The sequence below is a fragment of the Dysidea avara genome, chromosome 1 (genome assembly GCF_963678975.1).
Source record: "Dysidea avara chromosome 1, odDysAvar1.4, whole genome shotgun sequence".
In the NCBI taxonomy this organism is placed as follows: Eukaryota; Metazoa; Porifera; class Demospongiae; order Dictyoceratida; family Dysideidae; genus Dysidea; species Dysidea avara.
The window spans coordinates 27,368,252-27,498,879 of NC_089272.1; the positions used below are offsets into that span (position 1 = coordinate 27,368,252).

A 130,628-nucleotide genomic window follows, 5' to 3' on the forward strand; every position below is an offset into this window, starting at 1 on the left:
GGAATCAACTTATATTAACCTGGTTTGACAAGTGAAATGAAATTTATAATTATCTATATACACTGCAGGTGACAGTACTAAACAATATAGACAGTAATGGTTACAATCTTACAGGCCTATATAGCTAGCCTGTGCTAGAGGATATACAAGAACCGTTAGAATAGCCCAACAAATAAGTATGGTATTTTATAGAAATTAAATACACACCAGTCAATAATCAGTTGTTGATGCTACTCAATCATATAAACCACTTTACAGAATTTTTGAGATATATACATTTGGTGGATAAATTGTAAGATTACGCAACTATATGTAGCTCCTGCATAGACATTAGTTTTTGTAAGTTGAATATTGTATAATAGCTACAGGGATGGATCCAGGAGCTGGCAAGGGGAGGGGCGCAGACAGGCTAAGTTGGTAGGTGCAGATTCTCTTGTTAGTTGCTGCATTTTTGAAACAGCAAATAATAATCTCTTGGTAGTGTCTCACTGTTGATTTTTGCCATTTAGACTGGTTGTGAAGTCTTAAAAGCTGTGTAAAAGGCTCTGAATGTGTTAAATGTGACTGAATTTTGGAAAATCACCCATATGGGCATGCGTGAAATAATTAGAATTTTCACATTTAGTGGGTTGCTAATATGAGCAGGACACAGTTTTGAAAATATTTCAAGAATTTTCTTGTAATTTAAGGTATTGAGAATGGCTTACAACCATGAACAAGTAGATTTGCACTATAAAGTTGTGATTTGAGCATTAAATATTTTAGGTGTCAAATGAGCCCATATGGGTGATTTTCCAAAATTCAGTCACAAATAACAGCAACATGATAATTATTTTTAGAGACGCTTAGTACGCACGAAGGTGCTGGTTGACAATTTCACAACTAGTTTGACTTTAGTTTTCCTTGGTTTCAGGAGAATTTGTCATTAAACTGATCTTGGCATTAGTATTTACTAGAAGTATGGCTGGCTCCTCCACAAGGTCAGTGGTGGGGGAGGGGGGGGGGGGGATTTGCCCAAAATGCCCCATCCTGGATCCGCCATTGAGTTAGTAGTGTTTGAAATTATGCACTTAATGTCTTTGTGGGTATAAGCATGTTATTGATTCTAGGAAACTATTGTTACTTGCTTTGTGCCCAAAACTGTACTTGTAATGTTGAAGTAGAATGGAAACAATTGTGTGAACAATGTTACAATACTGTATTGTAAAGCATAACATAGTTTTGAAAACAAAAACATGTTTATTGATAGCAACAATCATGCATTATAAATAACCATATAGCTTTTGTTTTCAGTTTTTGGTATCACACATGCAGAGCCGACTGTATATTTATTATGAAAAAATATCAACCAGAAAACCAGCCACACAATCTGTTCACAGCTCCTTGTCTGAACTAGTTACATATACATAATCAAGCCCAAACATGCTCCAATTCAACAACTAATTAACTAACTACAGGAGCTAACTGATGCCTTCACACAAATGTAACTCAATAAGACTAGGACTTGGTTTTTCAGTGTTACACATTACTTCAGCTACCTTTTGTCATACTGCTGTATGTACAATGCACCCATCACAGATTAAAATATACCATTTTTGTCTTCTTTTTTTTTATTGACAGCATAAAATGTTGATTTTGCAGTATGACTTTATCATCTGTAATACTAGAACCAATCCTTGAAATGTCCAAACTGTGGTTGTAGGCTTGCTTTTTATATCATTCTCTGTGTTTAAGACTGTGTAACAGACAAATATGGGTCTGTGATTGCTTACTAGTAATTACAGTAGTATAAAGATGCACATTTGTTGTGCAATTATTGCCTGGTGCAACTTTTCTTTCTTGTAATGTGATTTTATAGAAGCTCACTACTGATTAATTACTGTTTGTAACAAAAATTTTAAGGAAACAAAACTGTGAGAAAAATTACAGTAGAATATATAAGCTAGTAGCTAGGGATCATTACAAAAAAAATAGCCAAACAAGGGGATTACTACTTGAGTGTAATTATTATGTAATCCCCATGCTGGTTTTTATTGTAGTTAAAGGGGGAATTAATTTGCACTTCAGGTGAAATTCCTCTTGTTTAAACACTTTATATTGTAATGGTAAAAATGATCCCTTTATTATGTAGCTTATAAAATCCTCATACTTGTCATCCATCATCATGATACAGGTGCAGATTAATCATCATGTACTACACCTGTGTGTAGGCAACTTACACAGTAAGTCATAGTAGTTACAAGCCAAGGCTTTGTTTGAATGCCATTTTTTAGAGTAAACTATTATTTACATCAATTTAATTAATTATAAAAGTGGAATTGTTAAATAAAAAAGTTGCTACAATCTCTTTACAATGAGGTTATAAGTATGCATGATGACTTCACTATGATGACACTGAGAAAACAATTAAAAGTTGTTTATCCACTAAAGAATCCAAGCACTGCATATTACCTACAGTGTCCTACGTTCATGTATGCACAAATGCTGGATTTTTGTAATGTACAATCAAAAATGAACACAGGTTTAAAAATTAATACATTTTGCTAAAATAGTGGACGTGCTCAAAGTGAACAAAAAGGTCTTTAATTGTTCTGATGACTTGTAGGTATAATTTTAAAAAGTAGATTTTGGAGGTAGTACAGTAGTGAATTATATACGTATTATGGGTAAAAATCACACTTGCAATACATTCAGAATGTTACAATAATAATAGTGCATGTATGTATGCTAGTACTTAAGTTGCACATGCACTGGGGGAGTACATGTACATTACAGTTTATTACTTCTAATCTCATGTTCTTGTTGCAGTAACTATAATAAAACAACCAAGCAATTTAACAGCGTGCAATGGAGGAGAAGCTGTTTTCAGCTGTGTGATCAGAAGTCCAGGAATTGCTAGAAATATCATTACAACAGTGAACTGGCAAATGATGATAATAAATTTTGGATTTGTATCTGTAGTGAATAATGATCATCATGTAATACATCAAACAGTTAGAAATGACACCCTTACTGAAAGATTGATCATTACTAATGTCTCAATGAATGATAATGGTGTATTGTATCGGTGTATGGTAACTGAGTCTGTGATCAGTAATATCGTTTCCATTCTCCTAGCAGGTAACACGCATAAACATACTCCAGGATGCATATGAGAATTTAATGTCTGAACCCTTGATGCTTAGTTAACCTGTATATTACACATGTTGTTAAATTGAGCTAGAAAGGAAGCTTTCAATAGTGCTTATCTTAGTTATCTATTTATGTAATTATTCCATTATACTAGTTACTGAAATAATGTAACTGAAGATTTAGTGAATAACACAACAGCTCAATTTGCACATGCATGCATATAATATACAGCGTGTGTGTATTATTTGCATGGGCATGCCGCAAGATCAAATTCCAGTTGAGACCACTTAACTATACTTCATAACTATATAAAGTACATGCAGTTAGTATAGGTAATCACACACATTTGAATGCAATTTTGGCTGTTACGAGTACAATTATTCCATAATTGCACGAAAATGTGTGTGATTGCCTACTAATCACATAGTGACCACCCTTCATGGTTTGTAGTACACATCTATCCAGTTCTATGTAGCCATTAACTTCTACCAGGTGATTGCATCATCCTTCTTTGTATTACATCATTTGTTATTGCACTTAAAAGGATTCACATGTCAGTAATTCTGATTGGCTACTCAAAATGTCTACATATGTTGCACTTAAAAGGCTTCCATTGTCAGATTATTTGATTGGTTATTCATCATATCACTTTCTTGTTGCACTTAAAAGGCTTCTGTTATTCTTCTATTTTATTGGCTACTTTACAGTGCAATTACAGAAACAAGGCCATGCGATTTGGGATTAATTGCACTCCTACTATTGAGACTAATGTATGACAAACTAAATCACTATGTGATTAGTACTAGTAATAGCATAAGTAGCAGTGAAATTTGGGATAAATACCACGAGTGTTGCATTGAAAATGGGTAAATTTCATGAGGCAAAGCTGAGTGAAATTTCCATTTTCAATGCAACAAGAGTGGTATTTATCCCAAATTTCACTGCTATACCCATGCTATTCCCAGTTAATACCATACTCGTTGCATATACACATGCTGTGCATTAGCGTTGCTAAGTACGCAATTCATCACTATGTACTAAACACGTGTCAACACTAATTGGCGCTACATTGTTAACATAAATTCTAGCCAATGAAATTGCAATTACAACTTTTTCACTGCTACCAGTGAAATATGGGATAAATTTCACTGCTACTATTGAGATTTTTGTATGGGCAATGAAACAGGTATGGTATTATGACTGTAAATCATTAGCAGTTTATTGTCAACAACTTTGTCTACAAAATTAACTGATGTTTACAAAGATTACACTAATCACAAGGCTTGTTGTGTGCTACAAACAGACTGGCAATAACTTTCACCTGGAGTAGTATTGTTAACATACTGTACATAAGTAAGTGTGTATGTAAGCATAACATCAGCTGCCGTGTTAGTTCATATTATGTACTGGGCTTCAAATCCACTAGAAAAGTTCCATAAACAATGTTAATGTATTGCCTTGCTTGTGCTATATGATATAAATTATGAAAATTTAAACACTCAGTATTTGGCTTCAATGCTACATAATAATAAAAGTCACCGTATATATGTTTTAGAATCTTGTACATGCATCTATGTATGTATGTGTGTAGTTTATACTAAACTTATACATTACAAAGAGTTTAACAGCTGAATAAAATTAATGAATGTATACCAGATGTACAGAAGTACTGCACTGGTTCACAATCACACGGGTGTCTTATTTTGTTGCACAAACAATTTACAGTTTGTGTAACTCCTGCAATGTACCTGTATGTCTTGCACATTATTATAACTAAGGTGTCAAAGCATTTATACTGCTGAAGCAACTCATTTTATTGCACATGTAGTTGAAATTCTTTACATGTTTCCATACAAACTACTGCAATCAGTAAACTGGTAATTATCATCATCATGGTTTTATACAGGTGTTTGTACAGATGTTACAAGCTGCTAATGTTATGTGTGTAATCGTTTTATATAGCTGCATACAGTACATTAGTTGTCCTGCAATAACAGGTAACAATGAAAATGCTCTCTATTTTTATGCAGCTTCACCTACAATTCTGCCAACTATTGCTGAAGTCCAACCATTGACCAGTACATCATTCATTGTTAACTGGACGCCATCACATCCCAACTACAACTATACAGTTATATGGACTAACCTACATACTGGTGTGATGTACAACAGGACAGTTCCAGAGAATACAAACAGTTATACTGTAACAGGATTGAGTGGTGATGTAAACTATAATGTGAGTGTAGCTGCTGTGAACAAGTGTGGAATGATGACTAGTGATCCTGTCACTGTGTATGGTGAGTATACAGTACAAGCAATCATACAGTAGTAAACAAAGTATTGTGTATTATTGTCACCCTCAGGTTTCAGACTTGTGGTTTCTAGGTAATATGCTACTCCTGTGTACTAGTAATATTATTGTATTGGTAACTATCTACTATGTAGACTACAACTAAAACCAAAACCCTTCTTAAGCTACAACTAACTACTGTACACAAAGCAAGTAAAAGCAAAGCCTTCAGCTGCCTTGCTAGCACAGTCAAACCTACACAGTGAACCAGCACTGGGACACCTGTGCACTACTTAAGTGCTATGAGTCAGCACAGGCAAATCCTTCTGTGCAGGACTAGTAACTATGCCATGTCTTATTACAGGTGACGTCCGAAGTCCCAAATGGACCTTCACCCACTATGCAAGATATGGACAGTTGGAATTTGCTTCCCCGGTTTACACTAGGTATCCATTGATGCTACAGCTGGGTAGGCTGCTTCCTCAGTTGACACTAGGCCAGGCTATGCTGCCTTACACATACACACACACACACACACACACACACACACACACACACACACACACACACACACACACACACACACACACTCAACACTCACAAGCAAACTACTTAAGCAAAGTCCATGTCATCCTCTGAGGATTGAGCGCACTGATAAAGTATCATCTATATAATGCCACAAAGTGTCCAGAAGTTGCTGTAGCAACTATAGCCTAAGTTCATAACTGTTGTTCTGTCTACTATATACAGAATAAAGAGTGGAGACAGCATATGGGGATCAGACACCAAAGGTCTCACAGATGAGCCTGCTCGCTTTGAGGTTACTGTCAGGTACTGCTGGTGAGGCTAGCTAAGGTCACCAAACAAGACACTGTGAGCAAGAATGGAGACTATATCCCTTTAGGATGACATAGGATGAAAATCAGGATGTTCATTATCCCCTGGACAAGGATAGTCAGGTTTAGATACCATACCCACTAGTTCCTGGAGAAAACCAGAAGCAAGGAATGGTGTACTACTGAAGCCAAAGCATCATGAAACTGGATATGCAAGGGCAACCCAGGAGATGATCACCAAACTGGTCAATGAAAGGTAAGTACAAAGAAGTGACAATGGCAACAAATACATTCCATGCAACAAGCAAAGCGCAATAATAAAATCATGAGGGGAAATAGCTAAGTCAAATGATGGTTGTGGCAATGCCTCAAGCAAATTATTATACTGGTGCAACAAGAATTTGATGCAGACATGTCTGATGACAACTAGTTGAGCTGTTCACACTTGATCGGTAGCTTAAAGAAAGATAATTTTGTGAAGTGTAGGATTGTATAGAAATATCTTAAAAGACCAGAGGTGTATTCCTTTCCAGGAAATAGCGTAATAGCATCAGAAGTCTCTGGTAAATTAAATGAGCTCAGAAAGGCTGGTCCAGGAATAGCTGAATATAGTGAGTCATGTACCTCAGCCCAAGCTTACCAATCAAATAAGCAAAGTGGCTTATGACCAAGTATCATCATATTTACCACAACACATAATCCTACTAAGGTACTCTTGTAACTTAAAGTCAAAGCATGAAAGAATAGCTCATATTCTAAGTATCACAAATTTAGGAGACATATTTCATTAAAAGAGATAAATACCCAGACATAAATTATTCCCTGGTGTAGGCAAGAAATATGCCTGTGACCAAACTGCAGATCAGCAGGTTGATCATAACATCAATATACATCAGTACCCAAGAAGCAATCTTAAGAAATTTCTCAGAGATGTAGTTAAGAAAGGCTGTGTGGTTGCATTCATTATAGCAATCTCCATATCTATTTTGAGTGGGCAAGTACTGTAAACTATCACTGTCAAGTAGGAAAGGGAGTAACATACAGCATGAATGGCTGCTTCAAATCCGCCTAAAATGTGAACACTCACTTGACCACAAGGAAGGAAAACATCAGGAAGAAAAGGTTGAGCAAATTAGCAATACAAAGACTGGCAAAACAACAAAACATCTCACCAACTGTAATGGACCCCATTTATTTCTAAGGAGAACTGGTAAAAGGGAACCACACAAGATTCTAATGCTGGGAAGGTTTACCAGAAAGCAAAGAGTTTATTAGGTGAGTGAAAGTATAAGGACAACCTTTAGCAGATGGTGCAAGTGGCGACTGGCAGCATCAACAAAGATTAGAGCATAAATCCCAGGATTGATCAAGGCCGGAGCCCAGAGATTTTGAGTGGTCCGGCCATCCATGGACTGCAATGGAGGTCATACTACTTCTTATTGATCGGATGTGATTTTTAGATCATGTGATACTCAACTGCATGTGCTAAGCACACACAACATGCCAAGTTAGGGGATCTGGGGGAATACTCCCCCAGGAAAAATTTTGAAAATAGATGCTCTGAAATGGCATCTGGAAGCTATTTTACTTGCAAAGCCTCTTTCTCCTTTTTGTTAACATTAAGGATATATTGGTAATTTGTACTACAGAACCAATTAATTCAATTTTATAAGCTAGTTTTACTTTCAAAATTTCAGTGAAAGCTTAGTTCTTTGAGATACAGAAGCCATTGGATTTGTAATTGCTAATGCATACATGACATGCTCATATGCATGATCAATTAACCCACTGCAGTGCAATGCAGATGACTCACTGGAACTTTTGAATGATTTTAGGACAATTAACATAGATGTATTGCGATGACTGTTCTATTAGAGTATATTATGATGACTGCTCTATTAGAGTATCTCGATCGTTTTTCAATTTCAAGTACGTACGTAGCTGAAAAGTGGTCCGGTCAATGCCGGACCGTGGGCTTCGGCTCTGTTGATTCTCATAACTATTGCTTGAGTTTTGTTTTGCTCCACAAATGGTTCGTGTGACTTATGGAAGAATATACAATGCATTTTCATATTGTGAATCATTTAAACAACTGGATGGCATCAATTACAACTATCACTTTCACTGCATAACATCACTACACTTTTGGTGATTTAGCTTAACCTGGTTGAGTTTGAGATACCCTTAAAAAGTATGTGACCACCCTAATAATAACAGTTAATGCAGCAGTTAGGTAAGTTTTTTACCGCATGCTAATAAAACAATTACAGCTTGTTATAACTATAGCAGTAACTCTTTAAGAGGAAACAAACTAATGCAATTGTAATTTGAAAATGAAGTACTGTACATACATATGTATTCAGTGCGGATCCAGGATGGGGCATTTGGGGCAAATCCCCCCCCCTTCAAGAAATTGCATACAAGATCGAGATACTCTAATAGAGCAGTCAATTACTCTAATAAAGCAGTCACAATGTTCATGAAGCAGTCTAGCTTACCTATGAAGCTATAAATAGGATTTTATTTTACATAACAGACATGATATAGTTGGTAAGGATAACTAGCTATTATTGTCGTGACCTTTTTTTTTTTTTTTTTTTTTGGTCTTCAACTGGTTTTCAGTAAGTTTTTTTGGTCTTCAACTGTTTTTCAGAAAGGTGCCCCCCCCCCCCCCCCCCCTCTTTCCAAACTCTGGATCCGCCCCTGGTATTACATGTATCTTACTATCAATATGAAAAAATAAAGACAATATGTATACACCTGAAAATTTCTCCAACTTGAAAAAAATATAACTGTAGGTTAAAGTAGGGGTTTCTCCATAAATTATGTAATATAACCATGTCTCTTGTTTTAAACTGTTTAGTGTATGGATCCCTGAGTCACTTTTAAATTAAGTAATAATCATATTTGTTATCATCCCAACAGTTTGACTTATTTTGCTGATCGTGTTGAGCCATGGCTAAAAAAAAACATGTACACTTTTATTATCACACCTAGCCCAAAATTAGAATAAACATAATAATAGCAATACCATTTTAGATGCTCCTAACCGACCACAATTTGCATACTGTGTCTCCTACCAAGATCATCCAACACTGCAGATATTTACTCAGGTATGACCACTTCTGTGATCATTGTTATGTTTATGGCTGTTGTATGTATGCATGCATAACAAGTAACCTTTTTGTAGCCATACTCTACGGTGTATTTGTACAGGTTACAGTTAACGTCCCAAGGATGTCATTGATGTTGCAGTTTTTAGCAAGTTACCAAACTGGTACTCCTACAGTGACAGATGCAACATGTAGTGACATGCAGAATGATATGCGGTACAATTGTACAGTAGAATTTACTGTTGACATAATTCCTTCAGTTGAGATAATGCAATCAGTAAATGTTACAGTCAGTGGTCCCTATGGTAGCAGTTCATCAACTATGGAGGTTGAGGAAAGTATGCAAAAATTGTGCATGTAATGCCGTTTTGGTTTCAAATCAATGTATGTGACAAGATTCTAAAAGGGATATTGTTATCTGCCATTGGTTAAATACTTTGTGAGTTGACAAGGCTGTTAGTGAACACAAAGATCCTATATAGAAACTTAATTACCCAGGCTCTCTTGATGTGTCCTTTCCACGCACGTCCATGCAAGTACAGGTGCATAATTTGGATACTTTACATAGGTAGCTAGAGATCACAGAAATAAAAGCAATGAACAAGTGAGATAATCTACGCCTGCAGCTATACTATAGTGGACACTTAATCCCTACTTCAGTCATGACCAAAGTAGGCCTAGGGATTATAGCAGCAACCTCCATTCTCTACTCAATTCTACAGTTTATATTTCTTTATACTTGTGTTTATACTTTGTACTATGATTTAAAACTGATGAACCCATAGGCAGTAGAAAGAGGGACTAACCCCTCTCAGAATGATATCTTACCGGATTATTCTTCTTGTAGTGGGACTGAAAAGCGTGAAAAGATCAATATACTCTAATAGAACACTCAATACCTGCAGTAAAAGTGTTTCACAAAATGCATTCCTAAAAGTAACAAACACTGTTTTCACATGGACACTCAAAAGTGAGTTCAACTTGTGGTGAATAACCCACATTCAACCCAGGTTCAACCCAGTTTCTGTTCACAAGCAATCATCACATGATGGCATTTATTGAGTGATAATTGTCTTCTAAGCACATTATGTATTCACCAAAAACTGCAACTCACTTTTACTTTGCATACCCTAGTTCAACCCGGGTTGAACCCAACTGCTTTGTAGGTTGAATTTGCTTATGATATTTTATGACTTCGAGATTCAACCCAGGTTAAGAACCTCATATGAGCGTGTTAACCCGGGTTGAATATGAGTTCAACCTGTGACCATATGAAAAGGGTAAAAGATATCTACAAACCAATAACCTCTTACATTTAACAGTTGGCATCTTAACACTATACCAAGTGATTCCAAGTGCATAAAGATTGTTTTGTACTGCTTATAAATGCTGTATACTTGTATTGTATTGTTAGTAACACTAAAAACTGCCTTTAGAAACTTTGTGGAGGACAGCAGTGGATAACGAGAGATTGTTTATAAATTAAAGAGGAACGTGTAGGGATGAATTAGGCCAAATTAAGGTCTCAAAACTGGCAAAACTGAAAGGAAATTTACAGCTCAAGTATAAAGATATATATATATATATATAGACACCCTCAGGCCTCAGGCTTGTGACCTTCAGGCTTTGGGTGCATATATCAGCAAACCTCTTGCAGCTGTGGCATGACTATCACATAATACTGATTATTAAGTATTTTAATGTGATCAAATATCTTAAAGTTGCTATCTAAACTCATTTTGTTCATATATACAGGATTCGGATCACTGTTAGGTGTAACTCAAGGAGAAATGTTGGAAAATTCAGCTGAATTGGTTTGTACATTAGCTTGCTTTTCTCCTAACATACACTGCAAACTGTCTAAAATTGCAATTGATGGTAATAAGTGTGAGTTGACCCCAAACTACACCTCAAGCTCCATTTCAGGATCATCCAACAGTTATGATTATCCAACACAGAAGATCATAATATATGACTTAGCCAGTGGTAACAGATATAATTATTGTATAACTGGTGTGAGTGTTAGCAATGATGAAATAGTGGATGTTGGGGAACCAATATGTGGTAGTTTTACAACTAGTGCAGCAACAAGCAAAAATGAGGATGGTATGTGTAAACATGGATAATACATATTATTATGTACAGATGTATAGGGATGTTTCTTTTCTATACACAGTGCTAGTGTATCATATTCATACATCATATAATCTCAGTGCTGATTAATATTTGCTACTGAACAATGCATCCTGTTAAACCCCTTGTACAGTGTAGATTCCTGTTAGAGATCAAAGAAGGCAAACAATCCATGACTGACAAAACAAGTTTTATAGCCCTTCCAGATATCCAAGTTTCATAACTCAAAATTTCTTAAGTCCTATGTCTTTAATGAACCTACAGTACTTGAAATTTATACTATGCATCAACTTTAAGCTGGCAACATTTTATTTTAATTGCCATATAAATCACAAGATTTTTCTCAAGTTGTGCCAATGGAAAAGGCTATACAACTGACCAGGTCACATGTATTTTAACATCTTAATAAACTTAAATTTCAGGGTAAATAATAATATATGTGTTTCATAATTAATTTTGCATAAAACCACAGTTAATACCTTTTCTAGCTCTACAGTTTGGCAAATGCATTTATACATCTGTAGCTAATTGAGAGACATCAAACATTGAAGTTCTATCTCGAGTTTAAACAAGATGCCATACTAAAGTTTGGTGGGAAAAATATTTTGTCAATTAAGCCAATTAGGCTTTGGGTAATGCAGCCCAAAATGTGTTTTCATAATCAGAATTGTGCTTGCAATTGAACTGACTGTTTTATTAGAATACATCATTATTGATCTTGACTGTTGTACTAGAGCATGCAACTGCTCTATATTAGAGCATCTTATTTAAGTGTGAACAATCAATCAAGATAGATTCCCACCAAACTTTTTCATGTCATATACAGAAGTTATCCCACTTTTCCTATAGAGTCATCATCATCATCATCATCAAATGTGGTTGCTATGGTTGCTACAATATCATGTTCACTAACCTTCATCTTAACACTAACAATAACTGCTATTATTACATTCATTGCCACATACATGTGTATGAAGCAGAAACCTGATGTTATCAGTAACCAGATACAGCCAGCACAGAAAGCATTTTATGAAGAAATAAGCCCTCCACATGTTACTAATCCACAAAATTCACAAAATTCAGTATACGATACAAGTTGTAGACAGGCATCTCAAAATCTCAAGAATTCATCTAGTGAAAATGGATATGAGCTAATGGCTAGTGTGAGAATTCAAAAAGATTTAGATAATACAGCACCATCTCATTATGAAAGAGTTCATGAAGCATCAACTGAATGTGGCCATTATGTCCAGATAATGAAACATCCAATTTACAACAACATTACACCTGGTCAAGCTTTTAGTAGTGATGATGGGGAAGGTGATAATTCAACTTGCAACACCAGTCAGTGATCAAATAAAGAATAGAAAAATAACACTTACGTATGTGTAAATATATAGCATAGTTATAGTATAGGGTAGATTGTGTAACAACTGTTTCTTTATGTGTGCACTGCAAGTTCACTTTGTATACAGTAGACTGTTGAGTTGATGTACTGCAATATAGGTATACAAATGAAGGAGCTATATAGCCTTGAAAATTAATTATAGAATATACAATACAATGATTTATGCAAAGTAATGAACAGGTACACTCAGCACTTCTGCATGTATTTCAATGTAAGACCACAACACGGCGATGATACAGTATACCTTTTACAGCAAGTGCATGTAGTTACATTGGTTATAAGAACTATAACTAGCTATATAATAGTGGGAGGAAGGGGATGAGGAGGAGAAAGATAGGAATTAAGTGCCACATATAATACTTCTGTGCTGAACTGAGTGTATAGGGGAATATTTTACGCAGGCCCAACTGAGTGTTTATAATTAAGTGATCTAGGATTTAATCAACAAGTTGGAATATTGACTTAATAGTGAAAATCCATCTCTTTGTCAGTGGTTTTAGTCACTGATCGAGGATGTTTTCTTGGGCCTACGTATATGGATAATGCCTTTGATTTCTCATGTTCACACACATCTGATTTGCAGTATTACTATGCACCAACATAGTGATAATTGTTAAGAAGACATCACAAATGCCTGTTGGACCTGTTCAACACAAACCATTTGACATGTATATTAATATGATGATGTGACAACACTTTTAGGTAATGCATTTCAGTTCTATTATTATAATTATATTTAGCTTTGTTTCTTGAATAGTTACGTTCCAAGTTCATAGAAATGGATGTCTGTGTACAACCAATTTTGCAAATCTCAAGGGGTGTGTGTGCCCCACTATAATCGAAATAGAACATCTACAGTGATTTCATTCTAAAAAATGTGTGCAAGCTGTCTTCTTGACATGTCTCACCATTGTTCCCAACTTCCCATGCAACATCCTACCATATCAATTGCTTATTATTATGAAGCTATTATCTTTGTACATAATGTATAAACATATAGATTATATATTCTCTATCTACTATATATATAAATAATCAATTGCAAGACCATTCTGAAAATAGCTTTTATTGCTAACTACTGCAAATGGTAGATATTTTAAATTTTAGCTACAAACTTATGCTTGGATTCCTTTTGTAACTAAAACAATAGCTAATTCTGTAATTTTTAAAAAACCTTAAAGCTAACAATACGTAACAGTATCTAGAACCTCTGTACTAGAAGTTCTATACTTAATAATTGTTTGATCTCTCAACCACCAAGTTTTTCTTCTACTTCAACTATGTACATACACCCTTACATGTATTCACTACTAACTCACAAACCCATGGTTTTCCTATGAACTCAAATTCACGGGTTATTCATATTTATGACCCTATGAATACTTTCTGTTTCATAGGCTATGAATTTTATGCATCCTATGAATTACACATGAACCGTCACATGAAAGCACCATGACTTTAATATGAATTATTATCCCATGAAACCCATATGAATTGACCATGAAGCTATTTCCATACAATGGATGAATGTCATGAATACTCCATGAAGTGCACTGTAAAATTTACATGAATGTCTCATGAATTTATTAATGAATTTTACATGAATTTAGCAATGAAATTTACATGAACATCCTATGAGATACCATAAAGTGTTCTGGATCTGACATCAGGAAATAATGTCTATGCTAGACAGACAATGCTATGTTAATCACAAAGCAGCAACTCCAAAACACCTACAAATTGAAGTTCAATGTAATTACAACTTAATCATGAATTACGACAGTTGAAAGACATTATATTATACCCATGTCCCGTAATACGATAATGGACCACAAATCTGCCAGTATTATTATGTATTGCTATTTGGATTTTATTTCATCTTTAATGCTTATTGCTAATACTATAGTACTCTTCTTCTCTGCTTAATTTTGGATAAATGCTAGGCTAAGCACATCTTAGCTGTATCCATTACTCTGGTTACAGGTACCTGCCTCTCAAATAATTATTTTTGTGGGTGCTATAGGTACTTCAGGACGAGTGTTCAGCTGTTTTATTTTTTTTTGCTTTTTTGCCCATGCACACTTAGATATGTATTAACAAATGGAACCAGTACGTCTGTGTTTAATGTTTAAGTCTTGAATTTACATATCATTTTGTTTACATATAATGTGTGTAAGTTAGAAACTGTTTAGTATGTGTACAAATCAACTTAGATATTTATATGCTGTTAGCTACTCTGTGATCCCATAACTTTCAAATAAAAGTTTATCTGCTCCCAAAATGCTACTCGACAATTCATGACAGCGAACATTAGCCAGTTCCTCTAATTTAAAGATTATCAAACAAAATTTCTTGAGGGCACACAGGCGACTAAATGAACATGCGTAGATGACTAAGTTAACACGTCAGGTGACTAAGCAAGTTTTTAAATTATAGGTTAATTTTAAAAGATGTATGTAATGCTGCAGTGACCAATGTACCGATACATCAAATAGATTTGAATGTGTATATATATCTTGTCATACCCTATGGCTACTTTTGCTAATTGGAGCCATCAAACACAGAATGGAACAATTTGTATTGACTCGACACTACTCACAAGACATCATGTGTAATTAAATTAGTCTTTGATTCAGGTGTTGGAAGTATGGCAATACCAATAACTGAACACGTTTACTTTTCCTATTCTCTCCCTTGGTCTCACCGATGTTGCTGCACTAGCAACATGTAATAAAGCAATGTAGCACTTTCAAAGTGTTCTATGTAGCTCATTCGATCTGGTCTGTCCCATTCCTTAGTGGTAACCCTTGAAAGTTTGTAGCCTAGTGCATCTTAATAATATTTAAACAAAATTCCTTGTATCGATAATTAGCATTTCAGGTGAGCCTTCAGGTGAACAGCCAGCAATTCCAGACAAAACAAAACCAGCCCCAAGAGTCAAATAGATTCCTTACTATAAACTACACGCTGTAAACTACTTCAATTATTCAACTAAAACTACTATTACTTTCACCTTAACTTTCACTGTTGCTATGACTGACTAGTTACTAAGCAGTATCGCGTGCTGCACATTAATTAGAGTTACTAACAATTCACGAAGTTTTCATAGACTGTATTCCAGACATGTTTCATAGGTTGTACAGGATTTTATGGCATAGCAAATCATCAATGTGATGTAAATTATCTACTTGTAAAGTTCATGTGCATTTCATAGAGTACTGCCAAGAAATAATAAAATTGTTTTCATAGGGTTTCCATGGCCATGTAAAATAGAAAAAAAAAATATTTTCATAGGTAACAAAGCAATTCATGCACTTTTCATAAGGAATACAGGATCACTGATGTCTCCCTTGTGTGTAAATCCATTTGTATTTCATAGATTATTGTAATAAATTCATGGGAATTTCCCGACACTATGAATATACTGTGAATGCTTTTCAGGGTAAATTATGTGTAATTCATAAAAATTATAGATTATTCATGGTGGTTTCATGGCTAAAAAAGTTACTAGTGATTATTATTGAATTCTTGAGGATGTACATGTAATTATATACCGGTAGACCTCTTCACCACCTAAACTATAGCTCCCCTAAAGTAAATTGAAAAATCTTTCTGGCCAGTTGTCATGTTTCTAGCCATTTTTGCATCAATATCAATTCAATTATCCAAAACAATTGTACAGCTTCTGGGGGTTGAAACCATTTGAAATTTCAAACTTTAAAACCATTATACTGATATTTTGTGCTCTTTGTATGACAACTTTAAAGTATATAGCTAGTATTGCAACTGCTGCAGATTGATGATCAGGAAGTGACTCGCAATGTACGGATGCTATGCAATAAATAAGTTTATTCACAACTGTTACCTAATTCAATCTCAGAAGGAAAAAAGTGTTCTAAAAATTTCTCTGGGGAGCGTGCTCCAGACATCGAGCATGCATGGCATATCAATTTGAGAGTGGGAAAGATGATTACCTATGCAGATCAGTCACTGCTCTCTGTATGGCTGTGCTTTTGACCAAGTTATTTAATAAGAGTATTGTATCAGCTCTCTTTCCAGATTGTTGGAATCTACTATTGTAATGCCAAATCAATCATTCTATGGTACGTTCTTCATTGTCCAATTTTCATCCCATTTCAGTTCTACAAGTCCTCTCCAAGATATTGGAAAGAATTGTCTCTGATCAGAAAGTTGCTCATTTCAACAAGCATGATTATTCTGTTATCACAAAGACGGTCTAGTTTTCACTATGGACATTCAGCTCAAGGCATTCTTCTGCATGTTTAAAACTCTTTTCTAGTGCTATCAATCATGAAGAATATCTAGGTGCTGCGTTTTTGGACCTGGATATGACTTTTGATTGTGTGGACCACTCTATTTTATTGCAGAAGTTGACTTGTTGTAGCTTTAGTGATAGTGCTCACAAATTGTTAAGGAGTTATCTGAGTAAAAGAACACAACAAGTTACCACATTTCAAGGTTGTTTGTCATCTAGTGAGGCCTATTAAAGTGGGAGTTCACCACGGTTCTGAATCAATACTAGGGCCCTTACTTTTTCTATTTTGGCCCCCCTGACAATGCCTTCTAGATCCACCTATGTGTCAGACGTTCAGTGCTGGTCACTGTAAAATGTTAATACAGTAACAGTAGTAACTGCAGATGCACAGTAAACTGTTGGCTTATGGGTTTAATACAGTGATAGCCGCTATACTAGAAAGTTTGTGCCGGTTAGAGAGTGATAGGTGCATTAACCACATGTTGTATTTTTGGATTGACACGTGAGGCCCATAACTCCACAGTGTTACTAACCACTGTGGAGTTACAATGAAATAGCAACCTTGGTCATTCCTACCATGTTTGGCGAGCGAGTGCTATTTGCCAAACTAAAATAAATCGTTTGTCCAATACAAATGTATATTAGCTCTATTAAATTCACCAAAATATCCTCCGCCAAACCATCTGGCTATTTGGTATGATAATGGTAGACAAATCACGGTACAGATCAAATAATTGGCTTATTATGTTACATGTACAGAATCAAATGGGATTGAGCCTTCCACATTATTACGGTCACATTTTGGATAGATCAGTTTTGTCTCATCCTCTTTGTAGCCCAACTCAGATTGGATCACATGCTCAGTTACACTTGGCAGAACATATAGATACATACTTGGCACTTGACCAATAAGAGTTTTATACTATCTATAGACCATGCTTTCTTATTGTCCACATACATAATAACTTTATTTTGTATACCAATGAAACTATCATTCACTTTGGTGCTTGAACAAATCAGAATTCAAGAGAAATCTGGTGACAGATTGAATGGCCTGATAATTTTGCAATGTCTCTCTGAATCAAATAGATGTGCTTAAATAATGTTCTTGAGGTGCTCTGATTTTGTTCTGGTGAAACTGGCTATCAATTCTTTTTAATCAGTTAGACTGTGTATCTCATCAATACTGCAATACAGTTAAAAATAATAGACCTTGGTCAATAATTGGTAACCTTATACTAGCAACTTTATAAACTGCTCATCATGTGATAGACATAAGTGGTTTCTATAATTATGCGTAGCTTCCTTTTGTGGTATCATCCTTGTCATTTGTCAGCCTGTTTACACTAGCCATCTATCTCACATCAGAGCAATTTCCAAAGTAGCTAGTGTAAATGCATACTGTATCAAACCAAATCGTGTCGAACCGCTCTGAAAAGGGCTTGCTAGGGATGTGGATCTAATTTGCTCCACTTACCCAGCAATGATGAAATGAAACAACAGCGATGTATTTAGGCAACAATACGGAAGGACAGGCTCAAGCCAACATAAGGACTAAAAATGAGCAGGTACTCGTGCGATTGAATAGTAACTAACTCCACGAAATTGAGAAATTTTCGTCAACATTTCAGACTTCATGCCTACTAACAGAGAGCAGAAATCCATTAACTCCATCAATAATCTCTACTTAGATGAAAATTGTGATAAATTTTTGGTGACTGAAGTGGGCCCAGCCTTCGTAGTATAAATTCCACTAAGCAATCGATCTAGATTGCATTGAAGTGAACTCATCCAGAACAATCTTGTAGTATATAGTAGACAGACTATATGCAGATATGTATGTGATACCAAAAGTACCTTTACGCTGTTTTCACATGGACATTCAAAAGTGAGGTTAACTTAGGGTGAGTAATCCAGGTTCAACCTAGTTTCTGTTCACAAGCAATCATCAGACGATGGTATTCATTGTAATTGTCTTCTATGCACTTTATGTATTTACCAAAAGCCACAACTCGCTTTGCAGACCTGACTGTGAGTTTAACCCAGGTTGAACCCTACTGCTTTGTAGGGTTGAACTCGCTTATAATATTTTATAATTTTGAGGTTCTTAGGAATGCATTAACCTGGGTTACAGGTGTAAATGTGGTTTAAAGTGACCATATGAAAAGGGTATAAGCTAGAAAATAGTTCTCATAAAGTATTATAATACTGTATTGTAGTAATTATCAAAAGAATAGCCAGCCTCCTTATCACTCTTCATTCATGACAACTCGTTACATATACCCATACAACTGTGCCTTCAGAATAACCCAAAATACTTTCAACAAATTGTTTAATGAAATCCTCTGCTGGCTGGAAATCTGATGTATTCAGACAAGTGTACTGTAACTCAATAATAGATATATGTTTGAAAGGAAAAATTAAGAATTTTGCAACCTAGTAGGGACTGTTACAATAAAAGGTGATGAAGCAAGGAGATTATCACCTGACGTGCTAATTTAATCCCTAAAGTTTAGTTTATATTAATATCAGCATGCAGGTGAGGAGATAATCTCTTTTGTTTCATCAATTTTTATTGAATGGTCCCAATTAGGGGAAAATCCCTAATTTTCCTTCCACTTGTTTGTCTACCTAATCATTAAAATGCTAACTGAAAGGATTTCTACTTCATTTGTAAATTACAAGTAAATATTTTGGTATGAGGTATATAGAGCTTCTTGAAATTAATGAACCATGCATGATTTGACCTACACACACTATATGTACTATAACTTTATTGTACGACTTAAAATCAATATATGGGTTGTATACCATCACTGGACTAGACTAGTAGACTGGACCACTGGACTCAGGTTTTAACCAACTGTTTGGGCAACTGGTTGTAACTATTGCTATAAATAATAGCCCACTCGTCACCCTTCCCACATGCACGCACGCACGCACGCACACACACAGAAAGCAGTGTGGCCATGCCAGACTTGTTGCTGCAGCTATACATCAGGATGGAATAGAAAGAGAATTAACTGTTACCACTTAATTTGTGTTCTCGCTTTGCTGAGTCAAATGACCTTTAGGGTGCATGTACTACATAAACATGTACTGTAAAAATTTATATCCCATAATAAGACGAGTGGTAGTCATACAATGGAGATTATGCCAAGAGAGAGAAGTTTCACTGTAAAATAGTATATGGATCTTATATAATTTATATATATAGTCAGCAATGTAGCTAATAACTGCTTCTGTTCAGGATTTAAGATTGATTAGCAAACGATACCTGATCAACTAAATTGTTGTGCTAATTGCACACAATACTAATATGAACAGGTAGTGCCAAGTAGACAGGTCCACCTGTATTCAATGTAGCAATAGCTACAATCAGTTGGCTGTACAACATGGTCATCTTTTTTCCACTGAAAACTTTTTCCATTCATCTTCCACTTCTTGGTCGAATTCTTTCACTGATGCCACTTGCATTACTTGTAATTATGATGAAAGTTAAGAACTTTATTAGTGATATCAAAACCTTGCAACAAAGTCAACAAATTGCATAAATCAGTCCTATAAATTGCATAGTAAGAGTGGCACAAAGGTTGCGCATCCTGTAGACAGGATAGGCGGTAGGTTCAGTATAGTTTCATAGTGTTGACTTAGTAAAGACGGTGCTCTTCTGGTGAATGTCTTCGTGATCAGAGTAGAAAGACATTTGGTTAAGCTCCAATGTAAGTTCATTCCATCGAAAACATATGGAGAAGAGTATTGTTGTTTGCCATGTGGAGAAGTCATCAATGGCTTTATTTGCTCATTGCAAGATACAAATTAAATGTCTATGATAGTTTATTGACAATGCAGGGGTGGATCCAGGACCTGGCAAGGGGAGGGGCACAAACAGGCAAGTTGTAGGTGGTTAGGGAGAGCCAGATCCTGTTGTTAGTTGTTGCATATTTGAAGCAGCAAATAATACACTTCTTAGTAGTATCTCACTGTTGATTTTTACCATTTTGGCCTCAGATAGTTGTGAAGTCTTTAAAGCTGTTTAAAAGGCTCTGAATGTCTTAAACAACAGCAACATGATAATTATTTTCAGAGGCACTAAGTACGCACGAAGGTGCTGGGTGACAATTTTACAGCTGGTTTGCTTTAGTTTCAGTTGAATTAGTAATAAATGCTAGTAAATTGTGCATATTTTTGTGAGTTTTATGTTTTATAAGCTGACCTTGGCCTGGCATAAAGTTTGTATTTTAATCAGAAGTATGGCTCCTCCACAAGGTTAGGGGAGAAGCATTTGCCCAAATGCTCCTGGATCCGCCATTGCAATGCTATGCACTTCATAATACAAAGTGACATAATTCCGCATACATCACTTGTTTTGTGCCATGGCTACCAATGGTGCACAACAGAGGTGTCTGGAGAACCGCCTACTTGTTTATTTAATGATTACAAAAGCAAATGTGGCAAACCCATATATCAAACTGCAACATTTTTCATGCTTTACAAGGTGGTGTAGCTAATGATAATCTACTTTAAATTTGTAATTAATGTGACTACACTACTTAAATAGCTTGTGTAGTATATAGCTTGTATTATTCATGGTTGTCTAGTGGTTGTGTTTTGTATTGTCGTGTGTGTGCTCTGGTAGGGATTAACAACTTTTTCCAACTACTGTGAAAAAATCAGTTAAAAAATCAAATTGACCGAATGTGTGCTAAAAAAGAAAAAAAACTATGTCCAGTAGTCCAGTTCACCAGTCCAGTTCATAAGTCTAGTACACTGATTGTATACAACCTTCAGTATGTATTAATAATTCATAATGCTCCACCTAAGGGATGTAATGCTTGTTCAAAAAAATCATGAAAGAGGGTGTAGCTGAGTTGATGCAATAGATGCATATTTATCATTAGTGAAACCCAGCTGCAGAGTGAAGCAATGTACAATTCAGACCACAACCCATGTTTCTAGCATAGAGCAAAACCATGGCCACTGATTGAAGGAGGAAACTTAACAAGGCTCAAGGCATTACTGCACAAAATATTCTTTTGGCTTGCCAAAAGGCATTTCTCAAGCATAGGTGACGATAACTTGGTAAAAGAATTGGCTACTTAGCTCTAGTTTTTCATCCTCATGTGGCAATGTCTAAATGCAACAGTGCATGAGTGCTGGAGTGAGTGAATGGGTGAGCATGTGAGTTAGTCAGACAGTTGGTGAGTGAGTGAGTGAGCAAGCAAGTGAGTGAGTGAGAGAGGAAGCAAGTGATGGAGGAAGCAAGTGATGAAGGGAGGGGTGAGTGAAGTGAGTGAGTGAGTAAGTAGGATAAATGGAGTTAGCAAGGGCGGATCACAATGAGCAAACTAGGAAGCTTCTAGAAGTTGCAGTATAGATGCAATTGCATCTTATACACATGCATGGGCAATGAAAAGATGGAAAGAGAAGGGAGAATGATTAATCTTTCCTTAGAATTACTAAGAGGGGTTCAAATTATACTTTTGGTGTGAGTGAGACTTAACCTAAAAGTTGCTAAAAATCGAAATATGTGACCGGATCTTGGAAAACCTACCTTTTGGGCACAAGCAAACTTTTTGGGAAAACTCAAATGAAAATTTCAACAATATTTTTTTAAATTAATTTTTTTTGCACATTTGGATAAAGCAACTATTAAACCTTTTTGCTGTGAAGTTTCACACCCATAGCTTCTTTTCCTAGGAGATATGGATGATTATATCAGACCATGTAGTAATTTCACATGCGTGGGACAACAAGAAACTTACAAATTGGGTGATTTGTTCAGGTGCTGGAATGGCTAAAACTTAGTCTTAGACAATGATACATGGCATTTAATTGCAGAAATGTACCAAGAATACTTCATTAAACTATCAGAAATATCTTTTAAAGTATTTTAGATGGTAAGAGTGGAATTAGTAGTAAACAAAGTGATTTGTCACCATTTGTCACCCTTAATCACCCACAGAACTCAATACATTACCATAAAAGTTAGTTTGTAATGTACAGGACAGAAAATCAGCCATATCTCAGGAATGCTTAAAGGTATTAAGCTGAAATTTTAACACAAGATGGATGAATACCTAGTACCTGATTTAAGCTATAAAACAGAAAATTGACCCATGTGCCAAAAAGGTAGGTTTTCCAAGATCAGGTCACATATTCTAATAGAATAGTCAACTACTCTAATAGAACATCCATCATAATGTTTTTTTCAAGAAGTTGCCAGTGTGTTTTCTTGACCTGTGCACTGCTATCTTACCATTGCTCCAAACGTCCTGCCATAATTATACTACTCACTTACTGAGAGCAACTGTCAAATGGTTTAATATTATAGAGGGTATTTTCAGTTATTGCTACAACCTCGATGCTTGGGTTGACATGCTTAAGTAAAACAGTTAATTTGTATACAGTTAACAAGGCTGTAGCATCTGAGAACTGTTTGTTTTTGCTTTATTAGTACCAAAGTTCCATGGTGCATTTATCTGAATCTATATAGCATCAATTGAAGCTAATAAAATTATTTTAATGTCATACAGGGTTTGTACTCCTAAACCCCTTGAAGCTCAACTTTTATAAGCTTAAATGATACCATAAATGCTGTCACATTGTAAGGGGGTTAGTTGTGGCCAAAAACTAGTTTTATATGTAAGTGACTTTGGACTACTCTGGTTGTAAAATATTAATATGGTGATGGGGCCATATAGTTGTAAAAGTCAGTTTGAAATAGTAACAGAACAGTCTGTGGCTATATATACTACAAAGTTGAAGTTGTTTTTGCGTGCATTTTAAATCTCTACAGTGACCTTAAGATCCAATCATGTGTATTGTCTTTGACAATCCACTATTATGTATTTCATTATAATCATATAGCATTTAAAAGTGTAGTTCTGTTTGTCTAAATTACTTACAATTGAACTCATCCATCTTGTACCCACAATCTTTCAGTACAAGTACAATAGAGTATTTGGTTAAAAATAGCTCCTAGATTCAATCTTGTGATAGCTATATTCCAAAAATTTCCAGATGAAGCATCACCCCAGACTCCCCTAGCTGGAAATTTCTATGTATGCGTACTCTACACACCACACAGTGAGTGTATACTTGCCCTCTTAAGCTCTCTCTTCATTGTTACTGTTTGGATGTTATAGTTTGAACCACGAGACTGTAAAGCACACTAGCTATACCTTAAGCCAAGCAATACACTAAATTTAGCAATCTTGTAGATTGTCAAATTTACCATATAAATTTTATTAATCCGTGAATTGATGTAATCAATTAGCAAAAAACCAAAACTCTAAAATTGCTAAAGTTAATGTACCGCTAAATTAAGATATTTCAAACACAAAATTAATGGCAAGTATTATTTATTCATGTATAGCTGATATTCATATCCTTCCCCTTCCTGTTCTTTATACAAGGAATATATTTTTAGTTACTAGCTGTGCCCTTTTTATGACAGCTAGCATTACAACTGTTCAGGAAATAATGGTGTCATTTCATCATTATTACATTTAGGCGACTCACAATGCTTTACAAGCATTGTGAATCACTTAAACAAAATGGCATCATTTTTCAGTCAAAAATATTACCAAATTTTGATACTGAATAGACTAAATTTACAAAACAAATCTGTGGGGACATGCCCCCAGACCCAGCTAGATAGAGTATGCTGAATGTGCTTTGCACACTATAGCTAGTTGTATTAACCAGTTGTCGCTTTTCTTAGCCAACCAACTATTATGTTAGCACCCCACCTTTCTGAAATCCTAGATCCGCCCCTGGTTAGTAACATCATCACTTGCTATAAAACCATTGTATATTTTATTGTGATTGCTTGTTTTACTAGTACTTTAGAATATAAAAATTAAGGGTTTAGTAATGTTAAATGTGGAAGCTATGTGTCAAAGAAAATTATTAGAAAATACCCAAATTTATCAGATAGTAAATGTTATTTGGATAATACGGATATCTATTTGAGCCCTTACCGACAATCAGTTACTGAAAAGCAACATGGTCACTGTCATTCTACTTTGTTTTCAGCGATGAAAAAATCTTTGAGAGGCAGCTACAATATAGATTACTGTGCTTACAATTAGCCCCCATGCCACTTTAAATGCCCATAGCTTAGCACCCCCTTGAGAAATCCGACATCCACTCCTGATTGTAGCTGCATACTACACCTGCACTCTACATAATTATATATATAATTATTTCTAACTTACAATAAATAAACTGTTATTGCTGTTCATGTCTCTGCAGTGATAATGCTGACGATTTTGCTACATCTGCTGTTTGTGATTACTGCTGTTGGAAGCTGCTCTGCCAGTTTATCAGATGACCCTTAACAAATGTTTCCATCCCACATCAGTGTGAGTAGTAATTGTCAAGCAGTCATCCAGAGGCTGTCAACATTACAATCAACACATCCCCAGTTAATGGCTCAGTATTGGGACTCCTGGGGTAAACCAAGTGATGGTATAGTATATGGTCACACTACCTTTCTTGGTTACTATGATGGGTGTATGGATTTGAAGAACACACCAGTGGGTGAAACAAACTATTGTATATATGCAATGCAAATGAATATCACTACATTTTATAACCCATCAGAGTATCAAGATGAAGTGTGCTATTCTTCAGAATGTCCTGTACCAATAAATACTAGTGTGACCAGTAACATTCAGGCTGGAGTGTGTTATCCTTCAACATGTTCTCCAAATAAATTTGCATTAGTGTTGTCAAGGATGAATATTATCAGTGTTACTAGCATGACTGTAAATCCATTTAATAATACTACGCAAACTGTTACTGTAGAATTAACCAGTACTGGTGATTCCCCTACATTCTGTCCTCAAACTGATGTGGAGTTTGATGCAGGAGCAATAGTACTGATTGTAATTATTGGAATCCTGATAGGACTTGTAATACTGGGAACATTTTTAGATTTTATTTGGGCATTTTGTGATGGAGAAAGTTGTTGTAAAGCTTGCAATGGTATCATACCTAAAGTCTTTTTGATGTTTTCTTTATATAGGACGATTCCCGAGCTTTTATCTACAAAACAATTATCTTAAAAAAAATTAATGCAGTCGGCTCTTTAAAATTAATTTCAAACTTTATTGTTGTTTTATTTCATGTCTACATAGTTATTAGATCGTTCTATTTGCCACTTAGTCAAAATTCACCACAGTACTTGGATAAATATCCTTCCAAAATGTTTAATCAGATAATTATGAATTCAACATTTGCAGTAGACACATTTTTTCTTATAAGTGCTACACTGTCATCTTATCTGACATTTAAGGATATGGAAAAGTGCAATAAGTTTAGGGTATTGTATTTTTATGTCAGTTGGTATCTTCGTTTGGCACCGCTGTGTTACTTTGCAACATTTGTGGCATTCAAACTACTAATCCATTTTTCACAAGGTCCCATGTGGCATTCGCCTGACTTCACTGTCTGTCAGTCAACTTGGTGGTATAATATTTTCTTTATTAACAATTTCCTTTCTCCTGAGGACATATGTCTTGTTCCTGTTTGGCATTTGGCCACTGAAATGCAACTGTTCATTTTATCTCCAATATTCATATTGACTTTATTTTATGCACCGATTGCAGGACTGGTGATTATTGCTATATGTATAGCTGGATGCATAGTTGTTACCGGAGTTGTGGCTTTCAACAATGATTACTGGGCTTCTATATATATTAGACCAAACTATGGAGAACAGATGCAAGGATTATATAATCTTCCGTTCTTTAGAGGTGTTCCATATTTGGTTGGTGTACTTTTGGGCTATGTTCTTTACAAGAAGTACAGCATTGCTGATCTGCCAATTAGAAGATCCTTTAAACAGCTGTTGTGTTTGGTGATGTGGCTAACGACACTATATCTGTGTAAGAATACGTTGTTTGGAACTATTGAGGATATGAATGGTACTAGACATTTCACACAATGGGAGAATGCAATTTTTCTGATGTTTTCAGGATTGGCTTGGAGTATTAGCATCTCCATTATTATCTTTTTCTGTAACACTGGCTATGGAGGATTAGTGAACAGTGTTCTCTCTTGGCCTGGATGGGATCCACTAGTCAGGTTATCTTATGGAGTATACTTGTTACATACACTTGTCATTTATTACATTATTGGTTCACTCCATTCCAGTTTGGTATTCACAGACACTGTGCTAAATATGTTCTATATGTTTGCTATGGTAGTGTCAGTGATATTTTCAGCACTGTTATCTGTTGTTGTTGAAATCCCCCTATCAAAAATTGTATCACTCTGCTTCAAGCTAGCTGGAGAAAAGCCTCATCAAAGATGACCATCTGTATTTTACTCATAAATGTATTTAGTTGTGTTATTTGTTATAGCATGCATGCATTTATGATTAAATGGTTGTTACTAAACTTTTGTTTTCATTAATATTATTGCTTTTATTAGTCGTTCTACAAATTATACAACAAATTTAGTGCACCAGTATTTTGCATGCAGTCTTAAAATGAAGCATATAAACATTATGCAGTAATGTCTTATAGAATGTATAAAGGTAGCTTCAAAACAGGAATGTGACAATTATATAGTTACTATTTGGCAATATTTGTGTGTGTGTGTGTGTGTGTGTGTGTGTGTTGTGTGTGTGTGTGTGTGTGTGTGTGTGTGTGAGTGACTACACATAGACTTTGAGAGGAAATAATTCCCTTATCCAAATTCCACAGTTGAAATCAATTAATCATTGATCAAAAATTAATATTCAATACAAGCCTAGCTGATATTTGACCAAGAAGTTACTTTATGATATGGAGCGGTTATGAACTAGGTATGTCCTAAAAGCAAAACAATACTTTGAGATATATATATATTGACCAATACAGTTTTTTGTTATTGTTGTCGTTGTTTTGTTTTTTAAAGTGGATGAAAATAGCTGGGTCGCTCCACAATTTCCTTGAAGCGGGACATATCAGGGGACCGAAAGTACCTTCAAATCAGTGTTTGAGCTTAGCTCAAGTTAGATGAGACGTGTTTGAACAGGCCTCACGATGGTAGCTCAGAGAGATTCCTCCTTGCAACCTGCGACTTGAGCTCAATTTGACTGGCCTTTGATCATGATTGACGGTGAACTGTTTTCTATTATCTCCCCACTCTGGGAGGCCCTGAATAGTAATGCTATATCTACAGATGGCTATTAGCTGTTCAAAATAATTTTTAGATATTGTCACCCTGGAGCAAGCTTGCCCTTTATGGAAGAGATTAATGTTTGGCCTCCCTGAGAAACAACTGTCGTTCTTGCTACGTGCTGGTTGCCAACTCCTGTCCAGGTGGAATATAATTACTAATCCAAAGTGTGCTCTTTGTCAAACTAACAAGCCTACCACAAATCATATCTTGATCGGATGTTCTGTTGCTCTCGTTCAGGGTAGGTATACTTGAAGGCATGAGTCAGTCTTGCAGGTTTTTGTTCACGGACTTTAAAAGCATTTACCTAAATTTTTTAAACTTTATGCTGACCTTCCAGGTTATTTTGCCAGTGTCAGCCCTCCTAACACTATCCTCACCAAACTTTCTAGCTCCCTTAGCAGACTTGACTTGGTCTCGGTTTCTAAGGATTCCATCTACCTGTTTGAGTTGATTGTTCCCGCTAATACCCAGCAACACTTATTGGCTGCAAGAGTTCGGAAGGAAGATAGATATGGCTCTTTACTGTATGATCTTCAACGCACTGGATTAGTTGTTGATCTTATTTCTATCGAGATAGGATGTCTGGGTCACTTTATGCCAGAAACTCTTGCTCAAGTGGCTACTGCTTGTTGTGTGTTGAAGAAAACTGTCTGGTCACTGTTTGAGCAGGCTGCTCATATTGCCATATCATCTCCTGCTCTTACAGAATTTTCAATTCTAGAGCTTCCCCGGCCCGGAGTGGGATCTATTGGACTTCTTGACCTGAACTTTGTTACTGTGTAGTTATAATTTTGTACTGTGTAAGTTAAGTAATATAAGTCTTGCCAGGGCTCCTGCACTGATCACTCTGGCTATCAGTGTACAGTACTAGTAACCGTGAGTCTGGGCCCCTGTTTGTATACTAGTCTTAATAATCAATAAGACATTTATCATCATCATTCACTCCAATTCAATCGATTGAAATAGGTCTTGCTGCTGTTGTTATTGAGGACTTTACAGTGACCAGCACTGAAGGTCTGACAGCAACATGTGCTGCAGCCTTAGGATTACCTAACCTAATTTCAAGGACTTAGACTTAGTGACTTGAGTTGCGGTGCAAAGCTGCTCAACACACCCTCCACAGACATCTCAAATTCACCGCGCGCCCCTCGCACTGCCATCACACATCACGGAATCGATAGAATACATCCTCCTCGGTTCTTCTTCGTGGTATTCGTGTGCGTATTCATTTGGAGCTACATTCTCAACCAGGTTAATATCTGTTTTGTAATGTACGTATGTAGCTACAGGTACTTAAGGCGTATTTTCCACACTTTCGAGGCCTGGGTAGGTAGCTAACGACGTGAAATTTCGTAGGTCCGGGCACCGCAAAACTTTGAAATTTCATAGACCATTTTGGCTCGTTACCTACCCCTCGCCCTCTTCAATAAAACGTTCGGCCGCAGTACGACACCTCGTACTACACTCAGAACCACGTCACTTAATTGCAACTCATTTCGTGGTGCATCTGCAGTACAACGTTTGTTGCAATACGGTTAAATTGCATTGCAACAACAGTGGTAACTGCAAATGTACCGTAAACTGTTACTTAGCTTTATGCGCCTATCAATGTAATGCCTGACTACCACAGGTACAAGGGGAAGGCGGGGTTGGTGGGGCCGGGAACGGACCGTTAACAAGTTTTCCCGAGGTGATGGGGATTTGTCACGGTCCAAGAAGCACACCGATGTAGCATTTCATGGTCGTTGACTTACTGCATGTCTGTCATTAGTCTTGCCCCTATCCGGGTCTGGGGGCCAGACTAATCTGTAGTCACTAAAACCTGCTTGAGGTAACTTGCAACTGGTGAATAGCTACTCTGTCACGTATACGCGATGGGCAGTTATGCAAATTCCAGCTAACCCCGGGTTTTGCTACTGGGAGATTTGTTGGGGTATGTGGGGGTTGTATCTCCATGCAGTACCTCCTCAGTGGGTGGGGAATTGTAATTTTCAGTGATGCAAATCCCCACCTTCCCCCACCTCAACCTGTACTTGTGGTAGTGAGGCTTTACAATGATAGGTGCAATAATACAGCGATAGCCGCTATACTAGAAAGTTTGTACTGGTTAGAGAGTGATAGGTACATTAACCACATGTTGTATTTTGGATTGGCACATGATCTGCATGAAGCCCATAACTCCACAGTGGTACTAACTACTGTAATGAAATAGCAACCTTGGTTAGTACTACCATGTTTGGCGAGTGAGTGGATTTTGCCGAACTAAAATCTGCAAATTGTTTGTCCAATACAAATCTGTATTAGCTCTATGAAATTTGCCAAAATTTCTTCCCGCCAAACTTTCTGGCAATACGGTATGATAATGGTAGACAAAGTATGGTACGTACAGATTTACAGGATCAAACAGCATTGAACCTTCCACATTATTATGGTCGCATTTTGGACAGATCAGTTTTGTCTCATCCTCTTTATAGCCCAACTCAGATTGGATCACATGCTCAGTCACACTTGGCAGAACCTATAGATACATACTTGGCACTTGTAATCTCTCAACCAATAAGAGTTTTTTTTGCTATCTATAGACCATGCTTTCTTATTGTCCACATACATAATAACTTTATTTTGTATACCAATGAAACTATCATTCACTTTGGTGCTTGAGCAAACTCAAAAGAAATCTGGTGACAAATTAAATGGCCTGATAGTTTTGCAATATCTCTCTGAATCGAATAGATGTGCTTAAATAATGTCCTTGAGGTGTTCTGATTTTATTCTGGCTATCATTTTTAAAAGAAATCAGTTAGACTATGTATCTCATCAATACTGCAATGAAGTTAAAAATAATAGACCTTGGTCAATAATTGGTAACCTTATATACTAGCAACTTTATAAACTGCTCATCATATAACCATAAGTGGTTTCTCTAATTATGTGTAGCTTCCTTTTGTGGTATCATCCTTTGTCATTTGATATTTCTATCAGCCTGTTTACACTAGCCATCTAATTCAAACTATCTCACATCATAGCAGTTTCCAAGATAGCTAGTGTAAACGTGTACCTTATCAAATCATGGGCAAATCGTGAGATAGTTTGATTTAGTTTGAATTAGATGGCTAAAATAGAATTAGAATTCAAAATAGAATTCACATGGACACTCAAAAGTGAGTTCAACTTGTGGTGAGTAATCCCCAGTTTCTGTTCACAAGCAATCATCAGATGATGGTATTCATTGTAATTGTCTTCTATGCACTTTATATTTTCACCAAAAACAGCAACTCGCTTTGCAGACCTGACTGCATGTGAGTTCAACCCAGGTTGTGAATTCTACTGTTTTATAGGGTTGAACTCGCTTATGATATTTTGTGACTTTGAGGTTCTTGTGACTTTGAGGTTCTTAGGAATGCGTTAACCTGTGAGGTTTAAAGTGACCATATGAAAAGGGTGTAAGCTAGGTAGATTAGACAGGTAAATAGTTCTCATAAAGTATTATAATACTGTATTGTAGTAATTATCAAGGAAAGAATAGTCAGCCTCCTTCATGACAACTTGACAGTATTACTTATACTCATACAACTGTTCCTTCAGAGTGATCCAACATACTTTCAACAAATTGTGACCTGCTGAGCAAAAACCGGCCGTTTTTGCACATTCCTTGAATTCTATTTTAGTGCATCTCTGTAATCTATTGTAACTAAAGAGTGGATAGCCAAAGTCTCAGCCTTTTGTTATGAATGGTCTTGGGGTTGTAGCGCTATAGATAGTTGAAACAGTGATAAACAACAACAAGAAGGGAAATAAATTACAGGTACTTAGATAATTGATCATAACTCACAAGTAAAACAAGCTACAAAGATGAGACTTGGCTCAATCTGTGCACCATGAACTGGGAAATCTATCAAGGTATAGTGCTTTCCCTGTACTCCTCTGTGTTGACAAAGAAGAGGGCCATTCCAACTAACGTTTTTACTGCATCGTAAACAAACGCCCATAACTCGCATATCCTTTGCTGTGCAAATATGAAACAAAGATTTTCTTACTCTCCATACATGGGTGAATCCAGTGATGTATAGTGTTTATTAATTTGAGCCCAATGTCAGTGCATATAAATGCGATTAAAGCGTGTGTAAATTTTTTGTGTAGCACTCGTATTTTTACCCAGTGTATTTCAATACAGTTTTATGGCAAACTATACTTTTGCGAAAGCATCCGGTTTTCGCTCAGCAGGTCACAATTGTTTAAGGAGATCCTCTGCTGGCTGGCAATCCGATGCATTCAGACAACTGTACTATAACTCAATGGATATATGTATGGTAGGAATTTTGCAACCTAGTAGGGACTATCACAATAAAAGGTGATGGAGCAAGGGAGATTATCACCTGACATCCTGATTTAATTCCTAAACTTTAATATCAGCATGCACGTGAGGAGATAATCACTTTTGTTTCGTCAATTTTTATTGTAATGGTCCCTATTAGGGCCTAATTTTCCTTCCACTTGTTTGTTTATCTAATCATTAAAATGCTATCTGAAAGGATTTCTATTTCATTTAGGGGTGAAACAAATATTAAATTTTAGGTATTCGAATATTCTTCAAATTAACGAATGAATTAACGAATTATTCTTTAAGAATTTTCTGTATAATTAGGTGCTTGAAAGGGACAAAATCACTTTGATTACTACTAAAACTTTAAATGTTAAAAACGAAAAGTCCTTTACATGTATTATTAAGATGAAAAATTATATTTTAAATGACAGTTTTCAGTTGTCAAAATGTTTTCAAGGTTAAATGTGTACATTATCCGATAACGAATATTTAACGAATAACGAATATTTCTTAACGAATACGAAATATTTCTTAACAAATGAATAACGAATATTCGTACTATTCGTTTCAGCCTTAATTTCATTTGTAAATTACAAGTGAATATTTTGGTATGAGGTATATAGAGCTTCTTAAAATTTAACCGATCATGCATGATTTGACCTATGCACACTATACGTACAGTATCTTCATTATACGACTTAAATCGGTATGGGTTGTATACAATCACTGGACTAGACTAGCGGACTGGACCACTGGACTTTACCCCTTTTCCGAATAATATTTGGGAAACTGGTTGTAACTATTGCTATAAATCATTAGGCTACTCCTCTCCCTTCCCACATGTCCCACACGTGCACACACACACACACACACACACACACACACACACACACACACACACACACACACACACACACACACACAAATACAAGAAAGCAGTGTGACCATGCCGGACTTGTCGCTGCAGTTATGATGGAATAGCAAGGCAGTTTACTGTTACCCCTTAATTTGTGTTCTCAATTTTGCTAAGTCGAATGACCTTTAGGGTGCATGTTCTGCATAACATACTTTATTATTACTAACACTTTACAGTGACCAGCACCGAAGGTCTGACAACAACATGTGCTGCAGCCTTAGGATTATCTAACCTAATTTCAAGGACTTAGACTTATTGACTTGACATAGTGACTGACTTAATGACTGAAAAGGTATAACAGAAAAGGGGCCAAAGAAAGGAAAAAAATCCCTCCAACCCCAGGATTCGAACTATATAAACATGTACTGTAAAATTTATTTCTGACAATAAGAAGAGTGGTAGTCATACAATGGAGATTATGCCAAGAGAGAGAAGTTTCATTGTAAAATAGTATATGGATCTTATATATAGTCAGCAATGTAACTAATAACTGCTTCTGTTCAGGATATAAGATTGATTAGCAAACGATAACTGCTGAACTAAATTGTTGTGCTAATTGTACACAATACTAAGATGAACAGGCAGCGCCAAGTAGACAGGTCCGCCTGTATTCAATGTAGCAATAGCTGCAACCAGTTGGCTGTACAACATGACCATCTTTCCTCCACCAAAACTTTTCCCATTCATCTTCCACTTCTTGGTGGAATTCTTTCACTAATGCCACACGCGTTACTTGTAATTATAATGAATGTTAAGAACTTTAGTTAAATAGCTTGTGTAGTATATAGCTTGTATTATTCATGGTTGTCTAGTGGTTGTGTTTTGTATTGTTAATTGTGTGCATGTGCTCTTGTAGGGAATAACAACATTTGCCGACTACTCTAAAACAAGAAAAAAAACCTGAGTCCGGTAGTCCAGTTCATAAGTCCAGTCCAGTGATTGTATACAACCTTCAGTATGTATTAATAGTCCATAATGCTCCACCTGAGGGATGTAATGCTTGTTCAAATAATCATGAAAGAGGGTGTAGCCGGGTTAATGCAATGGATGCATATTTATCATTAGTGAAACCCAGCTGCAGAGTGAAGCAATGCACAATTCAGACCACAACCCATGTTTCTAACATAGAGCAAAACCATGGCCACTGATTGAAGAAGGAAACTTAACAAGGCTCATGGTAATGCTGCACAAAAAATTCTTTTGGCTTGCCAAAAGGCACTTCTCAAGCATAGGTGACGATAACTTGGTAAAAGAATTGGCTGCTTAGCTCTAGTTTTTAATCCTCATGTAGCAAGCAATGAGGATTAAATACAACAGTGCATGAGTGTAGTGTAGCTCTGAATACAACAGTGCATGAGTGCTGGAGTGAGTGAATGCACGGGTGAGCATGTGAGTTAGTCGGACAGTTGGTGAGTGAGTGAGTGTCAGTGAGTGAGTGAGTGAGGGAGGAAGCAAGTGATGGGTGAGTGAAGTGAGTGAGTAAGTGGAATAAATGGAGTTAGACCCTTTTGGTGGTGAATTTGGTGGATTTTGGAGGTGTCTAAGTTACTTAGACCCTTTTCATGTTTACTTAGACCCTTTCATGTTTACTTAGACCCTTTTCATGTTTATTACGCGCACCCGGACTGGTAGCGTTGGTAACGCATCGCCACCTGAAAATTAATTTTAAACCTGTAACAGGTGGAGTAATGGCTTGTTTCTAGTAATGAACACTACATTTCTCTGTTACAAGCAGCTGTCAACAATGTTAAGGTACAACAACTACATAAAGGGTCTAAATAACTTAGACTTCAGACCACAGGGGTCTAAGTAATTTAGTAACCCTCAGGCCCTGTAGTAGCGTCTTCGCTTCGCTCAGGCGCCACGACACAGGGCCATCGGGTTACTAAATTACTTAGACCCTTGTGGTCTGAAGTCTAACTATTACTTATTGACATGATCACTTGCTATAAAACCATTGTATATTTTATTGTGATTGCTTGTTTTACTAGCACTTTAGAATATAAAAATTAAGTTTTTAGTAATGTTAAATGTGGAAGCTATGTGTCAAAGAAAATTATTAGAAAATACCCAAATTTATCAGAATAGTAAATGTTATTCGGATAATATGGATATCTATTTCAGCCCTTACCAACAATCAATTAGTGAAAAGCAATGCGGCCATTCTACTTTGTTTTCAGTGATGCCAAAATTGAAAACTCTTTGAGAAGCAGCTACAATATAGATTACTGTGCTTACAATTAGCCCTTGTGCCACTTTAGATGCCCATAGTTTCGCACACCCTTGAGAAATCTAACAGGTTGTAGCTGTATACTGCATCTACATTCTACACAATTAAATGTATTTCTAACTTACAGTAAATGAACTGTTATTGCTGTTCATGTCTCTGCAGTGATAATGCTGACGATTTTGCTACATCTGCTGTTTGTGATTACTGCTGTTGGAAGCTGCTGTGCCAGTTTATCAGATGGCCCTCAACTAATGTTTCCATCCCACATCAGTGTGAGTAGTAATTGTCAAGCAGTCATTCAGAGGCTGTCAGCGCTACAATCAACCCATCCCCAGTTAATGGCTCAGTATTGGGACTCCTGGGGTAAACCAAGTGATGGTATAGTATATGGTCACACTACCTTTCTTGGTTACTATGATGGGTGTATGGATTTGAAGAACACACCAGTGGGTGAAACAAACTATTGTATATATACAATGCAAATGAATATCACTACATTTTATAACCCATCAGAGTATCAAGATGAAGTGTGCTATTCTTCAGACTGTCCTGTACCAATAAATACTAGTGTGACCAGTAACATTCAGGTTGGAGTGTGTTATCCTTCAACATGTTCTTCAAATGAATTTGCATTAGTGTTGTCAAGGATGAATATTATCAGTGTTACTAGCATGACTGTTAATCCATTTAGTAATACTACACAAACTGTTAGTATACAGTTAACTAGTATTGGTGATTCCCCTACATTCTGTCCTCAAACTGATGTGGAGTATGATACAGGAGCAATAGTACTGATCATAATAATTGGAATCCTGATAGGACTTGTAATACTGGGAACATTTTTAGATTTCAGTGGGGCATTTTGTGATGGAGAAAGTTGTTGTAAAGCTTGCGATGGTATCATACCTAAAGTTATTCTGATGTTTTCTTTATATAGGACGATTCCCGAGCTTTTATCTACAAAACAGTCTTCTTCAAACATTAAAGCGGTTGGCTCTTTGAAATTAATTTCAAACTTTATTGTTGTTTTATTTCATGTCTACATAAATATTAGATCGTTCTATTTGCCACTTAGTCAAAATACACCACAGTATTGGGATAAATATCCTTCCAAAATGTTTAATCAGATAATTATGAATTCAACATTTGCAGTAGATACATTTTTTCTTATAAGTGCTACACTGTCATCTTATCTGACGTTTAAGGATATAGAAAAGTGCAATAAGTTTAGGATATTGTATTTTTATGTCAGTCGGTATCTTCGTTTGGCACCACTGTGTTACTTTGCAACATTTGTGGCATTCAAACTACTAGTCCATTTTTCACAAGGTCCCATGTGGCATTCGCCTGACTTCACTGTCTGTCAGTCAACTTGGTGGTATAATATTTTCTTTATTAACAATTTCCTTTCTCCTGAAGATATATGTCTTGTTCCTGTTTGGCATTTGGCCACTGAAATGCAACTGTTCATTTTATCTCCAATATTCATATTGACTTTATTTTATGCACCGATTGCAGGACTGATGATTATTGCTATATGTATAGCTGGATGCATTGTTGTTACCGGAGTTGTGGCTTTCAGCAATGACTACTGGGCTTCTATATATATCAGACCGAACTATGGAGAACAGATGCAAGGGTTATATAATCTTCCATTCTTTAGAGGTGTTACATATTTGGTTGGTGTAATTTTAGGCTATGTTCTTTACAAGAAGTACAGCATTGCTGATCTGCCAATTAGAAGATCGTTTAAACAGTTGTTGTGTTTGGTGATGTGGTTAACTGCACTATACCTGTGTAAGAATACATTGTTTGGAACTATTGAGGATATGAATGGTACTAGACGTTTCTCACAATGGGAGAATACAACTTTTCTGATGTTTTCAGGATTGGCTTGGAGTATTGGCATCTCCATTATTATCTTTTTCTGTAACACTGGCTATGGAGGAGTAGTAAACAGTGTTCTCTCTTGGCCTGGATGGGACCCACTAGTCAGGTTATCTTATGGAGTATACTTGCTAAATGCAATTGTCATTCATTACATTATTGGTTCACTCCATTCCAGTTTGGTATTCACAGACACTGTGCTAAATATGATCTATACATTCACTATGATAGTGTCAGTGATATTTGCAGCACTGTTATCTGTTGTTGTTGAAATCCCCCTATCAAAAATTGTATCACTCTGCTTCAAGCTAGCTGGAGAGGAGCCTCGTCAAAGATGACCATCTGTATTTTACTCATAAATGTATTTAGTTGTGTAGCATGCATGCATTTATGGTTAAATGGTTGTTATAAAAATTTTGTTTTCATTAATTGCTTTTTATTAGTCGTTAAATTACACAACTTTAGTGTACTAGTGCAAGGATATGTGCATTGCACTTTGCAGTCTTAAAATGAAACATATAAACATTATGCAGTAATGTCTTATCTATCTTCTATCTATATATATAAAGCTGTCTGTCTGTCTGACGGTTACGCTGCTTACTCACCAGACTTGGCGCGAATCGACATAGTCTGTGCTGATAATGAAGCGCTCATCATCCGCCTACTCTAAGATTGTTATCACGAGTTCACGCGTGCTTCTGTTCGGTCTCTACAGCGCGTAGAAGGCCAAGGTGTAGAGAAAACTTGAGCAACATTCCTTTGAAAACCACAGCACATACTGTTCAAGTGGTAGAACGCCTGACTAGCGTGTAAGCGGTCGTGGGTTCAAATCCACGTGTTGACAGATTGTTTTCTTTCTACTCAGTACCTTTTTGTGAACACCTTTTTAAAACACGACTTTTAGCTCATCATATCTTGGCATGCAAAGCACGTATCGAGGCGGTACTTTAGCGAAATTAAACGCCCATCATCTGGCAACTCGAGTGTTGTTGTAGCAAATCAATACCTGCTTTTGTTCGCTCTTTATAGGGCGATGAAGGCACTGGTGTAGGGAAGGATCACTGAAAAGTTGAGCTACATTCCTGTCAAAACCACTGATAAACAACTGTGGCGATTTGTGCACCTCCCTTAACCCCAAGTTATTATAACCAGCCACGGTTCAATCCCCGCCTAGGTCATAACTTTTTTTTTTCACTTTTGGGACCTTTTTGCTCTATCTGTTCCATGTAAGTCTTCATCTACAAACTCTTATGCTCAGTTTTTCAGCACTGGCACTGAATTACCTCACATAATAGGGACTCTTATAGCACTTTTGGGACAGGGCAGACAAATTGCCAACATATTTGTCCATCTGTGTGTTGGTCCAGTGTGTTGTATTAGAGTAGGTAAAAGCTTCTTTCACCAGTATCCAGAATATCTACATCTTTGTTTTAAGCACATAGGTGTGCACTGACATGAAAAACTGTTTGTTCAGACTTACCTCAATACTGCTGTAGTAATAGGCAGTGTGTGTGTGTGTGTGTGTGTGTGTGTGTGGGTGTGGTTGTGGTTGTGGGTGTGGGTGTGGGTGTGTGAGTGTGTGTGGGTGTGTGTGTGTGTGTGTGTGTGTGTGTGTGTGTGTGTGTGGGTGTGTGTGTGTGTGTGCGTGCGTGTGTGTGTGACTATCCATGGACTTTGAGAGGAAATAATTCCCTTATCCAAATTCCACAGTTGAAATCAATTAATCATTGATCAAAAATTAATATTCAATACAAGCCTAGCTGATATTTGACTAAGAAGTTACTTTATGATATGGAGCGGTTATGAACTAGGTATGTCCTAAAACAAAATAATACTGTGAGATATATATATTGACCAATACAGTTTTTTGTTATTGTTGTCGTTGTTTTGTGGATGAAAATAGCTGGGTCGCTCCACAATTTCCTTGAAGCGGGACATATCAGGGGACCGAAAGTACCTTCAAATCAGTGTTTGAGTTTAGCTCAAGTTAGATGAGACGTGTTTGAACAGGCCTCACAATGGTAGCTCAGAGAGATTCCTCCTCGCAACCTGCGACTTGAGCTCAATTTGACTAGCCTTTGATCATGATTGATGGTGAACTGTTTTCTATTATCTCCCCACTCTGGGAGGCCCTGAATAGTAATGCTATATCTACAGATGGCCATTAACTGTTCAAAATAAATTTTTAGATATTGTCACCCTGAAGTAAGCTTGCCCTTTATGGAAGAGATTAATGTTTGGCCTCTCTGAGAAACAACTGTTGTTCTTGCTACGTGCTGGTTGCCAACTCCTATGAACCTGTCCAGGTGGAATATAATTACTAATCCAAAGTGTGCTCTTTGTCAAACTAACAAGCCTACCACAAATCATATCTTGATCGGATGTTCTGTTGCTCTCGTTCAGGGTAGGTATAGTTGAAGGCATGAGTCAGTCTTGCAGGTTTTTGTTCATGGACTTTAAAAGCATTTACTTAAATTTTTTAAACTTTATGCTGACCTTCCAGGTTATTTTGCCAGTGTCAGCCCTCCTAACACTATCCTCACCAAACTTTCTAGCTCCCTTAGCAGACTTGACTTGGTCTCGGTTTCTAAGGATTCCATCTACCTGTTTGAGTTGACTGTTCCCACTAATACCCAGCAACACTTATTGGCTGCAAGAGTTCGGAAGGAAGATAGATATGGCTCTTTACTGTATGATCTTCAACGCACTGGATTAGTTGTTGATCTCATTTCTATCGAGATAGGATGTCTGGGTCACTTTATGCCAGAAACTCTTGCTCAAGTGGCTACTGCTTGTTGTGTGTTGAAGAAAACTGTCTGGTCACTGTTTGAGCAGGCTGCTCATATTGCCATATCATCTCCTGCTCTTACAGAATTTTCAATTCTAGAGCTTCCCCGGAGTGGGATCTATTGGACTTCTTGACCTGAACTTTGTTACTGTGTAGTTATAATTTTGTACTGTGTAAGTTAAGTAATGCAAGTCTTGCCAGGGCTCCTGCACTGATCACTCTGGCTATCAGTGTACAGTACTAGTAACCGTGAGTCTGGGCCCCTGTTTGTATACTAGTCTTAATAATCAATAAGACATTTATCATCATCATTCACTCCAATTCAATCGATTGAAATAGGTCTTGCTGCTGTTGTTATTAGGACTTTACAGTGACCAGCACTGAAGGTCTGACAGCAACATGTGCTGCAGCCTTAGGATTACCTAACCTGATTTCAAGGACTTAGACTTATAGCTGAAAAGGTGTAACAGAAAAGGGGCCAAAGTAAGGGAAAAATCCCTCCAACCCCAGGATTCGAACTGCAGGTCACCCAATGTCTAGTCGGGGCCACACTCAGTCTCCTCCAGGAGGGATGGATTTTCATCCTTAAACCTAAAGTATTTATTGTTAGCACTTTACAGTGACCAGCACTGAAGGTCTGACAGCAACATGTGCTGCAGCTTTAGGATTACCTAACCTAATTTCAAGGACTTAGACTTAGTGACTCGAGTTGCGAACTTGCGGTGCAAAGCTGCTCAACACACCCTCCACAGACATCTCAATTTCACCGCGCGCCCCTCGCACTGCCACCCCACACGGGTTTTACTCTTTTCACCACCTTTCATAACCCTTACGTAATATTAAGTTCAAAAGCATCCAGATTTCCTACTGTAGTTGTTGCTCTCTCTCTTCGACTTTAGGGCACGCATCTAGTAGTTGCCGCGAGTAGTCGACTTTAGGGGATGCGTCCAGTAGTTGCCGCGAGTAGTAGACTTTAGGGGAAGCGTCCAGTAGTTGCCCCGAGTAGTAGACTTTAGGGGAAGCGTCTAGTAGTGTTAGCGTTAGGGTTAGAGTTCAGCTTTGGTTTCTTCTTCACCTTTAGGGTTGGGTTCTTCTTACTATATACAGCTTATTTCGTTAGTCACATTTATAAGATACAAAAGAAGGGAATCAAAGGAGCTAGCAGCGGTAGCATAATCGATAGCACACTGGACCATCCCACCGGGATCCTGGGTTCGATCCCTCTTCTATATTGCACTTTTTTTTCTCGCCTTTTTGGTTCACCGTTTTTTGTCTAAGTTCTGTAGGGTTATGAAATAGGGTGAAAAGAGTGATACCCGCCATCACACATCACGGAATCGATAGAATACATCCTCCTCGGTTTTTCTTCGTGGTATTCGTGCGCGTATTCATTTGGAGCTACATTCTCAACCAGGTTAATATCTGTTTTGTAATGTACGTATGTAGCTACAGGTACTTAAGGCGTATTTTCCACACTTTCGAGGCCTGCATGGGTAGGTAGCTAACGACGTGAAATTCGTAGGTCCGGGCACCGCAAAACTTTGAAATTTCATAGACCATTTTGGCTCGTTACCTACCCCTCGCCCTCTTTAATAAAATGTTCGGCCGCAGTACGACACCTCGTACTACACTCAGAACCACGTCACTTAATTGCAACTCTTTTTTTTATTTTATTTTTTTTTATAATTACAACTCTCAGATAGACTCGAGGCCGGTAAGCATATTTTGTGGTGCAACGTTTGTTGCAATACGGTTAAATTACATTGCAACAACAGTGGTAACTGCAAATGTACCGTAAACTGTTACTTAGCTTTATGCGCCTATCAATGTAATGCACTTATCAGTATTAAGCCCCACTACCCCCCCTCCCGGGCGTACATGGGGGGATTTGATCCGATATGACCTTAAAAATCGCCCCATCAGTGGGGCATTTGACTGTTCAAATATTTTAGCACTTGCTTGACTATAAGCTATGCACCTCCTGCAAGAATAACCTACTTTCCCAAAGTATACTACGTGGGGATTTGACTACTCGTCATGCCCCATGGGTGGGGAATTTGATTTTTGAAAAAGTCAAATCCCCACCTTTCCCCCACCCTTGCCCGGGAGGGGGGTGGTGGGGCATAATATTGATAGGTGCATAATGCCTGACTACTACAGGTACGGGGGGGAGGCGGGGTTGGTGGGGGAATGGACCGTTAATAAGTTTTCCCGAGGTGATGGGGATTTGTCACGGTCCAAGAAGCACACCAATGCAGCATTTCATGGTCGTTGACTTACTATCTGTCATTAGTCTCACCCCTATCCGGGTCTGGGGGCGAGACTAATCTGTAGTCACTAAAACCTGCTTGAGGTAACTTGCAACTGGTGAATAGCTACTCTGTCACGTATACGATTGTGCAAATTCCAGCTAACCCTGGGTTTTGCTACTGGGAGATTTGTTGGGGGTATGTGGGGGGTTGTATCTCCATGCAGTACCTCCCCAGTAGGTGGGGAATCGTAATTTTCAGTGATGCAAATCCCCACCTTCCCCCACCTCAGCCTGTACTTGTGGTAGTGGAGCTTTACATTGATAGGTGCAATAATACAGCGATAGCCGCTATACTAGAAAGTCTGTGCTGGTTAGAGAGTGATAGGTGCATTAACCACATGTTGTATTTTGGATTGACACATGATCTGCATGAGGCCCATAACTCCACGGTAGTACTAACCACTGCAATGAAATAGCAACCTTGGTTAGTACTACCATGTTTGGTGAGTGAGTAGATTTTGCCAAGCTAAAATCTGCAAATTGTTTGTCCAATACAAATCTGTATTAGCTCTATGAAATTTGCCAAAATTTCTTCTCGCCAAACTTTCTGGTTATATGGTATGATAATGGTAGACAAATTATGGTATGTACAGATCGAATAATTGACTTAATACGTCACATGTACAGGATCAAACATCATTGAACCTTCCACATTATTATGGTCACATTTTGGACAGATCAGTTTTGTCTCATCCTCTTTATAGCCCAACTCAGATAGGATCATATGCTCAGTCACACTTGGCAGAACCTATAGATACATACTTGGCACTTGTAATCTCTCAACCAATAAGAGTTTTTTTGCTATCTATAGACCATGCTATCTTATTGTCCACATACGTAATAACTTTATCCACCCCAAAACACCTTTACTGTAAAAAAAGGCGCATACAAGAAACTACAAGTACCTGTAATCCAATGCAATTAAAAACAGCTCAGTTGTAGGGAAAGACTTCATAAAAATAACTATAACTGGTAACTTAAAGAGCTGATATCTGGAGTGGCCAAGAATTAATCTTACTCATACAAAAAGTTTTTAATCCATGTAAGAACAACTTGCATTGGCTGTAAAAAAAGTGCATCCATGAAAGTAACTGGCAATTGAAATAGTTGATATCTGAAGCGGCCAAGAATGAATGCTGATACACAACTAATTGGATTTAGCAAAAAGTTTAACATCGAAACTTTATCTTTCAGCTGTGTTTTACATTCACTCTTGCTGCATCATAAATTGATTTCTTTTAACTCTAATAAGCTGGTAATTTGGCCGCCTTTTTTAATATTCAGTGTATAGAGCAAAAAAAAGGCGGCCAAATTACCAGCCAATTAGAGTTAAAAGAAATCAATTTATGATGCAGCAAGAGTGAATGTAAAACACGGCTGAAAGATAAAGTTTCGATGTTAAACTTTTTGCTAAATCCAATTAGTTGTGTATCAGCATTCATTCTTGGCCGCTTCAGATATCAACTATTTCAATTGCCAGTTACTTTCATGGATGCACTTTTTTTACAGCCAATGCAAGTTGTTCTTACATGGATTAAAAAATTTAGTATGAGTAAGATTAATTCTTGGCCGCTCCAGATATCAGCTCTTTAAGTTACCAGTTATAGTTATTTTTATGAAGTCTTTCCCTACAACTGAGCTGTTTTTAATTACATTGGATTACAGGTACTTGTAGTTTCTTGGACGCACCTTTTTTTACAGCGAAGGTGTTTTTGGGGTGGATATCACTCATTTTTGTTGCAGTGATAGTCCAACTGGAGGAACAACAAAATTGTTAAAATTTAATAGTAACATTTAGATGACTGATATTTGGAAATTAGCAATAATATTATTATCTTGGAGAGTCAAACATGTGCACCTGTCATCTTGTTTGCCAAAGGCATGCACGTTACAGACTGTTCACACTGTAAATTTGGAAGTATGAATTTACAGTGTAGAATAGACAGACTGTTCTATAGATTTATGTTTATTGTGGCATTTATTTACTATTTACAACATCTCATATCTGTGTTAAATGCTTTAATTATGCTCATAATTAGCAAGTACCTAATTAGTTCACAATTACTACACAGCTGGTTATTGACTGTTCTATTAGAGTATATTTATCTTTTTTGTAATATTATTTACAAAATATATCTGTGGAATACTTCAGGCATCTTATGCTCAAACTTAAGTGTTAACTGAGTGCGTAATAAATTACTACACAGCTAGCTATGCATAATTTTGACTGAATTCATAATACAGACAATTTATTACACAAGCACTGATTAATGTGGTTGGAGGGATTTTTTTCCTTACTTTGGCCCCTTTTCTGTTACACCTTTCCAGCTATAAGTCATTAAGTCTAAGTCCTTGAAATTAGGTTAGGTAATCCTAAGGCTGCAGCACATGTTGCTGTAGACCTTCAGTGCTGGTCACTGTAAAGTGTTAATAATAAATACTTTAAGTTTAAGGAAGAAAATCCATCCCTCCTGGAGGAAGACTGAGTGTGGCCCCGACTAGACATTGGGTGACCTGCAGTTCGAATCCTGGGGTTGGAGGGATTTTTTTTCCTTACTTTGGCCCCTTTTCTGTTACACCTTTCCAGCTATAAGTCATTAAGTCTATAAGTCCTTGAAATTAGGTTAGGTAATCCTAAGGCTGCAGCACATTTTGCTGTAGACCTTCAGTGCTGGTCACTGTAAAGTGTTAATTATACAACCAAGTAGTAAGAATAATAAGAAATACGGTTAAAATTACGTCATAAATAAATAATAGAGGATATGCATGCTATATTATTCGAACGAAAAATGATCAGCGGCGCGGCGCTTCCAAAAAAAGTTGATGGTGAACGACTATCGAAGATTTACGAAAATTCCATATAAAAGTACTGGGTAGTGAATGCGGCTCGAAGTATAAATCGCCTTTTAAGCTACAAGCAGACTTTCTGTTGTCGTGAACGATTACCACAAGGTCACGAAAAACTCATATAAAAATATGGGCAGTGAATGAATGTTCGAACTGGAACTCGCCACTAAAGCCACGGGCCAGCTTCTTCTTGCCAGATGTACTACTTCTTAGGCAGAAGGATATGTCACTTTGTAAGAATTGCTCGTAACTGATCTACCGTCCATGTAATGAATCGATTCGCATTCCGTTCACCGTCATGACGTATGAAAAAATCACGTGTTCATTAGAATGTATTCGGCAGTGCATATCCTCTATTAATAATTAATGTTTGAGAAAACTACGAGGCCTAGAGACATGAACCAACCGGGGATAGATTAGCCTATGAATGAAGGCACAAACGTATAATCGTCGCTCCTGTTCGTGCTGATGACCTGACCATACGTGTAATTCTATATAACGCCCAGTACCACACCCTTGCTTAATTATTTACAGATTGCGCGAAGGAGAAAATTAGCGATGTCCGTGCAGGAGAGCCAGAAGCCACTTGTGTAAACAAGAAGATTACAAGTAAGTTTTTATGTTTGTAACATCTCAAGTCTCCATGCCAGCTGCCAGTGGATTCATTCACGTAAATAAACAATACAAGAAAACATTAAAACACATGCCATGCTCTTTACAATACAATTACATATAAAATACAAGTATACAATTTTGTCTTGTGCAGCTGGCATGGCGAACTTCCTTTGTGCTGGTGTCAGGCAATTCAATACTTGCTTAATCTTTTTTGCCTTCACCTGGCGTAGCTACTAGGCTCTGGCTGGCTTGGCTGTCTTCCTTTATCTGGTTCGTCTGGCTTGCATACTCCTACAGCATTGTGTAGCTATCTCCTGAAAGTTGTGTATGCATAACTATAGTGTGCACCCATCACTGTGCCATTGCTACATCACTGATGAACCTTACTTAACTCTAGTTGAAGTTGATATACAGTGTTGTATATCTGGTGATGTTGCCTATAATGTATTGCTGCATACAATACTGCAATAATGTATAGTTCTCTCCTGTATGTTTTGTATACATATACTTTGTACACATCACTGTGCCATTACCACACCAATGATGTACTGGCACTTAGCTACTGGTGGCCTTTAGTTACGATGCCACTATTGTGTTATATCTGTCACTACTGTGACATATTGAGATGATTTGGGGATCATGCCTTCACCACCTAATAGCCTCACCGGGGGGGCTGTCACGTTGGTGTATGTACTTGGTTGTATGTGATGCGGTCCTAGTAATAATAATAATAATGGTAATACGACGCAATGCTTACCAGCAGCTATAGTGATCTTACTTAGTTCACTCCAGCTATATACATGTAAGTCTCAGATTACATTTCAAGTGTTTTTGTGTTGTGGCACTGTAGGGAAACACTATGCATCTCCTCATCTCAATAACTGCATCATCATCATATTTAGATCAACTGTTGTAACTGGATTGACAAGGTGTACAGATTTTCTAGTCATATAAAATCAATAAAGAGGGATCAGTAAAGAGGATGGAGGGAAACCAAAAAGATATCAGATAATTGAACAAGAATTATAGGAGGAACAGTCAAAATGCACTTAAATAAACATCTTAATTATAATATTCCAAACTGTTTTTGCATGGGGTATATTGCTGTGACAAGGTGTACAGATTTTCTAGTCATATAAAATCAATAAAGAGGGATCAGTAAAGAGGATGGAGGGAAACCAACAAGATATCAGATAATTGAACAAGAATTATAGGAGGAGCAGTCAAAATGCACCTAAATAAAACATCTCAATTAATATTCAAAACTCAATAACCATGAACTCTGCTCTGACAATTATCTTATCATTGCATGTGTGTTGAACATTATATAATTTGATTCTTAGTGTGGAGCTAGAGCCTTACATTTCCCAGGCCTCATAGTACATGGAATAGCAATTTATACCGGCAGATGAAAGAATACCTTGTATATGCAACCTGAAAGCTAAATACATATAGTCATTATTATCAAGAGTCCATGCAAAGATATAACAAGAGTTCATTTTAATATGGCACTCTAACCATCTATGAACAATGTATATATAGGGCATCTGGACCGGTACAGTAGATACAACCAGTGCATTGAGATCTGAGCCTTTTTGACTGGAATTAAACAAGCTTTCAAACTTGATGAAGCGAATTTGGTCACTGAAGGACTAGCTAAAAGTTGCAGTATACTTAGCTAAATTTTTCTGAGGGAGTATGTCCCAGAGGCCCAGACTATATAGACCAGTTGACTTAGCCTTAGCTACCACTTTCACCTTACTCTGGTGCCCCTGATGTATCAGCAACATAATAGTAGCTATAGAAAAAGCTAGTTAATGCCACAGGCATAGCTAGGGGCGGGAATTTGCCCTACCATCATGCGTTCTATGCGACCATAATATGCATCATCACACAAAAAAATCATATAGCTACGCTATAGTATACACGTACCGCATTGCTGAGCCATGACTAAGGACAAGTACCACACAAGACTGACAATTATCACGTGATCTATTTAGGGGAAGTCCCTTGGAATGTCCCTGCAACACCCCAAGCGGACACACGTGATACGCGGTTTTATTTAAAATTGAACAACTCTATAATAAAAATGGCAGTTCAAGAAGGAGAGTGAGAGTAACGAGACTGAGTAATCAACATTAAATCTTATTATAACTGGATTTCATTTCATGGTGAGGTGTACTTTAATTAGGCATGCGTACATTATGCCGGAATAATCGGTGGTAAAAAGAATCAGGAATAATTCCGGAATAATAGGGTGATCTTCCGGAATAATTAATTAGAATTCACACATTTTTCGTGTAGTATCGCAGAAAAATTCCTAATAGAACAGTCCGGCAAGTTTAGTTGTGGCTGCTCTAATAGAGTATCTCGATCTTTGGGTACAGTTTTTATGCTTGCAGGTGGTTACATTTTCAGCTGCAGAAGAATATTCATTTGACGTTTACAATTTCAGGAATTACTCCAGGAATACTTGGGAATAATAGGTAAGTAAAAAAAGAATTGCCAGAAAGAATAATAGGTAATTTAAAAAGCATAATGTACTCAAGCCTAACTTTAATGCAGAGCCCATACACCGTTGCTGAAGTATGAAAGAACCCATGAAAGAATAAGAGGGATCATCAATAAAACACGATCACAGCAGCTTTCTTATCACACACTACACTGTATGTTTGATCGCGTTTTATCCATGATCCATTTTCCCTTTGATCCCAATACAGCACTGTTGAAACAGTAAACAAGTTGATCCACTACAAAGTGACTCCTGTCCACGTTAATACACAGCGCACTTGGGCAAATACGTATACAGTACAGTTGAACCAAATACAGCACCCTGCCAGCTTTGAAGTGTGCGGCCAGGTGTACAATACGGAAATAAAAGTAGACTTTTCACCCAAAGTACAATAAAATTATCATAAGTGATAACAGTTGGCATGCATTAGTATGGCAATGCTCAAGCTTATCATGTATACATAAGAATGACTTTTTTTTGCAGTCAGATGGAAAACAACCCACCCATCAGAATGAACAAAACGTTAGCTTTTCAATTGTCATGAGGTCAGTACAAGTGCATTTAGATTAACTTTTTGTCAGAGTTAGCTATACTGAAATTCTTATCCAAATAGTAAGATAATGATGAGAGGCTTCTACAACACAAGTCATGTATTCTATGTTTCTTAGATAAACATTTGTACATACTGTATATTACAAAAAAGGCTATAAAGCTGTTACATGCTAACAAGAGTATTTACTCTTGCCACTATAAATATGCATTATTTCCAACCACTTGGTTTAGTTTTTCCTGCTAAACTTCTCAGTCAGTACTGAGAACCAACATTTTGGGAATCACTCAAATCCCTATACAGTTATGAGCAGAGGCTATAGGTACAGGGACAGGGGTGTAGCTAGCTTTCAGGATTGCCTGGGCACAAGGTCTGACTGTTCCCATGCAAACAGAGATTCCGCTAACAGATTATGTCATACAGTGTACATACAAACACACAGTGGAATTGACTTTATCAGTAGTACAGTACATATTAATTCTATGAATGTTAATACAGCTAAACTACATGTACAAACTCACATTACAAAATTAAATGCATACTCTTTGGTAATAATTACCAAAACTTAGTTGTATAATGTTAATCGTGAAAGAAAAAAAGTGACTAAACCATTGTTTCTTCATATGAATATATTAGACTGTTTGCCAGGGATCCATGTTTCATTTCAATTAGAATGTCACAGAACTTTTTAAATAATTCATCATCATCATTACTGTATATTGCTGATAAAAGTATTTTAATTTTTTTAGTGAATGATGCATCTATCACTTCAAGATAAGTGCGATGGTCCAGACACTCTTTAAGCTTGCCAGCAATTGTATCAACGATCGGTCCATTAATTCTGTCACAAATAGCACCCCAATTTTTATTCAACTTTGCTTTCCATTTAGGAAAATCTAGTCAGAAATAATTATATGTAAATGAAGATCTAACTATGCATATTATCTATATATATATATATGCATAATAAAAATTATACATTAATCTATCACTTCAAATTCTTATAGTTTGTGTAGTAATGTACACACATGTAGTGCTTGTGTCCATTAAGTAAATTCAAAATATCACAACTGGCTCAGTCATCCAATTCCTGGGGAGTATTTAATGTAAAGTTCATATCCCTGAAGATTAGTGTAACACATCAACCCTTCAAAACATCAAACTATTAACAACTCTTATTAGCATTTTTGTAACGCAGGTGGCATAAATGCTTTTGTCAGTGTCAATAAACCAGTTCATTAATAGTTTTATACCTCATATACCCTTTTCCTATTTTCTACACATATAACATTCAGTATTATTCTGCTTTATATGGAGGTATAGCTTGATGTGTCTCAGTATCTAATTATAAACAGCTAGCTATTGTTTCCAGAAATCTTTAATGCATTCATTACTTTCTGCATGCCCTAACAAATGTGGATTCTCTGATTTCACAAGAGTGTATGGTGCACAATATTTGATCAAAGATAAGCTTCTGTTTAGCTTGTACATAATACAGTAGATGTTTGTTTACCAGCACAAGGAGTTTTTTGTTTTTGGAAACTGTCCATATGGACATAGTGTGCCTTGCTGCTAGATGGTAAAGCATCATCCTGTCTTGCCACAATTGCCCCTTTGCCTTCATACTCATATGCAGTAAAGTTCTCTGTTGTGTCTGCAGAAATAAACATACATTATTATACATAAGGCACATGGCATTAAGTTTAAGAAAAAAAATTACATCACATATTTAGCAGTAACAGCAGGTTGCGCATACAGTATGTACAGCATATACTTGTACATTCTCTATGTAAATGTCCATGCAACCAGCCAAGCTGTGAAAAAAGGATGCATCCACATGGCTGCTCACCTCATAATTATAAATACTATTTTAATATAAAAGGAAATTATAATTTAAATTTGCTTAATTGTAAATGCTCAGAATTTAATAAATTTACTGTACCAGTGGAAATTCTAAATTGCTCTCAAATATATGCATTTTATTAGAATACTACAATCAAGACACCTGTTAGCGTGTCGTGCAGCCAAGGTGCCGCTTGGTCTTGGCACCAAATTCACCTGAATCATTGTTATTAAAATTTTTACTATTAACCTACCATCACAGCCATTTCTTGGCCGCCACCTTGGATTTCACATCTTTTTTCACCATGGCCTTTTTGGGGGCCGCACACTTTTTTACAGCTTGGCTGTTTTGGATGAGATAATATAAACTATTGAACAGCAAATCCACTGATGTTAATATGGTTTTTACATAACAGATATTTCTTTGCTGGTCAATCGGTTAATTGGTCAGTCAGTCAGTCAGTCAGTCAGTCAGTCAGTCAGTCAGTCAGTCAGTCAGTCAGTCAGTCAGTCAGTAAGTCAGTCAGTCAGTCAGTCAGTCAGTCAGTCAGTCAGTCAGTCAGTCAGTCAGTCAGTCAGACAGACAGTCAATCAGTCAGTCAGTCAGTCAATCAGTCATTCACTCATTCAGTCAGTCAGAATGGCAACTGCCCATGGCCAGTTAATGTACAGTACAAAAGTTTTACCTTAAGGTTACGGTATAGTCACGGGCAATCATTCAAAATTTTGAATTCCTATCGATTCTTTTTGAGAAGCCCATAAAACTAGTCTAGCAGCATGAAAAGTTTTAAATGAAGGTGAAGCCCTTCATATTTAATGTTTTTTATGTAGCTACAGTGTAGGTGGAACTCTACAATTTGTTGTAGTAACACAGGTAAGCCAGCCCATACATCGCTCAGCTCCAGCTGTCACTACCATGTTTTTCCGCCGCCAAATACAGCAAAAGCTGTTGGCTCTATTGGCATTTCTGGGGCATAGTGATACTGTATATTAAATTTATTAGGTCCTGTGGAAGCGTTTTTGGCGTGTTTCTTCCCAGTGACTCAGATACAAGCCTTCAAAGAGCTTGTTTCACTCGAAAAACTACTAAAAGTTCAATAAAATGTCTATACTACCAGTAACTTAAAAAATCGCTTCCACAGGACCTAGATATTTTAGTTGTTTAGTCACTTGTGTTGAAATTATAAGGATTCAGTAATCTGTTAGTCTGGTTTTTGGCGGTGCGTTTTTATAAAACATCGCTCTACTGTGGATCACACACCCAAAAACAGTCGTTGTTCTGTAGTAAAAACAAACAAGCACAATTAGTTGTATTGCTAACTCAACACAGTTGTTGAAATTATTTATCCCTGCTTGGTTTACAGCAGGTTTTGTAATTTGTTCCGCCCACGCATTCAAACTATTCCGTAACCTTAACCCTTATAAAAATTAATAAGAAGTATTTATTACATTTTTAAGGGTACCTGTTGGTACTCAAGCTACCTGAGTTGTTGTGGTATTCAATAACAACAACAAAGCTGGGAAACTGCAAACCTTGTGATCTCTACTGTCAAGTACTATCATATTTACTGACACTATGTATTCTTGTATGTTGACTGCAGAACAGCATTGTAAGTAGGCCGGATCATCCGGGTCATTTGGGTCACATTTTGTTCGGGTCAAGTGGGTCTTATCCACTTCACTAAATATCTGGGTCTGACCCGGATGAGCTCACGTGTGACTATAAGTTAACAATCTCGATTGTATTGATGGAAATGCAGTTGTAAGCACTCAAGAAACTTACGTGGAAGCACACCCACCATTCAGGAACGTGCTTTTGCTGTCTGTGTGGGGTATGTAGAGCCACGCCCACTTATTGGAATTGTACCAGAATTGCTCTGTGGGCATGCATGCATCACCAAATCCATGTTGCTACTTGAAATGTAGGTAACTAACTTCTGGAAATTCTGTAGCTGCATGTAAACTTATGTGGAGCCACCCCCACATAATAACACGTACGTGGAGCCACGTCCACTTGATAATACATAGTTACTCACTTCTTGCAGACAATTTTTATAGTGTAAAAAATGTAGGGCTGACTAGTGGAACTTGTGGACTTTTAACGTAGCTCTTGGGGCATGCCTCTATTTTGATTAAACCGGGTCAGATCCAGGTCCCATCCGGATTACTATTCGGGTCAGTGGGTCAAACGGGTCAACAATACTGACCCACTTACAACGCTGCTGCAGAATGTAACCATACTCTCTATGTTAGTGGTGTCACATAAAATTAATGGCAAATGTATTATTATGAGATAATAGTGACAAGCAAAGATACTATGCAGTATATACAGTACCTGATAGAACAGAAGGAGACACAGATAGTGCTGTTCTAAAATCGTCATAGTCAATAGTGCTAATGTCAAATTCAAATTCTTTATTATTACTACACTTTTGGAATCTTCTTGGACTTTTTCCTTGCACTATTATTGATATACTGGCTTGAAAATGCTGAGTAAAATCATGTTTTAAGAAAGTGCAACCAAATCGTGGTGGGTAAGCATTATCTTCTTCTAAAGATTTTAAGACTTTACAGTCATAACATTGGAAATCTATTTCATTCTGTGAAATCTAAGTGTAGTGAGATAAAAAAACATTTAATATCAGACTCTTTAGTTGCAATACAATTATACACTTGTGATTTGTTGTATGCAGTATGTATTACTTATGTAACAATTTACTTTTGTGGTAGCTAAGTAATCTAACAAAATATGCTATAAAAGCTAGTAATACAACTCAAGTTACTTTGCTTACAAATGTAATGCATTACCTGAGTAATGAAGTTACTGTAACGACTTGAATATTATGTAATTTTATTACTTCATGTAACAAAGCTACTAATCTCATTACTAATCTACTAGCCACAACAAAGTAACAAAGCCCACCTTGAATTAATGAATGAAGTTCATTGACAAGTTACCTCTCTTAAATACAATTAAGCCAAGATTTACACCTTGCCCAACAACTTGGTCATGTCACATGATGATAAGGTGGTAGTTGCACCTGTGACAGCTTAAGGCTGTGGACACAAAGCAATAATGTACCATGAAGCCACCTAACTTCAGAGGCAAATTTCAGGGTACATATTTTTTAGAAAATGGTATGTTAGCAATGCTTTGAAGTTTGATTAAAATAGAAGTTTCTTATTCATGAAGAGACTCCATCACAAGTCTCTTAGTACTAAGAGACTCACAGCTAACCACGTTAGTTACTGTAATTAGTTACCCACACAAGAATTTTTGTTGTTAACCATTGTCAACAAAACTATAGCACAACCAAACCAGCATGTTCTTTACCATCCTATTCCGGTACTGGAGGGTTAACTGGAGTGCCAAGGCAGGTATTGGTGTCTTACTCTCCCTAGGAAATGGGCTGCATTGCTGTGACACGATAAGCCAGTGCCATTATACTTTGCTAGCTGTCTTTCTCCACTTCCACTTCGTTTACATGAGGCACGGTGATGCCAATCCATTGATTCTCCCTTGTGATATAGACTTGCCTTGAATAGTTCTGAGGATACTCCCGGCGGCATTTTTCACTTCCTGAAACCACTACCAAGCAACAAGAGAATGTACATACACTAAACCAAATGTTGGGAATGGTACCAAAACTGGGGATAGAATTATTCTTTATCACTTAATTAGATATTGATACCACAGTTGCAGAACTATCACCCTTGTTGTTATTAGACATAATATTAGAAACATCTAACAGAAGGATGCTCATACTGATGGAGGGACTCCAACGACTTGTGCCCAGTGCACAAAACATAGTTGTAGTAGTCCCCCATAAGCTCGTCAACTGGTTTGTACAGTGGAACCACAATTATCCGAACCCCATGGGACCAGGGATGGTCCACAAGTCTGAAAAGTCTGTATTTCTGAAACTGTGTATAAAATAACTTTAAAATAGCATGAAGAACACTTTTGAACATTTTACTATTATAAACTACCCTAATAGAACAGTCACTACTCTAATAGAGCAGTCATTTCCATAGTTTGGTTAACCAAGAATCCGGATAAGTGGGGTCCGGATAACTACTAAAATTTAATGCGGGAGTAATAGAATATTTTACTTCATGTATATAATATTACTATGATGATGTCAAAATAAAAATGAGCTGTCAGATATATATATATATATATATTAGCCATATACATAGCTACACTTCAAACCACATACATATGTCCCACTGTATAGGTTTGAGATATACCAGTTCCTGGACACACACAGTAGCCTTCAACATACAAGCTAACCGATTTTTTTCCTACAGGCACACTGGTGAACAGAAAGTAGTTGATGTGAGGAGGGGCTGATCAGAGTATAGAATCGGGGTCTGGGGGCACAGTCCCCCAGAAGTGTAGTTATTTTAGGTTTTCCAATGTCTCAAAGTTTACCAGTATTAATTTACAAGTACAGTTTGAAGCATATCAACTTAAAAAAAACTTGTTAAGTCAAAAGCATTTAAAACAGGCTGTTTGCAGTTTATAAAAACTCTTTGGCAATGTTGACAACAGGGTTAATTAACATACAACATTTATAAGCAGTACAAAATAGCCTTTAGACACCTGGAAACATTTGGTACAATAGCAGTACGCCAAGTCTCTCAAGTAAGAAGTTAGTGGTTCAATTCCTGCTGTAGTAAATATATATATATATTTTTCGTTTTTAGACTATTTGGAACATGTTTTTATGAAGTATATTGACTGGTCTATTAGGGTATTTGAGTGTTCTATTAGAGTATATTGATCTTTTTCACGGTTTTCAGCCCCACTCCAAGAAGGATAATTTTGGCAAGATAGCATTCTGAGGGGAGGGGGGAGGGGTCAGCAGACCACATGAGGGGACCCCACCCCCAAATCCCTCCTTCGCCGCCTATGCTGGTGAACCAATGCATTGATGGATCACCAGGCAATTTCTCAACCAGTCTCAAATAAAAAGCACTGTCACTTTTTGTGGAACAACTTGGAAATACTAATAACAAGAATCCTCACATGTCATCTATCATTTTCAGGGCTACTTTCATACTGACAGACAACTTTGTTATCTAAATTTAGCGAGTTGAACCCACCTTGGAAATTTTTGGAGCCAAATTCACTGTACACATACCATATCTGCTCCATACCATCAACATTTTTGTGTTCCTTCTTAAGTTGTGAGAACTTTAAAGCCTTTTGCTCCTTTCCACCCCTTAAACAAAAGGTTTTTTCCCATTGTAAAAGAAGACAGCTTGTAACAGGCCCCAAGGATTTTGAAGGTTCATCACTCCAGTTTTCCACAGCTGATCTTATGCCTTCAACAGATAGGGACAGCATCTTTTTCTTTTCTGCACCAATCAAGACACACGGTAGTGTATCGTGCGGCCCAAGAAGCCGGCGCGCCACACTGTGAGTATATTTACAGGAAGAAAGTAAACGCGATTTTCACACCTTTGTAGCTCCGTGATTCCTTATCCAATTGAAACCAAAGTTGCTACAGAAGTGCCGGCTAGGTAGGGGAGTCCACATTCCAAATTTGAAGAAAGTCGCTCCATCCATTTCCGAGATACGATCGGCCAACGTTTTGGTTTTTTTCTTCGTTTTTTTCTTCTACTTCTTTTCGCACACTTTGCAAAATCCGCCATAAAACACGAATTCGTGCTCCAATCAGGTTGAAATTTGGCACACTTAAAAGGCTCATTAAGGCGAATCTCAGTACCAAGTTTGGTAGGAATCCGATGAACATTCACCGAGTTATGACCGATTATTTGCGTAAAATAAGGTCGAAGGTCTGTTACGCCCACAGGGTGAACCGCTTGAAGGAATGAGCTGAAAATTGCTATGTAGATGGAGTAACTATCGTAGGAGTGCCTTTTTGTGGTTTGAAAGGAATCCAGTTAAAGGCCATCGAGATATGACACAAAACCCAACCTGTGTCACAATTACGCGATCGATTTTTATGAATAAAAAAACTATTAGTTTTCACGCCTACTAGGTAAACCGCTTAGAGCAGTGAGCTGAAAATCGGTGTGAAGCTGGAATAATCATCATAGAAAGTCCTTGCAGTAGTACAGAAGAATCGGAGTACAAACCACTGAGTTATGATTCCAAAGCCAACTACGTGTAACATATGCGAGATCGAGATACTCTAATAGAACAGTCACCCTAATAGAGCATTCAGCTAATTTATTTACTCCATTATAGAATTCTATTACATTGCAAGTTATTCTATAGGGAGTTCAGCTGCAAACAGTTAATCTTATAGACAGTTCAGCAAGAAGCAAGTCACCCTATAGAGAGTTCAGCTACAGATATATCACTGTAGTGATTCAGAAGAATCAGAACATTACAAGTCACACTGAAGAGAGTTCAGCTATAAACAAGTCATGCACCCTGTGGAGAGTTTGGCTACACTCTCTAGAGAGTTCAGCTACAAACAAGTCACTGTGGAGAGAGTTCAGCTACAAAGAAACTACCCTGTAGAGAGTTCATCTATACAAACAAGTTAACCTATAGAGACCAGCTGCAAACAATTAAGTAACCCTGTAGAGATTTCAGCTACAGACAAGTCACTTTATAGTTTATACAATGTTCAGCTACAAGTAAGTCACTCTGTAGAGAATTCGGCTACATACAAGTCACTCTGTAGAGAATTTTGCTACAAACAAGTCACAGTGTAGAGAGTTCAGCAACCAAAAAACCACATGTAAAGAGTTCAGCTATACAAACAAGTTACTCTGTAGAGAGAACAGCTAGAAACAAGAGAGAGAGCTCAGTTAGAAGAAGTTGCCCTGTAGAGATCTCAGCTGCAAAGAAACCCTGTAGAGAGATCAACTACAAACAAATCACCCTGCAGAGTGTTCAGCTATAAACAAATCACCCTGTAGAAAGTTCAGGTACATACAAATCACCCTATATAGAGCTCAGCTACAAAAAAAAATCACTCTGTAGAGAGTTCAGTTACAAAGAAACCATCCTGTAGAGAGTTCAGCTACAAACAAGTTACCCTACAGTGAAATCAGTTTGAAACAAGAGATTTCAGCTACTAACAATTCAACCTGTAGAGAGTTCAGCTATGAACAGATCACCCTGTAGAGAGTTCAGCTATACAAGTCACCCTGTAGAGAGATCAGCTAGAAGAAGTCACCGTCTACAGAGATCAGCTAGAAGCAAGTCACCTTGTAGAGAGTTCAGTGACAAAGAAACAATCCTGTAGAGAGTTCAGCTACAAACCAATCACCCTGTAGAGAGTTCAGCTACAAATAAATCACCTTGCAGTGAGTTCAGCTACAAACAAATTACCCTGTAGAGAGATCAGCTACAAACAAAACACCGTGTAGAGACTTCAGCTACAAACAAATCAACCTGTAGAGATTTCAGTTACAAACAAATCACTGACTGTAGAGAGATCAGCTACAACCAAATCACCCTGTATAGAGAGATCAGCTACAACCAAATCACCCTGTACAGAGATCAGCTACTAACAAATCACCCTGTAGAGAGTTCAACTACAAACAATTCACCCTCTGGAGAGAGTTAAGCTACAAACACACCACCCTGTAGAGAGATCAGCTACAAACAAATCACCTTGCAGTGAGTTCAGCTACAAACAAATTACCCTGTAGAGAGATCAGCTACAAACAAATCATCCTGTAGAGAGTTCAGCTGCAAACAATCACCCTGTAGAGAGATCAGCTACAAACAATCACCCTGTAGAGAGATCAGCTACAAACAAATCACCCTGTAGAGAGTTCAGCGACAAACAAATCAACTTGTAAAGAGATCAGCTAGAAGAAATTACCTTGTAGAGAGTTCAGCTACAAACAATTCACCCTGTACAGAGATCAGCTAGAAGAAATTACCTTGTGGAAAGTTCAACTACAAACAAATCACCCTGTAGAGAGATCAGCTAGAAGAAGTTACCTTGTAGAGAGTTCAGCTACAAATAATTCACCCTGTACAGAGATCAGTTAGAAGAAATTACCTTGTGGATAGTTCAACTACAAACAAATGACCCTGTAGAGAGATCAGCTACAAACAAATCACCCTGTAGAGAGTTCAGCACAAACAAATCAACCTGTAGAGAGATCAGCTATATAGACACTAGACACAATATAGGGAATTCGGTTACAAGCAAATCACCCTGTAGAGAGATCAGCTACAAACAAATCACCTTGCAGTGAGTTCAGCTACAAACAAATTACCCTGTAGAGAGATCAGCTACAAACAAATCACCTTGTAGAGAATTAAGCTACAAACAAATTACCCTGTAGAGAAATCAGCTACAAACAAATCACCTTGTAGAGAGTTCACTTACAAACAAATCTACCCGTAGAGATATCAGTTACAAACAGATCACCCCCTGTAGAGAGATCAGATCACCCTGTAGAGAGTTCAGCTATAAACAAATCACCCTGTAGAAAGTTCAGGTATAAAAAAATCACCCTATAGATAGTTTTGATACAAACAAATCACCCTGTAGAGTGTTCAGCAAGATAACAGTCACCCTGCAGAGACATCAGGTTACCCTATAGAGAGGTCAGCTAGAAGAAGTCACCTTGTAGAGAGTTCAGCAACAAAGAACCCACTCTGTAGAGAGTTCAACTAGAAACTAGTTACCCTATACAGAGATCAGCTATATGTAGAAACAAGTCATCCTGTAGAGAATTCAGCTACAAACAAATCACCCTGTAGAGATTTCAGCTACAAACAGACCATCATCCTGTAGATAGTTCAGCTATAGATACAAGTCACCCTGTAGTAGGAGAAGTCACCTTGTAGAGAGATCAGCTAGAAACAAGTCACCTTGTAGAGACCAGCTACAAAGAAACCATCCTGTAGAGAGTTCAGCTACCAACAAATCACCCAGAGAGTTCAGCTATGAACAGATCCCCTGTAGAGAGTTCAGCTATACAAGTCACCCTGTAGAGAGATCAGCTAGAAGCAAGTCACCTTGTAGAGAGTTCAGCTACAAAGAAACCATCCTGTAGAGAGTTCAGCTACAAACAAATCATCCTGCATAGAGTTCAGCTGCAAATAAATTACCCTGTAGAGAGTTCAGCTACAAACAAATCACCCTGTAGAGTGTTCAGCTAGATAAAAGTCACCCTACAGAGAGATCAGGTCACCCTATAGACAGATCAGCTAGAAGAAGTGATCTTGTAGAGAGTTCAGCTACAAAGAACCCACTCTGTAGAGAGTTCAGTGACAAAGAAACTATCCTGTAGAGAGTTCTTCTACAAACAAATCGCCCTGTAGAGAGTTCAGATGCAAACAGATCACCCTGTAGAGAGTGCAGCTACAAACAAATCAACCTGTAGAGAGTTTAGCTACATTTCAAGTCCCTTAGTAGAAAGATCAGCTGCGAATAAGTTATCCAGTAGGGAATAATACACATGTAATAAATATATTTATATAATTACTGATAAAATCAAAAACAGTTGAAGTATTAAAAATCTGTTCTGCCTTTTTATTCTTCCTGTGGTAAAAAAATAGGATAGGTTAAAAAAGCCCCAAAGCCAGCCTATGGCCAGCTTTGGGGTATACAAATACAAAAAGAAGTGATATCTAATCAAAAACAGCCAAGCTGTAAAAAAAGGTGCGGCCCCTAAAAAGGCCAAGGTGAAAAAGATGTGAAATCCAAGGTGGCGGCCTAGAAATGGCTGTGATGGTAGGTTAATGGTAAAAATTTTAATAACGACAATTCAGGTGAATTTGGTGCCGCTTGGTCTTGGCACAAAATTTACCTGAATTGTCGTTATTAAAATTTTTACCATTAACCTACCATCACAGCCATTTCTTGGCCGCCACCTTGGATTTCACATCTTTTTCACCTTAGCCTTTTTAGGGGCCGCACCTTTTTTTACAGCTTGGCTGTTTTTGATTAGATTCCCTTAGCATGTAACCTCTTAAACAGTGAGTCACAACAATTCTTTAAGGGTATAACTGAATTCAGAATCTTGAAATAAGTTGACCTGATGTATCTTTGCAGTCCACATAACAAGAGATATAAACTGCAGGGGTATAATGTTCACTCTTTGTTTTCCATGTTTCAACTACAAACTTGCATAATTAATTATATGTGTTATTCTTGTCAGCAGATATAGGAATGTCATCGGGGAACTTCTCCCCAGGGATCAAGATTTTCCTATTATTAGTTGTTTGCCAAGATTTGAAGTTGCGAAAGCCTACTCTGTGTTCTCAGATATTGTACCTTCTTTATATTGTTATCTGCTATTTGAAATGAAGAACGGTTTTCTGCTGTCACTTCACCAAGTTCACCTTTTCCACTGCTGGTACCTTGTTTATCCAATTCTTTAGGCCATAGTGTGCCTTGTTTATCCAATAGTTTTGCTGCAGATGATAAGAAAGTGATTGCTTCTCTCTTGTGCTTTAAACCAAGGTGCCTCGCTTCATCTATCACTGGTGGTGAACATGAATGATAAGGGCACCACCCAGGCAAAATCTTGGGTTTGGCTCTTTACACTTAGAAACTTTTAGTTTCAAAAAGCTACATTTCGCTCACAGCAGGTGTCTTCTTGCACATGGCATTCTGTAAACTAATAATGGATTTTTACGTATTGTGTAGACAAAGTTATTTCAGTTAGTGCTGCCACAATATAGAGAAACTCTATATCATATATCACCAAGGTTTATATCATGATATGAACATATATCACGATATAGATCTAACTGCAACATTTGCAAGGCAAACATATACGTACATATTCCTCATTGTAAACTAAAATTTAAGGTGGATGTATACCACAAATAAAAGCTACTCAAGTTTACAAAGTTTTAAATACATTTTACTACTGCTATACAGTTGAGACAAGTGGCTGGCACTTCATACAAACCTTAACACCTCACAGTTTGCTTTGGGGTTGGCATGTATCTACCTCTAAACCATCAACACATAACTTAATTAAATGCTAAATACTATAATGTCTGGCCTCCCCCACACCATTATACTATATCATGATACATCGATATAACTGATGGACTATATCACCACCTTGTTATATCGATAATATTGATATAATGATGTATCATGGCAACACTAATTTCAATGTCAATAATTGCTGACCATAATCGAATTCATCAGTTGACCATAATCGAATTCATCAGTCATGCTTATGAATTGAATCAGGAAGAAGACTATGTGTTGGCTAGGGTAATTGGCTAGGGTAATTTATTACCCAGCAGGCTGTTAGCCTGCATTAATAGCATGGCTTATATAGCCCACATGGTACATATCAGTTGTATCACGTGCACTCTTGATTTACCTGATATGTATACCTACGCTCTCGGGCCTAATTTCCCTCGAGCTTGGGTGTACACAACCATCCGAGAGCGTGGGTATACATATCAAGCAAATCACTTGAATTCATGATACAACTATTGCATATTATCATAGTTTATGAGTAATATGTAACTGTAACCAAATAGCTTGAGTTACAAGTAATAGCAATAAGTGTTACTCTTACAAAGTAATTGCCCCAACACTGGTTGTACATGTATGTATCATACAGTATAATACAGTGTATGGATGTCACATTAAGAATTAAGTGTAGTAATCAAACAGTACGGTTGAACCATTTAAGTAGAGATCTGGGTGAAAATTTCACACGCCGCCCAAAATTTCACCTTTAAAAATCATCCTAGAGACATTTTATACAACGAAAATCACAATTACTGAACAGCACTAGTCCATATCTTACAGCATTAAATACAACATAATACTTATAGGTGGCTGGATATAGAACTTTAACCATCAAAACTTGAATTTTAGTCTCACTGCCTGCCTCACTGACCACAGTCGCAAGGCTAGAGGCAAAATGAAGCAGCGTATGGTCACCACTCTACGCCACAATAACAAACTCACCAGTGGGATGAGCCTTTTTGGGTTTTGGCGAGTGTAGGCCTTCTGTGCCTTGTCTTTCCTTTTATCTTCAGTCAAACTGCTTGTCTTCTTCTTCATCCCATGAAGCCATATCAAGGCATTAATTTTTCATATCAACACTTTCTTTCAGCGGCTTATTTAGATGCCACAGCATAGCTGGATTTCAGAAGCACTTCAGTCCCGGTGCTACTATAAGAGCTAGATGTCTGCAACTTCACGATTGGGATCCAGTTCGCAATAGGTTTGCGACCATACCCCAATCCGGTTCATGATAGATTTGCGACCATGCCCATCAAATCAAGATCTAGGTGGACTAATAGCGAAAGAGTATGGAGACCCCACCTCCTAACAATCTAGCTATGTATTTAACAATAATCAAGATCACCTCACTCTTTATTGGTCTAGCTAGCTGCACACCCCTTGGCTGACTAGAGATATACTCTAATACAACTAATTCAACAGTCATGTATGATAGAACAGTTACAAGTTACATTGTTCTGGTAGACATAGCTATTTTTATAAGCAAAAAAGCAAGCTCAATATAAAATTAGTATATTAGCTACTTATTGTTCTAAAGGAGACAGGTGCATGCCCTTCAGCAACAGCAAGGTCGACAGCTGGAGGCACACAGGGACGCTTGGATCTAGAATAAATTCCCTTGATATGATGGTATTTGCCTTTCCCATACCTACAGATGTGGAAAATACAAGTGGACTAATACAAGTTACGTTGTTGCTAGCTGTGTCACAACAAAAAACTACAGTGTGTATATTTAAAAAAATGTTAATTTAAAAATGAAGTGGTGATCTATGCAATAAAAAGTATTGTTCAATGCCAAAGTAAGGACCTCCCACTGAGCTATGCTGTAGCACCATCATTCATCTCTTGTTTTATTACTTTTTATTGCATAGATCCCTACTTCATTTTTAAATTAACAATTTTTTAAAACACTAATTACTTAATTAATAACGTTTCAATTCTTGTCATCAAAGGGATAATATAGAACACTGTGCATTATTGTGATAACAGGGGAAAAAAGCATACTATGAACAATGAAACATAATTTTCAGCTGTAATACTAAATGGCTTCTTTAATCATCACGCTGATTTGAAAATACCATACATGTATCTGTATGTAATATCATACACAAACATACCATTTTATCTCCATTGTGTGAAATTTTCAAATTTGATTGCTGACTGGAATATTTAAGTAAAATGGAGCTGTCTTTTTGTAAATCAAAGAATATTGGTGATCCTTTAATTGGTATAAAATTTCCAGTATCATGCTGACTTTTAGTGGTCTGCAAATGATTAGAATAAAGTAAACAAAACAATATTAATAAATTTAAACAGGAATCTAGTTAATTTTAGCATGGATCTTAGTAGCCATTTTTCAAAGAACTATAAACAAACATAATAGATAACAACTAAACAGCCACGATTACACATCTTTAACCAATAAACTGCCACTGCTGCCAGGCATTCAGACAATAAAGTTTTGTCTTGCTATAATCATACAGTATGGTAGTACTGTATATTAGGGATCATGCAGTTTTGGGCTTTCTTGCCCAAAAATATCACCCTAATACCAGCCTCCACAACACTTTGGCAGTATTGGTTAGGTATAGCCAAACCCTAAAATGCCTTCAGAGTGACCCCAAACTCTTCCAACACGTTTCTACAGAATTTTAAAATTTTCGTATTTAACAGAATTTTATTCTGACTAACTACAGTAACTGTTTCCTTCAGCCAAGCATAACTCGGCAATGGATAAGGCTACAGGTTTGATTTTTTCACTGTTCGACGTTGCTTCATTCGAGACATGCCTTTTCGCCAACTGCAGTATGTACAATGCACATATCATGGACTTACCTTTGTCCTTCTTTGTGTTCCAGTTCTTTTAGCTGACAACGCAAGGTGTCAATTCGCAATAGCGCGATACAGCTTCCCTCTGGCTGTTTCATGCTTTTTCGCTCATATTTTCCATAGTGACTGGATTCATTGCAGAAAAGTTTCTTGTTCTGTTCTTCGTTTGTAATGCTGTGTAACAAGCAGAGCATAGCTACAAACAAAGCATAATGACCACCTCACTTTTCAGTGTGTAATTGATTATTGGGGTGCATGTTCAGACACAAAATTATTTTATGGAATGCTTGGCACCATTTCTTTCTTTTAATTTGGTACAGTAAACATAATTGTGTTATTAAAAAAGCAAACAAACAAGTATAAGGAAAAATTAGAAATTTTAAGCTGGATTAGGGATCAAAGAACAGAAATGCAGGGAAACAAGGGAACAGTTAATAAAAAGTTGCAAAACAAGGGAGGTTGCCCCTACCTGCAGATATACTAGTGGACATGTAATCCCTAATTCAGTCATGGTTACACACTGAATTTGGGATTAGATGTCCACTAGTATATCTGCAGGTATAGGCAACCTCCCTTGTTTCATAAGCTGTTCCCTTGTTTCCCTACTTTTTCCTTCTTTGATCCCTAATCCAGCTTAAAATTCCTAATTTTTCCTTCTACTTGTATGTATAGTGTGTTTCATAGTATGATATGCTACCAAAACATTCATATACTGTAATAGAGATTCCATTTCTGGGATATTTGGATCCTTCTTGGACTGGTGTGTATTTATTATGTCATTGCACAAAGTATTTCATTTTTAATGTACTGTAGGTGATTCTTTGATGTGAAAGGAAAGTATTATTTGATAATAAAGAAATTGTTACACATTTTATTGAAACAAGTAGTGTCAGGACGAGAGTACATGTACATGCACATGCACAGAACCAAAAATGGACAAATAATGATAAAACCAGCTGCAGAATGGATTGTAAGAAAATAGCTTTTTGACGTGTAAAATATCTTTGTAAAAAAATGTTGGAATCCCATTGTTCATTTGGGCTGACAATTATCAAAGTTTGGACTTCGCTGTTATTTAATAACACAATGTAGTGCAGTTAACATGATTGATGTAGATGTAAAATACATACAGTATGAACCTATCATACCACAGCTAATGAAGCTAACATGTTTTAGGAATAAAAATACAGACCAGTCTTTTGTGCTTTATGTCATAGTACAAAAAGAATTGAAGTTGACATGTTTGTGAATAATTATAAACCATCTACATACATAAATGAAAAGCGAGGACATCATACTAATTCACAGCATAATTCGTAAACTAGTTCAGCACCATCATGACACCCAATTCCAAGATTCCCAGTAGACATACTACTGTATTGAGAGAAAATCATTTCTTCTCTCCTACCCAACTTTGTGCATTTAATATATTACCATTTTATTGCTGCACATGCTTTGTGTGACTGACCACTTATAAAGACTAACCCTTTGATGTAAAAACAGATCCCTCCAAAAACACCTTTGCTGTAAAAAAGGCACATCCAAGAAACTACAGGTGTCGGTAACCCTATGTAAAAACAGCTCAGCTGTAAAAAACACTCCATGAAATTAACTGCTAACTGAAAGAGCTGATATCTGGAGTGGCCAAGAATCAATATTATACAACTGACTATGATTACCAAAGATTTACCAAGCCCATGCAAGAATACCTTGGCTGTAAAACAGGCAAGTAAAAGTAACTGACAAGCAAACAGCTGATATCTGAAGTGGCCAAGAATAAAAGTCAATTTGATACAACTAACTGCACTGAATTATTAACTTGAAACATTGAATCTAATCATTCAACTGTGTGCTATACATTCAGCCTTGCTACATCCTAAATTAATTCTAATTGGCTGGTAATGTGGCTGCCTTTTTCAGTGGATATCACCAATTTTTGCCAGTTATATAATTTACAGACTCAATGTTCAAGCCATGGGGAGTATGATGAATTCTGCCTTGTAGAGGTGTTGCAACCCAACACAAATCTGCTGATAAGTGGTGAGCATATAACATACAATCTTATAGTAGCTGTTAATTTTTATTAGGACAAGGGCCAGTGGAAATTACTGCAATTTACTGGTCAGGCCAAGTAATGGCTACAGTCAGGGTTACCAAAGATGTGCATAAAGCACTTATTTGCAAAGCATGCTTTTCTAGGTGATCTTGGTGAATGCCACCATCTTGAAATAGCAACTCTGAGATTGCATCTTGGATCTGGGAGTGTGTCAGACAGAGAAGTAAACACTCAGCTATATTGTTCAATGACTGTTCTAGTAGAGTATTTATTGCCTGACTGTTCTATTAGAGTATATCAATCATTCCGTACTTATCAATGAATAAAACCTGCTATGGCCACTGCCATAGTGGCCATAGTGTCACTGTTATTTTTATTTCACTACATACAAACACATTGATATTCATATACAAGCACAAGACACGTGCAAAATGTGCAAACACCATAGACGCATGTTCACACACATACACCACTATTGGTTGTACTTGATGTAAACAAGTTAATATCACATCTCTTGAAATGCTCTTGTAGGTGAGCTGGTAGTGCCCTTACTAGGTGTTAAGTTCTTGCAGAAAAGAAAATTGTGTTGTACATTCTGTTTAGTGTCCATTTATTGCATAGTTAAGCCATGAGGATGTATCAGCCTGGAATATTGATTTTTTGTACATTCTTTTTTAATTCAGTGCCTGGTAGATTGTGTCATCAGATATCCAAGTAAGTGTCTTTGGCTTTGCAACTGATGCTCCATGTGTGTTAAATTTAAGGTAAAAGTTCAGTGCCTGCATATTCTTTTACAGGTCTCACTTAATCTTGTGTCATCATGCAGACATCCATGAAATTTGAATATTGTGCAAGCTGTGTGGAACAACCCCAATATACACAGTCATCGAACCACATTCAAGCAATCCATTACAAAAGTTGAAAGCAACAACACAAGCTAATACACAGTTACCGGCAACCCACCAACCACACATTCCAGTCTGTTACAAACTTTAATTTGTTGCTAGCACCATGGTATGTGCACAATGATTAATGAAAGCGACAACATGTACACAAGCTCCATGTTACATTAATGGAAATAAATAAGTACCCACTGTGAAAAATGAGGGATATAAGATGGTATTTCAAGTGGCTTATTGAATACAAAAAAGCTTGGTATAACCTGTAGCAAGAGTATATAATGGGGAGGGAGTGTCAAACTGCACTATAGGCTGTGAAAAATGAGCCCGTAAAGTAACCCACATACCTTTGTTTCTTCTCGTAAACCTGACCGGTGTTGATTACTCAGATTTAACACCTTAAAAGTTTTAACGGGTGGTCCGTATGGAATCGCAATGGCTGAAATTCCATCTAGACATGTCACTTTAACTAGTAGAACTGTCGAGGCGAGGCATGGGATGGCGACCATGATGAAATCTCTATCATGATGAAATATTGAAATCTCGACCTCGCTCGACCATGATGAAATCTTGATGTTTGTTTACCAGGTTAGCTGCTTCTGTCTTTCTCTTTGTACGGTGAGTTCCTCTGCGTAATGTGCCATACTTTTCTCAAGTACACACGTACAAAGTGCACCCACTGTGCTTATAATTAGTTGCCAATCAAATCACCGAGTCGCTTGAACGATGCCATAGGACTTTACGGGCTCATTTTTCACAGCATATAGCGTAGTTCGATACTCTCCCTCCCCATTATATACTCTTTCCTGTAGTATACTAACAATCTCATGTAAGGCTTTAGTTAATGTGTTAAACATACCGAAACCACATATGTGATGGTATAGTGTGGGCATTATATTAGATATAAGCTATTTCAGGTAATATGGTAAATAAACTGAAACCATATATGCAATAGTGTAGTATGGATTATACTGAAGTATAAGATGAGTATAATACAGAATTTATATTAAGGCTTATTTGTATTCAATAAGCCACTGGAAATACCATATTATATCCTACCTTTTTCACAGTGACCACCTGACTGACAATTATCACGTGACCTACAAATCTTTTGGAAAGTCCCTGTACAGTACCATCTCAAGTGAAAAGTGAACACACGTGATAGGCGATTTGTATTATTATTGATGGCAGTCCATGTCTTGAGAGGGAAGTATGAATAATATAAATTAAACATTTCTTCAGCAGTGCACAAACACAAAAAACTTCATGCAGCAGTGCACAAACACCACGTACTGCGTTGTGAAGCCATGAGTTCCACCGACTGACAATCATCATGTGACCTATTTAAGGGAAATCTCATGGAAAGTCCCTGTAATACCTCAAGTGAACGCACTTGATATGCAGTTTATATTAATTATTGATGGCAGTCCATGTCTTGAGAGGGAAGTACGAATGATAAGCATTTGTCATGTTGTAACTGGATTGGTGAAGCGTACTTTAATATGAAGCTATAAAATATGTACAACATTTGCCCAGAGGTCGAATGGATATTAAAGAGCTGAGAACTCAGACTCTTCATGGAGGTTCAGTAACAAAAAGAGGATGGAGGTTCAGTAACAAAACAAGGAGGGGTTCAGTCATCTGGGTTGAGTAACGAAAGGAGGAGTGAAGAAAGATGATGCCACATGGCCTCATACTGATAAGCCATGTGCCAGTACTCCAGGTCAGTCTGTGTACTAAGGAATTTTGTTATTACCTCAAGGGTGTCATGAATTGCCAGGTCCCCAAATATGTCATTTGCATAAAAGGTGACAAAGATTTTAGGTGTATTGTATTTAATGCCTCCCTATTGATTTTACAGGTAATTGGTCATAGCATGTGGTTCTCTCCCCAAAGTAAGATCAAGGTTCAGGTCAGTTTACATACAGAGGTATTTTATAATGTTATGTGTGTTCTTGTAGTTCTCAGTTGTCAAGTGTACATGGACTGTGGTAACACCAAGGACATTGTAGATCTCCAGGTCAGTCTGTGTGCTAAGGAATTTTGTATTACCTCTCAAGGGTGTCATGAATTTCCAGGACCCAAATGTGTCATTTGCGTACAAAATGACATATATTTTAGGTGTTGCCAAAAATGACTGAATTTGTGTATTAGAATCAGGAAGGAGAAAGTTACAGAGTATGGTCTGCCAGATGCTTCTGTTACCTAAGCGGCAAGATCCATCTGTCCTGGTACGATCTCAGTTGTTTCCTGGTTGTACGACCAAACTAATACCCAGATCAACAATGAGATTCATCTGGCCTGGTAAGATCTTAGCATTACATCTCGGTTGTTTATGATCCCTTTTTCAGGATGAGGCGTACAATTGTGATGGGACTAAACTAATTTCTAGGTTACGTCACTATCCCATTTTATTGTCAGAATTTTATTGTTAATATCACAAACAATTAATGTGATGTCTTTTGTAATGTAACGTGTGTATTAAACGACATGCATGATGAAAGCCACAATGGGAGTGACTACTTTTTGTTAGGATGGGTAATGCACCTATCAATGTCAAGCCCCAACCCCCACACCCGGGGGTCTCTACATTTTCAAGTCACAAAGGTTACACAATTTTATTTTAATATGCCATGTGTGGTGTTGCAATACAAGAATTAAGTTTGAAACACCTTCTCCAGTGCCTTGATTGTACATTCTTCACGCTTTCACACCTTGTTTATAAAGTAAATGCTCGCATGAGGCGTGGCACTAAATGAAATTTAAAAGGTTTCTGCTTAAAACACCTTCCCTAGGGAACTTACGGTTCTACACGCTTTTACAACTTGTTTATCAGACATTTTGGCTTGTGTCCACATCGTATCTTTAAAAGTTATTGTAGGGATTACAGGTTAGAATGAAGAAAATATGCATATGGACAAACCAAAATTAGATAATGTCAGTATTAGATGGACTGCACAAACACAACTATGTTGACTGGTATAACATGACGGTAGGTGTAACATAAGGTAGAGAAATAAAGTGAAATATGTGTAAATATGTCTATTTTTTTATTTTAGCAAGATTGCAAAACTACCACTTCTAAAGATTTTTTATCACGAAACGCAATACAAATCCATTGAGATATGTTGTATAATCCAGGGTTAATATTGTGAAACCGACACCTACACTTTAATAACTCACAGTAGTGACCGTGCATCTTTTAATTGGGCGTGCACTTCATAGTTTCTTGGCCACGTGCCTCACTGCCATGAGTCTTGATTGGTAACATTCTGTAGTAGTATGTACATATATACCATATTTATTTTATTTTCTTGGTTAAACACTGCAACATTTCTTAATTTAAAACATCAATATAGCTACAGCATAGATGGCAGAAATGGGGGGCTAGGGGGGCCATGGCTCCCCCACTTTTATGGGACAGTGTTTGCAAGAAAAGATTGAGATACTCTAATAGAACAGTCAGGATCTAGATACTCTAATAGAGCAGTCACAGTATTTAGAGAAGCAGTGTAGCAAGCTACTTAGCTACGTTGTATGTGTAGTTATTAAAGGAGATATAGTTGGTGGAGAGCAGCTATTGTCAGCAGGTAGTTACCTTTTTTTGGTCTTCAGCTTACAGCTGGCCTGGACCCTCACTCTTTGGCCAACTCCACTGCCCCTGAGCTACAGCCAGGCTACTATTCAGCCAGGCTACTATTCAAACTTGATGACTACTCAACACTTGAAAACGTTTAAGCTGCATACATGTGGCTACGATTCAATGTGCGGCATTTAACAACGTAAATTTTGGTACAAGAATGTACATACACACAAAATGATTTATTTTGTTGCCAATAATTGTAACTTTTCAATACAGTACATTATATCCCTGTACCTACAGTACATACATATTGTACCTCAATGCAGTACTTGAGTGCATAACAGAAGCACATCTCAAATGAAAACTTTACTGTTCCTCCACTGAAAATTGGTCTTTCTAAATAACCATAACCAAAACAACGACCTGACTTTGCTTTCTTCTTTTTTGCAATGCATTTGGTACACCAGGTTTTGGTCAGAATATAACACTCATCACAGCCAGCCTTAAAATAATGTTCAATTTCATCTTCATGCATTGAATAAAGGTACTCATCTGTTTCAGCATCAAATTTTTTGTCCCTGTCAGATGAAGTTAACAGACAAAGATCTTTGATATCATCTTCACTTTCAACAGCCTCAAAATGTTGGAGAAACATTTGCACATTCTTTTGAAATGGATAATCACATGATACCCAAATGAATATGCTGACACATTCATAACCCTCTGGCAATTGGTATGGACCAACCAAACTTCCACATGCTTTCATTTCAACCAAATGACTTTTAGCAATAGCATTTTCAGGAATGTGGATTAGTACTGCATGTCGTTCAATTTTAAGAGTTCCACCATATTGATTAAATTTCTTTGAAACCACATTTTCATCTGGAAATGGACAAAGTTCTGAATCAGGTGCACTATAAAACATTTCTTGAAAGTTTTCTAGATAATAAAAGAGACAAAATTTGGTAGTAAATACAGTGGTAACAAATTGTTATTGCATACTACATTAAACTATCACAACCACCACAATGTGCAGTGGTCAAGCTGAGTGGAATTTCAATTTTTGATATAACTTAAGTTTATCTTAAAAGATACATACAAACAAGAAGTTAATTACTGTAATGGGGTAAACAAACACATTATATGAGAATTACGTATGCAGCCATGAAAAATGGCCTCTAAGAAGATTAGTTTGCTGTGTTTTATTTTGTTAATAAGTAATGACTACTATTGAGAGGAAGCTTGGAGAAGATAATTCTGTATTGCTAACAACAGCAAAAGTTACTGTTGTTTTCCAAGACATGTTGCAGTTGTTGTGTATTTCTATACACTTGATGATACCAGTGATCAAGACTAGTGTGTCAAAAGCTGGCGTGTCACACCATGGGTATATTGATAGGAGGAGAGAAAATACCTTTTTCATGCTTGCATATACTGTAGCTCCATGGTCTCTTACAGCATTTTCACATTCTGGCTGTCTGCTAGGTAGGGTAGGCGACACAGCAAATTTGACTACATTTGCAACAGTCATTTGTGAGATACGTATGGGAGCTCAAAGTTTCAACTTAATATCTTGGTTTTTTCTTGTTTTGCCATACGGAAGTTACTGGGGCTTCAATTAATTTTTGCACACTTTTTGCAAAAACTTGCTATTAAACACAAAAATAATGTTTACTTCAATTGCCTCAAGCTTGGCACAAATGAAGAGCAAATAAAGGTGAATGGACATACCAAGTTCACTATAAATCCGATGAATATCCAAGCATTTATTCACGTAAATAATCAAAATTTGTCATGACTACAAGGTAAAACAAGCATGGGAATAAATTGAAAATTAACACCAGCGTCCTTAACCACTGAACCACTGCTATCTTGGCTGATAACCACACTTAATTTTTGCTTTATAAATGAAAATTCCAGTTTAAATCTGCTTATAAATCCAATAAAATAGTTAGTACATGTTATGCTCTGTCAGAGTCCTCAAAAATGCGCACTCCATTTTACAATAATATTACCAAATATTGAAGTAAATCATGCGATACAATACACCTATAAGCCTGTCTTTAAAAATCACCATTGTGTCTGTATAGAAAAGAAGAAATGTGAGTAAAAACAAACCCCAAAGTTATCCATAGGCTAGTTTTAGGGTCTTTTAAAGTATAAAAAGAAATGAGATCCACACAAAACAAAAAAAATGGCGCAAACTTAAAGGCCTGAGTGAAAAAGTTGTGAAATCAAAGGTGGTGGCCAAGAAATGGCTGCAACAATAATAAATTTTAATGATAGCTGCATGCATTGTTAACATTAACGTCATGGCAATCATTATCTGGCCTTGATTTCACAGCTTTTTCACCAAGGCTTATTAAGGCCACACCCATTTCACAGCTTGGCTGTTTTTGTGTGGATTATAGAGAATACTGGACTACTATAACTTCACGAGGAAATGTGTATACCTGTTTTTGCAATCACTGAAATCTATACATTGGGTAAATCAACAGTATATGCAATACTGGTTGCTTTTGCAAAATTTTATTTTGCAGTTCATAGTGAACAAATTGTTCCAAGTCCCAACTTCTTAGCTAGTTTCAAATGTTAGGTATGATCAATTAAATAAGTACCTGTAATTCATGTACCGTATTGTAGCTGCACAAATCAGATTTATAACTGTCTAGCATCATATGTGACCAAATTTTTGGAAATCATTGATCTACACACACACTGGTGAAGTTCACTTTTCACCATGAATGGATAGCCACACCAATACTCTACACATTTGCACCACAACCAAGCCTCTGGTTTGATCAGGCTGCTTTTCACGAGTGGATTTCTAGAGACGTGTGCCAGTCACTGGGAATGCTCTGGCACCTTGTAGTGTCACTGGCCAGCTGAAACACGAGACTAGAGACATGAGCAGCCTTAGAGAGTTGTCCAGATACTTTCTACATACATTTCTTAATTTCTCAGTGGCACAGGTGGTCTTGAGAGCCCAATATTTTGGCTGGAGACAGCATATTACCCGCTCGGCCATTTTCTTTTCATATATCAATTACCCACCCACCACCCCTGCCATCACCCATAGTGATGTGCTTGTGTTACAGATACTGTCATGAAAAAGGTGCTCAAAATCATGGTTATATCAACAGCTTGCTTTTTATGGATTGAATTGTAATAAACACTGTAATTGGCAGCATTCATGGTGAAAATTTCAAACTCGTAGCTTTTGTCCTTCCCAAGCTATACTGGATTGAAATGTTTAAAATTGTATACCTCACAATCTATTGATGTGCATAGATTGATGGTTTTCCCAAATTAGGTCACATATTATTCATCACAAAAGATTGAAACTTTGGCTGTACACTCCTTTATCACTATAGATAACAGAGAAGAAATAAAATGGAATTTGAGGAATGTACAAAAATGGCTGGTTTTTGTTCAGCCAATCACATTTTATACTGTTGTATATCTACAGGTAGCTCCTGCACCCACACTGTGTAAAGTTTGAGATGCAATAAAGCAGTCAAGTGTACTTCAATAAAACTATCGGGTATATACAGCTGAATTCATGACTTGTCAGGTCAGTACTAGAGGGCGAAAAGTCAATATAAATCATAATACGTATTACAGTGGTCCCTCTATTACAGTATCTGAACTTATTGGGCCCTGAGTAATCAAAAGCTTGGATAATACAGTAGAACCCACTCATTTGCACACAGAGCCCTTCAATGTTAGGTACAACTATAAGAAGAGAACTGGTAATGGTAAAAGTTGCAAAATTCCACTTACTGCATGGCTAACAATAACATGTCTTTCACTAGTAAAATGGTCCTCTACAGTATGCTCCACATGAAAAATTTGCATAGAAACTGGACTTATAAATCACACTACTAGATGAGAGTGAATCAGTAACTAGCTATTTGAAATGAGACCATCAAATTAGCCCAAAGTAGGGATTAAAATGTGTCTCATTTTAGCAAGTAGTTGTCTAATCTTGTTTCCATACTTTCTACTGCTGGATAATTTCTCATTTCAGCTGTATCTAACATTTTTGAGCTTGTTTCCTTACTTTTTGTAGCGTTTAGATTATATCAACCCCTACTTCCTTTAGAAATTTTTAATTTTTAAATAGCTAGTTTGTTTACTTTTTTGTCTAGCTAGCTAGCTATATTATACTCTTTTTGTTTTCCACATAGCATGAAGCAGCTATCTTTTACCATTGTATACAATAAGTACCTCCAAAATAATTATCGATTTGTCTTTTAAAACTATTACAACTTTTTAAGGTTTCAGCTGCATTTCTAATGGCCTAAATGATGATGAATTCACAGTAAAACATCGCTGGAAAGTTCACCATTAAAAGTGGAAACCTAGCTTTTAGAAATCTGGAACCCGAGGTGGATCCACCCCTCAAGGGAATTATTAGCTAACAGAGGCTCTGATTAGCTAGATACCTCACAAAAAAGCTAAACTGGTAATTAAGACTACATAATAGTTAGACGTCAAGAACCCAGTGGTTCTTGACGTCTAACTTATTTAGACTACAACTCATTATTGTACCTTGAGTTGACAGCTGCTTGTAAATGGGAAATGTATGGCTAATTACTAGAAACAAGTCCTCTACACCTCCCTACATGGCGGGACCTCAGCGTGGCTGTTGCTACTGGTTTAAACGCCCATGCGTTGCCAATGTTACAGGCGCGTGCTATGTATCGAAGTACTGGACTCAGCGACTGGACTACAACTCATTGTTGCTGTTGTTGTGCCTTGGCAGTTGCTTGTAAGCAAGTAATGTAGTGTTGAGTAGTACAAACAAGCCCATTACACCTCCCTCTAATTCAGTATGGCTGTTACTAGCCATTTAAACGCCCATGCGTTGCCAATGTTACAGGCGCGTAATTATCGTGTTTCGTATTGCCTCAGAGCGTGGTCTCTATTGGACATGACCGTGGCTCTACGAGATTTAAAGACCATGTTTTCAGCCAATCAAATTTCAGTATCAAACTTGTTGTAGTCTAAATACATGTATATAAAACGACTACCTAGCATTAATAAGTGCTAGAGACAACTCCTTGGGTACTACACCCGTTCACCCTCATCTTATGCACACGTATTCACACTTCTTTAAAATCACATGTTTGAAGTTATGGCATGCGCCGCAACTATTAAGAGCCGTAACTATTAATTATCCTTCGAGAAGAACAAAGGAAAGAATAAATAATGAAAGCAACAGCATGGTGGACAGAACGTAATCGAAGCAACAGATTCGTGAATCCTTTGTCATTACCTTGGCTGTCTGAAATTTCTGGAGCCGTATGCCTAGTAGCGCTACCGTTCTTACAGCAGGCAGGCTGGCTAATGAAATCCAGGTGAATTTTGAAATTTAAAAAAACTCAATGCACATCGAAACATTAGACTTTTTGCTTTGTTTAACCAAGGTACAGCATCACTATAACAGTACTAATGCATTCCAGATGTTTTTTTGGGTAAATATTATTGCAGAGCCATTTTTAACGTCCGAAAATCCACGAAACCATATGATTTCTTACCAACCCCTACTATACAGTATTATCGTACTGTATGATAATCGTGACAAAGTGCACGTGGCTTTATTAAAAGCAATCACTTATTATAAGTTACATGTTGGTTGCTCTGGTGCACCACAGAAAGCAATGGTAGTACCACTATATATTCACGCTCCATATATCAAGACTCACGGTAGTGTGTCGTGCGGCCCAAGAAGGTGGCGCGCCACACCATGATCAAGACACACGGTAGGTGTCGTGCCAGGGGCGGATACAGCGGGGGGGGGGGGGGGAGGTCAAAGGGGGCTCTTGACCCCCCTCTAAAAATTTTCAGTATACCAAGATCGAGATACTCTAATAGAGCAGTCACTCTAATAAAGCAGTCACAGTATTAGAACAGAGTGTAGTGAGCTATTTAAGGAGTTTTATGTACTTTATCAGCTATAAATGTGTGGTTAGTGAGGTGGGCAGCTATTTTCAGCTGGCTGTGACCCTTTTTTTTGGTCTCACCTATCAAACCAGAGACAATGTAGTGCCTCAGTTCATTTTTGACCCCCCTTTTCCATAAGTCTGCATCCGCCCCTGTGTCGTGCGGCCCAAGAAGCCGGCGCACCACACCGTGAGTATATTGACAGGGAGAAAGAAAACGTTATTTTTCACACTTTTGTATCTCGGTGATACCTTATCCGATTGAAACCAACTTTGCTGCAGAGTTGCCCGCCAGCTAGGGGTGTCTACATTCCAAATTTGAAGGAAATCACGTAAGCCATTTTTGAGATATGAGCGGCCAAAGTTAGGTTTGTTTTCTTCGTTTTTATCTTCTTCGTCTTTTCACACACTTGCAAACATTGCTATAAAACGCAAACGCGTACTCCGATCGCCTTGAAATTTGGCACACAGAAAGGGAGTCCAAAGGCGAATCCTAGCATCAAATTTGGTGGAAATCCGATGAATGGTTCAGGAGTTATTACCGATTATTCGCGTAAAACAAGATCGATTTGTTGTCACGCCTACAGGGTAAACCGCTTCATGGAATGAGTTGAAAATTGCTATGTAGATGGAGTAACCATCGTAGGAGTGCCTTTTGGTGGTTTGAAAGGAATCGAGATTAAGACCACGGAGATATGACACAAAACCCAACCTGTGTCACAATTACGCGATCGATTTTTAGTAATAAAAAAGTATTAGTTTTTATGCCTACTAGACAAACCGCTAAGAGCAATGAGCTGAAAATCGGTGTATAGCTGGAATAATCTTCATAGAAAGTCCTTGCAGTAGTATAGAAGAATTGGATTACAAACCACTGAGTTATGATTTGAAAGTCAACTCTGTGTAGCAAATGCGAGATCGAGATACTCTAATAGAACAGTCACCCTAATAGAGCATTCAGCTAATTTATTTACTCCATTATAGAATTCTATTACATTACAGGTTATTCTGTAGGGACTTCAGCTGCAAACAGTTAATCTTATAGACAGTTCAGCAAGAAGCAAGTCACTCTGTGGAGAGTTAAGCTACAATTATATTACTGTAGAGATTCAGAACATTACAAGTCACACTGAAGAGAGTTCAGCTATAAACAAGTCATGCACCCTGTAGAGAGTTCATCTAAAATTAAATCACTCTCTAGAGAATTCAGCTACACATAAGTCACTGTGCAGAGAGTTCAGCTACAAACAAATTACCCTGTAGAGAGATCAGCTACAAACAAAACACTTTGCAGGGAGTTAAGCTACAAACAAATCAATCTTTAGAGTGATCAGCAACAAACAAATCAACTTGTAGAGAGATCAGCTAGAAACAAATCAACCTGCAGAGAGATCAGTTACACAAAAATCAACCTGTAGAGAGATAAGCTAGAAACAAATCACCCTGTAGAGAGTTCAGCTAAACAAATCAACCTGCACAGAGATCAGCTACAAACAAATCACCTTATAGACAGTTCAGCTACAAACAAATTACCCTGTAGAGAGATCGACTAAAAACAAATCAACTTGCAGAGAGATCAGTTACACACAAATCAACTTGTAGAGAGATCAGCTAGAAACAAACCACCATGTAGAGAGTTCAGCTGCAAACAAATCACCTTATAGAGAGTTCAGCTACAAACAAATCACCCTGTAGAGAGATCAGCTAGAAACTAGACACAATGTAAGGAGTTCAGCTACAAGCAAATCATCCTTTAGAGAGTTCAGCTACAAATAAATCAACCTGCAGAGAGATCAAATCACCTTATAGAGAGTTCAGCTACAAACAAATTGCCCTGTAGAGAGATCAGTTACAAACAAATCAACCTGCAGAAAGATCAGCTACTCACAAATCAACTTGTAGAGAGATCAGCTACAAACAAATCACCCTGTGGAGATCAGCTAGAAACTAGACACAATGTAAGGAGTTCAGCTACAAACAAATCACCCTGTAGGGAGTTCAGCTAAAACAAATCAACCGGCAGAGAGATCAGGTACAAACAAATCACCTTATAGATAGTTCAGCTACAAACAAATTACCCTGTAGAGAGATCGGCTACAAACAAATTAACCTGCAGAGAGATCGGCTATATACACACAAATCAACTTGTAGAGAGATCAGCTACAAACAAATCACCCTGTAGAGAGATCAGCTAGAAACTAGACATAATGTAAAGAGTTCAGCTAGAAGAGGTCACCTTACAGAGAGTTCAGCTACAAAGAAACCATCATGTAGAGAGTTCAGCTGCAAACAAATCACTCTGTATAGAGTTCAGCTAGAAAAAGTCACCTTGTAGAGAGTTCAGCTACAAAGAAACCGCCATGTAGAGAGTTCAGCCTCAAACAAATTACCATGTAGAGAATTCAACTACAAACAAATCGCCCTGTAGAGGGATCAGTTAGAAGAAGTTACCTTGTAGAGAGTTCAGCTACAAAGAAACCATCATATAGAGAGTTCAGCTACAAAGAAAGCACCATGTAGAGAGTTTATCTGCAAACAAATCACCCTGTAGAGAGATCAGCTAGAAGAGGTCACCTTGGAGAGAGTTCAGCTACAAAGAAATCACCACGTTAAGAGTTCAGCTGCAAACAAATCACCCTGAAGAGTGATCAGCTAAAAGAAGTCAGCTTGTAGAGAGTTCAGCTACAAAGAAACCATCATGTAGAGAGTTCAGCTACAAAGAAATCACCCTGAAGAGAGTTCAGCTAGAAGAAGTCACCTTGTAGAGAGTTCAGCTACAAAGAAACCATCATGTAGAGAGTTCAGCTACAAAGAAACCACCATGGATGTAGAGAGTTTAGCTGCAAGCAAATAACCTGTAGAGAGTTCAGCTAGAAACAAATCACCCTGTAGAGAAATCAGCTAGAAGAGGTCACCTTGTAGAGAGTTCAGCTACAAAGAAACCATCCTGTATATGGTTCAGCTATATTTTAAGTCACCCAGTAGAGAGATCAGCTGCTAAAAAATATCCTGTGGGGAATAATGGGCATGTAATAAATATATGTATATAATTTGTATAATTACTAATAAAACAAAAATAATTGAAGTATTAAAAATCTTCTGTAAGTTCTTTTCTTCTTCCTGTGGTATATAAAAAAATACATGGGTTAAAAAAGCCCCAAAGCCAGCCATTGGCTGGCTTTGCAGTATACAAATACAAAAAGAAGTGATATCTAATCAAAAAAAGCCAAGCTGTAAAAAAAGGTGCGGCCCCCAAAAAGGCCATGGTGAAAAAAGATGTGAAATCCAAGGTGGCGGCCAAGAAATGGCTGTGATGGTAGGTTAATGGTAAAAATTTTAATAACGACAATTCAGGTGAATTTGGTGCCAAGACCAAGTGGCACAAAATTCACCTGAATTGTCGTTATTAAAATTTTTACCATTAACCTACCATCACAGCCATTTCTTGGCCGCCACCTTGGATTTCACATCTTTATTCACCATGGCCTTTTAGGGGGCCGCACCTTTTTTTACAGCTTGGCTGTTTTTGATTAGATTATATCAAACAGTATAGTAGTACTGTATCTTAGGGATCATGGAGGTTTGGGTTTATCTGGCCAAAAACACCCATAAAGCAGCTTCACAGTATACTGTGGAAGCTGCTTTTTGGGTGGTATACCATCCTGGTACTTTGGAAGCAGTGGTTAGATATAACCAAGCTCAAAAGTGCTTTCAGTATGACTCCAAATGCTTCCAATAGATATGTAGCTACAAAATTTTATTCAGTGCAATTTCTACAGACTGACTGCCTGATACCTTCAGACAAGAGTAACTTAATAATAGCTAGGCTATGGGCTTGATTTTTTCTTTCAATGTCACTTTTGTCCTGAGATGTGCTTTTTGGCACACTGCAGTTTGTACAATGCATGCATCATGACTTACTTTTTCCCTCCTTTGTGTCCCATTTTATTTTGCTGACAGCTGCAGTGTGTTGATTTGCAGTAACACAATGTATGGCTTCCTACTTTTGTAAATGGGAATTGTCTGAATTCTTTGTGCTGAATGGATTCATTTCAGCAGTGCTTCTAATACTGTTCTTTGTTTGTAATGCTGTGTAATGGGCTGAAAATTGGTGAAAGTGAAGTGTATTGGCAACTTTACTTTTGAATCATAGTTGTGGTACATGAATCATCTGTACTTGTCATGGTGACTGCAGAAGCACTTCTCCTACTGTTCATCATTTGTAGTGCTGTGTAATGGACTGAACATACGGTAGTTGAAAGTGAAGCATAATGGCAACTTCACTTTCAAATCAGTAAATGATAGCTAGGGCATGCGTTCAGGCAAAAACATAAACTCTTGTATCATCCTTTCTCTTGATGTGTTATGTGCAGGTTCACCAGTCATAGCAATGCTAAAAAAGAGTAAACAAACAAGTTTAAGGAAAACTTTGGAATTTTATGAAAAGGTAGGGAAAGGGAGGTCACCTACAACTGCACACTAGTGAACATTTAATCCCTAATTCAGTCATGGGTATAGATTGATTTAGAGATTAAATGTTCACTAGTATATCTGCAGATGTAGGTGACCTCCCTTGTTTCCCTACTGTTTTCTATGATCCCTAATTGACTTAAAATTCCCAATCTTCCTACTTGTGTTCATACGTTTAATATACACACAGTCTAGTATATTTGCCTAGCTATACCCACTGCACAGAGCTTTATCATTGCCTACTAATGCTAAGTACACAATATCCCAAAATGCAAGACAAGCTCTAAGTTTGGCTACAATAATTATTATCCATACAGATATTGATGAAGCATGAGTGAGCTTGAAAATGGATTCAAAAGAGGTATATAGTTATAGCAAAAGTTAATAATAGTGGAGGGAGAGTGTCTAACACTGCATAGGCCTGTAAAAAATGATCCTGAGAAATTCAAAGGGATTCTTTCTGTAAAACTCTGTAATTTGTAGTATTCTCCATAGGTGAAGATTGTTTCATTCATCACATTTCTTTGTTCTCTCAGTGTGCAATCATCACATTACCTTGTTCTGCCTGTGTGAACATTTTACACATCTGAAGGAATCCCTTTGAATTTCTCAGGATCATTTTTTACAGGCCTATGCAGTGTTAGACACTCTCCCTCCACTATTATTAACTCTTGGTTATAGGTAGGCAACAACTTTGTATGCAAATACGCATGCAGCATAACTGGAGTACAGTGCAAAATTTATGAATATAGCAAAACCATCATAAATGCTGACATTGGTAAATGTTAGGAAAGGCAAATGGAGATACATCACAAACCTGCAAATTAGGGCCGGGTGGTATTGGAATTTAGTGCCCTGGTATATTGTCTAGAAATATTACTATTTATTGTGATATTTACATAGCTGACTGTTATATTAGAATAGTTGACTGCTCCAATAGTGTATCTCAAATTGGCTCTTGTCCCCAGCAGCATCATGTGTTTGCTTGTGGTACAATAAATAATCTCCTACCCTAAAAGAGTTGTTATACAACCGTGGTAATATTATATCGATATCACGATATCATTATTTCACTGAAATCTAAACGGTACAAATATCATTTTATTGGAACACCGCAGTATTACTAAAAATTAATACTGAAATACTGTCCACCCCTACTGCAAATAACCATAGAGAACCATATTTATATACAGTAACTAAACTTTAGAGAATTATGGGTGCAGCTGAAGTGCATAGCTATATAGATTGTGCAAATAACCATAGAATTAGATTACTCTAAACTGTGCAGCACCAAATAATGAATTAGTTAATGTTGGCAATTACCTGCGATATTGAATTTTTAAAAAAATTGTCAAAACCAGTTTTTGGTCTGCCTACTTCACTGTGACCACACTCAAAAGAAGCAGTGCACGACACCATTTTTGTGACTGGATTTGCGAAAAGGTACCTTTTCCACACATTTGACATACCTTATACTGATTAACTTTCCCTTAGTATCAAAATGTAGCCTAATACTGTAGCTACAATCATTAAAAATTTCAAGCAATTATATGACATGATCAAAAAGTTATGAAGCTTTAAAGTTCACAAAATGGGTCAAATTTTGTGTGTGAAAAAGTACCTTTTCACAAATCTGGTCACATTTTATGTCACAACAACAAACTCGCAGATAGGATGTGCCTTTTGTGGTTCTGATAAATGTCTGCTTTCTACACTTCATTGTTCCTTTTACCTTCAATTAAATGGTTATCCTTTTCATGCCAGGCAACCATACTTAGGCATTAATTCTCTGTATTGACACTTTCCTTGAAGGAATGTATTTAATGATCTGAAAGCAAGATATTGCATTATTAATCTACTGCGTAGCTGAGCAGCAAAGATTGAGATATTCTGTATAGCAGTCAAAGCCACATGTGCTATTTCATAGCTATGCTAACAAGAAGGTTAATAAATAAAGGGTTCCAACAGTAAAAAGTAGTAAAACAAGAGATGATGGTGGTTATGAGGAAGAATCTCTACTTGGCATTGGAAATTGCTACAATGCCAAGTAGGGATTGATTTCCCTCATAGATACCATCATCTCTCGTTGGACTATTTATCATTACTGGAACCCTACTTTATTTTTAAATTAATAATTTTTAATGTGCACCTTGTGGTTGTGTATTTCATTAGTACTGTATGAGTCCTGTTATGTACGTACTTAAGTATGCGACCAGACATACAGTAATGCGGAATATATGCGTGCAAAAAGAATTCACTCAAGCTTCCATTGTATGTATATACATACATGCACACATATATGTATTTTATTTCATTATACACATATGTACCTTTTGATGGTTTCCCAATTTGCACATTTGGTTTTGATGCATTTTCATAATCTATAGAATCTACAAATATGTTTTCATCCTTGTTAGCATCATACTGATAACTTGAAGCGGTAGTAAACTTTTGAGTTCTAGTTATGACATCCCCTGAGAAAACTGGAACATCCTCAACTAGATTTTCTTTTGATACATGAACGCTGGAAAAAATCATTTGTTCCCTAATATCATAAAGTATGATAGAACTGTATAGTAGGGACCACAAAGGACTAGGCATGGCATGGCTAGGGATCTGCCGATTATGCTGGCATAATTATGAGCATAATAGGTGCCTGAAAGCATTGAGCATAATGCTAGCATAATAGGTAGAATATCTGTGTAATAGTATGAATTCTTGCTTATTAAAATAGCTATCACAGAAAGATCGATATACTCTAATAGAACAGTCAGTAACTCTAATAGAACAATCATATAGTTGACTGTTCTATTAGAGTATATCGATCTTTTCTGTGATATGCATTTTGACAAGTAAGTTTGTGCTTCAGCCACTTATTATTTATCCATAAACTGGAAATTATTAGTAGAGTATGAGAACTGAGGCATACATAATTGGGCATAATTTGAGCATAATAGGTAAGTATTGAGCATTAATTTAAGCATAATAGGTAAATTTTTGAGCAGTGCAGCATAGCATAATAGGTAAAATTATGAGCATAATCGGCGGGTCCCTAGGCATGGCCCACGAAATAACATCACCGAAAAACTAGCCTCAATTTTCCCTAATGACAATGAGGCAGTATAGGTTAGGTTAAACTAAGTCCAAACAAGCTTTCAGATCGATCCAAAACACTTTCAACAAGTTGTCACGAAATTAAAAAAAATGATTTAATGGAATTTTCTACTGATTGAGTAACTGACTAACTGACTGGCTGATGCTTTTAGACAAACATAACTTGATAACAGCTAAGGCTGTACAGGATTGATTTTTTCAATGTTTGACTTTGCTTCAGCCCAAAAGGTGTCATTTGGCATACTGCAGTATGTACAATGCATTCTTCATGGACTTACCAGTGTCCTCCTTTGTGTCACATTCATCTTTTCTGAGAATGAAAAGTGTTGATTTGGTGGTAGCACATGATGACTTCTCTTCGTAATGGAAATTGTCCATACTTTTCATAGTGGCTATTTTGATTGCAGAGGTAATTTTCGAACAGTTTTTGATTCATACTGCTGTGTAATGGGCTGAACATGGCCGACAATGAAGAATAATGGATACTTCACTTTCCAGATGACAATTGATTTAACTGGGGTACAAGGCACCATTTCAGATGTGGTATGCATGGGTTCACCAGTCATAATAATTATTTACAAAAAAAAGTTAATAAACAAGTACACAAAAAATTGGAATTTTCAACTAGAGTAGGGACTAAGTACATCGATAAAAAGTGCTGAAACTAACTGGAGTTGTGCACGATATTAAATCTAAGTAAAACAATAAGAAGTGTTGTATCCCAACTGTGCTCAAGATACCATAATGGAAATGCACAGTAAGGATGTTTGAAATCATCATCTTTAAAAAATTTGCCATTGCATTCATCCAAGAAACCTTATGTTGGCCAACTAGAGTCTTCTTACCCATTTTCCTTATATACTCATGTGTAGTCTGATATACAGTAGACCTCAGTCAGCTAATATAAAACCTGATTTTCCAATGCAGGGATTTTTATATACAGTATGTGCACATGCTTGTAATTCCATTGTATAACATTTCCATTATCTAGATACATATCCTGGTCAACTGAAGATGCAGCCCTAGAATCCGAGAGCCATAGAAGCTGCAGTGCTAGAAAGTGGTAGCAACATAAAGATTGATATGTACAGTTATAACACAAAAAAACAAGCTACAGGCACATTATAACTTATGGATTAAGTCCTGTACGAAGATTGATGTACTGTAACTTAAACCATCTTGTTCCCCATTAACAGGCAAAATCCATTGGTGGTTAAGTGATGTCCTTTACACAGCAAAAATAGTATTCCAATGCTACCTATACAAACTCCATCTTTAGTCAGTATTAAAACAACTATAATTCAAAAGTCCCTATAACAAGAGAAAATTGACCACAAATCTACCAATGATTCCAATGCTATTCAGTATTGGGGCCTGTGGTCTGATTTTGTCTGAGCATAGGTAAAATTGGTTCTAACACCAAAACATATACGGAATAAATACAAGGAGTATTTGTATATGAATTATGCTGTGTTAGATCCTTCCTACAACTATGGTGAAGGTGAGAAAACGATGAGAGTGAACTGGCATCTAATGCAAGGTAAACTGATGCTTATATCCTCTTGTCTCCATGAAGCACTGATGCGAACAAAGGTTGTTGAATTCCTTATTATGCTCTAGGGAAATATGATTATGCCAATGTTTTTTCCTTTAACACTTGCCTTCATCATGAAACAAATGCTCAAAAAGCTACAAAATTGCTGTAATTCATAAGTTTACTCCACTGTGCTCAATGCATTCTACAGTAAAATTAAGTTGTACAAGCATGTAGGATCCTTGCAGATCCAGTCACATAAGTTTAAATTATAATCAAACAATGATTTATTGCTGATGTGCGTGTTTCTTAAAGGTTTTCTAAGTTTTCAGAGACTCCATTTTAAGTCAAAAGTTAGTATATTCATAAATCAACAAACAAGACCATGAGACAAACATACTGTATCATCCCAGCAAACCCTTTACAATGCATAAATTAAATACTGAAGTGTAGTGACACAGCTACTATTGAGGCATCTGCCGCAATAAATGTTACGTAGGAAATTGTATTTGAATTAATAGAATTTAGCAGTGCAAAAGATATAAATACTCTAATAGAGCAATCATCCACTTTCAGATATACTGTAATAGAACAATCAGGTTAATCTTGCCTTCTAAAATTATCTGGCTATACCACTGGAAGTGTAAAATGTTTTTTAAAGTAAGCACTAGTGAAGTGCAGATACTCTCTTGTTATTAACAGTGTAGCTTAGAGCTTGCATCTCATACAATTTGCATATTGATCAATACACATATTTTTGCTTAAACACGAAGATATATACATGCAGACACATGTTTGTATTGTCGACAAGCTTCTCATATCATAGACAACTGACCACACTAGGGTAGCAATTTTACAATCTGGGTATTATGAACAAAATCTTTCTGCACAGTAACATCATCTTATTAAAAAAAAAAAACTAATATCAAACATTTATGCCACGTCTTTGATACACACATACACACATGTACCATGAAACCACTTAATTTCAAAGGGAAATTTCAGGGCACATATCTCATAAACCCTGGCTTGCCATAGTACATTTAAATTAAACCATGACTGGCCATGGCGTATTTTAAATGTACCATATGCATGGCTTTGATATCTGATGAGGTAATGCTGATTTGTTTTATAAAAATCCAGGCAGCATTCATTTGTGGGAGTTTATTATTGCACACTGATGAAAACCATGCACCCAACTTTGCATCCTACAGCACTCAGACGGAGGTGATTCGACACCCTTATCACCCTATGAGTTGACAAATGAAACTTAAAGGTGAGAACTAGTGTCATGGGTAATTTACAAGTGTTTGTCTGTGTGTTTGATTATGTACCACACCCACTTTTCATATGTCATGAGGTAACCACTCTACAGCAACGCTCACACCTCTGAATGTTTAGAACAGTTTAGAAACAGTGTTTAAATGATGTAGCAACATTGAAACACTTGTAAAATCGCTAAATTGATCGCTTCCGTGATATCCGTAGGATTTTCCCGTTTATGTTAATAAATGTAACTGCAATGTTACTTACTGCTGACCCATAATTGAATTTTACAAGACTGTCTAATTCAGTATGTTGCCTTGTATTGGCTTGGATGATTGGTTTCCCACCACAGCAGGCTATTAGCCTATTTAGCCTGCATGGTGATATCAGTTGTATCACGTGCCCTTGTGTTTTTCCTGATATGTACACCCATGCTCTTGGGCCTGATGGCCCTTGGGCTGGGGTGTACATATCAGGCAAATCACTCAGGCCCATGATACAACTATTACATACATACATACATACATACATACGCACACACACATACACACACACACACACACACACACACACACACACACACACACACACACACACACACACACACATACATACATATAGCTGCCATTAACCCTAAATAGTAAGTACTACACTGGTTTCCTTTACCAACCAACCATGGGGTGAGGTGACATATCTTTATTTAATATACCCACTAGTGGCATAGGAATTAGTTAAGGTGAGGTGGCTAACCAGAATATAGAAGTTCTGGCAGCAAGGGGACTGAGGGCTGCATAGCTAATTTAGCCTTCACAATGCATTAAAGTTCACCAGAATCAATTTATAGGTGCAGTTTGAAGCATTCCAACCCATTTTTTAAAATAGGCTATTTGCAATGCTGCTATCTAAAAGTTACATCTATGTAGGATTAAAACCTCATATAGCATCTACAATATACACAGTACTACAATAAAAAGTTTGGAAACACTTTGTAAATTACTTAGATATGATTCTTTCAAATGAGACATGAGAAGTATGATTCTTGCACAGACCAGAACTTTTAGACTACTTATACTGTAGGTATACGCTTTTATGAAGCACTTAACTGCTCTGTTAGAATATTTGAATGCTCTATTAGAGCACATCATTTTTTTGTAATTTCAGTACCATTCAAAGAGAAAAAAGTCTTAAAACCAGGGAGGTCATCTATACCTGCAGCTACAAATTCAAAATATGTCAGATCTAAATTTAACATTGTTTGTAACCTCTTCAAAATTTAAAATTAGGTTATCAATTTTTGTTAAAGGCATGGGTACACAGAAGGCATTGCCTGCCCACACAAACATACAAATACACATACACAACACATTAACAATTACAACAACAAACAAAAACAAAACACTTTAAATAGAGTTTACACAAAAAGAAAACGATGAAATGCAGTCCGGAGTGCAATTGGATTTGACAGTTGGAAAATGCGAAGGGAAAAGAGAAACGGCGAGGATTAATAGTTGAGGATGGGATACATAATGAACAATAGAGTATATATAGGTGATGAGATATGTATGACATTTGTGACTTTCCCATACATTTTCCATGGAATTAGAAACTTTTGCCTCACACAATGTATAGGAAACTAGCTATATACAAAACTTAATGTCAATCTCATGACCTACAAATGCTAAGCTTTTACAATTTGGAGAAGCCACTTTTAGACATTCATACCTACAAAATAATGTAAAATTAATGTTGAGCTGATAAATCAAATTTATTTTTAGTAACTTCTGCCATGAAGGTACAATAGCTATTTTACATGCAATTTTTATACTCTCCCACGTGCGAGAATATACTGTATAGTGCTGTAATTTTTAAACAATAAATCAAAAGTAATTTTTGTAGCAGCTTAAAATTTTTGTTAATAGTAACAAAACAATAACTAATAATATTTTAATCCAACACAACAATTAATAACAAGAATTCTAAAATCTTTTGTAGCATTAGGAAAACCATTACACTAGCAATGAATTTATAACAATGCACTTTTGCAACAGATTACTAGATCATAAATAAAGATCATAATTATGGAATACTCAAGTACAAGTTAAGCCTTGTACACAAAAGCTGCAACAGTCATTAACAGTTCATACAAAACAGTTAAACACTTTCTGATCATGAATAATTTATTTAAATATTTGGTTACACCTTCAAAATGTATCTGAAGTAATTGTAGGTTGCAACAGATTACACCATACATGCTTTGATTTGTTGGGCACAATACACTGGATCATTTTTTTTCAACAATTAAACACCTGCCTAGCAAAAATGTTCTAGACCCTACTTGCCTTCACTAGATCCTTGTGCTACATTTCTACACAACATAATACTTTAAATCTCAAAGTATATACACAGACACACAGCTCTCACACATTACGAGTAAGACACACACACATTTATTTGGTAATTATCTCATTTCCAGTTCTCTACTGTGAATTCCAATTCATGACAAAAACAGCTTCTCACATCATTAAAATCAATGTAAAATATTTAAAATACCTCCTATATAAATGGTAACCAAATTGCCAATTTATAGAATCTTGCACTTAGCACAGAAAATATCTAATAGAAAAGGATGCCATTCTTACATATAAGCTTGCACATCTCACTCATCAGAGTTGAATGTCACTTTATAGGTTAAGGTCTCTGAAAGTGGATATGCACCTGCAGCTTAGAATCTGAAGCCATGCTGAGCAGAATTTAAGGAGGAAAATTACCATTAACCCTGATGCTATTTATTAGAGATTTTATTTTACAAACTAATTCTGGGAGTTTGTGAAATGCAGAATACGGAATAATTAAATTGCGGAATAACGGAATAATGAAATTGTGGAATAACGGAATAAGCAAAACTTATCTTTTGCAGATTGTACAAATAGTTATATGCTCTATAGTAATTATACTTTATTTTCCTTGTAACAGCTCTGCATGGCACGCCACGGTGATGGATAAACAGCAGCTGGGCAAGCATTAAATGGGATGAGCACACAACCAATCATCCTAGAACAATCTACCTTCACTAAACTTACTTATCTATACTCCTTAGTTGATATAGTTACAAAACGCTAAGACCTAGCTGTATTCTTAGGCCAAATTAGCTACCCTTTGTGCGCATACAACCAAATTTATTAGAGTCACACTATTGAGTTAGTGGAGTTCAGTAGGGAAGTCCAGTGGTTGTGTTTGTTTTTAAAAAGATTTCAAAACTCTTCAGGATTGATCAAGAATGTAGGTAAATAAGTTTAACGAAGGTATATCGTTCTAAGGTGATTGGTTGTGTGCTCGTCCCATTTAATGCTTGCCCAGCTGTTGTTTATCCATCGCCATGGTGTGCCATGCAGAGCTGTTACAAGGTAAATAAAGTATAATTACTATAGAGAATCTAACTATTTTCAAAAGATAAGTTTTACTATTCCATTATTCCACAATTCCGTGATTCTGTATTCCGCGTTTTACAAACTCCCACTAATTCTTTCATGCATGCCAAGGCTATAATATACAAAAAACAATAACAGTAACCAAAGAACAATAGTACAGAACAATAACATTAACTTTATGGGCTGACGTATTATTAACAATTAATAACTATAACTAATATAATTTTAGGAACCCTACAATAACTTTAACTAAATGAAAATTCCTTACAATTACAACACTAATACTGTGTGCATCCAACTTGTAATTAGGCAGTTTAAATTACAGTTTTAGAAAGATGCTTCCAGCTGGATGATTGTGTGCTGCTAGTGTATGTACATACATTACGCTGTACAAAAAGATACATATGCTTCCATGATGTTTCTGTGTTCATCACAAAAATTGTCGTAATTCAAGTCACATTTCCTACATTCCTTTAAATAATGTAAACAATTTCATTAACATTTTAGGAATTTTGCACATTCCTGACATTTGAATTTCTGGAATCTGAAGGAAATGTCATAAATTGCTATGCACAAAACCCCAGAAACACATTTTTGTGCAGTGTCATTGGATAGACATATAGAACATAATATACAGTATAATGATGTGCAAAACTACAGTGTACATACCTTTCAGCAGATATCTGCTTTACTTTTGGAGTATGTGGACTGTCTGTAGTAGGATTTGGTTTTGATGGTAGTTGATGTTGGATTCCTTTATGAGGCATCTGGTCAGTATTTGGAGGAGTTAGTGTGGAATCATTATCAGTTGAGCCATATGACTTTGAATCAGGGTTTGACGGACTACAAATGTAACTATGTCCTATAAAAAACAGAACATTTTTAAAAAACAGTGATACATAAATTCAGTATTATGTACCATAATGTGTACAGTATGTATGTATGATAATACAGTAATACAATGGTCTCTCAAACAGTACGGTAGTACTGTATAAGTAAGGATCTCCACAAAAATGATGTGAGCTTCCTAAAATGCCACCTTCAAAAATCATCCTAGAGACATCTTACACCATGAAAATTACCTTTACGGAATAATATGTCTATCTAACATGAAATACAGCATTAAAAATAAGAAAAAACTTAGCAATGACCGGATATAGATATTTTTTAAAAATGCCAAAACTTGAAATTTGGTCTGCCTCACCCACTGACCACAGTCACAATCCTAGAGGCCAAATGAAGCAGTGCACGGCCACCATTTTATGCTACAATGACAAACTCACTGGTGGGATGTATCTTTTGGGGTTCCGAAGAGTGTAGGCTCTCTGCGCCTTGTTGTTTTTTTTTTATCTTCAGTCAGGCTACTTGTCTTCTTCATCCAATGAAACCATGTTGAAGCGTTAATTTTCTGTATCAACACTTCCTTTCAGCAGCATAGATGCCACAGAATTATTAAAGAGCTGGATTTCAGAAGTGCTTCAGTCCTGGTGCTACTACAAGAGGTATACTAGCTAGATATCTGCAACTTCACGATTGGGATTCTGTTCGCGATAGGTTCACAAGCATGCCCTTCAATTAGAGATCTAGATGAACTAATAGTGGTAGAGTGTGGAGACCACATCTCTAACAGTCTAGCTGTTTACTTAACAGTAAACAAGAAGGCCTCATCCTTTATTGGTCTAGTTAGCTGCACACCCCTTGGTTGACTCGAGATACTCTAATACAACAGTTACTCAAATACAACAGTCATGTATGAAATTCAATAGCAATCTCTAAAATACTAGTTTGTTTCCCTTTTTGTTGTAACACAGCTAGTTACAGTGTAACTTGTGACTGTTCTATATCTAAAAATGAAGCATGGATCTATGCAATAAAAGTAGTGAAACAAGAGATGAATGATGGTGTTACAGCATAGCTCAGTGGGAAAGTCCCACTTTGGCACTGTACAAAACTACAGCTAAAATAAAAATATGCCAAAGTAGAGATTCCTCCACTGAGATATACTGTAATACCATCATCCATTTCTTGTTTCACTACTTTTTAATGCATAGATCCCTACTTCATTTTCAAATTGACAATTTTTAAAATACTATGCATCAATATTGTCAGCTAGTAGTTATAACAATTATCATGTTTTAAGAGGGACAATAAGACATGTGCATGTATAACTGTACCCTATAGAGAGGAAAATTGTGATATGAATACAATTACTACATTTTCCACAGATACAACTACAGCAATACTCATAATTATGCAAAGAGTTAAATGTTAAGCATTTTTTATGACAGGCTCTGCTCACCATTTAAACTGAAATGATTCATTGTTTCGGTTGACATAGGAGGCCAATAATAAGAATTTAAAATTACAGTAAGTCTCCACTATATGGGCTATGCATTAATAGAGCTTCCTCTATTAAACAACTGTACATTAAGGGCCAATTTTATCTGTGCAGTCCACTTAAGGTTTTTGGCACTTTGTACATACCACTAGACATTGTTCAGTGTGGACAGCCACTTGTGGGTAGGAAAAGCCACACAGAGAGAACTCCACAGCTATGCATGCAGAAAACCACATCTACTGTAACAGTGTACCATTTATATACTCTAGTAGTCTAACCCAATATGTGTATTGTGGAAAGATTGTTACCCAGTGATGTAAAAAAAAGTGTAGTAATTTTGTGACTACGTATGTACTATATAACCCCCTAAGTGCTTGCAAGCAACCAGCCATAACTCTTCACAGTGATAGCCATGAGGTGGTGAACCAGATTAAGGGTAGCCCATATAAAATTTTTTTCAAGACCATTCAGTTAAAATTAAAATACTGTATAGTAAAAACTTTGGTGGCAAAAAAACTTGATGAATTTGGCGAATAGCGTTCAATTTGCCAAAGTTTTTTCGCTAATTATTTAGTTGACCAAATGAGCACATTGAGTAACTAGAACTTGTCGAAGTTCAACTCGTACCACCACACAATAAAGATTGAGCTGACTTTGGAGATTTTTGAAATGTGACTGTCCCACAGTTGTAAGCACTCCGCCTTCACAAACCTTGGTGAAAAAGTTGTGAAATCAAAGGTGGCAGCCAAGAAATGGCTGCAATGATGTTTATCCTAATGAATGCACACATGGTTGCAGTTATGTTAATATTAACTATGGCTGTGTGCATTCATTAGCATTAACATTGTTGCAGCCATTTCTTGGCTGCCTCCTTTGATTTCACAACTTTTTTCACCCAGGCCTTTTAAGGCTGCACCATATTATTTTATTACAGTTTAACTGTTTTTGTTCAGGTTTCGCTTCTTTTTGTACTTTGGTCCCAAAACCAGCCTATGGCTTACTTGGAGTTTATTTTTACTCACATTTCTTCTTATCAAGACACACGGTAGTGTGTCGTGTGGCCCAAGAAGCCGGCGCACCACACCGTGAGTATATTTACAGGAAGAAAGAAAACGTCATTTTCACACCTTTGTATCTCAGTGATCCCTTATCCGATTAGAACCAAATTTGCTACACATTTGCCCACCAGCCAGGGGAGTCTACATTCCAACTTTAGAGGAAATCGCTCCAGCCATTTCCGAGATACGAGCTGCCAAAGTTTCGATTTTTTTCTTAGTTTTTTTTTCTTCTTCATGTTTTCGTACACTTGCAAAAATTGCTATAAAACACAAACGCGTGCTCCGATCGCCTTGAAATTTTGAGTGTTATATAAAGGGAAAAACACAAAATACAGCTACAATACAAACTACTCTACAACTAAACTACAAACACAATTAATTACGACAGCGGTTTGGGGAAAGGAAAATCAGAGTCCTCACACTGCAAAGCCCAGTACCGTAAAATCATACGGGCATTGTTCATCCATAAAGAAACTGAAAGTTGTTGTAACAAATGTTTACGAGCCTGTTTGGTTGACACACCACTTCTGGCTGTGGTGCGTTCAGCGATGGTATGAAGGGTTTGAAGCGCAAATGGTGACCAAACACCAAAAGTTTCTACAACAAGTGGGGCAAAGTCACACCCCGCCTCCTCTACAGCATCTTGATGTCTCTGGTCCTTGGCTAACTCACCAGCTGCAGCAGTTACCCCAGCACAAGAAGAAGAAAAAGAAATGTGAGAAGGCTGGGTAGTGCTATGAAAAGACACATCAAAATAAGCTGGACGACCATGCTGAAAATCAGGGTGGTACACATCACCTTAGCGAGAATTATCTTCATAAGAAACACGTTGTTCCTTCAAAACTCCTGAGTGACTCTGGGACAAAGCATGACAAACAATGTCAACTAGAGCATCATGGCGACGAATTCTCATAGGACCATGGGAACATTCCAGAAGATGGTCACCAAATTGGTCAATGGAAGCAAGACACACACATAATGGGGAAAGTGGAAATAGAGGAATTCCGAGCCACAAACGAAGGCCAACAACAAACTCAGGACCAGGAATAGCCAGAGCAAGGGAGACCTGAGGAATAGCTTTGAGCCATCCACTGCTAGTACCAGATGAGTGAGAGAGAGCAGTAAGTCGAGCACAGTTTTGGATGTTGAAAGAAGCAAATAGTTGGTCATACTGATTTTGATCTAACAGGGCCTGTAAATCCTGCTGGGTAGCAGAGGGAATAAAGATATCAGATGTAAACCTTTCAAAGGTAGTAACAGCATGTTCTTTATTTGGAAACACTAGATCATGAAAGTCCTGGGATAGAAGATGAGAAGCCAAGAGACGAACACTATTACATGAACTCAAAAAGGCCGCAGCAGCAGAAGAAAAGGATGAGCTCAAGCCCAGACCCCCCAAGTGAAATGGTAAAGTGGCTTGGCACCAAGAATCATTAGGAAGACTACATTGTATTATGCGACTTAAGCAAGTTTTAAGATTAGAATCAAACTGTTCTAAAAAGGAGCACAATATACAGAATGGAACTGTGCGCAAAGATGAATGATCTTGCAGCTTCCAAGGCAGCTGCGTAGTAAATGAAGCTCAACTTGAGGGTCTTCTAAAATTGCAATGCTGTCTTGAGCAGCTATAACCTTGGCTAAACGAGAGGACAAGAACTGATCGAAAAAGTTGTCAGTTCCCCAAGTATATAGGAGATCCCAAAAGCTCCAAACCTTCACCAGCTCGGTTGATACTGGTGGGAAATTCAGGGAAAGAGTCTCCAGAAGGCCAGAATAGTTCGCACTTGGACAGATTTAAATGAAGACCAAATTGGGGACCATGAATTGAGAAAGAATCTAGCTTCAGTAAGGAAGATTTCGAACCAATAAATGTCCCATCATCTAAATACCACAGATGTAAGTTGACTAAATCATGAAGCTTGACAAAATCAATAAACTGCAACAAAACTAAAGAAAAAAGCAAAGGGCCCAAAGGATCACCTTGTTGTACACCAGATGAGGCCATGATATGTCTAGAACCAAAACGAAGCTCAGCAGGTTGTGAGTAGCACCACTTAACCCAAGCAGAAATCTCTGGAAAATCTTCAGCAATTTGTTCGAAAAAAGCAGTACGACTACATTCATTGAAAGCATTCTTCATGTCTATTTTTAACAGAGCTATGGAAGAGTTAGAAGTATGTTGGTAAATGTAATGACAAGTAACGTGGATAGCAGTCTCCGACCCCCCAGGAATTCCAACCCCCACTTGACCGTAGGGGATAAAAACACCAGGGAGAGAAGGACGAACAGCAAGACAACATAATCGACTTATTAGGTGCCTAATTACTTCACCCACAGCAATTGGGCAGACCCCTCCACCTTTCTTTGGCAAAGCAGTCAAAGGAGCCCCACACAACCAAGGAGAAAGACAAGAAGGAGCTTTTCCAGAAAGCAAATGGTTCATCAGACAGGTTAGAGAAAGAAGACAATCATGAGCGGCAGGAGCAGTGGACCCAGCAATCACATCCAACAAATGTTGAGCACGTAGTTTGGAAGCTCCAGGGCTGGCGCCCTTTGGAAATGCTTGCAAGCAAGACACTGAGTCATCAACTGTTAATGCAGGCTTAGAAGGCAACACACTTACATCTGGACATGACGAAGAAGGGTGACGATGGAGCAAATCGTCGTATGTAGAATCATCATCGTGACCAGCAACACCCTGAGATGAAAGGGCCTGAAGAGCATTACTATATCTTCCCTCCCTAGCCCAAAACAAAGCACGAGCCTTACAATACAAACGATGAGAAACCCCTCCACGAGGCTTAGAAACTTTGAGATCGTCTAGCAAAGAATTCCAAAGGCTATGAATGCCCCCAGACTGATTCCAAATATGTAAACGGTCGAGTAAAATAGAAGACATGACACAGCGACGACGTTGACTATTAGTAGCTGGAATGCGTAGAACAGCTTTTGCAAACATAGTGAAGCGAACAAAAGCCCAAACAGATGAGCAAGCTTTACGTAGTTCAACACTTAAGACACTAGCTAAAAGAGGGCGGACACTACGAGAAACATGGGCGATAGCATTAAAAGGACAAACCATAACATGGTCCATCATAAAGGTAAGTACCTCAGATTCCATAGCCGCAGGAACTTGAAAAGAGCCACATGCAACAGAGTTTAAACCAATTTGTAATGGATCAGATAAAGTGGAGGAAGGTTCATCAATGATAGGAGGAGTGGAGGCACATGGGATGGACAACTGAGATAAGGGAATGCTTGACACAGTATTAGCATTTACAAGTGGTGCACCACAATGTTTTCCTGTACTCAGAAGACGCCTACATCCAGAATTACGAAAACATAAGTGAGAAGCCCAACGGCAGGAAGGTTGTGAGCAAATCAAACGATTACAAGAATCAAAAAAGTCAGCAGGTGGAAAGGTAGACCTTGAAATATGAACAGAATTAATGTGCTACCAGAGATGTGAACAGGAGGAGAAATGCTTATTGCACAAAGGACAGTCATTTAGATCTGAATCAGGTGACGGGGTGTGACTGGGGCTGGCTTCAAGGGAAGATAACAAAAGATCTGGATCATCAGCTGCAACGGCTGTAGTAACTGGAGATGATGAAGTATTAACTGAGGATTTGCTGACTAAATTATCAACTGATGACTCACTAACTGAAGATGGTGAAGTATTAACCGAGGACTTGCTGACTGTAGATGGTGAAGTATTAACTGAGTACTTGCTGACTGTAGATGGTGAAGTACTAACTGAGGACTTGCTGACTGTAGATGGTGAAGTATTAACTGAGGACTTGCTGACTGTAGATGGTGAAGTATTAACTGAGGACTTGCTGACGGTAGATGGTGAAGTAATAACTGAGGACTTGCTGACGGTAGATGGTGAAGTAATAACTGAGGACTTGCTGACGGTAGATGGTGGAGTACTAACTGAGGACTTGCTGACTGTAGATGGTGAAGTACTAACTGAGGACTTGCTGACTGTAGATGGTGAAGTACTAACTGAGGACTTGCTGACTGTAGATGGTGAAGTATTAACTGAGGACTTGCTGACTGTAGATGGTGAAGTATTAACTGAGGACTTGCTGACGGTAGATGGTGAAGTAATAACTGAGGACTTGCTGACGGTAGATGGTGAAGTAATAACTGAGGACTTGCTGACGGTAGATGGTGAAGTACTAACTGAGGACTTGCTGACTGTAGATGGTGAAGTATTAACTGAGGACTTGCTGACTGTAGATGGTGAAGTACTAACTGAGAACTTGCTGACTGTAGATGGTGCAGTATTAGCTGAGGACTTGCTGACTGTAGATGGTGAAGTACTAACTTAGGACTTGCTGACTGTAGATGGTGAAGTACTAACTGAGGACTTGCTGACTGTAGGTGGTGAAATAACAATTGAGGATTTGCTGATTAAAGATGGTGGAGCACTAACTAAGGACTTGTTGACTGGCACTGGTAAAGTGTTAATTGTAACATTGCTGACAGAAGCAGCTGACTCAGTACAAGCAACCACAGGAGCCCGGCAAAACCTTGCCAGTATACAAAGTATCCACTAAGCAAGACGATGTATTAAGACTAGCTAAAGCAACACTAGGCTGTACAACAGACGACGCATCATTGGATGACGCAGACAAATTTGTATCCCCGGATGTCTTGGTTGTTGAATAACCAAAAGGTGACGAAACAAACTTAAAACATTTTCTTCCTTCCGAACTAGTATACGACTCCAAAAATTCTCCTAATGGCAGGCCTGCCAACCTAGGAAACAGAAAAACCTTGAGACTTGGTCTTGACATCCAGAATGGACTACTGTATCTGCATTATTATAGGCAGACACAGCAAGTTGCATGCCCATACAATGGGCAGATAGGCCACCTTTACCATACCGCAACACATATACACATGCCCATCTTCAAATGGGCATCAATATAGCATTTAAAACATGTTTTGCATCACTAATCTAAGCATGGAATATCTAGACCTGCAGTAAATGTGTGCACGAGTCTTATTTCACCAGCTAGCTAAATGTACTTACTCGGAAGTCACTGTGTTGAAAGTGAAACAGTTACTCTTTTATTCAGTGCTGTGAAGTTGTAACACGTGACTGGACTATGGAACATTCTTGATATAAGCCACTAGGTGCTTATAATATCACGTGATGACTTAGCGGAGATGTGTCAATTTCATCCTAGAGGCTGAAAGCAAATAAAATACTCCAGACACATAGCACATACCCCCGGTACATACCATTTGTATAGGCTACAAACCCAGCTGGGAAAGCAGGTACTCTTGTGTGACGTGCAAACCAAACGCTTCAGGGTTGGTATTCTGATCAGAGTTCTGACCGCTTGAAATCAACTCCAAATCTTGCTCCAAATACTCTCCAATGCATCGGTATTAAATAGAAGGCCCAAGAAGAATCCTTGCCACAATGCCCGCCTTTATAGTCACGTCATCTTGCCTCTATTATTGTTAGTTGTGCCACAATTACGTAACCGGGGAAATCCCCTGAGAACTGGAAAAGGCTAGGAAAGGGCATTCTCAGTGAGAGTTTTGACTCTGGCCTGAGCTTGAAAGTGAAAGAAATCGTGAGTGTTACGGTGATGATCCGTGAGAATTGGTAGGTTTAGCTAAAAATCCGTGAGTTTAGAGCTACTGCTTGTGAGACCTTGAGTTTGGTAGTGAAATCGTGAGTCTCACGGTAAATCCGTGAGGGTTGGCAGGCCTGTAATAGTCTCCCACAATAGCGAATAGATTTCTTCCAATTCTTGGTACTCCCTCTTCCAGCGCGACGCTCGAATTCACAAGGCGTCAGCACCACAGAACCGAGAAGCACACAGCAGCTAGAGCCATTGTACAAATCTTTCACACACAAACTAGCGCTTAACGAACCACAGACGATGTCCAATACAGCTTTACCAGGAGAGCAGGACATCACTCTTCGAAATTAAAAGGGCAGTTTATACTGATGAAATTCGTCAAATTTTTTCGTACAGGACACGTGTATCGCCTTGAAATTTGGCACACAGAAAGGGAGTCCAAAGGCGAATCCTAGTATCAAATTTGGTACAAATCCGATGAATGGTTCAGGAGTTATGACCGATTATTCGCGTAAAACAAGATCGATTTGTTGTCACGCCTACAGGGTAAACCGCTTCATAGAATGAGTTGAAAATTGTTATGTAGATGGAGTAACTATCGTAGGAGTGCCTTTTGGTGGTTAGAAAGGAATCGAGATAAAGACCATGGAGATATGACACAAAACCCAACCTGTGTCACAATTACGCGATCGATTTTTTTTAGTAATAAAAAAGTATTAGTTTTTACGCCTACTAGGCAAACCGAGGCAAACCGCTTAGAGCAATGAGCTGAAAATCGGTGTATAGCTGGAATAATCTTCATAGAAAGTCCTTGCAGTAGTATAGAAGAATTGGATTACAAACCACCGAGTTATGATTCGAAAGCCAACTCCGTGTAGCAAATGCGAGATCGAGATACTCTAATAGAACAGTCACCCTAATAGAGCATTCAGCTAATTTACTTCATTATAGAATTCTATTACATTGCAAGTTATTCTGTAGGGAGTTCAGCTGCAAACAGTTAATCTTATAGACAGTTCAGCAAGAAGCAAGTCACCCTGTGGAGAGTTAAGCTACAAATATATCACTGTAGAGATTCAGAACATTACAAGTGACACTGAAGAGAGTTCAGCTATAAACAAGTCATGCACCCTGTAGAGAGTTCACCTACAATTAAGTCACTCTCTAGAGAATTCAGCTACACACAAGTCACTGTGGAGAGAGTTTAGCTACAAACAAATTGTTACATTATATTATGTTTTATTACTGTGCAAGACCTCAAAATAGAGTATAAGAGCACACTATAGTTATAAAATTAATTAAGTAAGGATTTAAAATGTTCTACACTTGATGAATTGATTACAGATTCCGGAAGATTGTTCCATTGTCGAATTGCTGAAGGAAAAATGGAGTAGTGGTAGGAGTTGATTCTGGTGGGAGGTAGTAAAAATCACAGTTGGTGCCCTCTTGTATTATGAATAGATGGTTGGGGGGAAAGGATATCATCTGTGTTTATTTCTACTAAATCATTAACAATCTTATACAAGTATATCAATTTTGATTCATTTCTTCTCTCTGCTAAAGTCTTAAAATCAATTCTTTCCAACATTTCTGTAACATTAGCATAAAGTGAGTAATTATTAAATATAAACCTCACTGATCGTCTTTGGACAGCTTCAACTAAGTCAATATTCCTTTGAGTATATGGAGACCAGATGGCAGAGGCATATTCTAGTGTAGGCCTAATCATGCTGCTATAACATTTTGCTTTAATACTAGTTGGACAGTGCTTAACCTGTACAGAGATCAGCTACAAACATAACACTTTACAGAGAGTTCAGCTACAAACAATCAATCTTTAGAGCGATCAGCAACAAACAAATCAACTTGTAGAGAGATCAGCTAGAAACAAATCAACCTGCAGAGAGATCAGCTACAAACAAATCAGTTTGTAGAGAGATCAGTTACACACAAATCAACCTGTAGAGAGATAAGCTAGAAACAAATCACCCTGTAGAGAGTTCAGCTAACAAATCACCTTGTAGAGAGATCAACTACCAACAAATTACCCTGTAGAGAGATCAACTAGAAACTAGACACAATGTAAGGAGTTCAGCTACAAGTAAATCACCCTGTAGAGAGTTCAGCTAAAACAAATCAACCTGCAGAGAGATCAGCCACAAACAAATCACCTTATAGAGAGTTCAGCTACAAACAAATTACCCTGTAGAGAGATCGGCTACAAACAAATCACCCTGCAGAGAGTTCAGCTACAAACAAATCAACCTGTAGAGAGATCAGCTTCAAACAAATCACTTTATAGAGAGTTCAGCTACAAACAAATTACCCTGTAGAGAGATCGGCTACAAACACATCAACCTGCAGAGAGATCAGCTACATACAAATCAACTTGTAGAGAGATCAGCTACAAACAAATCACCCTGTAGAGGGATCAGATAGAAACTAGACACAATGTAAGGAGTTCAGCTACAAACAAATCATCACCCTGTAGAGAGTTCAGCTAAAACAAATCAACCTGCAGAGAGATCAGCTACAAACAAATCACCTTGTAGAGAGATCAGCTACAAACAAATCACCCTGTAGAGAGATCAGCTAGAAACTAGACACAATGTAGTAAGGAGTTCAGCTACAAGCAAATCACCCTGTAGAGAGTTCAGCTAAAACAAATCAACCTGCAGAGAGATCAGCTACAAATAAATCACCTTATAGAGAGTTAAGCTACAAACAAATCAACCTGTAGAGAGATCAGCTACAAACAAATCACCTTATAGAGAGTTCAGCTACAAAAAATCACCCTGTAGAGACATCAGCTAGAAACTAGACACAATGTAAGGAGTTCAGCTAAAACAAATCAACCTGCAGAGAGATTAGCTACAAACAAATCACCTTATAGAGAGTTCAGCTACAAACAAATTACCCTGTAGAGAGATCGGCTACAAACACATCAACCTGCAGAGAGATCAGCTATACACAAATAAACTAGTAGAGAGTTAAGCTACAAACAAATCACCCTGTAGAGAGATCAGATAGAAACTAGACACAATGTAAGGAGTTCAACTCCAAGCAAATCACCCTGTAGAGTGATCAGCTAGAAACAAATCACCCTGAAGAGAGGTCAGCTACAAACAAATCACCCTGTAGAGAGATCAGCTACAAATAAATCACCCTGAAGAGAGATCAGCTACAAACAAATCAACCTGTAGAGAGATAAGCTAGAAACAAAAAAATCACCCTGTAGAGAGTTCAGCTACAAAAAATCACCCTGTAGAGACATCAGCTAGAAACTAGACACAATGTAAGGAGTTCAGCTACAAGCAAATCAACCTGCAGAGAGATCATTTTAAGGTTGCATTTGAAATTTTTAACTTGGGAAAATTTTTCATAATAACCACTCTGAGATTGAATCTGAGAACATGTCAGTTTGGTGTACCATTTTAAAAACAAGCCTAACCTATAAGTATAGTGTAGTATAGTCACTCACAATTTTAGGGGGTGAGTCTGAGATTTTAGGAGGGGAAAGTCCCCCCCCCTTAACAGCCCTAGAATAAACACTGCCCTGCAGGTTACCTCTTGGTATGGAATGACAAAAACCTTGGATTAGAAGCTCAATTAACAGAATTTTTTTGTTTTTACATGACTGGCAGACTATAGCTACGTACTATGTGCATACATGTGTTCTCACTTTGTAGATGCAGCTCACTAGTTGGTTTCAATACGTGATTGAACAACCAGGGAAAATGCAAGGGGGTTCCCTCAATTTGTATGCTCATATATAATAGCAATAGCTATTATATAATAGAATTAAATTTAATGAAATACAGCCTAAACAACTGCATATACGTACATACGTAGCTAATTTCTATGCCTTGTGCATTTCAGAGGATGGTGATTCAGTGTAATTACCTATTAAAGAAACATAATACATAAATTAGGTACAGTTCCAAAGATAGCGATCAAAAGCTGCAGTGTGGCAACTTGTTAAAAGACAGAGTATATAGATTAGGTATCTCTAGCTTTATAAATAGCTAGCAAGGTGCACAAAATATTACACGATGACTCAAACAAAGATTTTTGAAGCACAGTATACTAGCACATGTGGCTTGTGTCTGGCAGAGGCAATCACTGGTGACAGGCCTAATACAAGTGAGGCGAGTACATGTGCTCACGATGTTGTATGTGAGTGGTACTGTATCATACTAATTTTTCACTTTGCTTAACTACTCGTATGAATTGGAAACTGTCATGTGAGTGCAAGACAAGTGTAATTTGCTAACTAGCTTTTTCTCAGTAGCACCCATAAATCACTTGGCACTCAAAATTTTCACTTGAATGTTGAGCGTAAGTGTTCAAGATGTAAGTATCAAGTGGTGAGCAAGCCCAACAAAGAGATACATACAGTAAGTACACATGTATGTATGTAAGAAAAAATTTATACGCTATGTATATGGCATGACAACATTATTACATGTAACTTACTTGTCCTTTCCTTATATCTGTAGAGAAACATATTGATGATGATGATGATGGTGATGATGGTGATGATTACAAGAGCAAGTGTTACTCCAACAAGTGCTCCAACACTAACACTAGTTTCTATAAATGTAATATTAAACTACAGTAAATTATTATTATACAGTACATTGTACAGTGAGGATCAGTGGTGTCATATAATTGGATTATGAATAGGCTTGAGTCTATTATGGTATGAATTTGCATACTATACTTGTTTTTATGCTTTCCAGAAATGTGTTATGCTTTCATTTTATACTTTTTCTTTGTGCAGGAAATTTCTTCCTATGATAATATTTGAATGAAGAAGTGTTATATCAACTGTAACATTCTAATAATGGAAATGGTTTGAAAAGGGATGTCTCCATTGTTTTTAGGCATGTTAGAGCAGAAGCCTATCTAGCCCTCTGAAGCTATAGGCATTTTATTGTTTAATTCTAATATATTATCTTACTTAGCTTCCTATCCTAATATGTGTTAATGTTGCCTACCAGCCAGCAGGTCTTACCCTGCTGCAAGCTGGTTGCCATCGTCCATAGATGGTGGTTGTTATGGTAGGTGTGCAGGGTTTCATGGATTCTCCTATTTACTCTCAAATAGGTCCAATTCCAATAATTTACATAATGTATACAGCATGTTTTACTACGAAGGCTTGGAGGCAGGAATGCTTAGAGATTCTAACATTCTCTAAAGCCAGAAGAATTTCTACATGCTACAATACACCTAATTGAAACCCAGCACTGTCACACCCCGAGCTAGTCTGAAGATGGAGAAGGCAACAAAAGAAAAAAAAAAGTGGAATTTCCTAAGTTTCCCAACAGAACTGTCTGTGGTGCATGCTTTACTTCTCCTCACACCCCCATTAATATATATATATATATATATATACATCTTTTGGAAATCTATGTTGAGATCCTTCCAACTATTCCCCCCTTTTTAAAAATGTCTTGTAAAATCAATGCCTGCCCTATACAAGATAGGTGCAGAGGGAGGTGGAGTGTGAGGGACAAACTTCACTACAACAAACTTCACTACACCACACGTTCTCACACCTTTCTACATGCCTTTCTTGTAACACATGCGCAGTGTATTTTTCTAAGTTTTATTTTTTTATTAAGTCTTTACAGCACAAGTGCTGAAGGTCTGTAGGACACCTGGTCCTACAGCCTGTTTAAAGTTATTGCCAACCCTTTTTTGCAAGTGCGCTAGCCTACTCTTTTCTCCAGTTGTGATGGAGCTTTATGAGGTTAGCCACTGTCACAATACATCCATGCATGCTTGAATGCTTCATTAACCTAGTTTAACTAGTTAAACTTCAACTAGTTAAACTTCAATAAGAGAATTATGCATTGTTTCTGATCTATTTTTGTTAAACTTGAGTTGTAAATGCTTCAAGGATTTTCTGCGTTACATGCAATGACTGTTCCATTAGAGTGTTTAACTGTTTTTTTAGAGAATTTCAATCTTCAATGTCAAATTTCACTTCAGCTCTGGTGGCTGTGGCACATTGCCATATTGTATGACTGCATATTTAATAATAATACACATATCATGCTCTTATTTTTCTCCTCTTATGTGCCTCTCTTGCAGTTCAAAGGTGTCAAGTCAGGGTTGTATGTAAATAACATGATAGGCATCACGTGTTTTCTATCACATAAGTACAAATGGAAATGGTTAGATTTTTTTCACCATACTTATGGCAGCCAAAGTATACAAATTGATTTTAGGCTAGCGTTGTGTAAAATTTTCTATATGTAAGGGCAGGTAGAGCATAGTAGAAAACATCAGTGAATGCCAATTATAATGGCCACCAAAGGTTTGTTGTTGCTTATTCATAGTGGCACCCTAATGAGAGATATGAGCTCAAACGATACCTAGTATTAATTCTTTATTAAATCTTAGTCCAAAGCACGATATAATACTCAAATTTCTTGGCTACACTAAACCCTTGTTTTACTCTCCTGCCTCCAGGTGATATATACCAAGCAGCAACTACGTACCTGTAACATTGTAATGGATGGACATTTAACTGGACAACAAGTGCCATGCATATTAGAGCAAGGTATATGGGCTTGCTTCTACTAATGAATGCTATATTTCTCATGTCACAAGCAACTGTGAAGCAGCAGTAAAGGCGCAACAATGAGCTGTTGTCATAATAAGTTAGACTTTAAAGCACAGGGTTCTATTGAATTTAGAAATCCTCAAACCCTGTAGCAGTGACCTTGTTTCATTCAGGTGCTACAACACAGGGCTTTCGGGTTACTAAATTCCAAAAACCCTGTGTTTCAAAATCTCCATTTTGCTGTTTATTGTGTGAATAGAAGAAGATTAAGTTAAGTTTCTGAAAACAGGAAAAAGAAACAAAGAAATTAGGCAGATGTATTTGTTCATTAGTGTATACAATATTTTTGGAATGAAGGTTGAGGACATTTTGCAATGCAGAAACATTCCATTTGGAGTAGGATGAGTGCGCAGAACCACATGTACATGATATTATATCAATACTTTCCTATCAATATAGCCACACATATTTTGATTTGGACATCTGGCATACTTCTATAAATAATAAAGTCAATATTCGATGCTTTTTTTATTACAGATATAGCTATGTGAGTACTGTTACGTAGCTATATTGCAATACTTCCTGTGCAGTTTTATCTGTCAATCCAGACATGTACTATTTGTGACTTGCCCATTGGTAAACACAACTCAGTAGTCTGTTGGAGTGCAAAGGTGCAAAGTTATGGGTGAGTCCTAAATAGAGCATTGTATTCATACATGATTGGCAAATTTGTACACTTATATCAACAGTACATCATATGGTACAATAAAAGATTACAAAAGTTTGGGTTTTTCTGGCCAAATATACAGGTATTGTCCCCAGTTTTATTCTTCCAGTTTGCCAGTATTGGTTAGTTACTGTATAATCAAGCCCAAAAATGCTTTTAGAGTGACCGCAAATCCCTCCGACAAGTTTCTGTGAAATTTCTATTTAACGGAACTTTCTACTGACCAACTAACTAACTAGTCAAGCATAACTCATCTGACTATGTAATGTCACTTTGGCCCAAGGCATGCTTTTTCTCCAACTGCAGCAGCTACAATGCATGAATCATAGACTTACCTTTGTCCTCTTTTATCCTATTTCTTCTCTGCTATCATGTAAGTGTTGATTCATGGTAATGTGTGATGGCTTCAGCTATCACGTGAATTGTCCATATTTTTTTTTGCAGTGACTGGATTGATTGCAGAGGCACGTTCACATACTATTGTTTGCTTTTAATTTTAATGCTATATAACAGAGATCATACCTGAAAACGATTGGAATTGCACTTCACTTCTCAGTAAATGATATTCTGGACACACATACTAAAAACATTGCCAAATCATGTTTTCACTAATTGATAGTTGAGGCACATTAACTCAATCAATTGATTATTACATCAGGCAGGTGCAATTCTTTCTTTTGATGGGGTATTTATGTGTTGATTCACCAGTCAGAAACTATGTCATAAAAAAATTAGTTTTTCACATTTCAGTTGGGATTATCAAGACACACGGTAGTTGAGGCACATTAACTCAATCAATTGATTATTACATCAGGCAGGTGCAATTCTTTCTTTTGATGGGGTATTTATGTGTTGATTCACCAGTCAGAAACTATGTCATAAAAAAATTAGTTTTTCACATTTCAGTTGGGATTATCAAGACACACGGTAGTGTGTCGTGCGGCCCAAGAAGCCGGCGCGCAACCCCGTGAGTATATTGACAGGAAGAAAGAAAACGCAATTTTCGCACCTCCGTAGCTCTGTGCTGCCTTGATGAAACAAGACAAATTTTGCTGTGTAGATTCCCTCCACCTTCAGCACTCCACATTCCAAATTTGAGCGAAATCGCTTCAGGCATTCCTGAGATATGCGACTTCAAAAATTGGCTTAGTTTCTTCGTTTTTTTTTTTCTTCTTATTTTTCTTCCTCTTTTCGCACACTTACAAAAACTGCTATAAAACGCGAACGCGTTATCCGATTGCCTTGAAATTTGGTACACAGAAGGGGGGTATAAAGGCGCATCTCGGTACCAACTTTGGCTGGAATACCATAAACAGGCAAAGAGTTATGAGCGATTATGCACGAAAAATAACACCAATATGTTGTCACGCCTACAGGGTAAACCGCGTATGGGAAGAAGCTGAAAATCGGTGGGTGAATAGGTTAACTATTGAACCTCAAACCTTTTGTGGTTTGAAAGAAATCGAGCTAAAAACCAGGAAGATACAGCGATGTGTAACAATTACGCAATCGAGATTAGTTTATTTTTTATTTTATTATTATTATTATTATTATTATTATGCTTGCCACGCCTACCAGATAAACCACTTGGGGTAATGCTTTGAAAATCGCTGTACAGATGGAGTTATCATCTTAGAAAGGCTCTTCAATGGTGTAGAAGAATCAGACTTAAAGCCACGGAGTTATAACACGAAATCCAACTTGGTGTAGCAAGTGCGAGATCGAGATACTCTAATAGAGCAGTCATCCTAATAGAGCAGTCACCCTGAACAGAATTCAAGAGATCAGTTAGAAATAAGTAACCTGTATAGAGATCAGCTACAAACAATTCACCCTGTTCAGACATCAGTTAGAAGAAGTTTTCTTGTAGAGAGTTCAGTTACAAACAAATCACCCTGTTGAAAGATCAGCTAGAAGATGTCACCTTGTAGATAGTTCAGTTACAAAGAAACCACCATGTAGAGAATTCAGCTACAAACTAGTGACCCTGTAGATACATCAGCTAGAAGAAGTTACCTTGTAGAGAGTTCAGCTACAAAGAAACCATTCTGTAAAGAGCTCAGCTGCAAACAAATCACCTATACAGAATTCAGCTACAAACAAATCACCCTGTAGAGAGATCAGCTAGAAGAAGTTACCTTGTAGATAGTTCAGCTACAAACAAATCATCCTGTAGAGAGATCAGCTAGAAGAAGTTACCTTGTAGATAGTTCAGCTACAAACAATTCACCCTGTACAGAGCTCAGCTAAAAGAGGTTTCCTTGTAGAAAGTTCAGCTACAAACAAATCACCCTGTAGAGAGATAAGTAAGAAGAAGTTACCTTGTAGATCGTTCAGCTACAAACAATTCACCCTGTAAAGAGATCAGCTAGAAGAAGTTACCTTGTAGAGAGTTCAGCTACAAAGAAACCATCATGTAGAGAATTCAGCTGCAAACAAATCATGTATAGAGAGTTCAGCTACAAACAAATCTCCCTGTAGAGAGATCAGCTAGAAGAAGTTTCCTTGTAGAGAGTTTTGCTACAAACAAATCACCCTGTAGAAAGATCAGCTAGAAGAAATCACCTTGTAGAGAGTTCAGCTTCAAAGAAACAATCATATGAGAGTTCAGGTACAAACAAATTGTCCTGTAGAGAGATCAGCTAGAAGAAATCACCTTGTAGAGAGTTCAGCTACAAAGAATCTATCATGTAGAGAGTTCAACTACAAACAAATCACCCTGTAGAAAGATCAGCTATAGAAGAAATCACCTTGTAGAGAGTTCAGCTACAAAGAAACCATCATGTAGAGAGTTCAGCTACAAACAAATCGGCCTGTAGAGAGTTAAGCTACAAACAAATCTCCCTGTAGAGAGATCAGCTAGAAGAAGTCACCTTGCAGGGAGTTCAGTTACAAAGAAATAAACCATGTAGAGAGTTCAGCTGCAAACAAATCACCTGTAGAGAGTTCAGCTAGAAACAAGTCACCCTGTACAGAGATCAGCTAGAAACAAGTCACCTTGTAGAGAGTTCAGCTAGAAGAAGTCACATTGTAGAGCTACAAAGAAACTACCATGTAGAGTTCAGCTGCAAACAAATCACCCTGTAGAGAACTCAGCTACAAACAAATCGCCCTGTAGAAAGATTAGCTAGAAGAAGTTACCTTATAGGGAGTTCAGCTATGAACAGATCACCCTGTAGAGAGTTCAGCTACAAACAAATCACCCTATAGAGAGTTAAGTTACAAAGAAACCACCATGTAGAGAGTTCAGCTGCAAAAAAAATCAATCACTCTGTAGAGAGTTCAGCTAGAAGAAGTCACCTTATAGAGAGTTAAGCTGCAAATAAACCACCCTGTAGAGAATTCAGCTACAAACAAATCACCCTGTAGAAAGATCAGCTAGAAGAAGTTACCTTGTAGAGAGTTCAGCTACAAAGAAACCACCATGTAGAGAGTTCAGCTGCAAACAAATCACCTGTAGAGAGTTCAGCTAGAAACAAGTCACCCTGTAGAGAGATCAGCTAAAAACAAGTCACACTGTAGAGAGTTCAGCTAGAAGAAGTCACATTGTAGAGAGTTCAGCTACAAAGAAACTATGACGTAGAGAGTTCAGCTGCAAACAAATCATCCTGTAGAGAGTTCAGCTAGAAGAAGTCACCTTTTAGAGAGTTCAGCTACAAAGCAACCACCATGTAAAGAGTTCAGCTGCAAAAAACTCAATCACCTTGTAGAAAGATCGGCCAGAAGAAGTTACCTTGTAGAGAGTTCAGCTACAAAGAAACCACCATGTAGAGAGTTCAGCTGCAAATAAATCACCTGTAGTGAGTTCAGCTAGAAACAAGTCACCCTGTAGAGAGTTCAGCTAGAAGAAGTCACATTGTAGAGAGTTCAGCTACAATGAAACTCCCATGTAGAGAGTTCAGCTGCAAACAAATCACCCTGTAGAGAACTCAGCTACAAACAAATATGCAGTGTAAAAAGATCAGCTAGAAGAAGTTACCTTGTAGAGAGTTCAGCTACAACGAAACCACCATGTAGAGAGTTCAGCTACAAACAAATCACCTGTAGAGAGTTCAGCTAGAAACAAGTCACCCTGTAGAGAGATCAGCTAGAAACAAGTCACCTTGTAGAGAGTTCAGCTAGAAGAAGTCACATTGTAGAGAATTCAGCTACAAAGAAACCACCATTTAGAGAGTTCAGCTGCAAACAAATCACCTGTAGAGAGTTCAGCTACAAAGAAACCATTCTGTAAAGAGCTCAGCTGCAAACAAATCACTTGTACAGAATTCAGCTACAAATAAATCACCCTGTAGAGAGATCAGCAAGAAGAAATTACCTTGTAGATAGTTCAGTTACAAACAAATCACCCTGTAGAAAGATCAGTTAGAAGAAGTTACCTTGGAGAAAGTTCAGCTACAAAGAAACCATTTTGTAAAGAGCTCAGCTGCAAACAAATCACCTGTACAGAATTCAACTACGAACAAATCTCCCTGTAGAGAGATCAGCTAGAAGAAATTACCTTGTAGAGAGTTCAGCTACAAAGAAACCACCATGTAGAGAGTTCAGCTGCAAAGAAATCACCCTGTAGAAAATTCTGCCAGAAACAAATTGCCCTGTAGAAAGATCAGTTAGAAGAAGTTACCTTTTAGAGAGTTCAGCTACAAAGAAATCATTCTGTAAAGAGCTCAGCTGCAAACAAATCACCTATACAAATTCAGCTACAAACACATCACCCTGTAGAGAGATCAGCTAGAAGAAGTTACCTTGTAGATCGTTCAGCTACAAACAATTCACCCTGTAGAGAGAGCAATTAGAAGAAGTCACCTTGTAGAGTGTTCAGTTAAAAAGAAACCACCATGGAGATTTCTGTAATCAATATATGTGACTGGATTTGCGAAAAGGGGTCTTCCACACACATCCAATTCCGTAAACGTTGGAGACCATAACTCAGTGTACAAGTAACATATTAACCTGAAAATTTCACCATGTATTCAGCTATAGTGGTGCTCACCACTGCCTAAATATCAAGGCAATAGCTCTTTCCAATCTGAAGTTATCAATTGTCAAAGTTGGCAAATTGGATGTGTGTGGAAGACCCCTTTTCGCAAATGCGGTCAAATATGTATTATACAGTATATATAATTTGTATATTTACTGATAAAATATTTAAAGTACATCTACTTCATCTTTTCTTCTTCCTGTAGTGAAGAAAAAAACGTAGGTTAAAAAAGTCCCAAAGCTGGTATACAAATACAAAAAGAAATGAAATCTAATCCAAAACAGCCAAGCTGTAAAAAAAGTGTGCGGCCCTCAGAAAGGCTATGGTGAAAAAAGATGTGAAATCCAAGGTGGCGGCCAAGAAATGGCTGTGATGGTAGGTTAATGGTAAAAATTTTAATAATGACAATTTAGGTAAATTTTGTGAAGCGGCACAAAAATTCACCTGAATTGTCTTTATAAAATTTTTACCATTAACCTACCATCACAGCCATTTCTTGGCCGCCACCTTGGATTTCACATCTTTTTTCACCATAGCCTTTCTGAGGGCCGCACACTTTTTTTACAGCTTGGCTGTTTTGGATTAGATAGAATATAAAACAATGAAACAAGAAAGGTTATCTATACTTGCAGCTATGCTAGGGGACATTTACTTACTTCTTACTTATACTGCTGTCTTACTTCAGTCATGGTAATACTACACCCAACTAATACTAGTGATTCTTACTAGTATGAATGAAATGTTCAACATGACCTACTTTGTTTCGATGCTTTTATTTTTATGATTCATATTCATATGTAAAATTTATAATTTTCCTTACAGAGAAACTCTAATGCACCATACCATGGTGACAGTAGAAGTGGCATGCTAATACGTATATATTTTTAGTGATCTCACTATTATAGGAGTATCCTATTCCCGAACACACGTACCATTGAAAATGCTCTCTCAAAGTACTGTATTCAAATTTCAAAACTTTCTGTGGGGGTATTCTCCCAACCCTGCTATACAGTACTGGAATGCTAGTGTGTTTTGCACACTAAAATAACAGTTAGATGATATTTATATGACAGCACCGCACATGGCCAGCCCCCTACATTGGATAACTATTCTTCCATCTGTGCCTGGCTTCCAAATTGGAGCTTTTGTAGTGAAGAATGGCAAAAGCTGGTTAGAAGCAGGGGCGAATCCAGAGTTTGGCAATGAGGTGTGCATACCAGGCACGTATATAGATATGGAGCTGGGGGCACAGCCTCTCAGCCCCCCAGATGCTAAAGGTACATATATATGTTTCAGGACTGAAACTTTTGATGCAGAGCACTCTTATGCACAAATATCTAAATCGCAGCTACACGTTTTCCACGTGATCTGCATTGATCAAGAACTGTAGCTCTTAGAAATCACTGACAGTCATCAGTAGTACAATAATAAGCCTAAAGTAAATAGTAAGCATGTAAATACAGAGTGGCAAACAAAGGAACATGTGCAGTCATTTGCAAAAAAATCTCTAGCAGCCTAAATGTGCTCATGGGATGGTGCAGTGATGTCTTCATGCTCAGTAACTGTGGAAGTTTCTTAAAATTAATGTTACTTGCGTGACTGTTCTACTGCAGTATTTGACTGACTACTCTACAGTATCTTGATGTTTTGTAATGTATATGTGTGTATTTATTTTAAGGGGAAGCATGTGTCTCTTGTGCCCCTTTGGATCCACCACTGCAGGGAAGGAGGATGAAATTTATGGGAGAATGAAGATTTGAAAAAAACTATTGTATGATGTCATGATGTTTATCATTTTGAACACCTCGGCTAGTGAACATACAGCAAACTTTCAACTTAATAACACCTGACAAAAAGACGCTTACATAAATTACTCCTTTAATATGAGGTGAGTTAGTGATGAAAAAGTTGGATGGTTTTCTTATCGTGCATGCCCAGATTTATTTTAGCCAGTTAGCCATTTTTTTCTTCATCTAACCTTGGGATTAGGAAGCCATATGATCTTGTACTCTCTTTCTTATCTTATCTTGTTCCTATCTACATATTCTCTTGTTTACAAAATACTAGTATAAGTGGTACCATAGTACTACCATTAGGGCATATCCTATGTGAAGTTGGTGATTTGGAAAACTAAATACGTACTGCAGGATTTGAGCAAGTCTACCTATGTAGATGCAACTGACTTTATCATATGAACACCCTGTGAAAGTTATGTACAGGTGAAAATTATTCTCAACACATGCTTGAATATAATAGCACACTGTATGTAGGTGTGGAAGAGGCAGGTAACATGTGTACCAGGATAATACTGTCAACTAAAATTAATGTTTCCAGAGCATACTGTAGTAAAACAGAGGGGTTTTATCACACAACCATTGCTTGTATAACAGACAATGAAACAGCACAATTATAGAAGCCAGCTACTGTACTTTAAAGATATTTAAATGCTTTTCAAAGCTGCTGCTTAATTTCTCTACAACTAGGGACCCGCCGATTATGCTCATAATTTTACCTATTATGCTATACTGCACTGCTCAAAAATTTACCTATTATGCTTAAATTTATGCTCAATACTTACGTATTATGCTCAAATTATTCCCAATTATTTATGTCTCAGTTCTCATGCTCTACTAATAATTTCCAGTTTATGGATAAATAATAAGTGGCTGCAGCACAAACTTACTTGTCAAACTGCATATTACAGAAAAGATCGATATACTCTAATAGAACAGTCAGCTATATGATTGTTCTATTAGAGTTACTGACTGTTTTATTAGAGTATATCGATCTTTCTGTGATAGCTACTTTGATAAGCAAGGATTCATACTATTACACAAATATTCTACCTATTATGCTAGCATTATGCTCAATGCTTTCAGGCACCTATTATGCTCATAATTATGCCAGCATAATCGGCAGGTCCCTATCTACAACAACAGTGTATATACATAACTGTCTAAGTGTTCTGTAAGTTCTGTCAAACATTTCAGTAGCTCATGTGCTTAAGTGATTGATTGGGAACAGCATACCCAGGCTTTTGCACACTACCACAGGTTAGATGACTCATTGCGCACTTTTTGATGGTTGATAATAAGCACTGTAGATGATTCTTGGCAGAGACAATAGCCCTACTAACAAAGAGAAACAGTAAGGACACGGATTATATATGTTAGAATGGCATGTTGCTACTTTAGCATGCTTCTTATCAGTGGCCACGTGTGTATATGAGCATGGGCTCTTGCTCAAATAGCTGAAAACCAGAATTAGAGTAATCGCTTCAACTAGTGATGTTTTTTTGTATTATTAATACTGTGTACAGTAGTGGTGCACACTTATTTATTTCTGGTGTGCACTTAATACTCTCTTGGCCACACAACTCACTACCACGAGTCATGATACATGAGTCAGGATACAGTACTGTAAAACTCACTATAGCTACATATGTACGTACCTGAACTGCTCCTTGGTGATACTATATGGAATGTAGTAATAGTTCCACAAATTACATCTCCAACTTCCATCATGTCAATCACATTAACAGCAATAACACAATAATTGTATGTTGTACCACTTCTCAGGTTAGTGAGTGTTATTAGTTGAGTTGGATAATTGTAACCAGGGTCATCTGGTACAGTAATGTCATTAACCACACTTCTTCCGAAAGAGGTTCTTAACATACACTGCAATCCAGTTGAGGAACAACCCAGTATACACACAAAGGTAGCAGAACTCTGCGTTATGTTTTCTATCTTAAGATCAACTATTGCTATATAGAAAAGAAGACAATTCAAATCACACACTAGAATCCTATACTGCATTCATGTATTTACACAATCAACTGGCTTCAAGCCTCATCATTTTGCAAAGTACAGTGTATGAAGCTATTCAGCCACTACAAATCTGCTAAGGGAGTATATATATAGACTCTTATTATTAATTTCTAATGCCTCAATTATTCTAAACTATAAACATCAAATTTTACTGCACATAGTGCCTCCTTTATGCCACACATCTGCCTACAAAAACTCATTTTGAAGTCATATAATACTGTATGAACATGCATGTAGCGAGCCTTAAGTCTTTAGAAATATACTAATTAATTGTATACATACAACAAAGTATAATGGTTCATTTGACAACTTGAAAATGGTATTTTAAAAAACATATTGTTGTGTGCCAACAATCATTCACATATGTATGTACCTACTGTTTGTACATATTGCATGTGTATGCACTACAGATATGTGTGCACACATTTAAATAACAGCAACTTATATACCAGCTTCACTAGTGATTCCTTCACTGGTAGCAGTGAGACCATTACCACCTTCACCAATATGAGTAACATTAACTCTGTACTTAACATTCTCACATAATCCAGTAGCAGTATAGATGGTACTAGTAATAGTAACATTACTGAATATCATTACTCCAGCTGATATTGTCACTATATACTGGAATGTACATATTGGTGAATCACTGAATGGCTCAGACCATTGTACCACAAATGAAGTTGATGTGATATTTTCAGGTGGAATGGTTAGGTTTCTTACTCTCCCTAAAGGATCTGGTGAGCAATGCATATTATAATTAAATGAATTAAATGTATAATTTCTAGTAAACGAGATACAGCTGTGGGTATGCATATCTAGGTAGCCATCATTATACATCATTATGCATTTGGATGGTACTACTGTATAATAGGGATCATGGAGGTTTTCACATTCTCACAAAAAACTATTGACCAGATACAATAACACTGTACCTTCACGAAGCCTTGGCTAGGTATCAGTGGCATAGCCAGGCCTCCACGGATGGATGGGCACACTCACCCACACATTTTACCCCATGCAAGTAACTAGTACAAAATGCAAGTCCATCCTTAGTGGACTCTACATACATTTGGTTGAAAAACTGTTTCAAAAGTGCATAAATGTATCTAACTAGCTAACTGTACGCTATGCCACTGTTCCTGCAACTTATTTCACTAGTCTAATACTACTGCATGAATGATATAGAAGCTGGAAATTGAAACTAACTTATTACACTTCCTTGTCTTGGTCTCTTTTAACTCATCTGTACTTGTACGCAACTCTTTGTACTCCAGCCTGACTCTTGAGATAATCGTATGGCTTAATTCAGCCACCATTTTCAATTTTTCACCTCCAAATGACTTAAACACCATTAGCTATTTGCCGTGTCTATCATGCTAGGTCACTCACCCCGCCAACAAAGAATATCTGTGCTGCTGCTCACAATTCAATATTCCAGACGTGAAAAATAGACTGGATTCCTTCCTTCCTCGTGTTCCCTCTCTTCATCATCTAAAACTTGGATCACGTGATGCTGTACGTTAAATAGAAAGCACCAAACTACTTGGATCACGTGATGTATTTATTGAACTTGTATCAGTATTAACTGCTGATTTACAACGAAGATGTCGCGCTACCAAGGTATGCAGTACTTGTCTCTTGCTGGTAATAACAGAAGGGAGCAGGCGCCACTCTCCTAGTGAAATTTGGGTGGGCACGTGCCCACCCAGTCCCACCCTTGGCTACGCCACTGCTAGGTATAACCAAGCTTTCAGTGCAACCAAAATGCTTCCAATAAGTTGATAATTATGAAAGTTTATACAGTTGTAAAGGTAAGACATGCAATGTTAGGATTCTTCAGTGGATAAACAATCCCAAAGGGATTATTACATCATTCTTGATGGATGGTTATCCACTGAGAATAATTCTAACACTGCATGTCTTAATTATTTAGACAGTGGTTCCTGGAATTTCATTAGTTATGCAATGTGTTTGTCAAAATTTGTGGCTAGGTGCCTTACCCAAAAAGATACCTGTGTACAAGTCTCTTACCAGAATAACAACCCGAGTAACAACCTTGTAAAAATAAAAGCATTCTCCAAATGCCATTGTCTAAACTTACTTACTAATGCCTTCAGACAAGCATAACTCAATAATGACTAAGGCTGCTGGCTTGATATTTTCACTGGTATAGTATGTACACGTTGAGCTGAATCCTCCAAAATATTTAATAACTAATAGATGTAATTACAAGTGATTTGAAATTTCGCTCATTTGTAGTACTGCTTGATTCACTAATAATATTCTAAAATCTTTTTGTTCAAATGACTGACATAAATATCCATGGCCAATCAAGAATTTCTTAATACATGTCCTATGAGGAAGCCATAAAATGTGACCGGATTTGCGAAAAGGTACCCTTTCCACACATTTTACATACCAGCAAACAATTTGATGTAACACTTGACTCCTTATACTAATTAACATGCTCTTAGTATCACAATGCAGCCAAATACTGTAGCTACAATCATGGAAATTTCAGGCAATTATATGCCATTATAAAAAAGTCATGAAGCTTCAAAGTTCAAAAAATGGGTCAAATTTTGTGTGTGGAAAAGGTACCTTATCACAAATCCGGTCACAAATGCAGTGTTCATTACAGCCCTTTCCAAAACTTGTAATGGAACCAAACCACATGTGTCTGTTGTTGACACCTTTGCTGTCACCATTAATTATCTGGTCGGCTGAAATGTTTATTCTCTTGATAAAAAATCCACTTTTAATTTTAGCTGTTTTTCAGGATCCAGATCATCTTGTACATACTATAGGTATTACTTCAACCCAACAGGTGCCTTTTGGTATACCACAGTATACAAAGCATACATAATGGACTTACCTTTGTCAACCTTCGCATCCCATTTCTTTTTGCTGACAGCACAAGGTGTCAATTCCTGGAATGGCTCCCCTCTGCTGACTATCCCAGGAACTACCTGCATTTTCTGTAGTGACTGCGGAGAAGTATCTTGTACTGTTCATCACTTGTAATGCTGTGTAGCAAGCTAAACATAGCTGAAAAAGCGTAATACTCAGTACCTGTGCTTGGGGCATGCTTTCAGATGCTAAATTAATTGTGGTAAGCATTAATATCATTTTATCCTTTAAAGCAATATGCGTAGCACCAGTCACTATTATGCAGGTAAATAAACAAGATAAGGAATCTTAAGGTTGCTTAAGGATATTATAAATAAAAAGTAGCGAAACAAAGGAGGTTATGAAAGAGTAATAAGTAAAATGTGACCTAGTATGGGAAAACCAGTCTTATCACCTATTAAGAAATGCCGGTTTTAGGCATTAGAGCATTGCAGCTTACCAATTGTTGAAGCTATGTGTAGCACATTTTAGACAAATTCCAGAGTATCCACTGCACAAGTAGCCACAGATAAGCTTCCTGCCATTTTAGATAGTTTTTAAACCAAGGTTGACTCTATCCAGGGGGTAGGAGGTGTGGGCTCAGAAGCTGTAAAGTATTAAAGAGGAAGGTGTAGGGATGAGCATTCAGGTTTCAAAACTGGCTAAAATGAATGGAAACATACAGCACAGGACTTTATTCAACACTACAGAGCTGTATAGCCACATACATTCATCTTCAGATCTCCATTAAGGCCCAGTATGGACCGCCAATGTGCTTGGGAAAACAGCCAGCAAAAGCAGACCACTCAAGTCTAGCTGATTTTGATTGTGCAATTTGATAGTTTATTCATGTGTCTTTGTGTTCTTGGTGAAAAATCAAACCTACTGTCATGGCGATAAACCAGTTTTTCCAGATCCAGTCACATAATACTTTTATAATTAATTACACCTGTAAATTATAACGCAAAGGTATTTTTTTTGCAATGCACATTGTATACAGCACACGATTGGATGCATTTGGGTATAGACAGTACCAGAGACAGCCTTTCAGACATGACCAGAGTGATATGTAGTGTATGGGGAGTTCTTTTGAGGTCAAGATACTGTACTGTGTACAACAAAGTAAATTTGGTGGCTGAACCACAACAGATAACCATGTGCCTTGCTTATGTCACTTGGAGTTATAGTTGTAGGGTGGGAGCTTGTATTTAGAAGTTTGAACTTACTTTATAGCATGTAATGAAGAAATTTAATATATATTAATACTGTAGTACTAGTTATTGTCCTCAGCATTAAAGTGTATTGTTACATGTAACTCGTTGCTTTTCTCTATGAGTAAATGCATGCAACTATACTATAGTATTACATTGCATCACAGGAACAAGTAATAATATACTGTACATACACCTGTACATAATCAGTTAAATTTTAGAGTAATGACCCCAGCTCTGCAGATATATGTACTAGTATCCCAAATTCATTGCTTTCCCTAACTGTTGGCCACTAATGACAGTTGCTGCTAAGCATCATTGTAAGCAAAATCAAGTTACTATATATACAAAATGTTATGATTATAAATGGGTGAACCTTTGTCACACAACAAAAAATTTTTGAATGGAAATGTGCATAATTCACATATCAACAGACACATTGATTACACAAAACTTTTAAACATTATTAATTTTAGTGATGAAGTCTGCTTAAAAACACTGTGAATGCTCACAATTATCTTGAAACGTTTTAAGGCTTAATTCTATGAAAGTTTCCCAATATCATGATGCATATAACAAAATACAACTAATGTACTGATATTTTATCAATTTTACTGCACATGTCAGACATGGGGCCAAGTACATGAGTACATATACTTAAGTACACTTAAGTACAAGTTTGAAAGTACTTGTACTTTACTTAAATACTTTCTTAATTACCCCAGTGTACTTGTACTTATACTCAAGTATTTTTGCCAAGTACTTGAGTACTTAAAGTACTGAAAATATTGTAGTTTGTACACAGTGAGCGTCAACAAACATAAATTTGATGAAGTTGTAGTTTTCAACCTCTTGGTACTTTGTACAACCTTACTATGTATCATGTAGCCACAAGCAGCTGTTTAATAGGAATTCTGATTTATATAATAAAAGCAATGCTGTCGTTTAAATTGGGAGTTGAAGAGAATGGTTGACAAAAACCTGAAACTACCTGCTGTCATGAAATATTTTGCAATTCCTGAAGTTTTATCTGAAGGAGACTGTAAGGCTAAAACTACTGTAATGAGGGGTTTGTTGAATTGGTGGTAAGAAATTATCATTTATAGTGCATAGTATCCTTCTACGTCAGACACCATCCTTCCCTTTCCATTGTGGCAAAATAGTGCTTCTTTTATTTATCCCAATTAAGTGGTTATATAGCATTGCAGGAAAAGAATTTAAATCCGAGTGTAGTAGACCTAGAAATGATTATTATGCAGTATAATAATTCTGTGAATATAAAAACTGTACCTTGCATGTTTGTACCTCAAGCTTAAGTTATTATGCATGGCTGTTGCTATAGGAAAATGTACTGTACTTGTACTTTACCTAAGTACTTTCAGTATGTACTCGTACTTTACTTAAGTACTCTTGTGATTTCAGTTGGAGTACTTGTACTTATACTTCAAAAACTCAAAAGTACTTGTACTTTACTTAAGTACTTTTAAATGTACTTGGCCCCATGTCTGGCACATGTACATATAGTTTCAATAGTACGTGTAAAATTTTGGTTAGAGTGTGTGTGTATGTGTGTGTGTGTGTGTGCGTGTGTGTGTATGTGTGCGTGTGTGCATGCATTTAACAGAAAGAGCAAAGCTGAACAGTATACAGCTGCTCAGTGTCAACATTGTCAATGTTGGAAGACAAGTGTTGGGGACCTGAAAGTCGGAAAGCATTCCACCAGGGTGACTACAAGCTCTTACTTCCTCTGCTGCAATGGAGGATCACGTGACTAAAGCAGGCAGTGTCAAAAGAAGACAAGTGTGTGTTTGTGTATGTATGTATGTACATAAGCACATATGTGTATACATACATATGTATTGATTAGTGCTGTACACCAGTGTCCAATTAACCGGTAGGTCAGCCAATAACTGGTGAAGAAGCCTTTAAACTGGTTATTGCCCACCCACTTAGTAAACCATAAATCACCCTTGCTGACAAGTGTTAACATCATAATATAACCTCAAAGCATGTGTAAATATGTGATTGTAATAACTGTTATTGCTAGACAAGATGTTGATGGTCACTTTGGTACCACCCTAAACCTTCTAGCAGGCTTGATGACTCCCATTATGTCTGCCAATATACAAAAAAACCAATTAACCGGTTATTGCCAATTATTGGTAGGCAATTAACCGGTGACAAAAATTTTGTAGGTGTACAGCACTAGTATTGATGTATGTACTGTACATGTATGTATGTTCACAATGATCATTACATGAATATCAAGACACACGATAGTGTGTCGTGCGGCCCAAGAAGCTGGCGCGCCACACCGTGAGTATATTAACAGGAAGAAAGAAACGCAATTTTCACACCTATGTAGCTCTGTGATTCCTTATCCGATTGGAACCATATTTGCTAGAGACATGCCGCCCAGTTAGGGGGAGTCTACATACCAAATTTGAAGAAAATCGCTCCAGCCGTTTCCGAGATACGAGTGAACAAAATTTCGTTTTAATTTCTTCCGTTTTTTTTCTTCTTCATCTTCGTTTCGCACACTTCGCAAAATTCGCCATAAAACACGAATGCGTGCTCGGATCGGGCTGACATTTGGCACACTTAAAGGACTCATTAAGGCGGATCTCCGTACCAACATTGGTAGGAATCCGATGAACATTCACGGAATTATGACCGCTTATTTGCGTAAAATAAGGTCGAAGGTCTGTCACGCCTACAGGGTAAACCCCTTGGAGGAATCAGTTGAAAATTGATGTGTAGATGGAGCAACCATCGTAGGAGTGCCTTTTTGTGGTTTGAAAGGAATCGGGATAAAGACCACGGAGATATGACACAAAACCCAACCTCTGTCAAAATTACGCGATCGATTTTTATGAATAAAAAAACTATTAGTTTTCGTGTCTATCAGGCAAACCGCTTAGAGCAACGAGCTGAAAATCAGTATGTAGCTGGAATAATCATCATAGAAAGTTCTTGCAGTAGTACAGAAGAATCGGATTACAAAGCACTGAGTTATGATTCGAAAGGCAACTACATGCAGCAAATGCGAGATCGAGATATTCTAATAGAACAGTCACCCTAATAAAGCATTCAGCTGCATGTGTAATTTACTTAGTTATATTACATTGCAAGTTATTCTGTAGGGAATTCAGCTACAAACTAGTCACCCTGTAGTCAGATCAGCTAGAAGAAGTTACCTAATAGAGAGTTCAGCTCAAATAAATCACCCTGTAGAGAATTCAGCTACAAACAAATTGCCCTGTAGAGAGATCAACTAGAAGAAGTTACCTTGTAGAGAGTTCAGTTACAAAGAAACAATCATGCAAAGAGTTTAGCTGCAAACAAATCACCCAGTAGAAAGTTCCGCTATGAACAGATCACACTGTAGAGAGCTCAGTTAGAAACAAGACATCCTGTAGATAGATCAGCTAGAAGAAGTCACTTTGTAGAGAGTTCAGCTACAAAGAAACCACCATGTAAGAGAGTTCAGCTGCAAACAAATCACCTGTAGAGAGTTCAGCTAGGAACAAGTCACCCTGTACAGAGATCAGCTAGAAACAAGTCATCCTGTAGATAGATCAGCTAGAAGAAGTCACTTTGTAGAGAGTTCAGCTACAAAGAAACCACCATGTAAGAGAGTTCAGCTGCAAACAAATCACCTGTAGAGAGTTCAGCTAGGAACAAGTCACCCTGTACAGAGATCAGCTAGAAACAAGTCATCCTGTAGAGAGTTCAGCTAGAAGAAGTTACATTGTAGAGAGTTCAGTTACAAAGAAACTACCATGTAGAGAGTTCAGCTGAAAACAAATCGCCCTGTAGAGAATTCAGCTACAAACCAATCACCCTGTAGAAAGATCAGCTAGAAGAATTTACCTTGTAGAGAGTTCAGCTACAAACAAATCACCTGTAGACAGTTCAGCTAGGAACAAGTCACCCTGTACAGAGATCAGCTAGAAACAAGTCATCCTGTAGAGAGTTCAGCTAGAAGAAGTTACATTGTAGAGAGTTCAGCTACAAAGAAACTACCTTGTAGAGAGTTCAGCAGCAAACAAATTGCCCTATAGAGAATTCAGCTACAGACAAATCACCTTGTAGAAAGATCAGCTAGAAGAAGTTACCTTGTAGAGAGTTCAGCAACAAACAAATCACCCTGTAGAGGGTTCAGCTACACCCTGTAGAGAGTTCAGCTAGAAGAAGTTACATTGTAGAGAGTTCAGCTACAAAGAAACTACCATGTAGAGAGTTCAGCTGCAAACAAATTGCCCTGTAGAGAATTCAGCTACAGACAAATCACCTTGTAGAAAGATCAGCTAGAAGAAGTTACCTTGTAGAGAGTTCAGCAACAAACAAATCAACCTGTAGAGGGTTCAGCTACAAAAAAGTCACCCTGTAGAGAGTTCAGCTAGAAGAAGTTACATTGTAGAGAGTTCAGTTACAAAGAAACTACCATGTAGAGAGTTCAGCTGCAAACAAATCCCCCTATAGAGAATTCAGCTACAAACAAATCACCCTGTAGAAAGATCAGCTAGAAGAAGTTACCTTGTAGAGAGTTCAGCTACAAACAAATCACCCTGTAGAGAGCTCAGTTAGAAACAAGTCACCCTGTAGAGAGATCAGCTAGAAACAAGTCACCCATAGAGAGTCCAGTTAGAAGAAGTTACATTGTAGAGAGTTCAGCTACAAAGAAACTACCATGCAGAGAGTTCAGCAGCAAACAAATTGCCCTGTAGAGAATTCAGCTACAGACAAATCACCTTGTAGAAAGATCAACTAGAAGAAATTACCTTGTAGAGAGTTCAGCTACAAACAAATCACCCTGTAGAGAGTTCAGCTACAAACAAGTCAGCCTGTAGAGAGTTCAGCTAGAAGAAGTTACATTGTAGAGAGATCAGCTAGAAACAAGTCACCCTGTAGAGAGTTCAGCTAGAAGAAGTTACATTGTAGAGAGTTCAGCTACAAAGAAACTACCATGTACAGAGTTCAACTGCAAACAAATTGCCCTGTAGAGAATTCAGCTACAAACAAATCACCCTGTAGACAGATCAGCTAGAAGAAGTTACCTTGTAGAGAGTTCAGCTACAGACAAATCAACCTGTAGAGAGTTCAGCTAGAAACAAGTCACCCTGTAGAGAGTTCAGCTAGAAGAAGTTACATTGTAGAGAGTTCAGCTACAAAGAAGCTACCATGTAGAGAGTTCAGCTGCAAACAAATTACCCTGTAGAGACAAACAAATCAACGTTGAAACCGGGTCACTACTGCTGACCCGGATGACCCACTGACCCGGATAGCAATCTGGGTTAGACCTGGATTTGACCTGGATGTGACCCGGATTGACCCGGATGTGAGCCGGATTAATTAAAGCCGAGACGTGTTTCGGCTAGTCTCGAGCAAGCGAACGAGTCTACATTTGTGACTGGGCCTGCGAAAACAGGGCATGTGGGCACAAACTACACCCTATCACTCTATAGGTCATATCTCAGTATTGGAATAGTATATGTGCATTCTGTAACTTTCATCATGTTGCCAATTAAATGCTTACTAACAGCTGAAAATTGCAATGTCATAGCATAATGGTACAAAAAAGTATGAGTGATGAAAGTGTGAAAAGGTAGGCAAAAATCATGTGCCCACATGCCCTATTATCGCAGGCCCGGTCACATTTTTAGCGTTCGATTCGTGTTGAGTAAATATTGCAACTTCAGCCTAGCTGTAGGTGGAAGACCAAAAAAAAAAGATCTTCACCTACTGACAATAGCTACCCCTCACCATAGATACCCTCAGTTTCATGCTACATACTGCACTTACTAACAAATGGGCGTGGCTGAGCATATGTTGGTAATGTGATAAGTGGGCGTGGCTCACGAAAGAGCTACGCGATAGCGCTTATAAGTTCCACGTCGTCAAACGAACAATTTCGTTTCTCACGTGATCCAATCCGGGTCAGACCCAGATAAATTGTAAACCGGGTCAGACCCAGATATCCCAGAGAAAATGTGACCCGGATGACCCGGAGACCCGACCCGGTTTCAATGCTGAAACAAATCACTCTGTAGAAAGATCAGCTAGAAGAAGTTACCTTGTAGAGAGTTCAGCTACAAACAAATCACCCTGTAGAGGGTTCAACTACAAACAAGTCACCCTGTAGAGAGTTCAGCTAGAAGAAGTTACATTGTAGAGAGTTCAGCTACAAACAAATCACCCTGTAGAGAGTTCAGCTAGAAACAAGTCACCCTGTAGAGAGATCAGCTAGAAACAAGTCACCCGTAGAGAGTTCAGCTAGAAGAAGTTACATTGTAGAGAGTTCAGCTACAAAGAAACTACCATGTAGAGAGTTCAGCTGCAAACAAATTGCCCTGTAGAAAGATTAGCTAGAAGAAGTTACCATGTAGAGAGTTCAGCTACCAACAAATCAACCTGTAGAGGGTTCAACTACAAACAAGTCACCCTGTAGAGAGTTCAGCTAGAAGAAGTTATATTGTAGAGAGTTCAGCTACAAAGAAACTACCACGTAGAGAGTTCAGCAGCAAACAAATTGCCCTGTAGAGAATTCAGCTACAGACAAATCACCTTGTAGAAAGATCAGCTAGAAGAAATTACCTTGTAGAGAGTTTAGCAACAAACAAATCACCCTGTAGAGGGTTCAGCTACAAACAAGTCACCCTGTAGAGAGTTCAGCTAGAAGAAGTTACATTGTAGAGAGTTCAGCTACAAAGAAATTGCCCTGTAGAGACAAACAAATCACCCTGTAGAAAGAACAGCTAGAAGAAGTTACCTTGTAGAGGGTTCAGCTACAAACAAAACACCTTGGGGTTCAACTACAAACAAGTCACCCTGTAGAGAGTTCAGCTAGAAGAAGTTACATTGTAGAGAGATCAGCTAGAAACAAGTCACCCTGTAGAGAGTTCAGCTAGAAGAAGTTACATTGTAGAGAGTTCAGTTACAAAGAAACTACCATGTAGAGAGTTGAGCTGCAAACAAATCGCCCTATAGAGAATTCAGCTACAAACAAATCACCCTGTAGACAGATCAGCTAGAAGAAGTTACCTTGTAGAGAGTTCAGCTACAAACAAATCACCCTGTAGAGAGCTCAGCTAGAAACAAGTCACCCTTTAGAGAGATCAGCTAGAAACAAATCACCCGTAGAGAGTTCAGTTAGAAGAAGTTACATTGTAGAGAGTTCAGCTACAAAGAAACTACCATGTAGAGAGTTCAGCAGCAAACAAATTGCCCTGTAGAGAATTCAGCTACAGACAAATCACCTTGTAGAAAGATCAGCTAGAAGAAGTTACCTTGTAGAGAGTTCAGCTACAGACAACTCACCCTGTAGAGAGTTCAGCTAGAAACAAGTCACCCTGTAGAGAGTTCAGCTAGAAGAAGTTACATTGTAGAGAGTTCAGCTACAAAGAAACTACCATGTAAAGAGTTCAGCTGCAAACAAATTACCCTGTAGAGACAAACAAATCACCCTGTAGAAAGATCATCTAGAAGAAGTTACCTTGTAGAGAGTTCAGCTACAAACAAATCACCCTGTAGAGGGTTCAACTACAAACAAGTCACCTTGTAGAGAGTTCAGCTAGAAGAAGTTACATTGTAGAGAGTTCAGCTACAAAGAAACTACCATGTAGAGAATTCAGCAGCAAACAAATTGCCCTGTAGAGAATTCAGCTACAGACAAATCACCTTGTAGAAAGATCAGCTAGAAGAAGTTACCTTGTAGAGAGTTCAGCTACAGACAAATCACCCTGTAGAGAGTTCAGCTAGAAACAAGTCACCCTGTAGAGAGTTCAGCTAGAAGAAGTTACATTGTAGAGAGTTCAGCTACAAAGAAACTACCATGTAGAGAGTTCAGCTGCAAACAAATTGCCCTGTAGAGACAAACAAATCACCCTGTAGAAAGATTAGCTAGAAGAAGTTACCTTGTAGAGAGTTCAGCTACAAACAAATCACCCTGTAGAGGGTTCAACTACAAACAAGTCACCTTGTAGAGAGTTCAGCTAGAAGAAGTTACATTGTAGAGAGTTCAGCTACAAAGAAACTACCATGTAGAGAATTCAGCAGCAAACAAATTGCCCTGTAGAGAATTCAGCTACAGACAAATCACCTTGTAGAAAGATCAGCTAGAAGAAATTACCTTGTAGATAGTTTAGCAACAAACAAATCACCCTGTAGAGGGTTCAGCTACAAACAAGTCACCCTGTAGAGAGTTCAGCTAGAAAAAGTTACATTGTAGAGAGTTCAGCTACAAAGAAACTACAATGTAGATAGTTCAGCTGCAAACAAATTGCCCTGTAGAGACAAACAAATCACCCTGTAGAAAGATCATCTAGAAGAAGTTACCTTGTAGAGAGTTCAGCTACAAACAAATCACCCTGTAGAGGGTTCAACTACAAACAAGTCACCCTGTAGAGAGTTCAGCTGGAAGAAGTTACATTGTAGAGAGTTCAGCTACAAAGAAACTACCATGTAAAGAGTTCAGCAGCAAACAAATTGCCCTGTAGAGGCAACAAATCACCCTGTAGAAAGATCAGCTAGAAGAAGTTACCTTGTAGAGAGTTCAGCTACAAGCAAATCACCCTGTAGAGAGTTCAGCTAGAAACAAGTCACCCTGTAGATAGATCAACTAGAAACAAGTCACCCGCAGAGAGTTCAGCTAGAAGAAGTTACATTGTAGAGAGTTCAGCTACAAAGAAACTACCATGTAGAGAATTCAGCTGCAGACAAATTTCCCTGTAGAGACAAACAAATCACCCTGTAGAAAGATCAGCTTGAAGAAGTTACCTTGTTGAGAGTTCAGCAACAAACAAATCACCCTGTAGAGGGTTCAACTACAAACAAGTGACCCTGTAGAGAGTTCAGCTAGAAGAAGTTACATTGTAGAGAGTTCAGCTACAAAGAAGCTACCATGTAGAGAGTTCAGCTGCAAACAAATTGCCCTGTAGAGATAAACAAATCACCTGGTAGAAAGATCGGCTAGAAGAAGTTACCTTATAGAGAGTTCAGCTACAAACAAATCACCCTGTAGAGAGTTCAGCTAGAAACAAGTCACCCTTTAGAGAGATCAGCTAGAAACAAGTCACCCTGTAGAGAGTTCAGCTAGAAGAAGTCACATAGTAGAGAGTTCAGCTACAAAGAAACTACCATGTAGAGAATTCAGCTGCAGACAAATTTCCCTGTAGAGACAAACAAATCACCCTGTAGAAAGATCAGCTTGAAGAAGTTACCTTGTTGAGAGTTCAGCAACAAACAAATCACCCTGTAGAGGGTTCAACTACAAACAAGTGACCCTGTAGAGAGTTCAGCTAGAAGAAGTTACATTGTAGAGAGTTCAGCTACAAAGAAGCTACCATGTAGAGAGTTCAGCTGCAAACAAATTGCCCTGTAGAGATAAACAAATCACCTGGTAGAAAGATCGGCTAGAAGAAGTTACCTTATAGAGAGTTCAGCTACAAACAAATCACCCTGTAGAGAGTTCAGCTAGAAACAAGTCACCCTTTAGAGAGATCAGCTAGAAACAAGTCACCCTGTAGAGAGTTCAGCTAGAAGAAGTCACATAGTAGAGAGTTCAGCTACAAAGAAACTACCATGTAGAGAGTTCAGCTGCAAACAAATTGCCCTGTAGAGAATTCAGCTACAAACAAATCACCCTGTAGAAAGATCAGCTAGAAGAAGTTACCTTGTAGAGAGTTCAGCTACAAACAAATCACCCGGTAGAGAGTTCAGCTAGAAACAAGTCACCCTGTAGAGAGATCAGCTAGAAACAGCCACCCGTAGAGAGTTCAGCTAGAAGAAGTTACATTGTAGCAGTTTAGCTGCAAACAAACCGCCCTGTAGAGAATTCAGCTACAAACAAGTCACCCTGTAGAAAGATCAGCTAGAAGAAGTCACCTTGTAGAGAGTTCAGCTACAAACACATCACCCTGTAGAGAGTTCAGCTACAAACAAGTCATCCGGTAGAGAGATTAGCTAGAAGGATCACCTTTCAGAGAGGTTAGCTACAAAGAAATCACCCTGCTTCATCTTTTCTTCTTCCTGTAGTAAAGAAAAAATGACAGGTTAAAAAGCCCTAAAGCCAGCCATAGGCCGGCTTTATATCTGGCTTTGGGGTATACAAATACAAAAAGAAGTGAAATCTAATCCA

At 37.5% G+C, this 130,628-nt stretch overlaps 3 protein-coding genes across 3 annotated transcripts; 2 read left to right on the forward strand and 1 right to left on the reverse strand.

Annotated features, from left to right (window-relative positions):
• Nucleotides 1-5,235: 5,235 nt before the first annotated feature.
• LOC136249362 (uncharacterized) lies at nt 5,236-13,093 on the forward strand. The gene is made up of 5 exons (XM_066041332.1): nt 5,236-5,429; nt 9,298-9,371; nt 9,475-9,709; nt 11,127-11,477; nt 12,354-13,093. The coding sequence occupies exons 1-5, from the start codon at nt 5,294-5,296 to the stop codon at nt 12,854-12,856; spliced, it is 1,299 nt and encodes a 432-aa protein (XP_065897404.1). The 5' UTR covers nt 5,236-5,293; the 3' UTR covers nt 12,857-13,093.
• A 16,456-nt stretch (nt 13,094-29,549) lies between these two features.
• LOC136249370 (nose resistant to fluoxetine protein 6-like) lies at nt 29,550-38,164 on the forward strand. The gene is made up of 2 exons (XM_066041341.1): nt 29,550-29,617; nt 35,999-38,164. The coding sequence occupies exon 2, from the start codon at nt 36,004-36,006 to the stop codon at nt 38,059-38,061; it is 2,058 nt and encodes a 685-aa protein (XP_065897413.1). The 5' UTR covers nt 29,550-29,617; nt 35,999-36,003; the 3' UTR covers nt 38,062-38,164.
• Nucleotides 38,165-49,751: 11,587 nt separating this feature from the next.
• Nucleotides 49,752-116,081, reverse strand: LOC136249377 (uncharacterized). Its single transcript, XM_066041352.1, has 9 exons — nt 116,009-116,081; nt 104,755-104,871; nt 91,943-92,135; nt 84,262-84,455; nt 71,830-72,452; nt 64,264-64,410; nt 53,524-53,797; nt 50,860-51,000; nt 49,752-50,242 (listed from the first exon to the last, which is right to left on the reverse strand). Exons 1-9 carry the CDS (start codon nt 116,079-116,081, stop codon nt 49,950-49,952), a joined length of 2,055 nt encoding a protein of 684 aa, XP_065897424.1. The 3' UTR covers nt 49,752-49,949.
• Nucleotides 116,082-130,628: the final 14,547 nt, after the last annotated feature.

Coding starts and splice junctions, on each gene's coding strand:
- LOC136249370 (XM_066041341.1), top strand. CDS start 36,004: ATGCTGACGATTTTGCTACATCTGCTGTTTGTGATTACTGCTGTTGGA.
- LOC136249377 (XM_066041352.1), bottom strand. CDS start 116,081: ATGATGGAAGTTGGAGATGTAATTTGTGGAACTATTACTACATTCCAT. Junction 84,456..91,942: donor AAGCAGATATCTGCTGAAAG/GTATGTACACTG, acceptor GATTTTTTCCAG/CGTTCATGTATCAAAAGAAA. Junction 64,411..71,829: donor CACTCAAGTACTGCATTGAG/GTACAATATGTA, acceptor AATCATTTGCAG/ACCACTAAAAGTCAGCATGA.
- LOC136249362 (XM_066041332.1), top strand. CDS start 5,294: ATGTACAACAGGACAGTTCCAGAGAATACAAACAGTTATACTGTAACA. Junction 9,372..9,474: donor CACTGCAGATATTTACTCAG/GTATGACCACTT, acceptor GTATTTGTACAG/GTTACAGTTAACGTCCCAAG. Junction 9,710..11,126: donor AACTATGGAGGTTGAGGAAA/GTATGCAAAAAT, acceptor TCATATATACAG/GATTCGGATCACTGTTAGGT.